Raw genomic sequence first — 144,179 nt, 5'->3', positions numbered from 1 at the left:
TTAGGTTTTGTGCACTGCAACAAAAAGTATGGGTCATCTTCCTCGTTCTCCCCAGAGGTAGTAACAACTGGAATGTTATCCCCCTCTTCCAGACAGTCAGTGAGGTCACCAAAACTCTCCCCAAACTGTGGTGAGTCATTGTTTATCTCTCAATTGTTTGTCACTCCATCTGAACGTAGAGGAAAACTTGAGGGAAACTTGAACTCGCTCCCATGTCTTCACAATTGCAATGTTCTCACAATCGTCATGATCCCCTCTGACGCACACACTACAAAAACAAGAAATTTTTCTTGTTATAATCAAGTGACTGTTTGAAAAGCCCCATATGATGTGTAGACCATGAACTCCTTTAATTTTCTTGCAATCATGCCGGATTTTCCTTTGCACTTCATCCACTTTTGATGGAACACTTTGCATACTACACTATTCTTAAGGATTTGTTTATTATATGTTGAATGTGCGTGCCTATGGAGAGGTTGGATGTGAGCCATGTTACAACATGATGGGTGGGCATCATTGAGCTCTTCTTGAGCATATGTTATTTGGTGTTTGAATAGAGCTTTCTTAATAACAACACCATGACCATCATGTTCATCATGCTCACCCTTGCCATGGCTAGACCCAAAGAAATTCCACATCATGTCTAGACCGGGAACCTTGAGACAAAGTAGAATCCACGGGCTGATTTAAATTGAGAGGCAGCACCATCTGACCACACCAATGTTGTTTTATATTTTTCTGCATGGGGATTTGTCTTTTATAGCCATTCCTAATGCAATAGAAAAGCATACTGCACAACTAAGGTGTCATGTTCCCTATCATCTAAAATGTAGAAATGGCATGTGCATTGCACTGACCTAGACTCCTATGAGTCAGCAAGCATATTGGCATCAATCATAGAAGAATCAAGCAAATGATTGTATGCCATATGGATAAGAATTATTATCTGCTTGTTGAGATAGTTCTTTCAAGTTATATGGTCACAATTATGATTGAAAATACAACACTAAATCGAAAAGAATTGGCAGTTGAAATTTATAGATAAAGAAAAATAATATAAAACAATTTATAGAATAAAATAATTTGTAGAACTCCATCCGATGAACTCATAAACTAGCAATTTTAAATCAAACTATAGGTTGCAATTCTAAATCAAAATGTGCCACTAATGAGAAATTAGCATTTGCAATTCAAGTTTATGGAATAAGGCAAAAATTCACATTTGCATTCCATCCGAATAGCTAAACTAGCAATCATAAATCAATATGCAGGTTGAAATCCTGCATTACAATCATAAAACCTAAATGAAAAAGCATTTTCCATTTGCCCTTAAATTTCAAATTAAATAATAAAGCATTTTCCGTAAAAATTGTCATAAAAATTAAAGAACCGATCCTATCCTAGATACGTATATGCACTTGCATAATAAGCTCTCTCTCTCTCTCTCTCTCTCTCTCTCTCTCTCTCATCGCTGATTGGCCATCTTGAGGGAGTGGACCTCTATTCGACCCACTACACCTAGCCAGAGATATGTCATCGATTTCTCCATAGTAGTCCTTCCACCTGATATCATGCCACCTATGCTAGTAGTAGAAGCCTCTACATTGACACCCCCTTAGTCTCGCTAACAACCACCCTTCTCTTCGAAATGGATCACTTTGGCTAGAGCACTTGCACTCAGTCGAACATGACATCCCCAAGTACCTAAGCCATGCCCAGGCAACCTTTCCATGTTTGATAGATTTGGGCCATGAGCACACGGCATCAAAGGCATCTTCCGAGACATGCTAATATCTCTAGCCTACATAGCATCATGATGGATATACTTGACAGCGCATACAAACCTTCGACCAAGGCTGCTGGTGTGGGTGTGAAGCTCACTTTACTAGGGGGTGAGGTGTATTGTTATAGCAAGTCTGCACCAGCAAGTACTTGCAACCAAGCTGAGTACTCGGCACTCATTTTTGGAATACAAAAGTCACAAGAACATTACATCAAGCAACTTGAGGTGCAAGGAGATTCTCAACTCGTGTGTGAATAAGTTAGTGGAAGGTGGAAGGTGCGGAGCAAAGGCTTGGTTCCATGACATCAACAAGCATTGGAACTTTGCCAACAATTTGAAGAGGTAAAAATTCAGCATATCCCTCAAGCTCAAAATTTAGTTACTGATTTCTTGGCACGTAAAGCTTGTACTTCAATCACGCATGAAGCGAGTGGAAGCACCGCCCCAACAAAGCCGCAAGCCACGAATGAGGGTGATCATTTGTAAAGAATGCAAAGGTTGTGGTCATCATAAAACTAAGTGTTGGGCATATTTGATACAAGTCTACTAACTTTGGAACATCATCAGAAAGGTCCTTAAGGACATTGCTCAAAAGAAGGATGCCAAACCGCACACCCCTTGAAGAAATAGCATGGCGACTACAAGAACTGGAAGAAGCTAAAGGTGATGTGCAAGCTCTCCAACTGTGACATTTGTCATGGCATTCTTGTTTGCCTTGATGAACAACCTCATGCAGCACCGTGTCTCTAACCCTCACTTGTAAAGATGGATGTAATATCATGAGGGTTGGTCCTTTTAAGATTGTGTAAGAGCTATTCTATGCTGAAGATTTTTCCCATGTAGTATTTCACAATACACCAGTCACACCCTACCCTACCTATGTGTGCTTTGTGTATGTATCTTTACCTTATTTTCATTTCAAGCTACCTCTTTCCATTGTTTGCCAATAGATAAGCCTCATTTCGTCTCTCTCTTCTCCAAGCATGGCTGACATTCTCGTGTTTTGTGGACAGGTTGAAGAAAATCCAAATGAGTATCTTGTGGCCTTCAAGCGCCGTTTTGTTTCTCTCAACTTTCTTACTGAAGATAGATGGTTGTTGGTTCTTCCCACATTTCTAGAGGGTTTGGCTCAAGTGTGGTACGAGAAGCAGGCCGAAGACGTTCGCCAAAGCTAGCCAAGGTTGATAGCAGTGATGATTGAGTATTTCGGCAAAGAAGAGGAGCTGGAGAATGTGTACTTGTAGGTGGCAAACTTGAAGTAGTCAAAAGGTGAGATTACGCATCGATATGTGGATCGAGCGACCGTGCTCTTGGACCGTTTAATTACCATGTAGGACAATGCTAGATTTCAAGCTGGAATGACTCAATGTGCTGGGCTATCTTGTAGTAGGAGCAAGTGACGAATTTTGCCTCAAGCTTAAATCGGAGAATCTAGAAACCATGGTGCTAGCACATGAGATTGCTCAAAAGTTTGATGAAGTTCAATCTAACCCCACTTCAAAGAAGACGGTTGTCCCTCTGCAACTCCCTCAATTCTTGCAACAACAACCTAGGGGGTCTAACTGAGGGATGTATCCACCGCCTCCACCTCAAATGTATGGTCCTCCCTTAGATGCTTACCCTCAACAAGGAGTATATCCTCAACCTCCACCGAGAAGATTTCCCCAGCCTCGCCCATGAAACCCCCTCCTTCCTATTCCCCCAGCCCCTCTTGCTAAAGAACCCGGAGTCAAGGCCCTAAATGATCTTTGGCTTGAGATGGTGGGCATCAAAAATCAAGCCAATCACCATCCAAGAAAACATGTCAATGTTGTGTGCTACGAGTGCCACCAGAAGGGTCATTATCGCATGGAATGTCCCAATATTCCAAGGGTGAATCTTCTAAGTGAATCAGGCACCGAGGATTCTGACATAGAGATCCTTGACCTCGGGAAAAGAAGTCGTACTACCTCAGACCCCTCTCCGAACCATGGACCGAGCCGCCCCAGGAAGAAGGTGTCCTTCTCAAAGCCCTCAGATGCTGAGATGGCAGACCAACCAACAGAGAAGGCTAAAAGATATTGCAGGAGTAAGTGGTTGCCCTCAGATTTTCCTATCGGCTCAGGGCAAGAACACTATTCAATCATTCAAGACCTTGCTCATCAGTCTTTGAGCATCACGCTTCCTCAACTAATAGCATTAAGCACTAAGGTGAGACGTGAGCTGCAGCAAGGGCTCTCAACAAGGAGGAGCAAGAAAAAGGAAAAGGTACAAGAGGTTTCTTCTATCTCTAAAGAAATTGATCGGCACTCGCATACAGTAGATGTCATCATAAATAACTACCGTGTCAAAAGTGTGTGTGTTGATGGGGGAGCTGCATGTAATATCATGGTGCCCCGTATCATGAAGAAGTTGAATTTGAAATGCACAAGGCATTCCTCCACTTGAATCAAGGTAGCAGATGGTCAATGGCTCACCACTGTGGGAGTCATTGAGGATTTTCCCATCACTGTCAATGGGTTGACCACCACCATCAATTTCTATGTAGTGGACATTGAAGATACACCATCAATTTCTATGTAGTGGACATTGAAGATACAGGTAGGACTTACCCAGCCATACTTGGGAGGCTATGGTTAAGAAAGAGTGATGCAGTCAGCTATTGAAAGATAGGACACATGTCTTTTGGTGCTTCAAATGAGAAGATCCCGGTGCAACCAGGTGCCACTGAACCAGAAGAAGAAGAGGAGCAAGACAGTGATACTCTCTCATCCTCGGTGTCTGAGTCAATGGAAGATTCAGACGGGGGGAGGAGTCCTCAGAGGAAGAAGTTTACATGATGGGGGTGTCTCCGACCCCGCCACCTGTGGAAAAGGTGATAGCTAGTCCTCAACAACTTGAATCTATGATTTCCCCTGACCTCACTCCGAGTGAGAAAGATGAGATCCTAGAAATGTAAAGATTTCCCTGACCTCTTCACAACTAGCTACCACCACCTTCGCCATGTGACTACCATAGAACACAAGATAATTTCATATTTGAATGTATCTGCACAAGGTTTGGGACACCCATGGAAATAGTATCTGACCATGGGAGTCCATTCCTAAATGAAGTAGTGGAGTTGCTCATGGATTGCATGGGTATAGATCACCACACTTCTAGCATCTATCATCCAGTGTCCATGGGACAAACAGAGCGGACCAACAACCTCCTTTGTAAAACCATGGGGAAAATGGCCACAAGGAACAGGAGCCAGTGGGATCAGAAGGTCACCCAAGTCGTGTGGGCTTACAACATCACCCATAAAATGTCTACAGGTCACACTCCTTTTGAGTTGGTGTATGGTACTGAGGCAGTTTTACCACTAGAGATAGAGATTTCGGCCTTGAGATTGGAACAAGAACACAGGATGACAAAAGATGAACATGTAGAGGCCAGGTTGGTACAACTTGAGAAGTTAGATGAAACTCGATGCCTTGCACTACATCAAATAGAGATCCAAAAGAATCGATAAAAGGCCCACTTGAATGCAAAGATTTGCAAGGGATGGGAAAGACACTTTGCTGAAGGGGATGTTGTGCTATGTTTTGATAACAGATTGGACCACTAGATGGATAAAAGGTTCCTTCCACTGTGGATCGGTCCATACAAAGTCATCAAGGAATGTAGCAATGGGTCTTTACAAGTACAGGAGCTGCATGAGCCATATGGCAAGAAGGTGATCAACAAGCATTATCTCAAGCCCTTCTTTGTTCGTGATGGTCCCAGGCATAGAAATGATGTGCATTCCCTGCCTAGGGGGGGAAACTATTATGGATAAATTTGACCAAGGTAAAAGGCATAAATATATGTGTGTACTTAAGCATATGTGTGGCAATAGTATAATAAAATATGGTGGGTACATAATCCATGGTAGTTATGTTATAAAAAGGTAAGGTGGCATGGTTCCTCCATGTGCCACGGTCCCATGCCTACATTTAGTGAGACATGGACCAAGGACCATGGGAGAAGTAATATAAAATAGGTGGAGATGGATATTATATTGGATTATTTCCTCCATGTAGGATAGGCCCATGTGGGGAGGGTGTAGATAGTCAAAGTATGCAAGTTAAATAATGGGGAAAGTAGGATGAGGTAGCAAGACTCCTTGTGTCAACCCTCCACTTGTCCTCCTAGATGTTTGAACGTATTATAAAATTGGAAAGAGACCAAGTGAGTATCTTAGACTTGGGATATGGGGTTTGATTTATGTGAAAAAATGAGGCAAAGGGCTGTCACACACAATTGAGAGTGCATACCCACCTAGCCCACATGGGGGACTTTTCCACACACACCATGCATGTGGGAGGATGCATTTATTAGGAGAGACCCTATCTCTTGGCTATAAAAGAAGGGGGCTATTCCTTGATGTAACATGCTCATTCTTGTAAAGCCACCTAGCTAGTACTTTAATTTCCCCCCCATCCTTCCTTTCAAATAAAGCATGACTCTCTTCCCGTGATGTCTCCATCTCTACATTCCACCTCCCATCATGTACATGCTCCGCTTCCCCCTCTTGCTTCCCCCTTGCACCATAGTCCCCCTCTTCATTCCCACCCGTCTTAATCCCTTTTCCCCACCTATGTTAATGCTTCTTCCCTCACGCTCCCTTTTCCTCCATGGCCCTCAAGCATCACCATGCTAGCGTCTAGACTCATGCACTGATTTCTTTTCTAGTTAATAGTACCTTATTTATATGCTTAGGGATTAATTATTACATGATGATGTGTAGCTTATTTATGTGCTTAGGGATTTATTTTTCTTATTGGATGGCTATGATAGCAATTCTATACTTTATGTCGTTGCTCATGAAATTTTCATTTTACTTTTAGAGACAAAAGAAATTTCAACTATATGATCTAGTGGAATTCTTGGATTGTTGGCACCATAGGCTATAATCATTGTATGTAATTCACTATTAGACTTTTCAACATTGAACAATATAATCTAATGCTCATAGTCTAATCATTTGAGCATCAAATGTTCACAATCATTTTGCATTGTTAATGCATGAATAGAATATTTCATAATGATCCATTTAGGAAAAGCTATGATCAATTAATTCTTGCCCTATTGAAAAATTTACTTATTTACCTAAGGAATAGCATCAAAAGATTATTTTCATAATGATCCATTTAGGAAAAGCTATGATCAATTAATTCTTGCCCTATTGAAAAATTTACTTATTTACCTAAGGAATAGCATCAAAAGATTATTTTCATAATGATCCATTTGGGGAAAGCTATGATCAATTAATTCTTCCCCTATTGAAAACGTTGCTTGTTTAACTAAGGAATAGCATCAAAACGTTATTTCACATTGGGGGAGAATTGGGGTCTCCAAAGGGCCCCCAATTACTGTTTCCTAATTTCAAGGGATTAGTGAGGTATTTGAGGTGTACCAATGGGAGTGCTCTTTTTTGTGGGGCAATTCCATGTTGAGGTGGAGGGTGGGCAGTCCTGCAAATAACCCCTATTGGCTACTCCTCTTACACCGGGGACCACTCAAACCATCCCCCCCCCCCTCAACCCATGCTTGACACTTCTCCCATATGCACCTCCCCCAAACAAACCTACAAGTCATTCAAGAGGCGTTGGGCCCTTCTGGGCAAATTTTCCCCCCCTCTCAGCTTGTTACAGGCCTGCCCCCTCCTGTTCTCTGGTCTAGTTCCATTCTCCCTCCATTTTTTCAAATGTGGGAATGCATTTGGCATCTTCTCTGCCCCATCCTGCTCTGGTCCACTATGTTTCTCCCTCTCCAACACCTCCTGTAGCAACTACTCATTCTCTCTCCACTCCTAGCTCCATCACCTCCTATAACAGCAGCTGCTCATCCCCCTTTGCTCTTTCTTCCTCCATTCGTAGCTACAGTATCTCTTGTAGTGGCTACTCATCCCCCTCTACTCTTTCTCCCTCCATTCCAAGCTACAACACCTCCTGGAGTAGCTGCTCATCCCCCTCTACTCTTTCTCCCTCCATTCCTAGCTACAGCACCTCTTGGAGCTTCTCTTAAGCTTCAGTTGCACTCTTTATACCTTCTCCCTCTCTCTCCCTCTATCGGAGCTGCTCTCTCCCTCCAAGCTGCACTTTCTAGTCCACTATTGCTATTGTGACATCTGTACAAGCATGGTGAGGAGACCATACATGTACTCTGTGTCCCACAGGAGCAAAAATGCACTGGGTAAATGGATTCCTTGCATCTACAGCTTGAATGATTGGATAGTCATGAGAGGATCTGCCAAGGGTCCACATAAGCTTCCCAAGAGCAAAAGAGGTGATCTTTTGCATGAATGGAAGGACCGCATCATGAAGTTCAAGATTGGGAAGAAAGGATTACTTGCAAAGGTGTAACACATCTACATGGGGAAGGACATGCACCTTCCTCCATCAAGTAATCAATCGACAATACCATCGCATTGTAAGTTTGCATTTTGTGTAAGATTTTAAAGTGTAATGAGTCAGCTTGAAATTGTATTTTGAAATAGAACCAGTGTAATGAGTCAGTTTGAAATTGTATTTTGAAATAGCACTTGTGCATAGTAGATGTATTTCCTTCAAACTTTGAGGAGTGGGAACCAGTTGAGTGCTTCTTAGGTAAGTTTACTGCCATTCATGAGGATTTAGGAAGGCAAATGCATTCTAGAGAGAAGTCCTCTGCTTTGAAACAGAGAAATATCTATTGGTATAATGCCAAGTACATTACTCCAAGGATGGCATCAGGCTATGGCCATCTTCAATGCATTGCAACACCACAACTTGAAGACATGGATTGCAGCATGGTGGACACAAGAACAATGCAATCATATAAGGAAAAGATTACAAAGGATGTGGGCATGGCCATGAAGTTTACATTTGGCTCTAAATGGGTAAGGTTGTCTTGGTTTATGCCTCTGCACTTTTTTGCTTCTTGTTTTCATAATATCCAGATGCACAGAACAAAAACCATGTGGTCATGCAAGTGCCTACATGAGAATGCCCTTGAGGAATTGCTTGGGGTGAATTGGGGAAGTAGGTCAGGTGAACAAAAGGGTGATCTGTTTCAATGCCATGTATGTAAGGACAATGTGGTTGTCAAGTACCACATCTCCCACCAAATGTTATATTTTGCTTTCCAATATAGGCACTAGAAGAAAACAGGTGATAATTGGCTCCCCCTTGACTCTAACGATGATGATAATACAGGGGTAAGTATATGTATTGGTTCTCATTTAGGAGATGTTAAGAATGTGACTGTCACGTCACAGTGGACTCTCAGGGATGCGCGGGAACACCTATTGGTCATGGAGGATGGCATGTCTGAGTCCTTTCACTTTACCTTAAATGGTGAAAAGGTAGGAAATTGTGCAGAGAAGCTCGTGCATAGTGCCACTTTTATCCCTCCTGCAATATTGAAGATTGTCTATAAAATGTGGGATGGAACAATTGTGGATTTTGACATTTTCCAATTAATAGTGGTGCAACTAATTTTGATGTTTTGAATGGTTTTGTTTCATGTCAATGTCAAGTTTTTCCCAAAAATTTTATAATTCTTTTTATTTTTTATATTTAGAACATTTGGGTATATATAGGTTATAAAGTTACTTTAGTTTCAAAGTTTCACTATCATAGCCATAGTTCTCCTAGCTACCAAACTACCATGGATTCTGCTAGGTCTACCTTCCATGATTTCATCTCCCATACTCCATTAACTGATAGAGAGGAGGAGTTATTTCCAGTCGATAAGAGCATAGATGTCCTAGGCACCTACTTGGGAGCCCGAGATGATTTTGAAGACCTCATCAAGTACATGCATGAATGCATCGCAAGTTTTGCATATCAACTTGATGAGTCTACAAAAAGATGGGTCCCAATTGATTATTTGAAGTACTTGTTCAATCAAGAACCCAAGTTCGTGAAGCGTTTAGATCTCTTTTGAGCCCAGCTCACACCCCTAGGGTTTAGGGAGATGGACACTAATGACCTCCTAGCATGTGGAGTCATTGAAAACACAGGAAATAGGTTCCTGTGATAGGAAATGACCTTTATTTTCCTTCTCCAGGAGGAACAAATGGAAGAGGAGGCCTCGACCTCAAGCCCTGACCCTGCCCCTGCCCATTCTGATCCTCTTATTTCTGTAGATGAGCCCAACATCTAGAATGAAGAGCCCATAGATGAAGAAGATGAAGAGCGGGAAGCTGCATTGACCCTGGAAGTGCTCCAGTGACCTCCTGAACCCCATTCTACTTCTCAAATTCCATCCACCTTGGGCACCACCTCTGTTGACCCCACAACAATGATATGGTTTCTTGCTCCCCTTCTTGTCGATGGAGAACAATACCTCTTTTTCCATGACATAGAGGTTATTTTGGTCTCCAAGAGGATGAAGCTCTTGGTATCCTATGTGGATATGGACATGACTATGTAAGAACTGAGGTTTTTGGAAGCAGATGATTCAATAGAAGAGGTTCTTGCTTTAACACTAGCCCAAATCAAAGATGCAGAGACATCAATCTACTCCGACCTACCTCATGTTCTAGAAGAAGCCTCCACATCTCACTCCAAATAGCAGGAGGCTCTAGATCCATCCTCATTGAGAAAGAGGAAGGGATTGAGCATGATGACTCCACAGTGGTAAGAAACTATGAGCTTTGAATTTCTTCTCTCTTGGTATACTTTTGCTTTAATGGAATTCTAATGTAATGTTGGACTGTTGCAGGAGGCATTTGAGGTCGACCTATTCTCATCTCGGCAATGCCTTGTTCACAGTAGCTTCGGCCGAGATCACTCACACTGGCACATTACCTTGGCCAAGCAAAAGGGTGCTTTGTGGTTATCCACAAAATGCTTTCTCCACATGGCACTGATGACCTCCTAAAGTGCAAGGCCTTGTCAAGAGTGATTGGTCATCCTGACACCAATCGCAATGCTAACAAGGTCATTTTGGTGAATCGCATGGTTGCCCTCAATGCCTTTGGAACCAATTTTCAAGGTATGGCATTAACTGCAGCAACCATGTCCCTGGCCAGCAACGACAATAGCAATGACTCTCTATCAACTAGGTTTAGAGCTAAGAGTGTATTTGGGAATTCAAAGCCCAATGTTCTTAGTGTTTTAGAGAAGAGAGAAAGGCTCTGAAGCCTTATTGTATAGAAATTTTATTTTATATGAATACAGCTATACTTTTTATACAGTGCCCCATTTTGTGTTCTTTTACAAAATTTATTTTATACTGTCATTGTATTTTGTAACTTTAATTGTTGTTGGCATTAATATTTTCATTCACTATTCTGTTCAAAAGCATGCGATCAGATAAATATTTGCGCTATAATGGTCATTTCTGAGCAATCCAGTAAGAATCTCACCGTGCGACAGAAGGCAAATGTGTTATAGGCCCCATATGCACCATAGCAGGTTTTGCCATTTTTCGGCTCCCCGCTCAATGCCGAACACATTTGCCTTCTGTCGCACAGTGAAAAAACACCATTTGACCACTCAAATTCACAGTGAACTTGCATAAACTGATGGACAGCATCACATAACATGTATAATAACATGGGAACACTAATAGAACATAAAAATACCTTTTATTCATTGGCGTCAAAGGGCAGAGATTTACAAAATGATTCAGGTTACACCAAATGAACCTAAACAACATCTAGGGCCTAAGGGAGGGATCGGAGCAGATGCGCTTGGTGAGTGCAAGGTCCTTGTCCATCACTGTTACTCTTTTGGCATGGATAGCACATAAGTTTGCGTCTTCAAAAAGACCTACTATCATCTGCTCTGTTGCCTCCTGAATTGCTCCCATAGCACCTGAAGTGAAATGCACATCACTCTTGTAATGCTGTGCTATTTCACGTACAACATGCTGGAAGGGTGCATGGGGAATGAGATTGTCCACAGTGGTTTGGAACTTTTGGATCTCCTAAAGTGCCTTCACTCCAGATTTTTTTGCACCTCTTGATCTTTAGGGGACCCTGCACTGGCCTTTGGACATGGCTCCATGGCTGCTTGTCCGCTTTGAACTTCTTTCGCCTCTCCTCCGTTGCAACCACCTCTTCAGACTCCTCTTCCTGTGTTTGCTGGGTCATTCGAGGTGGCCTTTGGTGCCTAGGGGTCTGCTTTGTCCTTGGTCTCTTTTCCTTTTCACAAGGTTGTGAGACAGCAAGCTAAGGCTCTTGCTCAGCTCGTACTAGAGGCTCCTCATATCTGATCATCTTGAGGCACAGAGGGTTGATGGTGCTCTTCTATGCGGTCTGCTTAGTTGGAGGATTGGGTCCAAGGTTCATTATATCTACGAGCCCGCCAAATACTTCCCCTTGTTGTGGCCCCTGTAATCTCTCCATCTCCTCTCTTTGCCTTTCATGCTCCCCTTATTGGTCTAGATGCTCCATGCTAGGACCCCATGGAGGAGGGAGGGGCAGTTGATCAGGATTGACTGGACTATTTTGCCCCTCTCGGGAGACCTCTCTACTTCCATGATTAGTTGTGTGGAAGGACTGAGAGGACCCCTCATCGTGCTTGGATCCTTCATCGTGCTGGGATTCCTCATGGTGCTGAGATCCCTGGGATCACCCATGAGAGTTGGATGGTGGGGACTCACGTTGCTTGAACTCCTGATGATGAAAACCACCTTCAGATCCTTGGTGATCATTGCCCTCTTGGCCATTGGGGCTTGTAGTGTGTTCGGAGGCCATGGCATTGTGAGGAGGACAATGGGTAGCGTCTAAACGGTGTCCAGTGGGTCTAGCAGTTTGTTTAACTCGTGCATAGAAATGAGGGATTTTAGAGTTTTGAAGTGCTTTATATAGTCTTTTTTAAAGCACTTTAGGGTTTTTCTTTTAAATTAGGGTTCTTTGAGTGCACCTCCTCCCCCCCAGTCTTTTGTCGCTAGTTCGGTAATACTTAATCTTCACCACCCTCCCTCCCAACCCACTCACCCCTCCGCCCTGCCATGTCGCACATGCAATTCTGCAATTTCTAAACAAATTTGTGAATTTTGGAATCTATAATTGACTCAAAATAGTGTTGACTTTATTCATCAAACATTTTACATTTGGGGCTCTCTTAGGACCCAACACCTCCCCCGTCTAACTCTACGTTGCAACCAAAGTGCAACCCCTTGGCTCCCTGTTGAGGACTTCCAAGCAACACATCTCCTTGTCTTCTTGACATGTTGAACCGCTTTTGCGAGACTTGAGACCTCTACCTTATCGTGCTTGAGAGTCCTGACATCTATAAAACCAATCGAATATTTCGTGTAGTGCATTTCTTCGCGCGATACCACCCCCATGGGCCTTGTATTCTTAAAGTATGCTGCCTTTGCTCTGTAGTGTGATTTCTCCATTCCTTGAGTATTCGAAATGGACAGAGGGCCCCATTGCTCCACAAACCATGGTGCATGTGCATAAAGAATATGTTGTAAAGAAAAACATTGTATTAGAAACATAAACTGACTCAAGTTTAAAGCACAAAATTTTAACCTAAGGAGGATTACCATGTAATGAGTAATATGTGACTCCCCCCATGCTTCTACCATCAATGATATGAATTCTCCCAATGCTATCCTGAATCTCTCATAATAAAGCTCATCTATTTGACCTTGTCTAAGCAACTTTATAAATGCATTAAGCTTTTTCCACAGTTTTTCTCTCAAAGTAGCAATTCGTAGATGTGAAGCTTGATTTGTGGTGCACTCACACAAATCTTTCCAGTACTCCCAACCTAGGGTGCTTTGAGCCAATGTATGTTTTTCTTTATCAGCATTATTGTTGGACAAGGACCTCCTTGCCTTTCCTCCACCCATGGACACTTTAGCAAGAAGATTTTGTGTCTTTCCCAATTTTTTCTTGTCCTACTTAAGCTTCACATTGCCTCTGTGAAGTCCCATTAGTGAGAGTAGTTCTTCAGCTTTTGTAATGCATTGTGCAAATACTTGCTGTGGTCTCAAATTCCAAGCATAAACTAGATGGAGATAGAGTAACTTATTAAGTATACACAGTTCAGCATGCAAAGTACACATGTGTACCCACTCCAATGGAATTGGTAGAATGGGGTCCCACTTAGGATCCTTTTTGTGATGATCAGGGGCTGTACTTTGGTTGCAAGAAAGGATGCCATTTTCCCACTGTAGGCTTCCCTTTTGCATCTTCTGAGAGTGGGTGCAATACAAGCATGTCCATTTTGCATTTGCACCTATATCACAACCATATAAGCACTTGAGAATCTTCAAATCACCAGCTAGATGCCATTCAACTTGAAACATTCCATGCCCATCCACAATTAATGTTTGCCCTGCCTCTTGTCTTCGAATAATCGATGGGATGCCGATTCTCTCCAAAACCCACTTCAATGTCTCGTGGCACTCCTTTGGGGTCTCAAAGGCTGCAAGCCACCATATGTCCTTCTCAGATTGGATTGAGAAACCCTGCTCAACTTCCTCATCCCCTTGAGCAAAATGCAAGGCGTCATTCATAATACAAATGCTCACCCTCTCTAGCTTGTGCTCTTTTACCAACTGAGCTTCATCCATTTTTATAACAAATACTAGCTTGCCATCTGTACAATGAAAGAGAAATTTAGTAAGGATATAGAAATAAGAAGAAATAAAGTTGAATGTGAAGAGGGAATTTCTCTTACCTTCTTCTCTCATCCCATAGAATTTGACCATGGCTCTCTGCAAATTCTCTACATCCACGTAAACATTATTGAAAGCATTCATCTCAAACATTTGGATGCCAGATTTCTTTCTACTCTTCCAAGTCATTGTGCCACTTACACAATGGTATCCTCCAAGCTTTTCTCTAGCACATTGGTTTGTTTCTTGACGTGCAAGCCTTACAGACCACGGTGTTGGCAATGGCATTGTAGATATCTTATACTTTTCCTCCATAGCAGACTTGAAAATTTTAAAAATAGAGTTGTAAGCTTCACGACTTACACCAGCAGTATCACAAGCTCCAAGCACCTCCTTTGCTTGGACGAGGCCCTTGAAATCCTTCATTACCTCTCTAGCAACTTGTTTACGTAGCCCTTTTTGTCTAGGGTCCTTTAACACTTCCCATGACATCACTTGGCTTTATTAAACTTCTTAGAACATATGAAGGATCACTATCATCCATTTCCATTGTTCCCATCACATCCTCCATGAAATTCCTAAAGTAGAGTACAAATGAGTCTTAGTGGAAAGAATGCAACACCACAAATATTTTGGGGTAAGAAATTTCATTGAAAATTTGGGAAACTAACCTTGCAGCCCGTATTCTCCTCTTTCGGGCACCACTATTGGTTGACAATGCATCCATAGATTGCAATTGCCTTTCCTCTCCTTCAGTCCCAAAGGTGTTCCCTTCATCTTTTGTACTCATTCTATCGACTTCTCTCGTTCCTTCTCCACAGCACGTTGAACTTGGCCATAGATAGACCTTTCCAAATCTTGTTTGCTTTCAGCAAGCTTCTGGATTGATTCTTCCAATTCATGTCACTCCAAGTCTAGTGCATGTGCTTTGTCACTGAGTTCTTTGTTTTGCAATTGGAGATCCTGCATACTATTATGCATTTCCACAATAGTAATATATCCCAAATGTGCAAGTTCTTCTGCTTGGGCTCTCTGCACCTCGCTTGCTTACATAGCCAATGTCTAAGAATGGTTCAATCGATTGCAATAACCGAGCAATCCAACATGTCCCTTGCCAACAAACCGAACAACATCATGCACTGTATGAAAAGGAGGACTCTTTTGGGCGGCAGGATCTAAAGGATACAAGTTTCCATCCACCCAAAGGTCAAGATTCTTCTTCCCTTGCAATCGAAGACTGTGGAGCACACTTTGAGGAGTTCCATTATATCCCAAAGAACGTGTGCTTGCATATTCTACCTCCAGTTGTAGGTTCACATGGTACTTGTTGGATATGTCCTCAAATGGTGCCATGAGTACTTAACGAGAGGTATCAGTGATGCAGGCTAAAATGTAGGGGAGAGCTGGCAAAGATGGAGCAGTGAGAGGGAGAGAGTAGCAAGGAAGAGGGAGGAGGAGAAGCAGATGAGGGCAAGAGGAAGAGGAGAAGAAGAGTAGGGCGACATGTGGAGAAGGGAGGGAAGGAGCTACTGTAGAAGGGAGGAGGAGGGAAGAGATGCTACAAGAGGGAGGAGGAGGGGAGAGATTTTGCGGGAGGGAGGAGCAGAGGAGAGGGATCCTGGGCGGCTACAAAAGGAGGAGAGAGGAAGGAGGGAGGAGGAGCTAGAAGGAGGAGGAGGAGCCAGAAGGAGGAGGAGGGGAGAGGGAGGAGGCAAAAGGAGGAGCAAGATGAAGGAGGGGAGAGGAGGAGGGAGGGAGAGGGAGAGAGAGAGGGAGGAGGAGGAGGGAGGGAGGTAGGGAGGGAGGGAGGGAGGGACAGGGAGGTAGGGAGAGAGAGAGAGAGAGGGAGGGAGGGAGGGAGATTCAAAATTTGAAATTCAAATTTCAAAAAGTGGCCCCCTCCCCTCATTGATGGGGGGAGAGGTGGGCTCAAATGTGGGATTAACCCACCTAGGCTGGGCTGGTTAGGCCTCTTTAGGACCCTCCAAGCCCCTTGCATTAGCCCACTAAGCATTCCCTAATCCATTCCTTATGAGGCCCTTTTGAGACCCCAATTCTCCCCTAATGTCATAAAGCATTTTAGGAAGGCTATGGTCAATTAACACTTGACCCATTAAACAAATCTAATCCAATGACCATATTCTAATCTACATTAAACAAGTCTAATCCAATGGCCATATTCTAATCATTTATGCATCCAATGGTCATAATCATTTTTAGTTGCTAATATATCAATAGATTCATGCATTTGAGGAGATCTATAATCAATTAAATATTGACTGCTGAAAGAGTTGCTTGGTTACCTAAGGAATGCAAATCAAGTCCAAAGTAAACCATTTGCATCCCAAAGCATTCGCATCCCATCCTAATACTTAAAACCTAAACTTATGCATCAATTGGAATTTAAAGCATATCAAATACCCTTAATCCATTACATTATATCCTAAACATCAGGGTTCCATCTCAGGGGGTGCACTACTAAGAAACCCTATGTATCATGTGCATTCAAGAGGTATTTAAAAACCCCCTCAACTAAAAATTTCTCCCCCAATAAACCCACCCCTCTTTACCTATGAACCAATAGGATTTTTTCTAAAGTTGAATTTTAAAACCCCTCCTGTTATTGTAAAATGGGAATTAGAATATCCCTCCTTTTGAATTCACGTGGTATATTAAAAGTTTTGAGGTAAACCCCCCAAGGGTTCCATAAACCCTAAACATTAAAATTTTAAATTAAATCCCAAACATCGGAATGAAAAGTGTTCGCATTATGAAGGAGCTACTTCCTCGTTGCATTGCACATGCCTTACATGAATCCCATGGAGCATCATCACCTTCCCTTTGCTATTAGCATCATCATCATGCTAAATTATAGTGCACAACAAGACAACACCATGCTACCACCTATCAAGGTAGCATAGTGTTGTTTTCTCTTCGTGCATGTGTGTTGTGCTTGAGATGGTATTGAGAGCAAGAACAAAACAATGGTGCTCCAAATTTTGCTAATCACAATGCAAAATTCTCATGCCACCCTAAACCTACAACCATAAATCCAAAAACAACAAGACATTCAAAATCCACTATCATTTCCATCATCAATATCATCATCAAGTTCTGATATCCTAAAGCCACACCATGGTTAAGTTAACTCACTAGCAATATCCATGGTTAAGGGTAAGATTAGTTAAGTGCCACCTAAGCACATAGCCCCTGCCAAGCACAGTTTGAATTTTGCATATGAATCCCTATGCCACATCATCAAAAGCCCTCTTCTTTAGAGAAACTTTGACAAGGCGTAACTTGCAATCCAGGAAGAATTTGGACACGCTCCAAAAAGGAAATGACATCATCTTTTCAAGCTCTACACACTTGTCACATCAAAATCATTGTTGGCAATTAGACACTACCAATATTGAAAAAAATCAATTGGTAAGACCTTTGCAACAAATGAGAAATCAACGTATGAATGCAAAAAACATGCCAAAAGCACAAGTGCATGAGATGACCATAGCCCAGAACATGGCATCCACACAAAAAGAATTAAGGCACATGGTAGAACAAAGCATCATGCATCAAGCTACATCAAGCAAAGAAGAAAATGCCATCAACATCAAGCATTGAGAAGCAACAACCTTGCCACCTTTAGCCCATATGTTTGTAAATCAAACCTGATCACCTGAGAGTAGTAGCCATGTAAGCATCCAATGAAGGATTTGATCTTGTAATACCCACACTTGATCACCTTATGTAGCAAGGTATGCACTAAGGGGAGGTGATGAAATGTAAACTCACATCTGACCACCTTGCAATAGCCAATGGATCATGGAACCAAGGGGAGGTGTTGAGATATTGTGCCATGAGCACATAGATTAGAGGCGAAGATATGGTATAGGAAAGAATCAAAGTAGCCACCCTAGGATGTGGACTACATGATGTGGAGATGTGGATCAAGGATATCCACAAAGAGAGATGTGGATTAGAGGATCCCACACTTAGTGTTGACTATTCAAAGGGCACTCTCTATATAAGAGGCCTATCATGTATTGTTGAGTACACACACACATTTGGAATAGATTGAGTATTGCCTACCATGTGTCTCTCTCATGGATTTTCTTCTATGGTTTGATCCTCCGTGATCTTTATGCTCATTGAGTGATAGATTAGGCTAAGCATGATCTGCACTTTATCAAATATTTTAACCAAGTCCTACCAATTTTCATCCCTTGTTAAATGGAGCACAACTTGTTAGGAATATAACCTCCATGCATGTTTTTTTAACAATTATGCATGATGTATGGAAAAAAATAGGAAGTAAGCATGCCCAACCATGAAAATGATATTTGAACCACATATAAATTTGGGAGCACATGGATATTGCTCACATTAAGGCCTTTTCACAGTATTTTACACCCCACCCTTTCCCCCAACATACACACACACACACACATACATGTGCACGCACATGGTAATATCCAACCCATGCAAATTTTTAAACACTTATTATGATGTACTAAATAGAAAATGAAATATTGATTTCTTTCTAAATCTATGTATGCAATGAGAAACGAAGTGATATTCTACAGAAAATCCTCACAACCTAGATGCAGATATAGGTGTTCGTCTAGAAAGAGGATGACCTGGCCAAAAAAGAGAATAAGGTGTTGTCTCAACTATGAGATCTTGTGGAGAAAGAAGTGAATGAAAGAGACAAGACGCTAGGTCAAGAGCAAAGAAACTCGGCTCCTCAAGGAACACAATCGCTCACCCCCAATTAGGGTGCTGCTCCCCTCCCTTTCTCTCCCATCCCTGCTACTATGCTAGTTACTCCTTCCCATTCTCCACAGAAGAGATCGCTGGTGATGCAAAGTGTGCTACCCACACAAGCTCAAGAAATTGCCACCTCCATTGGACAGCAGAAAGCCTCACCAAGCCCACCCCCTTTCAAAAGAACAATTTCACGTGCTAACTCGGAGAGTGCCACAGCTAAAGTATGATGTCAAGGGAACAATCCATTCAGTTCGTGTAGTGTCCAACCAAAGAACTGTTGGGAAAAGCCTAGAACTGTAGGCACTCATGCCCTTACATACATATCCCGGGCACAGATTTTATCAAAGTTGCATTAGGAAAAAAGGGAGCTGATTTTGGGGCCTTGAGAGAAATTCACAATTTTTTCGTTTTGCTTTCCTCTAAAACACTAAAATATGACATAACTCCACTGATGCACGGTACAAAATTTGGTACTTCTGACATCATCGGTGTGAGCGGGCCAAAACCCCCGAAACGACATTTGAAACACTGAAAATGGGCACCCAAAGGCCCTAAAAAGGACAAAAAAGCCCCGTAAAAAAAACGTACTAGAGAAGGCAATTTGCTAGGTTGAACAAGGCACCCGGAAGCTTAGAAAAGGCCAAAAAACTCCGCAAAAAAATCATACTAGAGAAGGCGAATTGATAGGTTGGCCCCCTGGCCAACCTATAAAGTCCCCTTCCCTAGTACACTTTTTTTGCGGAGGGGGCCAACCTGTCAAATTGCCTTCTCTCGTAAGCTTTTTTCCTAGGGCTTTTTTGGCATTTTTCGGGCATTCAGGTGCCCGTTTTTAGTGTTTCAAATGTCATTCTAGGGGTTTTGGCCTGCCCGAGGTGCACCAGTGATGTGAGAAGTACCAAATTTTGCACCATGCACTAGATGTAATAAAGGAGCTCAAGTGTCCTCATTGAATGCAAACTTGACAATATTTATTTTTTCTTTCTTTTTTGTATTTTTTCAACGTTACGTTGGCCCTCCTTTGATTGGTGGAGGGATATTTTCCTTCTAGGCTAAAAGGCCCCAAAATCATCTTCCTTTTTTCCTAATGTCTTCCACGCTATACTGAAGGATGAACCAGCTGAATTACCTGTCAGCCTTCATAGATCAGCTTGATGACCTAGGGATAGATGTCTCAGCTCACAGCATTATTTCCCCCCATGTAGGGGTAGGAACATTTTGATGTAAAAACGTTTGTCTATCTTTTGGACTTGATAATATAAACCCGCATTTTATTTTATTTTTAAATAAAGGAAATATCTATGACCAATCTGCATCATGCAATTGAAATTTGAACCACTTCAAGACTTGGAATCACATGGATATTGCTCACATTAAGGCCTTTTCAAAGTATAGTGCCCATTGGAAACATACTACTATGGTAATATCCCATCCATGCATGTTTTTAAACTTTTATGCATCACTTATGGAAAAAATAAAGGAGATACGCATGCCCAATCATGCAAATTATATGTAAACCACATGAAAATTTGGGTTGCACTACTTTTTGTAGGTATCAAGTTGTGTTCCATTTGGGTCAACATAGCACAATATATAGTATTCAAAAAAGTCAAATTGCAAGGCAAGTTAATAGAATCAAGAATCTTACCAAGTTTTTATCCATTTAAACTTATAAAGCTCACACAATTGGGATGCATCAAGCACTCAATTGGGATGCATCAAGCGCAAGGTGATGTCCATTATCCAAATGGAACAAAGGTTGGTTTGCATATAGAAGATATTTCATACAAGCATCTTACCAAGTTTTTCTCCATTTAAACTTTTGAAGCCTTACATTTTAATAGATGTCAATGTCTTCCAACCATATACCTACAATGCATTTAATTGGGTTGATACATTTTCATGTTGTGCTATGTTGACCCAATGGAACACAACTTGGTACTTGCAGAAAGTATGCAACCAAAATTTTTCATGTGGAAGATATAATTTGCATGATTGGGCATGTGTATCTCCTTTAAGGAGTGGATTAGCAAAATGGATTAAGAACTAATACGGCCTACAAAGGGTCCGATCACCCCATATGGGGACAAAAAAGTACATCTCCCTAGGTCCTTGGTGGTCCCCAAAAGTGCACCTCCCTCTCCCAGTTGGAGGGCTCCCCCACTCTCAAAAAGTTCTCTCTCTTTACAACCTTTAGGTGGTCCACATTCCCAAAAAGTATCTCGTGGGTATACCCTAGCCCAAAATCTTGAAATTTTTCAAAAGTGCCCAAAATGGCCCAAAACTCTTCAAAACTTTCCCCCAAACCATGCCTATGCACCCAAATCACTTTTCAACATCTAAATCCTACTCCTTCTCACTGTAATCATCTTCCCATCCCACATTCATACTCCTATCGTAAGCACTTTACAACACCCAAATCCAATTTCTTCTCATCATTTTGTCCCAAACTTGCTTCCATTGATCCTATTATATCTTTCCATTGTCCCAAACTTGTTTCCATTGATGCTATTCCATTCTTTGAACTGATCCAAGGCCTTATTTCTGAATCCCTCTCATGGCTCCATCGGAAGATCGCACCAACAAGCCACAAAAAAGCACCTTGCACATCGAAGTTGCAACAGAGTATGCCACAACTCGTCAATGTTATGGCCACAAGGTTGCCAGCAAAGATACACTAGATCAATTATGACAACAAGGAACAAAGGATGTCAACTTATGGACTGTTGATGGACTCTATCCAGTGGATCCTTTGACAGGTGCTCCACCTTTGTTTGAAAATGTGACAAGTTTGATTCAATACGTAGGTGATGGTCTTCAAGGCTTACTAGGATATTGTAAATGCATCGGCTATTCCAATGTTGAAGCACACTTTGCGAAGGTTCACTTGTTGAGAATGGAAGGAGAGAGGCCCTTTTTGAGTCCAAAATTCCCCTAATGGTTTATTCAAAATAGAGATGGCCAATATATAGGCACAAGTTACATCCAAGAGTGACATCATATTTGAGCTCAAGAGAGCATCTCTAGATCCAAAATTATTCTCAATCACACACCACACTCCTAGATTCACTCAATCACACCTACTAATTAACACATCATCAGTCATGCCTACACACAGACACGTGTTCACACACTCACTCATGTGATCAAAATCATAACCATGGACCTTGCAACCTTTGGTATGATCCCATTACATCAATTTTTCCCAATGTACCCCCCCACAAACTGATGAACTCACCCCAGTAGTAGTACATAGGAAGTTTCATGGCTTGCTCACACCTAGTAACAACACTCATGACCCCAACCTGTGACTCACTCTAGTTATGGCTCTTGGTTTACAAAAGTGGGAGAATGGACAATGACTATGCATGGGAAATTCCCATAGATTTGACAAGGTAAAGCTTACACATAAGACTAACAATCATTTTGGTTTACTGGTACATTGAGGATTGATTCAGTAGTATAGTTGATAGGACACACACACACACACACACACACAAAAATAAATTGGCCATCTCTCTTTTGAATAAACATGCTTTTTCTTCATCACCATGTTTCCATTGCTACTCCAACATGTGGTATCAGAGCTTCAATGACCTCCTTGAGCCTCCATCCCTCTTTGCCATGTCATCATCTTCTTCTTCTCTACCTTCTTTGCCTTTTTGCCCCCTTTCTGTCCAAATCTTGGAGGATCTAATTCTCCCTCTGTGATGTGCCATTCATGAGTCCTCTAGACTGAAGAACCCTCCCCAGGGTGCACTTTATGCTCAGAGCTTTCCCAAACAATTATTTTTTGCTGCCCATGCCGACACATTTTTTGTCCATCGACCTTTCAATGAATTCGACCGGTAGACTCAAAATTTCTAGAAATGCTCTTAGTTGTTATTGGGAAACCCTATGAGGAGGTTGTTGATGAAATATGAGAAGCAATTCTCTTCCTGCCAAAAGAAAGCACCAGAGACTAGATGCACTACATTCTTGGTCTCTGGATATCAAGCGCGCACCAGTCTTCAAGTTCCTAAGGTTGATCCTTGAAAGCCTCACTTGATTCATGCAAAAAAGACAGCGTCGAATACAATGATCATTCGCAACGTGCTCCACTTTCCTCAACTCAAATGAGATGCTTGAGAAAAGCTGCCGGTTTTCGAACACTCACATCCTTTTCAAGTGGACGATGAACTCCCTTTAGCTGATGCTAGTTTGGATCTGCCAATACATAGGTGATGGTCTTCAAGGCTTACTAGGATATTGTAAATGCATCGGCTATTCCAATGCTGAAGCACACTTTGCGAAGGTTCACTTGTTGAGAATGGAAGGAGAGAGGCCCTTTTTGAGTCCAAAATTCCCCTAATGGTTTATTCAAAATAGAGATGGCCAATATATAGGCGCAAGTTACATCCAAGAATGACATCATATTTGAGCTCAAGAGAGCATCTCTAGATCCAAAATTATTCTCAATCACACACCACACTCCTAGATTCACTCAATCACACCTACTAATTAACACATCATCAGTCATGCCTACACACAGACACGTGTTCACACACTCACTCATGTGATCAAAATCATAACCATGGACCTTGCAACCTTTGGTATGATCCCATTACATCAATTTGTCCCAATGTACCCCCCCACAAACTGATGAACTCACCCCAGTAGTAGTACATAGGAAGTTTCATGGCTTGCTCACACCTAGTAACAACACTCATGACCCCAACCTGTGACTCACTCTGGTTATGGCTCTTGGTTTACAAAACTGGGAGAATGGACAATGACTATGCATGGGAAATTCCCATAGATTTGACAAGGTAAAGCTTACACATAAGACTAACAATCATTTTGGTTTACTGGTACATTGAGGATTGATTCAGTAGTATAGTTGATAGGACACACACACACAAAAAAATAAATTGGCCATCTCTCTTTTGAATAAACATGCTTTTTCTTCATCACCATGTTTCCATTGCTACTCCAACATGTGGTATCAGAACTTCAATGACCTCCTTGAGCCTCCATCCCTCTTTGCCATGTCATCATCTTCTTCTTCATCATCCTCTACCTTCTTTTCCTTTTTGCCCCCTTTCTGTCCAAATCTTGGAGGATCTAATTCTCCCTCTGTGATGTGCCATTCATGAGTCCTCTAGACTGAAGAACCCTCCCCAGGGTGCACTTTATGTTCAGAGCTTTCCCAAACAATTATTTTTTACTGCCCATGCCGACACATTTTTTATCCATCGACCTTTCAATGAATTCGACCGGTAGACTCAAAATTTCTAGAAATACTCTTAGTTGTTATTGGGAAACCCTATGAGGAGGTTGTTGATGAAATATGAGAAGCAATTCTCTTCCTGCCAAAAGAAAGCACCGGAGACTAGATGCACTACGTTCCTGGTCTTTGGATATCAAGCGCGCACCAGTCTTCAAGTTCCTAAGGTTGATCCTTGAAAGCCTCGCTTGATTCATGCAAAAAAGACAGCGTCAAATACAATGATCATTCGCAACGTGCTCCACTTTCCTCCACTCAAATGAGATGCTTGAGAAAAGCTGCCGGTTTTCGAACACTCACATCCTTTTCAAGCGGACGATGAACTCCCTTTAGCCGATGCTAGTTTGGATCTGTCGAGCAAGTGCAACCAAGTGTAACCATGCACTAAGGACTTCGAAGAAACCGTGCTACAGAAAGTGTGCTACGCAGGAGGAGGATTTGAACAATCAACATCAAGCCGTTCCTTTAAAACGTTAGTTCTGATAAATTGAATGTTGCTAGCCCTGATCAGATGATGCTCGCTCTTACTTTTAGAAGCAAAGATAAATCTGTCAAGCACAAGAGTCAAGACAAGGCAACAGCAACATTGCGTGACTTCCAAGAGGGGGTCCTTAACCCGGACATCCTTGTACCTGGTCAGTAGCAGTGCTCGCCGTAGAATATCTTCTCCTCAAAGTGACGAGCAATCTTCCAAAGTTCGTTCATGCCTTCTTGTTAGGAAACCCACATGTGCCTAGGCAATGTTTCCATTATGCACAGGCAAGCGCATCTAAAATGAAAAGCCTTTCCAAGCAAAGATACAATACGTAAACAGTAGACTCCTAGAAATACACCATGTTTTGAGGGACCAGCGTGAAATGCGATTGGACTTCATCGCACACACCATGTTCAGAACGCTTAATCTGCCGTCACACACCGAGCTCTATAGGTACAACTCAACTGGCCTTGTTGCTACACACACAATACAGCCTCCTTAAAAACCGTGGGTTGCTCAATCTCCAAAGAACTGGAGAGCTCAAGTGATCCAAGGAAGCTGTCACACAGATAGAATTACAAGAAATTCAAGGGACCAACGTGAAATACAGGGGATTCGGTAAGAGGGAAGAGAAGGCGGAGTTTGAGAATGTCCCTCAGCTAACAACGAGCAGCTGAACTTCGAACTTCAGCCAAGCATGGACAGAATCATGGACAGACGAACTACAGTCACGACTTAAGACTCACAAACTCCTCAGTCCTGAGTCCTTACTGAAGAGACTGAAGGAAGCTCAGAGTCGAGACAAAGGCGGTAGAGGAAAGTGAGGACTGAGGAGAACTTAAAACTTGGAGGAAAGTGAGGGGAACTTAGAAAGTTAGAAGGAGTCACGACTCTAAAAGAGGATCTGAGGAGGAGGTGAATGACTTAATGAGGATTCGAGGAGGAGGTGAATGACTTAATGAGGATTCGAGGAGGAGGTTGGAGCCAGCCGGGAAGACGTTACAATTCATAATGAGAATTTGGTTTGCATTCAAGACCACTTACCCACTCCCTTGGATTCGAATCTAGATTTAGGAAAATATATTGTAAATGTTAATTTAAATATTATATTATATATATTAAATGTTACATTTTGAAAGGTGAATATTATATGCACCCTTCTTTTGAGAATTTCACGTAAGGTTAGAGTTTCCACGGTGAAGGCTAATTTCATGTCTAACCCTTTATTTGAATAACTTCAAAAATATTATGCTTCTTGAGTAGGAGGGTGGTCCTATGGAAAACATTTCTTTGGAATGCCTTATTAGCTTTTCCCTTATTGAGAAGGGGAAAAACCCCTTTGAAGCGGCGAGTCTTCGTCATCCTCATCATGCATGACTGTTTCATGCACGGGGGCAACTGGTGACACGTTGTTGTAGGGGGTTGGCACATTTTCGCGAAAGATGACGTTGCGCGAGTAGATAACTTGGCGTGTCCCCAGTTTGAGCAGGCGGAAGGCTTTGACCCCAAAAGGTTGGTCGTAGCCAGTGAACAGGCACTGGGACCTGGGCAGCTTTAGGATCGAGCTTCCTTCTCTTGGAGTCTGGAATGTGTGCATACGCGATGGAGCCGAAGACCCTGGCTGATTTTACCGGTCCGATTAAAGGATGCGAGGTTCTGCAAGTAGCATGCGGTGGCAACCGCTTCGCTCCCTTCGCTCCAATATCTGTGTAGAAGTTGAGCCGCGGATAGCATGGAGCGAGCAGATTCCATCAGTGTGCGAAGCTTACGCTTAGCGATCGGGCTCTGGGAGGAAGTCTCCGGGATTGTCGTCTGCCTTGCGATGCCATTGGACGTGCAGTACCGATTAAATTCATGGGAGGTAAATTCCCCACCTCCATCAGTTCGAAGAGTCTTGAGAACTTTCCCTGTTTGAACCGTGCCCACTGATGATATTCTTGGAACCTAGCAAACGTCTCACTCTTGCGTTTGAGGAAGTATACGCATGAGTAGGAGGTGAGATCGTCGATCAGCAGGAGGAAATAGAGGGTACCGCCCATGGAAGGAGTCTGCATGGGTCCGCACAGATCGGCATGGACTAGTTCGAGGATTTCTTTCGCTCGATGGCCATGGAGTCCTGAGAAGGTGAACAAGTGATGTTTTCCCATGACACAGGATCGGCAGAATGTGTCACTTGGTTGTAGACGAGGAGGTAGGCGGGTCACTTGGTGGGAATGGACCAATTTGGAGAGAGTCTCGAAGTTCGGGTGCCCCAGTCTTTGATGCCAGAGGTGTGCAATGGATTGATTCGAGGAGACGAGGTTGGCTTGCAGGATTGGCATGTTGGTGCATCCGAAGGGATACAATCCATTGAAGGTTTGGATTGTATATTTGAGGGGCTCGTCTTCAGATGGATTTGTGATTGTGCATGCTGATCCTGTGAAGTCGAGGGAATATCCACTTTCAGCAAGAGTAGCCACTGAAATGAGGCTTCGCCGCAGGTTTGGAACCAGGAGGACATCTCTGAGGATGAGAATTGGGCCGGTCGAGAGTTGAATCTGCGCAGTTCCTGTGCCAATTGCCTCGATTGGATGGCCTTCTCCAAGGTAAACTGAAAGTGGTGTTGGAAACCGTTGAAAATCATCGAGCCATTTAGCCTGGGATGTCATATGTTTAGTGGCTCCAGTTTCTAAGCACCATTGGCTGACGGCGTTGTGGTGATCTGTGCTTGGATTATGTGTGACGCAGAAAAGTCGAGCTGAGGTGTCCGTAGTGACCACATTTGATTGCTGTGAAGGGGTTCTTGGTTGCCAAGCTTGTGTCCGTCTTTCCGTCTTGTCATAGGAATATTTCTGCGAGCGCCTCTTCGAGCATTGAATTGATTTACCCCAATTGAAGGAGTGGGAAGAAGGGGAGGTTGATTGGATTGTGAGTTGCTGTAGCCTGCTCGGCCAATATTACGACGAGGCCTCCTGTTGAAGCAGGTCTGCCTTGATTGAACAAACAGTGCTGATGGTTGTGGAGAGCTCGAAGTACCCTCCTTATGTTTGTGCATCGTGTCTTCTTGAAGTATCTTGCCAAGCAATGAAGTAAGAGCGAATTGTACCAGGGAGCTCTTAGTCGTGACGAAGGACCTCCATGAGGAAGGTAATGCTGCAAGTAGCATGGTAACTTGTTGAATCTCAGGAATCTTGAGGCCTGCTTCAAAACAGTCTCGTCGAGTAAGCCTTGCCAAAGATCCAGGAAGTCAGGTACAGATTCATGCTCTCCAAGTTGGAGAAAGAGAAGCCTGTGTTGCTGTGTCGACGTGATCGTAGGAGGATTTGACTTTGTCCCATGCTGCCTTAGCAGTGTCCAGAGAATGAACCAATTGAAGTTGCGAATCACCACAGTGAAGAATGATTGTCCGAGTGTGCCTTTGCATTGGCCAGTATCCATGCTTTTTCAGCAACCGGGTCAGTCTGTCCAGGATTGGCATAGGTACCCGTAACAACGGTCCAGAGATCGGATCGTTGGAGAAGAGTTTTGATCTTAATGAACCAGAGGCGTTAATTTTGATTGTTGAGTTTGTCGATGTCGTACACCCTTTTGGTCGCTTTGGAGGTTGAAGCCATGGTGAGGTGGATTTAGGATCGAAGGGAGGGCTTCAGCAGGAGCGCAAGGGCGTAATGAAGAAGGAGGGATACTGTTTCGCCCCAGACGGGCTCCCAATGGGGGAAGAAACAGTAGAGATCAACCCGTGCCTTAACAATTCGGGGATCTTCACGATTGTCTGCTTCTGATACCATGTTGAACGATGAACAAGATCGTGAAAGAAGAGAGGAAGAGCAATGCATGCATGCGAGAGAAGGAGAGGAGCAAGATAGACCAATGAACAAATCAAGAAAAAGAGAGTGTTCTATTACGTAAAAAGTAGTAAACTTATGGACGTCGAAGACGTCAGTTATTTAGTTATGGCAGAAGAGAGGAAGAGCAATGCATGCATGCGAGAGAAGGAGAGGAGCAAGATAGACCAAAGAACGAATCAAGAAAAAGAGAGTGTTCTATTACGTAAAAAGTAGTAAACTTATGGATGTCGAAGACGTCAGTTATTTAGTTATGGCAGAAGAGAGGAAGAGCAATGCATGCATGCGAGAGAAGGAGAGGAGCAAGATAGACCAAAAAACGAATTAAGAAAAAGAGTGTGTTCCAGACGTCAGTTATTTAGTTATGGCAGTTCGTGTAGAGGGCATACATGCGCGCCCCTCACATGTTTATTTGTAACACAATAGGATTATGTTAATCTTTTGACAATCCCATCTCCTCAAGGCAATTATAAGTGAAGAATAATGTTCAAAGGCCACAGTCGTCTCCCAATTCAAAGAACTTTTTGCCAGAAGTGTAAAGTCCCGTGGTTCGTAACGATCCTGGCTAGTCGTCTCCCCTCCGCTAGTTCATAGGAGGGAGCTCCTGACCAGCAATCTCTAAAAGCATGTAGATTTCGAGCACATAGAAAGTAAGAACTTTTTGCCAGAAGTGTAAAGTCCCGTTCGTAACGATGCAAAGCCAGCAATACTAGCATAGTTCTTCCCAGAACTAGCCAGTAACCAAGGCTATGCATAGTCGTCAAAACCAAGTCGAGGGAGTGTAAGGCAATAGAAGTATGAGCTACAGAGGCCTCGAACGAGATCTAGACCAACTTGTGCATGAGTATAAGAGATGATTAGTTCAGACAGTGATGATTAGTTCAGACAGTGAGCTAAAGAGTCCATGCGTAAGAAAGTCATCTCCTCTCCTACTTGACGGCGTAATTGCTTGAAGAGACAAGCAATCTCTCCCTCGTAGTTCAACCCAGAAGCAAGACTTAGCTCCATAATAATGTGAACGATAATATGACGATATCCTGAACGTATTCTTTATTCAACCACCTCCTCTGGCCATTCTTTGATGCTACTCAAATAGGTTTATGACAGAGTGCTTATGGCAACCGAACTTCACGGAGCCGACAGATAGACCTCTCGTGAGGTAGATGTTGCCCACAGGTGAGTCCCATGGGCCGAAAAGGTACAGAGTCTTCTCCACCCTAGTGATCCACCTCGCCAACAATTCTCCCCCGCTACGCATTTTCTCCCGCCAGATGAGCAACCCAAGGGGGTCTATAAAAGGTCATAATAGAGATACTGCTACGTAGATAATGTGTAGATCATTGTGATGATTCTGCAGGGCAGCAAGGTGAACCAAGGTATGAAAGCAAGCCCTGTGAATGTACTTCGTAACAAGTCCCGTGGCAAGCCAACGTGCTATGTACTTCGCAGCAATAGACCACAGCAAAGCATCCAATAGTTCAACGAACTTCAAAGGGCTTCCTAGCACTATCATGAGCACTCAGTCAGTGCACTCTGAAGTATAGCACTTTGAAGGTAGAAATCCATAGTTGTCCACGCGAAGTAGAGACAGTAGAGCGCATCTCACGTTACCTGGTAAAGCTCTCCGTTCGTTCGAAGTCACGAAGTCCTCCTCGAAGAGTCTACAAGTCCTTTAAGAGTTCCTTGTCTTTTAAACTCATGACTTGAACCTTCGAAAGTTGAGCTCCGTGCCTTCTCGGAGTCTGTGTGACAGGGCTTTATCTCAAAACTCTCCCATACGAGCAAAAACCTTCAAGCCAAACTTCCCTCTTGATGAGCCCTCACGACTCTCATTAACCTCTTCATATTTCGTGAGGATATGTACTCCCCTTTGCACTCACCGGGCCACTCCCGTGCATTTTACTCCTCATCGAATGAGGTGGTCCAAGGTCACAAAGAATCTTTGCGTCACTTCTCTTTCAAAATTTAAATGTTCTAGTGGTCCAATACAAAGGGTATCTGAGGGTACACTATCCCAATTGAGCACTTAATTCAAAATAGCCCTCCAATGTTTGTGAACCTCTCGATTATGTCACTAGAGCCCACCAATTATAGGCACACCCAATTGTTACAAACGTCCCCGAGGTGGGTGGGTGGGTGGGTGTGTGCGCGCGCACGTGCGTGCATGCGTGTGTATGTGTGCACGCACACTCATGCATGCTTGCATGTGAGCGTGTGCGTGTGTGTGCACGTGCATGCACGTGCATGCGTGTGTGTATATGTGTGTGTGTGTGTGAGAATCAAGGTGATCCTTTGTCTCTTGCAAATCCACGAACAAGATTCTCTCATGACATCTTTGTTCAACATTGTCACAATGGCTTGGCAGCCACGTGAAGTGCTGGGCAATGGATCAATATATCCAAGAGCCTTCAAGTCCTGCTACCATACAGAGGCCTAGTAAACAAAATCAAAATCAAGAATAGCCATTACATATGAGATTTTTCTTATCTCACAATGGTTAGTAGTGTAGTTTCTTCATAGATCCCTACTATTTCCATTTTCACTACAATTCAACATCAATCATGTGTCATAAAAGTTCTCAAAGTCCCTTAGAAACTATTAAGGGAGACCCTTGCAATATTGAGACAAAGGATTATTCTCTTAGATCTCCATATCCTACAATTCTTTTCATGAAAGCCCTTATCTATAATCTTCAAATATAACTGCTGAATTGCATACTAGAGGAGAAAGAAAAAGAAAAAGAAAAACCAGTTGTGAATAAGGTGCATCGTCTTACATAGATCCTCCCAAAATATAAATTCCAGCTTAACAACATTCCATTCCAAGTTGTGCCATACTATAGAGTCTTTGAATTTCTTCTATCCATTCAATTGAACTAAGCTAGACCATATAGGTGACTATATAAGGGGTGTACAGTCCATGCCTCCTTTGGAGCTCCTTTGTTCCACAATGTTCACCAAATTTCTTATAGCTCCATAAGAGGTAGCCCTACAAATATCTCCAGAAGCCCCATGCTTGTAGGAGGGCCAGGTGGTAGGAATAGAGCTTATTCAGGGGGAGGTTCTAGGGTTGAGCTAGCATAATTAGGGTTCTCCACTTAAAAACTATGTTTTTGGTATCTTCTAAATGTCTAGGTTCTCGATGGTGGCCCAACCTTCGTGATTCTATGGCTCGACAGTGGCAGCATGCTTCTCGTTTGATTGCTTGGATGTCACTTCCTTCTCTCCATCTTCTTGGTTGCACTCATGCAATGACTTGGTGCCATAAGCAGTTTTATGGGATGATGAAGGGCTTGTCAAGTGGCATGGGCTTGGTTAACCGGTACTTGGTTCCTTATACTCCAATGCCTTTATGGTAAATGGATCCAAGAGTGGAGGTTGAGGACCAAGAGTAGGCATGGACTAGCCAGCTGGTGATAGGGAGTAGGAGTAAGAGTAGGATGGTGATAGGCCAACTGGTGATAGGGAGTAGGAGTAGGATGGTTTTTTGAAGCTATGTCTACTTGGAGCACTAGCATAGGAGGTGGCAAGGGGTGAGCTAGAAGGGTGTGAGCAAACATTGAGTAGGGCATGCACCCCACAAAACCTTCCCAAAAGTGAGATGATAGTGCACCATGCAAAGTTGAGGTGCAAGCTTACAATGAGCTTTCCCTTACCATTCATCAAATAAAATACTTTGATCTGTTGTGGTGTAATTCACCACAATGCTACTAGCAACTATAGCATCCCAAGACTCCTTCCACAACAACTTTGCAAATTTGTAGTGACAATTTTGCTTCAAAAAGGACTTTGTGGTATTGAGTGTGATGTCCGCACTGTACAAAGGCTAGAAATAGGGCTTTTATTTATGACTCAATCTCACCATGGTCTGTATCTTTTATAGGAAATCGGGTTTAAAAATAGAAGTTGAAGAGATATGAGGGCCCATGGCAATTAGGACAAGAGTTATCGATGGCTTAAAGAGGAAAGTGGAGCTAGTGGAGACAATGAAGTAGGATGAAAAAATGAATCGAGGTGAAGGACCTTTGGGCCTTAAGGTAAGGAAGATAGCTTTGCAAAATGAAATTCAATTGACACCGCACACTCATTTTACTTTGTATGGCACAATGGGCTATCTCAAACTTTGTGCTGCTACAATCAATGGTGCATGTAATGCTCTAGATCCTATGAAATGCACCTTATCTCTGTAATATCCCCTAATTAGAGCATCATTAAACTCATCCTTTTGACATGGACTTGAATGAAGCTTGCAAATTCTTGCCACTATCACTAGGCAAACCTTTTGGCCTAGTAAGGCTTTACTCGGCTGCCATTGATAATATCAAGAATAATCTATCCCTACAAATTTGCTAGTTGTTATTTTCCATTATCATACTTCAATGAGTGTGTATAGTCCATTCCCAACCAAGCTTTAGATTGGGCTTGAGTGGAGCTAGCTTGGCATTATACAATAGAAGAAGCATGCCTTCCTTCAAGTGCTTGGGAATGATGTAGCTGCCATGCCATGCCTTCCTACTTTGTTGTATAACCTATTGGGACCATGTTTCTTGCATAGGCAACTCATCTAGGTGGGTGAGATAATGCAATCACCCCTTGATTGCCTTGGTCTCCACAAGGTGATGCTTGGCTACAACTCGGAGAGTGTGAACTAAAAACTCTAAAGTTACCATGGCTTCTAAACCAAAATCCATGCAGAAAGGAGTAATATTTATGGTTACCTTATACGCTTTGCAATAACCCTACAATGCAAGCTTACTATCTCAATCTTGACAATGTGAACTCACCATATTTGTATGTATTAACTTGAGAGTTTTATTTGTTGACTTGTCCTATCCATTACACCAAGGATAGAATATTGTTGCAACTCGTAGAATGGCCTTAAATTATTTGGTCAAGATCTCAAAGAAACCACTCATGAAATGAGTTCCCCATCACTAACAAACTCAATTGGACAACTATACCTACAAATGATATTTTTAGACAAAAATTTGGCTATGCTACAAGCCAAGTTATCTTTGAGTGCTTTGGCCTCAACCCATTTGGCAGTATAATCAATAGCAGCAATAGTGTATTTTTTCTATGTGTGTTATGCCACAGTTTTGAAAGTACCCATGAAATCCAAGCCCTAGCATTGAAATTCTTCCTAGGGTTGGCTTGGTGGAAGAGGCATGTGATGTTAAGGAAGTAGGTGACCTTTTGTATGGCAAACATCACAGTGAACACAATGGGCATCTGCATCACAAAACAAGCTACTCCACCATAATCGAGCTTGAAGAACTTTTCAAGTTGTGAGCTCACAATTGAAATAACCTCTTGTAGGCCTAGCATGCACATTACTCATCATCACAATACCATGGGACATTCATATTGCAAGACCTAATGGCACAAGATACCATTAGCACCTTAGCATTATAGCTAGCTGCCAATTAATGTATACTCCCAAGCCTTCAAAGCTAGATGCCTGCATTTGACCTTTGGCATTTGTTCAACGAGTGTGCCCTAGGGCAAATACTAAAGCATTTGAGTCTCAATCAAATCCATAGCAAAGAAAAATGCATCAGGAATGTCGATTGAAACAATGCTTGGTGGTCCACATAGAAAATGAATGGGTTACCAAGCAAATAATGCCTAAACTTATGGACATTGTAAACCATGCAAGGAGCTTCACACTTAGTGGTGTTGTAATGGTATTTGAGTGGTGTCATGAACATTCTTGCATAGTATATATGGGATAATCCAATCTCCCATCTAGCTATGCTAATATAATGCCAATTGCATAGCCAAATGCATCGACATGGACATGAAAAATCACATCCCACACCTATACAAAAGTGTTGCAATCTTGGAAAAGTCCTTCACAAATTGCCTATAAAAACTAATGAATCCAATAAAAGATCTAAGATGAGTTAAATTATTTGGCTTTGGCATTATTTTAAGATCTTTGATCTTGCTTAGCTTGGTCTAAATCTCTCGTTCAAAGATTACGTGGCCAAGTAACACACCAACCTATACGCAAAAAACACTCTTGGCTACGTTTAGGGAAATCCTTGATTGCCTACTCTTGTCAAAGATTTTTCCAAGGTAGACAAGATGCACAAAATTGCCCAGCTAAATTGCAATGAACTTGGTTAGATAATCTTGGAAGGTTTCTACCATGAATCTCTCGATGGTGCATTTCATTGGCTAAATGGCATGACTTTACTAGCATAAGCACACCATTTTGTGATAAATGTAGTTTTTGATTGATCCCCGAGTGCAAAATAAATTGATTATACCCACTATATCCATCCATGAACAAGTACATCTCATGACCTGGAACTTGGTCATCAATAAAAGGAATTAAAAAAGCTTCTAGCACCACTTGAGCATTTAGCTTCCTATAATTAACAAAGACATGAGCTTTCCATTTTTCTTAGGCACCACAATGATTGGAAATAACTAATTGCTCTAGTCAATGGCGTAGATGAACCCTGCTTGAAAGAGTTGATAAAGTTCATCTTTCACTTGCATGGCATAATTGGAATTCATGCTATATTTCTACTCAAGGACTGGCTTGGCATCTAGTATTAATGGAATTCAATGCTAGCATAGTTATGGTAGATCAGTATAACTTCACGCAAACACATCTTTTTATTGCAAAAATAGGATTTTGATAGCTTGGATTTGATCTTCCAATAGGTACAAACTTACCAAGTTTCTTTTTTTTTGGAAAGAGGGAGGGAACCCAACAAGCTATCCCAAAAAGACACCAATCAACCATGACCCTTCATGTTTAGGGTGCAACGATAGCTGCATGGAATCAAACAAAGGTTGACTGAATGGAGAGAATGTGAGCCATGCAAGATTGACCATGCCAAGTGTCATGAAAAATAAAAAGGAGCTTCCATGGATCACCAACATTGAAGAGAGAAGGCACGTTGGATTGTGCATCTGTTCATGAGAATAGGAGCAAAGAATTGTATGATCCCATCACCACCTAATATGGCACTTAACATTCATGTCATAGCAGCCCATTAACGCAGCTCTAGGAGTGTTATTTGTAAAACCTTCCTCAAAACTAAATCTTAGAATTTGATGGTGTGACACATGATGTCCATCTTAACATACACCCAAAATTGGATATGATACATAATTCTAGTGTGACCATAGACATTTATACAAGGGAAGAGGATTCAAAGTAATAAAACAAAATATTTGAAAGGAAAATAGGTGGGTCTAGATGATTGTGGCAGCGCCCATTCTATACGTGACACATTTCTACATTTCATCCATCCCCCCATGCTGTTTTAGTTTACAGAATCCCCATAATCTTTCAGCTTTTCTTAAACAACATCGATAGTTTTGCAGAGTGCTTAGATGTCAGCTCTCAGTGGTCCAATTACATGAATCGTTTACTTACCTAATCTCTTTCATTTTCATGCATCTCTACTATGTAGACCCTTAAAACTCCCCTTTTGTTTTACCCCACCTGTTGAGCCAGCATGTCCTTACTCCACCTCTCAAAAATCCGTGCGCTTGTTTCAACTCTATTTACCTCATGAGCTCTAAAGCATAAGGTCCTTCATACACTATTGCATTAGCTCCTTATGCATTTTTCAATAAAGTTTCTTAAGAAATAGATGACACTTCACTATTGATAATCCCCAAAATGCTATTTATTAACATCATCAACTCAAGCTCAGCCCCTTGGCCTTTCCAACAACCCTAGACCATAAATAGCTATACTAATAAGAAACCACTTGGTAGGGACAAAAAGGATTCACTGAGTGGCTTCCATTTTAAAGAAGCACCTTGTTGCATCCCTATGAATGGTTTCGCATGCTTTGGTGCAAAATCCTTGAAAATTCCATTAGCATCTTGCCATTTCTCATTTGTGTTGTTTTAGCAAGAAACTCTCTAGAGTCCTTCCTTAAGTCTTGATTGGGGGGAAACTTCCTCTCCTATGCCTACCAAAATCACCATCTAAGGAACCTCCATACCCATTGAAAGGACTGTGTTCCACAATTAACAAGTTCAATAAGCTATAAAGTAGGTTCCCACGATGGCTTTTAATTAGGCATTAGTATTAAAAGAAATGGCACTATGCCCAATTAACCTATGTGATGAGTGGCAAATTAAGGCAGGCAATCAATTAACCTATGCAATGGGCACCAATTAATGGAGATTTATATAATGTAGTGAATCTAGAAAGTTTAAGTTGCCACCCTGATCGAATATATGAGGGGGAGAGGGGGAGGGAGGGGGAGGCAGAGTTGAGGTAGGGGAGGGAGAGAGGCAAAAGGAGAAAGTACAGCATGGGGGGTTGAGTGCCAAGAGAGGATAGGTAGTGGGACAGGGAGAGAGTGAAGGGAGATACTGGAGGGAGAGGGGTAGGGAGGAGACAATGGATGAATACAAGAAGGAAGCCACTGAAGTAGGGGGATTTTTGCAAGTGTTGGCACCAAACAAAAATATGTCGCCCTATCACCCACAGTATAAAGCACCAAGGAGGGACAACTCCAAGGGTGCGGGGTAAGAGAGGGAAGGGAGAGAGTGGAAGAGAGAGGGGACTCAGGGAGCTTTGGAGTGAACTAAGGGAAATTGAGAGAAATGCAGCTCAATAGAGTAAACTACTTGGGAAGGAAGACTGATGACTCTCTGGGTCTTTCTCCATCGTGTGAATTTTTTCCATAAAACTAGATGAAATTTGCAATTAGTTTGAGGTGTATTCATTGCGTATGCTTCAAGGTCTGCGGTCAGTTGGAAATAAATTCCAACTGTCTGATTTGGAGCTCTTGAAATTTTAGAAGTTAAAATCAGGAGACCTGCACGTCAACGCCAATCGCACATCACTTTCGCACCTAGGAAGATGCACGAAATTCTTTGTTGTCAGATGGAATATTGTCCTCCCGTGGACCTGGACTTTCACAGAATGCCAACAGTTGGCATTTCCTCAAAGATAATATGGCAAGCAATAGTCCCAAAATATATGGCAAGCGAAGGTTTCTAGGAATGCCTCTCGCAAGCATTTCTCTCATGTCATAAAGTTATAAATTTATTTTTCCCTTGAGCGTAAAAACCATTACAGACACATCATCTTTCATCCTTTGTTCTGTCAATGTGCTAATCACATGGTAGCCCATGTGGTGGCAGCCCCTACAGGCCTTGGTCTACCTCCCCCACTCTCTCCTCATTTGAGGCTTATAGATACGGAGGTGACCTTTCTAACAACATCATCAACTTTGACCTTCATCTTGTTGACCCATTCACATGGCAGTGCTTTCTTTCCATATGGCAAAGAAACCAAGTCCCAAGTCTTATTCTTCATGAGTGAACTCATCTCTAATTGCATATCATACTCCCACTTGCACTAATCCTCGCACATCATAGCCTCTCTGTAGCAAGAAGGCTCCCCGCAATCAGTAAAAGCATCACATAGTCTGCCCCTAACACAAACCTATCAGTTGGTCTAGACACTCTAGCTGATTTTCTCAAGGGCATTTCATCCTGCTGTCCCACTGCATATCAGCCACATTTGGCTCATCATTTCCACCAATAGATGATCCATCATCTGCCCTTGATTGTGTACCTATGGGAATACTTGGTGGCACCATTTCTTGCACATTTGGTGCATGGACAGCTTGATGTCTATCAACATATGTGGGTGGATTCACATCCTAGAAAGTGATTCTCTTCATTTCCACATCCCTCATGAGTGTCTTATGGATCTTCTTCTCACTAAAGACCAAATCATGGCTTCATATGATCTTCTTTGCTTTTGGATCCTAGAGATGATAGCCCATCTCTCCACTTGCACTATAACCCAGAAAGATGCATTTCATAGACTTAGGATCTAGCTTCTTCCAAAGCTCTTTTGGTACATGTGCATATGCCTCACACCAAAATATATGCAAATAAGAGTAAGAGGGCTTCTTGCCACTCCATTCCGCTTCGATAATACCACCATCCAAACTCTTACTAGGTGATCTATTGATCTTATGCATTGCAGTCTTCATTGCTTCAGCCCAAAAACCACTAGAAAGACTTGCATTGGAAAGCATACATTGCAACCTTTCTTGAATGGTGCGGTTCATCTTTTCTGCAATTGGATTTTGCTCTAGAGTACGAGGGGACACAGAAATGTTGAAATTCATGAGAGAGATACTCTCTACCATTGCCAGCCCGTACGCATTTAAGCATTCTACTTGACTAATTTTTAACCAAAGCCATCCATTTTTGAAATACCTGGAACACATCACTCTTTCGAGCCATAGCATAAACTCATTCTTTCCTAGTTACATCATCAATGAATTTCACATAGTATGCATCCTCAATTACTGTGTAGGCATGGGACCACATACGTCTGAATGCACCAAATCAATCTTTTCAAGCTCTTTCTTTCCCTTTCTTCTATGGGATGATTTAGTATGATTCCCATAGAGGAAATTCTCACAAAATTCAAAGTCAAAAAAACTCAAGTGTAGTACATAACCCAAACGGCATGAGAGTTTCATTCCATTTTGGCTCATATGGCCCAACTGGCAATTCCACAAAGAAGTACCTAGCTACTCGATCATTGCAATAACATGATCACACACCCTTAATACATGTAAGGGATATAGAGTCCCACACTTGTCACCCCTAGCCAAAATCATAGAGCCCTTCTGAATTTTCCAACTCCCAAAACCAAAGGTGGTCTGAAAACTAGCATCATCTAGTTGACCCATTGAAATGAGACTCTTGGTCAGCTTAGGCACATATCTCACATTTTTCAAAACAAAATCGGACCCATTTGAAAAAAGAAACTTTATGTCACTTGCTCCCACAATGTCACATGCATAGTTATTTCCAAGATGCACACAACCTATCTTTCCACTATCATAAGTGGAGAACCATTCCCTATGGGGAGTAACATGGAATGAAGCACCAAAATCCAATCCTAGGAATCTGCATCATATGAAGTGGTAAGCAACTCTGCAAGTAGACTAGACATCAAGAGAATGTCATTATAACCATCATCATGGATTGCATTGATCTCCTCGATCTTCACTTTTCCTTTGTCCTCCCTTGGACTCCCTTCTTATTTGCACCCCAATTTGCATTCTTTTTCTTATCCTTTTGCTCTCTTTTCAACTTGTAGCAATCCTTTTTCATGTGGCCCTTCTTGCCACAATGGTAAAATTCAATGTTTTGTGCCTTGCATTTGCTATCAGACTTTCCTCTTTCTTGGGACTTCCCCCTGAACTGTGACCTACCCCTTTGCACATTTAAGGTTGCAACTTGCTTGTTGCCATCCATAGACTTCCATCTAATCTCCTTGGCCAACAAGCTACCCACCAAGTGCAGAGTTACTGAAAGCTCTATGGAAGGTATCCCATGAGGATGGCAATGAACACAAGAAGAATATTGCCTTAGTGTGTGCATCAAAATGCAGCTTCTGAACCTGAAGCTAGCTGAAAATAATATTGAATTCTTTCAAGTGAGAAGCAATGGAGACCCTTTCCTTCATCTGTAACTCAAACAACCTCTTCATGAGGTAATCATAAGCGGCACATAATTTCTTCCATAGTCTTCGCATTTACTCAGACTCTGCAAGATGAAGTCTAGCAGTAGACTTTGCTAATGCATCCAACCCATTCTAATCATCCTCATACATAGCTGCAAGCTTAGCTACAATCCCTTCCAAGGGTTTAATCTGCTTGTTTTGAATAAGCACATTCCTTTTTTGTTCTTTCCACAAAGAAAAGTTTGTCCCATCAAACTTTTTAATGTTGAGAAACTCATTTTCAAACATGGAAGAGGATGCCATGATGCAAATAAATCAAAATCCCAAATGCTAGTGCCAGAAAGAAAGAATCACACCAAATACCAAGTGCACCCAAATTTGTATGTCACAATAGAGTGCAATATCACCAAAACTCAAAGGTCAAAGCATCAAAATGCAACTAACTCATGTGCATATACTATGCATCCATATGAGCAAATCTAGCCCAAAAGAAAATAACAACTGCAATGGCAATCCAAATGCCTCAAGCATAAACACCATCCATGGGCACATGGATCAACAATATCTCATCCAAGAGAGTGTAGCATTATCAGTGCATCGACTACAATGTGTCAAAGTTGTTCCTCAGCATAAAATGGCGTCCATGTGCAAAGTGTCCATCAAAATAGCATCCCACAAGGCAATCTGGGCCTATTAACGCATCCAACAAGGACCAAAATGCATCCCAATGGCCTATAAAGCATCCACTGTGACCCAATGCAAACCATGAATGAGCGCACATGGCTCAAACTACAACCAGAGTGATCTACATAAGGTATTCCAAAATCACGGTCTCATAGCAATAACCGATGCTGCAAAATAAATCATGAGATGCCTTAAACCATGAACGTTACTATGTATCTGAAATCAGCGATGCAATCTGCATATTTCTCCTTTCTGTCGCAACTCCTTTGAATGAAATTGAACCTTTGAATGATTTTTTGAAACAGAGAAAAAAGAAGACAATTTGACGTTTCAGAGAGACGAAACTTCTCCACTCTACAAGATCACACAAGAACTGACAACAAGTAGGGGTTTTTGTGCCTCCCAAGCGTAATGGAATAAACATAGACGGTTTTGGAAACCGTGGTCCCAATCACTAGGTCCAACGCACACGGACCAAAAAATGTTTTAATAAATAGATCTATTTGTAAACATGCAAATGATGAGTAACACAGAGGTTTTAGGACCACGAGAACTGACAGATGTGTGAATGCTTGCTTTAAAGTCAAGTTCCAACAAATTTGGACTTGTTGTCCCAAAATAGAGCAACTCTGTTGTGCACAAAATAGAGACCTGTAAAATATTACATAATGCAGGCTGTAACTACTTGGGTGTGTAGAGCTTGATGTGCTCTCCGATCTGAGCACTAGAACTCCCAAATCCCATATCGAATACAAAAGTTATGGCAAAAACGGTGAAGGACTATCAAGCTACCATTTCTGTGCAACTTCTGCAGAGAAGCTTCTTCACCTCAAAGACAGCTCACAGATCCAAGAATGGCTCTCCCTCTTATGGATAAGAGGGGATTCACACACCAGAAAAGCTCCTCCTTTCTCCGAGGCTTGATCTCCTCTCTCTAATGGCCAATCCAAACTTAATCTCTGCCGTGTGGCTATGGCAGTCCTGTATACCTCAAGAAGCACCTCGATCCAAATCTCCTCTCCCACACACACACCACAAGACCGATGTTGTGGTGCTTTGATACCAATGATGAGTTCACAATGGAAGAGAAAACAAGAGAGAGTGAGAGCCAGAGAGGAACACACAGATTTGTGGGTGCTGAACCACCATTATCTTCTATGTCATTCATATATACATGTTGAGTATTGTGTACATAACTAGGGTGAAGGCACAGACTCAACCTTTAATCCCCACCTCTCTCTCTCTCTCTCTCTCTCTCTCTCTCTCTCTCTCTCTCTCTCTCTCTCTCTCACTCTCACATACACACACACACACACATTGTGAAACCACCAATTCTATTAATCATAGCATTTTACAAATCCTACCACTCAGTGTGGCAGCTAGAAGCAGTGGGAAAAAACTTCCAAAAGATGCAAGAAAGTGCCACCGACATGATCACCATCATACAGGGACATATGCCAAAGGTCTTTGTATCCATGGCATAGGGATGAGAAAAATATAAGCTCTTACAGTAGTCAGTTTCATCATCGAAACAATTTGACAACCAGTCTGTAGTCTTTTAATACACGCATGCACACACACCACTCTCTCTCCCCCTTCTCTCACTCTCCCTCACCCACCCTCAATCACTGATCCTCCCTCCCTCCCTCACTCAGTCCTTGCCCACAAAGTAGCCATGAAGCTCTTATTATTTGAGTTCTTCATCACCATCATAAAGCTCCTATTGTGTGAGCTCTCCAACAGTCTAGAAGGAGCTATTGTGAATCTCCATTGCCAAGAAGCCACCACTGCAAAGCTCCATCACCACGCTCCCTTGCCAAGATCCCTTTCCATCACTCATGCTCCCTCTCCCTCTCCATCGCTCATGCTCACTCTCCTTCACTCACCCCCTTTACCTCATCCTTCCTCCCTCCCTCATCCGTTGCTCCCTACACCCCGCATCCTTCTTCCCTCCTTCATTTTTCCAACCCTTCCTCCCTCCCTTGCCCTCTCATCCTCCATCTAGTGTGATTTGAAGCCATCAATCCTCAACCGAATCCAGTTGTCTATTTCAACCATCTCTGAGGGCACTGCATTCGACACACTTTGCAAGTATCTTTAGAGTTGACATGTCATCTTCCCAACCACAAACTTGGGTCTCAAAGCCACACGACAACAACTAAAAATTTTTGCGAGTTCAAAGCATATTCTCAAGTGCATGACTCTCATGATCCAGCCCATTTCTCTTGCAATTGAATGAAATTTTTTTGCAAGAATAGTGGATTATGCATGAGAAAGGAACCTTACGCTTGAGATGGAGCCCATATATGACAATTTATTCATTCACAAATGTCATAATCTATCTCTCAATTAGAGCAAACAAACTCACATTTCATTAGCTAGAATAGCCCACATTGGCAAGGCCTATTCTAGCTTTCAAACTTAAGTTTGTTTGCTAGTTGAGAGCTATTGAGTCCTTTTATAGCAAATACAAATGCTCAAGGAATGCCAAATTTGTAAAGCTAGAATAGGCCATGCAAGCATGGCATGTTTTAGCTTCCAAAATATGGCTTTGTACATTTGTGTGTATGTCTGTCATGATCTAGCCCTTAGTTAGAGCAAGAAAATTCAAAAATATTTAAGCTAGAACAATTTGTGGAAGCATGCCCTATTGCAACTAAAATATTTTAATATTTCTTACTTTAATTGAAGCCTAATGAGTCCTCCATGAACATTGACAATTGTACTATAAATTCCAAATTTTTTTAAGCTAGAACATGCCATGCCTCCACGGCCTACTCTAGCATTAAAAATGTTACAATTTATAGTAGATATATCAATGTTCCTTGATCATGGTCTTTGCCTAGTTAAAGTAGAATATGAATAGAAATCACAAATCTTTTTAACTAAAGCAGGTCACGCTAGCACAACCAGCTCTAGCTTGAAAATTTTGTGATTTAATGCATATTTTTGTCTACAAAATTTAGAGCAAACAAAAGCAATTTTTTAAAGCTAGAACAAGCCTCACAATGGCACGAGTTTTTCTATAAAATCTAATTTTTGTATGCTCTAATTCAAAGCTAATGAGTCCTTTTAGGACACTATGAATTGTAACATTTGTAAACTTGATGAGATCTATCAACAACAATGAGAATTGTAATAATGCATCTTTCTAAAACATTGACAATTGTACATGAATGTTGGAGCCTAAAATTGTGTGTTTTTGTCTATCATGATCTTTGCCATGGTTAGACAAAACACTCACAGTTGAACCACAAGTTGCATGATTGTTTAAGCTAGAACAAGCCATGGCAGTGCAACCTATTCTAGCTTTAAATATTTTACAATGTGTAGTCCAATGGTGAGTGTTTGTCTATCATGATTTAGGCCATGGTTAAAGCTGATAACATTACATTTTTAAAGCTAAAAAGGTTGCATAGGCACAACGTGTTCTATCTTTTTAAAAATTGATTTTGATTGGCACTCTAATTTTTGGCTAATGAGTCCTTCCATAATAGCATGCTCTAGCCAAAAAAGATGGATAATGACTCCCTTAACACAAATGCTTAAATATTGACTAAATTGGTACCAAATTTTTAGCTTAAATATTGTTTAAATTGGTACTTTAATATTAGTTCTGGCTATATAAACTTTCTTCATCTACAAAGACAATGGGATAATGTATGAGAGACATCCAAATACAAACTTTGATTGATATGGAAAATCTTTTTACCTAGAACAAGCCATGTCGGCACAGTCTATTCTAGCTGAAAAAATTTGCCATCTCAATCGAAGTTTGTCTTTGCATGTCTCTCATACATCCCTTATCATTCTGGCTCCATTATTAAAAAAAATGGATGTTTGCACGAGTGTTGAACAAGTTTCAATGTCTAAATAAGTTTTATATATATTGTATTTGCAAGAGTGCTCATCTTTTCCACGTTTATAATGAATGAGTTCTTTCTATCATTTGAAAAACTTTTCTTGGCTTAAAAAATTAGGCATTTCTAATTGTAACGTACGTAGTTGTGGAAGCATGTTTTTGTGTGCGAGAGAAGTATCAAGAGGATCAAGGAGACCAACCATGATTACAAGAGTTGCTAAGAATTGAAGCACCTGTAAAGAATTTGAAGGACCAATCATATTTCTAAACGTATTAAAACTTGGATAGGCCTTGCTTTTTTGCTATCCATGATAGTATCTTGAAAAATATAATCATTTCAAAGGGACCAAATTTATGATGAATTATAAGCATTTATAAAAGTCGAGAGTGGAACTATTGGCTTTTTTTTATCATGCTCTGCAAGAGGCCGACCATTTCATCATGTAAATATAATTTTAAAAATCATTTTTGTCTTATTAATGTGATTAACAGAGCTAATAAAGATTGAGGCACATGTGAGAAATTGTTAAGGAATGCACCTTTAAACACACATCCTATATGATTCAACAATTTGTAAGACAGCTAAGAGGCTTCACATTCAATGATGGTGATGGTGATGGTGCATATGCATGCCTATTTTGGTGGGTTTCGCCTGGATTTTTTTTACTCAAAAAATCTCGCTTGGAGTTTGGTATTGGGAAAAATAGGTCCCAAATGGAGGCCAAGATGGATTCCAAAGTGGAAGCACATACAAAGCAAGCTAAAACATGATCAAAGATAGTGAGCAAGCGCAAACCCGACAAAGTCATCCATGAGAGTTTTGGGGAGGAAATAAATAGATGGATTAGAGCTCTCAATCTCAAAATAGATGGGATTAAGGAAGAGAAATCCAACATTTGGCTGTAGCAAGAAAGTTCATGAATTGTGAAGTTTAAGGTCAAATAATGAAACCGGGGAAAGATATCACAAAGGAAAGGCCCCTTATCGTCATAAGTTTAAAGATGCACAAGTACAATGAGGTGCCCTAACGAAGAGGACTGCCTTGAATCAAACATCTATCTTCATTTATGAGAATCTCCAAGATGCAAATACAACAAAGAAAAGAAGTATCAAGAGGATGAAGGAGACTAAGGAAAAGAGAAAATGGGTTGTCTATAGGGACGGTAGGACGATCATGTGGTCTATCTTCATTTATGAGGATCTCTAAGATGCAGATAAAGCGGAGAAAAGAAGTATCAAGAGGTTCAAGGACAGTAAGGAAAATGGAAAATGGGTTCTCTATAGGGACAGTAGGATCATCATGTAGGATTGAAGACCCCCCCTTCCCTCCCAATTAGGGGCAAAAGTTTGGACTACCTCATAGGAAAAGGGTAGAGCAACAACGACAAGGGAAGTCTTCTAAAAAGAAGTCCTATGCGGATGGTGAGGCTTTGAAAGCGAATTGTTCATGTAATCGTTGTGACGAGATGCCATCTGTGAAGCCACGAGAATTTAGGATACTGGTTCGTTAGCAGTAGTCACGACAACCGTAGCATTTGTACATCTAGAGATCATGGACACAGGAGTTCCATCTTCTTCAAGTTGAGAGGGGGTAGGTCACTTCGTTGGTGAGTCTCGACTAGAATGTAGTTCCAAGCACAGGACACATTCCTGTGAGAAGATCTAGGACCTCGCTTGCGGTCACATGATGTATGATGTACGAAGCCGAAAGATATCTCCCAATGGCAGAGGGGGGGAAGCATACCTCCACAGGTTCTTTATTTTTCAATTCTTGGTCACCATATGTTGTCAATACATGAAGTGTGTAAGGTTGGCAAGCAATGACTTTGGCACAGACTACTACTATATGCCAATGATATCGTTTTGATCTCTAACACAACAAAGGGACTACAAATGCATGTGACACTACTACCGAACTCTAAGAATCGAGACATGAAAGTCAACTTGGGTACAACCAAAGTCATGATCTTCAACACCAAAATGATGCTCAGCTTCGGCCATATCAATACTCACTCAATGCCCCCTTCTTGCAGTTGATATAGAAAGAGATACATCAACCCAATCAATGGCAAGTATACATCCATCAAGCATGGATATATTTCTTGCAAGCAATCACGACCAAGATAGCCTTCTGTTTGGGAGCATTTCCTTCATTGGAGTGAGGATGGCTTTGTCCAAGCACCCGCCCACCTACAAATTCACCTTTCTCATGCAACACAAATCACAATGGGCCACCTCCCACAAGTTTCAGATTGAGGCAGAGTGTGAGATTGCAACTCTTAAAGACTCTAGAGACTTAAAAAATCTATGCACATTCTAACACACGAGGTAGTGACAGAGGAGCGTGTGCAAATGTAATGCCCCAAAAATCTCTGACACACAAGGGATCAAGTCTATAATCATGAGATTCAACGTGGGACATGGCCATAGCTAGCAAGATATCACAAACTTCTTCATAGGCTAGGAGACGATCGAGAGGCACCGAGATTGAGACCCCAATTTTCAAGCCGGCTAGGTCAATAGGATTGTACACACGCCCCACGAGCACCAATCCCATCAAAGCATTGCTATTGCAACATCCAAGCGAACGACAAGCCGCCTCACGCCATTCTTCAGCGTGCCCTACAAAGAGGAATCAAGAATGGCAATAGCAAATCTCAGATGTGCTCCAAAGACACCAAGACAACTAAGCTCAAGAATGGCAACAACTAATCTCAGATGTGCTCCAAAGACACCAAGGCTCTCAATGGGACTCTAGTCGAGCCCACACAGAGTCCATACTACTCAAGATCGACATTGGATGCATGATACATGTTAGGACATGACAAGAACTACTCTCGATACATGGAGTATTCCTATCATTCCTAGATTAATGAAACACCTCCAATTCCTCCCATGAAGTACTTTCACGCTAAGAATCTTGAATATCTGGCCTTGTTCAAGGATCGAGAGGAGTGAATTACTACATAGATCATCCCTTATTAGAGTGGCCTCCGTAGAGAAGCAAGATGCACATGCCAACTTTCTACGGATTTAGATCCAACAACTTCCCCAAGAGGGCACCTTCATCGCAATTTGTTATTTTCCTCCTAGGACCTCACAGTTTGCACGAGACTTGCATGAGGAGGCCGAGACTTCACCATATGCAACACTCTACCACGAGATGAGATCAACTGTATCATACGGTTGGACCTCCTCCAGCTTCATAAGTCTAGGGCTTTGTTCCCCACCAAGATCCAGTTCTACCATGACCACTTCCTGAGGGTCTCAGAGTATGGTCTCGTTATCATATCTCAGTATCTCGAGCATAGGAGAGTCTCCCATGCACTGAGGATCCCCATCCAACAGGTGCGAGTCTCGTCACATCAGTTGGGATTGAGGGAAGCAGAGCTACAGGGGTACTATGAGATCTGAGGGTGATATCACTACCTCTTTCAAGAGAGACATGGCTTTGGTCCGATTACACGACTGGTCAATTTTCCCGACCAAGTTTGTGTTGAGCTCTATCTGATTGAGATGCGACGACACAAAGATATACTAATGCGACAGACGAGAAAGCAGCAAGAGGCGATGCCACAGGTCACCGAGATCGACTGAGCACACACGTGTTACAAACTTCTATGCATCTGAGTCAACTACCAGAGAGGCTAAGGGAGAGGAGCTTGATGAGATGAGAGCATCATGGATTAGCAATGAGAGTCAACGCCACGATGTTGCTAGCCGAGAGACGCACACTCAACGTGTGGCACGGAGAGTGACCAGAGCACCCACGGTTGAGGTCCGGTCTATTTCACCCTTCCTCAGAGGAGATCGACAAGACGAGACGTCACCCTTGACGTAGCCCATTGGATACAGAGATTGAGGAGACCATGCCCTCCCCCACCTTGAGAGACAGCTCGTCAGACAAAGATACGAGACCTCACATCCCATCTCAGAGCTACCAGGGTACTTGGATATATGGAGCATGGGCGTGTACTAGAAGCGTTAGCTCTAAGCACCAGATACTTTTTCCTATTTTGCTACTCTGCTATCTTGCTCACTAGTTTAGCACTTTAGCTTTCACCAAGGGCCGTAGTGAGCCCTTTGCTTCAGCCCATAGCGGCTTGCATGCGTTACTTTTGGTTTTGTACTTTGTCTCATAGGCCCGCGCGAGGCCTTCTACAAACGTTAATGCATCTCTCTCTAGACGTTAATGTCTCTCTCTCTCTCTCTCTCTCTCTCTCTCTCTCTCACACACACACACACATGCACAAGGTTAACACAAACTCATCATGTCACATCATACTATCATCAAGAAAAATTGCTCCTAAGACTACAATAAGGGCAACACTAGACCCTTAGTCCAGAGCGAAACCCATTTGAGTCGAGTCATATCATGCATTACTTTCTCAAAGTTACTTTTCCTTGACCTTCTTGGCAAATTGGCCATCGCTTTTCCTAAAGTCTCCAACCTCTGTTTGTATTACTCAGCCACTTATTCTTAGTGATCTCCTTGTCTTTTTGCCTCCTCTCTCCTGTGGTACCACTAGCATTGTCTTCCCAACCTCAACATTCTTGCCACCCACCTCTCTTCATGTTGTTGGACCCTTTTCCCTCGTATAACCTTATGAACAACCGCATCTTCCACCTCTAGATTTGCTTCCACCTCTCAAACTTTTTGATAGCTTCTCCTCTGCTGGGTGGAAACTCCACCATGCACATTAGGATTGGCAACATTGAACAATGTGCCTTGGTCTCTAACGTTGCCATGATGGCCAACAAGGACAAGGCCATTCTCCCGATACTAAGAAGTCATGTTCGACTCCTACAAGAGAAACAACACCAAGAACAAATAGTTGTGCATTAGTCCTTCATTGCTATATCTATATTGCAATATTTTTTATAAAATCCGATATCATATTTCATGATGCTACTATGAAAATTCAAGTTCCTCTATCCAATGGAAGAGCCGTGCTGCATTAAAGTCTCTAAAAATCTGGCAAGGACAAGAACGCTGAAGGACTGTTGTCTAAAAGCTTAAATGCATTTGGCCTCTTTGAAATCTCTCATTTACTCCGTGCAATCTCAATAGTACAATGGAACAAAGATGCCAAATATTTTGGGCTTTACCTAGATAACCTTCATGCTGAAGTATATTTTGTTACTTCCAGCAACAAAAGGAATTGTTCCCATCGACTTCGGTTTGATAAGTATGGTCAATCAATAGTTGGAAATGGAAAACATAAAGTAATCTATGCTTCATTGGAAACCTCATTGGAAGAATCATAAAGTAATCTATGCTTCATTGGAAACCTCATTGAGATGCATTCGGTGGAGCTGGCAAAACACCCTCCTTTTTTGCCATCTCATACAGGGTAATTGCAGCAAGGACTTTTGAGTCAGCAGTTGACCGCCATAAGGTGCTGTAAGGAACTATCCGTACTTTTATAAACTCGCCATGCTCTTGAAGGCCAGTCTTTTGTCCCTGCAAAGAATCAATCACCTGCATACCATGCATTTAATGAGGATAAACAGTGCAGACTAAGATCGCACAATGCCAGCAAAGTAAGATTTGTTCAGGTGATTACCTCTCTTTTCACATGGCTCCTGTAGAGCATTAAGATAATCTCCTCATCACAGCCACCCTGTTCCAAGATTCAATTAGACAAAACACAGCAGAGTTCAAACCATTCATGCATGATCACAATATGTGTAGCTGAGCACTTTGCTTTGAAATAAAATAGACGCATAACAATCATCAGTCAGTCACTTTCTAAATTCTGCACAAATCATTCTCAGCACAGTCCCTCTTAGAGTTGGAAAATCGGGGACCAAACAGGGCAGGAAAAGGCATCAATGGCAAAAAGAGTCACTTGGATACGGCCCTCCATTTTGGAACTTCTCTAAGAAAACTGACGCATTGTTTTGCTTATTCAATGAAACTAGAACACTCTTTACTCTCATAAGGCCCATCTACAATGGTGAGCCTACACCAGCTCAATAAATAAAACGCCTATCTGCTGAACCCAAGTACAAGGCAGAGCCTGCCATTAGGAATAAATTTATTGAAACAGAAAAAAGGTTGCAAATTGTAGACCAAGAGACTTATACGTGCACTTACTGGGGAAGGGAACATCCTGCAGCCGGTTGATTTGTCCAGGAAACTTGTTAGATCTATCAGATCAGATGTTTTTATATGAATTCCTACCTCCTCCTCCACCTGCAATGCACTCACACACCACAAGATTACGAACAGCATCTAAAAGAATATCCATGAGCCAACAAAAACAAAAACACTAATTAAAATATGTTGAATTGACAAACAAAATTAGCAAAATATTCACTCGACTTTCATGTATCTGTGAGATTGAAAATATTGTGCAATCTTTTTTTTTGCAAAAAAGAACCTGTGAAAGATTTACAGTTTAAAGTTCAGGAGATGAAAATCATGTCAGAACAGTATAATGAGCAAAAGATAGCTATGGAACAGTCTGTAAGGCAGTATAAAGAACAATTGGCAGAGAAGGATGCCACGGAGCAAAGGTTACAGATCTGGTCTCAAGACATAAACCAGCATGTGGGGGAAGAGATGGATCAGCTTGCACACGGCCAATAAAAGATTACAAGTTGAAAATATCATGCTCAAAGAGCAGTTGGCAGATTAAAACCTGCACGATGAGAGGGGGGTATGGAATTGTTAGTTGATGAGAGGGGGGAAAAGGGTATGGAAAGGGTTCGGGGTGGGACGTCCAATTGGTGTTAAGGTAACAGGGATGTAGAAGGCAAGGCATGCAAGGTGGAGCCCACTCCCTAGAGACACAAACTTGCACAATCCACGAGCTCTCTTCCCATTCTTCATTGCAGCTTCACGGCACCAAACCATTTCACAATGCCCACAGGTCCATCAGAGAATAACACCAATTTCCAACATGTTTCAAATGATACCTGTTTGGGACCCCAATGGGGCGCACACAAAGCTCAATTCCATTATGCCTGTATCTGAAAGGACTCCTTCAGGGCCAAACACACTTCCAGTGTGCCTTTTGTCTTTGATCGTTAGGGATGTGCTGGGCCTCGAGGTCCCCTTCAGGAAGGTTGATCTCATGATGTATTTCTAGATGGTCCCATTGTCAGAGAAGGGAGTGACGTCACTCCAAGCATCAACTTACTCCATGTGCACACCGGTATGACAATGCACTTCAGATCTAGAGAGAGAATATTCAGATGTACAACCAAAGGAATATGTATTGATGTAGAGAACCACGTATTAAACCTGCCAGCCTGGCAGACCAAGGAGTCAAAGAGAAGAGACTTGGTTCTAGAATCCTGAAATGGTGAGTGGAAGCACTGACACGCCAAGTCTGGCCAGTGCGGCATATCCCTTGCTCAAACAGGACTGCATAACTGGTTGAATCGTGAAGATCAGGCCTGAAAAGAGAACTCCTAGCTCTGTATAGGATGCAACAATCTCCACCGAAGCCCCATCAAAAGCAAACTACTATTCGAGCGCAACCCTCGGGATGAGTTGAAGATCACAACGTTTGTTTTACCCAAGTTGACCTTTCAATAATGTGTATCGCAAAAAGACTCAAGTGTGTCCGAATGTCGCTAGCGACCCTTAAGCCAACAAGAGTAGGACCATGTCACGTGTGTACCGTAGAATTGAGATCAAGGAACCAGCTAAAGGGGAACCTACACACCCCAGAGTCCTAATGGAAGACTCAAGCTCATCAATGAGAGAGAGAGAGAGAGAGAGAGAGAGAGAGAGAGAGAGAGAGAGAAGTCTCTATCTTCCTTGAGAGACTCTATTCTACTTCACTCTAACAATTCCACTCTATTCTAGTCTCCGAGATTTATAATAGCGAAGGTCGCAACAAGCTACTACTAATTTCTATCTACAACAACGCAAAGGACCCTACAATCGTCGACCTAGACCCTGCAGTCAAACAACAAAGCCCAAACAAAGCTATCAAAGACATGACTACGACAACAAACAGATGCAGCAAAGAGCAAACGACTTAGCACATACTACGGGACCGACTACACGACAATTTTATGGCGGAGCAGACCAACTCAGCCATACCAATGACGACGAACAAAGGAAGCAAACAAGCACCCACATAGCAGAACAGACAAGCTCAAACTAGCACAACCAAGAAGCAAAGTAGCAGCCGTAGTGAATGGACTGACGCAGTACCTCCAAGCTACAACACAGTACGGCCACCACACAATGGATACGACCCGACCACAATGCAAGACGACCGACCAAGCAACAAATATACAATAGTTAGACACAACACAGCAGATGCAGCCCACCATGCAATAGCTTCGAAGCACGTATGCACAAGCAACAACAGACACGACATAGAGCTATGCAAAAGCAACAAGGCAGCCCAACCAACAACGGACGAAAAATGATGACAAAAAACAAAAAAGAGACAAAAAACATATTAGTTCGGCACACCAATTTTTTTCAAATCGACAGAAATCTCCAGTCGAAATCCATCATCCACATGTAGAGCTTCCTGCTCCACACAGAGCAAAGACTACTATCTGGAAGTCCATGTGGAGGATAAGGAGTGACACATGGCAAAGAATCTACCATAGCTAGATTAGTCACCCTTGGTCACAATTGTGCCAAGTGGAATAGCTAGCGTTGGTCAAGTTAAGCCTAGGGACAGGTGAAGTTAGGTCAGTTTTGTAGGGTCAGTCAACCTGCCATGTGGCACACACGCCATGTCACTTACTACATCATGAGTGACCATGATATCATTGCCACATCATCACTATCACTAATGTATCGTGTGTAGAGTAGGGATGAGGGACTTTCTTGTGGGTGCCCCTTGTGAGGATGGGGCTGGATGTGTACTTGGGCAAGTGTCTCTGCCAAGGTCTTGTGGAGGATTCAGCCACCTTTGAGACCGATCTAGCTTTCTAGACACTGCGGCAAGGTGCATGGGCCAAGAGAGAAGCAGATATGCGCAGATCAGTACAGCACAGATCAGGACATGACTCGGGGCCCTAGGGGGCCTGCTTGCTGCCATGATTGCTGCCCCTAGGCTGCACCTAGAGTGGGCAAGCATGGGAGGCCATCCACGCCACCCCCTAGGCTAGATACCAGACTTATTGGTCATGTGTCCAGGGCAATAGACCCGACCAGTGGTAGGGGTGGACCGTCTTGCTTGTCATCCCCCCATGCTAAGCAAGTAAAGGCTGAGCTTGATCAACTTATCCGAATAGGATTCATTTATGCAATTGATCGGAGCAATTAGCCATAACCAATTGTGGTGGTGCCCAAGAAAAATAGCAAACTCCGAGTTTGTGTGGATTACCAAAAACTTAATGCTCAGACAATGCCAAATCCGTTTATGATTCCTTTCACAAATGGAATTTACAACCAGCTTGTAGGCCACAAGATGTACTCATTCATGGATGGCTGGAAATATAGTTTTGATTGGTGGCCTGCTATTCATCGGGAAATATAGTTCAATTGGTGGCCAAGGTGAAGATGAAGTGTTGCACCATTGGGTCCTGTCACCTGAGCGAGCAATGGTACTCACCGAGGCATATACTGAGCCTGCAAGAGGTTACTTCAGCGGCGAGTTAACAGCTCTAAAAGTTCTACAAGCAAGCTTATGGTGGAGTACTCTCCTCTGAGATGCTCATGCTTGGTGTATCGAATGTGATGTCTATTAGAGGACAAGAAGAGTGCTTCCATATAAAATTAAGGATGCATTCACAACAATAAAGTACAATTGTACAAGAGTGGTCCAGAACTTAGAAATCTCAATTGAGCCTTACAAAGATAGATGACACTTCCTGGTAGCAGCCCTTCAAAGAGTTCATATTATCTTGGATATGCCTTGGCGGCATCAATACAACCTTGAGATAGATTATGATTCACATCAAATGTGGATTGAGAATGATGACAAAGAAATATGCTTAGAAAGTTCTATGAAGACAAAGATTAATCCCCTACTCAATTACACGCAGGCTAAGAGGGGAATTAGAAAATGAGAGATTGGTTTTGGTGAATACGTTATTGATACCATTACCAAACCTACTCACCAAAAATTCATATCTAACTTTTTTTATTGTTTCCTAGACCCGGATTACCTTGCTCTATGTCAGACTTTGAGCTTTATCATGATTCATATGCACAACCAATCCAACAATAGAGACTACAGGAAATAACAAAATTCTCTCAAAGCGAAGCTTAAATCACACACAGGATATAAATTGCAGCAATCAAGTAACTCACGGCTCATCCAACACACTAAATTGCTTAGAAAATAGATTGAGAGGAACAAACTCCAACTAACAGACTCGGGATAGACAGCTCACTACTACTATAGATTTTTGCCATGTTTATGTTACATAGACATACGACTTCAATAAATGACCTGCTGACCTAGCTGAGACGACACTATAGACTAGAGCAAGACGTTGGCTGGCTGTGAAGGCTTGGCAACTACACAGGCGATACAATGACCGATGACTCTCATGCGACCACTACATACATCAATTTCCGTGCCAATCAAAACTCAAGGCCTAAGCCCAATCATTTACCTTAGAACAAAGACTCCCCTATGAGTGTTTATGCCAACATTCCCCAAGAAACCGAAATGGGGGAGAAATGCAAGACAAAAGACCACTATAACCATCACTACAAAAGAAATGACTGGAATAATAACTCAAGACAGGTGCAACTACAGCTAGCACCATAGAAATTGAACCTGCAATTCAAGACAAAGTGCCAAACAACTACACCATATGAGTGAAACCTGTAATTCAAGACAGGTGCTGCAATAAGCACTATAAGAACCTTAGAAGGCCTAGTCATCTTCTACAACAGCAATGAAATCAGCACGGTCAAGAGCTTTAGCTTTTGAACTTTCTCCTTGCTCAGCTCTCTGCCGTTTCCAGCAATGTTCTTGCACATGTCCAAGTTTGCCACAATATCCACAGCCACACTTTCTCCTACCCTTACTCTTCTTTTCCTTAGCAACATAGGTAGATTCACCTCCGAGTTGGAGAGATTCCTCTCTCTCTTCTTCATTAAGTAACAAAGCTACACAATCTAGGAAGTCCATATCATCATCTAAGTGTAAAATTCTTACCATCTCAATGTACCTGGGAGGTAGACTCTTCAACAAGATAGTATTTTTAACTTCTTCCTCAATTTGGGGATATGAGCACATGGAGTTGTTTGAACAAGGCCTGCATACAATTGAGAAAGTCCCCATGGGTTTAGTCTCTCCTATCTATAAGCTGGACAAGTTTTTCTTCAGTTGCCTTCAAGTGCTTCATCCTTACACCAAAGAGTGTCTCCAAGGTCCTCCATTTCTCTGCTGCAGACTTCCCAACATCCATATGATGTCGAGCCCGACTGCATGGCTAGCAATCAAACTGCTTTTTGGTTACATTGCTCACCTTGTCCACACCTTGCCCATCTCAAATGCAGCTTGGTTTTGTGTCAAGAAGTACCAAGGCTTTGGTGATCCATCTTAACCGGTGAAATCAGACCCCAAAAGATAGTGTTTTTAAATAGTAAGAGCGTAAATTACTGCCATCTTGCTTTTTGTGCCTTCTCAGCTTTTTGCTTTCACCCAAGGTCTATAAGAAATTTGGGATCAGCTCCAAGCACTCAAATTGCTCTCTCTTGCAAATTTGCATCCTCTCCCTACTGCTCTCCTTGCAAATTCGTCTTCTTCCTAGCCATCTTCCTTGTTGTTCGCTTGACCTCTGGCAACTTTGTTTCATTCTTCTACTGCTCCAGGAACTTCTCCTGCTGTCCACCTTGATAGATTGCTGGAGTTCTGCTTCAGCCTACGTTTCTTCCTTTCCAACACCCAAGACAAGTCACGCCGGCAAGTATTCTTCGCGTAGTTAACTTGTATCAATCATTACGCTTTCTTTTACATGCGTTTTTGTCTTCCAAGCTACCAAAAAGTAATTTTCAGATTTCGTTTTTCACTCATAGGGCTTTCTAAAACTGATTTCATTTATATTGAACATGTTCCCTTCAATTTCTGAAGTTATAACCTCGTATATATAGAAAATGCCAAGCTATGTGTTTCAGAATCAAAGAGATAGGTTGGTGCTAAAATAACAATTTCGGAGAGCTTTAGCAAAAACTAGCAAGTATTGGGCATCTTTTTGCCTGGTTTTCCCCAAGGGCTGCCAGTTGTTGCTTTTTCTACAGTTTCCTACAGCTTTATGTATTATGTTCTTTCATTTTTCATTTGTTGGGAGACCGTAATTTGGACTACTTATTCATGCCCTAGGATTTCTAGTTACCCCGAGGGTCTGCATTACTATTGTCATTGAAGCCGAGCATCATTGTAACAAAGAGAAATACCTGGGATAACCTAGGTAGGGGTGTACCTCATTCACACCCCATCAGATGCCGAACTCTTTTCCCTTCTCTTCGCAACCTTTGCGTGAAATTTGAATGAGGTGTGTGGATATTAATCTTAAAATAATGGCTATGTAAAATTCTAAGTTTATTGAGTAATTTAACTGAAAATTGCACTTTCGCATAATCACGACCCTGACAGGTATCACAACGTGGTTTCCTTACTAGTTAAAGAGCTTGATAATACTTAGGACATAGCCTTACTTCAACCTAGAAATTCCTATGTACATGTTTGTGAGATTGCGTAAGAGTTTGTGTTTACCAAGAGAACCAAGGGAGGATCAACAAAGAAAGTAACCCAGGGAAGCCAAGAAGATTGTGTTTACCAAGCTTCAACATGGTGAATACCTGAGAGGGGGAAGTGAGGTGGAAAGGGAGCAAGAGAGTGAGAGTGAGAGAGACACAATAGTGCGGGTGTGAAGTGATGAGTGAGCCACACCACAAACTCACTTAAGTTTTATTAGGATTAGGTTTACCCTATGACTGTCTTAAGACAGTCATAGATGTCCTAACTTTAATTCTTTAATATAAGGGTAGGCAATGTGCCTTTACCCCAACAACCTCCCACCTAAAGGCCAATGTGCCTAAAGGGGAGAAAAGAATAAAAATACAGCAATATACAGTTACTGTATACAAGACCATAAAGTAAGAATGGTCTCATCCTAATCCCATGATGTGGCGGCAATGTGCAAACCGCTCTGTAGGCAAGCTCTTAGTGAGCAAATCTGCAGGATTATCATCAGTATGTACTTTCACAAGCTCAAGACGCTTGTCTTCCAGTACCTCCCTGATGAAATGATATTTCACTTCTATGTGCTTGGTCTTCTGATGAAAGACCGGATTCTTTGCCAACATGATAGCACTCTGACTATCACAATGCAGAACTGGCATATCTCCTGTAATGCCCAAATCTCCCACCAGCCGAGTAAGCCATATTGCTTCCTTGCAAGCCTCAGTGGCTGCAACATATTCAGCTTCTGTGGTTGATAGTGCAACGCATTTCTGCAACCGAGACACCCATGATATAGCACCTCCTGCAAATGTAAAAATATAACCGGTAGTAGACTTCCGGTTATCTGCATTCCCTGCATAGTCTGAATCTGTAAAACCATGCACCAAAGCATCCTGCCTACCATAGCATATGCACAAGTCTTTGGTACCTTTGAGATACCTCAAGACACCTTTCACTGCTTCCCAATGCCGCTTGCCTGGATTTGCCATATACCTGCTGATGACTCCCACCGCAAAAGCAATATCCGGACGAGTAGCAACCATGGCATACATCAAAGATCCAACTGCAGATGCATACGGAACCTTGGCCATTTCAGCCTTATCATCATCTGATCTGGGGCTGTCCTTACTGCTGAGTTTTAAATGTGGAGGCAACGGGGTACTAATGGACTTCCCCCCCTCCATTTTAAACCTCTGCAGTACTTTGTCAATGTACTCTTTCTGTGACAGAAATAAAAGTCTCTTGGACCTGTCACGAGTAATACGCATGCCAAGAATATGATTTGCATCACCCAAGTCTTTCATGTCAAAAGACTTATGCAGTTGTTTCTTCAAAGAACTAATCTCATGCTGAGATTTACTGGCAATAAGCATGTCATCCACATATAGAATGAGTAGCATCAAACTGCCATCCTTTGCCCGTTGGTGTACAAGCAATGATCGGTCTCACACCTATGATACCCTTGGGACTGCATGAATGCATCAAACTTCTTGTACCATTCTCTTGGTGCCTGCTTGAGTCCATACAAGCTCCTTTTGAGCTTACACACAAGCTGCTCTTTCCCTTTAACAGCATATCCCTCTGGCTGACTCATATAGATCTCATCATGGAGATCTCCGTGAAGAAAAGCTGTCTTCACATCCATCTGACATAAATCCATGTCAGCATGAGCAACAAGAGCCAACACTGCTCTCAAAGTAGTCATCTTGACTACAGGGGAAAAAATCTCATCAAAATCAATGCCCTTCTCCTGCTTAAATCCCTTGGCAACCAATCGGGCCTTATACCGAGGTAAAGCATTTGAATCCACTTTGACTTTGTAAACCCACTTGCATGGCAAAACCTTTCTGCCTGCAGGTAACTGCACCAAGTCCCATGTATCATTCTGAAGTAGGGAGTCCATTTCTGACTGCATGGCTTTCTCCCACTTCTTTTTCTCTGCTCTTCCCATAGCTTCCTTGAAGCTGGAAGGCTCACCACAATCTGTCAACATGATAAAATCAGCCACATTATTGGCTCCTGGAACAAACCTGACAGGAGGCCGTTGTGCACGGGTGCTCCTCCTAACAAACTGTTCCGGATTAGGCTGCTGTCCAGCCTGTTCTTCATGCATAACAGGTGGCTGTACCACCGTATCTGGCTGTTCTACAGCCCCATCTGTTGGCACATCCAGTGGTGCATTATTGGCAAAATTTTCTGGCTGATTTTCAGCCTGTATACCCTCTTGAACAGGGTGATCTGCAGCAGGCTGCTGCTGCATATAAATAGGCATTCTTTGCTGTCCAACATCATCATAAATAACCCGCCTGTATTCCACAGGTTGAACGGGTTCCTTGTGTACACTATCTTCTTTAAAGATGACATCATTGCTGCGTATAATCTTCCGTTTAACGGGATCCCATAATCTGTACCCCATTTCACCTTCATCACCATATCCCATAAAGATGCATCTGATAGACTTTGGATCCAGTTTGGTGCGGAGATCTTTGCGTACATGAGCAAAGCACTCGCAGCCAAATACCCGTAAGTGCTTATATGAGGGTGGCTTGCCAGACCACACCTCCTCAGGCACTTTCAATTCCAAAGCCTTATTTGGTGACCTGTTAATAATGTGAACTGCTGTTTGCACGGCTTCTGCCCAAAAGCCATGGGGTAATGCAGCATAAGACAACATACATCGAACCTTCTCCTGAATAGTTCGATTCATCCGCTCACTTGCACCATTTTGAGATGCATTATGAGGGGCTGTGAGTTCCTGTTTGATGCCCTTAGCTTGGCAAAACTGCACAAAAGCATGTGACACATACTCACCCCCATTATCGGATCTTAGGCATTTCAGCCTACGACCTGTCCGATTTTCAACCTGAGCGACAAATCTCTTGAAAGCATTTAGGGCATCTCCCTTATGCTTCAAGAAATAGACCCACACCTTACGTGTGGCATCATCAATGAAAGTAATAAAATATTTGGCACCCCCTAGTGATAACTGTGGCATCTCACACAAATCAGTGTGCACTAGATCAAGTGGTGCTCTATTTTGGGGAGTCCTCCTCTTATGAGGAGTCACAGAATGCTTGCCAAAAATACAATGATTACAAGTAGGCAAATCTGAAAATGAAAGAGACGGCAGATAACCCAAACGTGACAGTTCTTGCATTCCTTTAACAGACATGTGTCCCAACCGGCTATGCCACAATGAAACCTTTGGCAGCTCGGTTATGGCAACAACATGATTACCCACACTGGAAACATAAAGAGGGTACAAGGTATCACTCTTAAAACCCTCAGCCACTACTGTTTGGCCATCAGTAATCACCCATTTGGAATCCCCAAATGTGGTGTGGTAACCACTGTCATCTAATAAGCCAGTGCTAATCAGATTTTTCTTGATTTCCGGCACATGGCGAACACCATCAAGCATAAATGACTGTCCATCAGGAAATACTATCTGTATACTGCCAATCCCTGCAATCTGACATGCATAGTTGTTCCCAAGATGAACAACTCCATGAGTACCTGTGTAGGAAGTAAACCACTCCCTGCGAGGTGTAACATGAAAAGAGGCACCTGAATCCAAGAGCCAGGTGTGCATGTCATGGCCATCAATAACCAAAGCATGTGCTATTACAGCAGAAGAGCATAAAACATCATGTATGTCACTGTCACTGTCCTCTGCTGCAACATTCACTGCATCCAATTCAACTAGCGTGGCCTTGCCTTTGCCTTTGCTTGCATTTCCTGCATCCTGTGATTCAGCCTTCTTGGCTTTCTGATCCCGTATGAACTTGAAGCACTTCGACTTCACATGTCCCTTCTTGCCACAATAAAAGCATTCAATGTCCTTTTTGCCACGGGACTGACTGCGGGATTTGGACTTACTAGCAGATCTCCCCTTCTGCTGAGTCCTGCCTCTATCCTGTACCTGCAAAGCATTTGAAGACTTGCTGCCCGCATTATTCTTCCTGCTCATCTCCTCCATAAGGAGAGAGCTCTCTACATCAGCATAAATAAGAGTGGCATTTGAGTTTGACAGGGTGGTCTTGAAAGTGTCCCAACTCTCAGGAAGAGTACACAACAAGAAAGTAGCCTTGAACTCCTCATCAAGATTCAACCCCTGTGCAATCAGCTGTGTAAAGATAGCATTGAACTCACTCAAGTGTGAGGTCATAGCTGTACCTTCCTTCATGCGAAGATCGACCAGCTTCTTCAGCCAATAAACCTTACTGGCTGAGCTCTTTTGGGCATACAATTCCTCTAGTCTCTGCCATAGACCATAAGAGGTCTTTTCAGCCTGTACATTGAACACAAGAGTGTCTGAAATAGTGAGCATAATAGCTGCCCTCGCAGACAAATCAAGCTCTTCCCAATCATCAGCTGCCATGTCAGATGGCTTGACACCCTTTACCCTTATGGGCTTAGCAATCTTCTTTAACAGAAGAACATTCAAGCACTGTTCTGCCCATAATGCATAGTTATGTGCTCCTTCCAGTTTCTTTATGTTCAGAATTGAAGAATCACCTCCTCCTGATGCCATATCAGATGAGGAAAGTACCTGACTCCCTGGAAGTAAAAAGACTGAAAAAAAAAGTTCTGATTTCTCAGAAAAAGCCTGCTCTATTCAAGAGCCAGAAGCACTCTCAAAAGTGCTGTTTTTACTGTCAGTAAAATCTGCAGCAAAACAGTAAATGTCCCTGCAAGTACTGTACCTTCTGACAAACTGTTCTGAGCTCAAAGAGGCATAAAAACAGTAATTTCAGACTGCTGCTGCTGCTCAACAAGAGCTTAACAGTGCATAATTATCTGACAAAACCACTCAGACTGCTGTAAACACTGCTGTACTGACTGTACTGATCACTTCTCCCACCTCAGATGAGGTATGTCACTGTCTCAAATTGCAGAAAATACTTGACTGACACCCCAAAAACAGTAAATGACTCTTCAACCTGTCACACAAAACCTGCAACAGGAAATGGGATAAATCCCAAGCAATCACCCTTATACCAAGGGGAGAAAATGCATCTGAAGATCTCTGTCGATAACCCAAGTGCAATCAAACAAAGTCTGGGCAAAAGCCCCTTGATCTGACACCTGAATCAAGTGGAGAACACCTCAACAATGAGGTAGCATGCAATATGAAAATCTCTCTGACTCTTGTACCTGACAATGTGCAAAGCATAGACTGCCTCTGTGTACTCAGTAACAACACAAACCACAAAGTACAAACACCCAGACGAAAATCTTTTGAGCACTGTCAACGATGGGCAGTTAGGGACCGAGTAAACTCGATGCGCCCTGACCAAGCGTGGCTCAACTGAGATTTTCAGAGTGTGTACAAAGAATGTGACCTGCAACAAATGTCACTAAATGCACTGCGGAAATAAAGCAAATGTGTGCTCCCTGGCTACACACTGCCTCAAGGCATAGACTGCAAACACATCTAGGCAAAAGCCCTTTGATAATTTCACCCAAAACTGAGAATTTCACTCAGTAAAAGCATAGAAGCTCCGGCTGTCCTGCTGTACTTGTGTCCTTACAGCAGCACGCTTCCCCAAAAAAAAAAATCTTTGAACACAGATCCCAAGGATATGTACCTCCCTGCTGCACACAGATCGAGAAAAAAAAACTGTGTAACTGCCTGTGGTTGTGGCGGCGTCGTCCGTACAGCTGTACGGAAATCCGTACGACTGTACGGCAGTCCTTGGAGTAGGTGCGCCGCTCTGTACAGCTGCCTGATGCAGGCCGCCCTGGAGCTGCCCTCGACGCAGCCCACACAGTGCTGGATACCGGGAGCTGCAGCTATCTGCAAAATGCGCCGCCTGCGCAAAAGCGCCGCCTGCGCCCTGAACTGCACCGCGCCGTCGCCCTGGTCTGCTCCCGCGCCGTCGACTGGTCTGCTCCCGCGCCGTCGACTGCTGCGCCGCCCGCCTGCTGCTGTCGCAGTCCGTCCGTACGACTGTACGGACGACGTACGGTCGTACGGCGCTGTCCGTACGTCCGTACGGAAAGGGTAGTAAGCGAGGGAGAGGAAGCTTGGGAGGGGAGGCTCTGATACCAGTTGAGAGGGGGAAGTGAGGTGGAAAGGGAGCAAGAGAGTGAGAGTGAGAGAGACACAATAGTGCGGGTGTGAAGTGATGAGTGAGCCACACCACAAACTCACTTAAGTTTTATTAGGATTAGGTTTACCCTATGACTGTCTTAAGACAGTCATAGATGTCCTAACTTTAATTCTTTAATATAAGGGTAGGCAATGTGCCTTTACCCCAACAATACCAAGAGAACCAAGGGAGAATCAACAAAGAAAGTAGCCCAAGAAGCCAAGAAGATTGTGCCCATCAAGCAACGAAAGATTGAGAAGCACGTTGATTCGATGCGACCGATCCACTCGTCGGAGGAGACTCCCACGACGCTAGAGAGCGGAGGAGAGCCCATTAGAGAGGACATGGCACCAAATATCTTTTAGCTTTTTGAGATAGATTTGAAAAAGAAGCTTTCAGCCATGAATAATGCACTTCAGGATTCATGGGAGAAATCAATCCGAGAGAAGTGGGGAAAGCAAGTAACCAAGGAGAAGCCAATGGCCACGAATGTGGATGGAAAAGGACTTACAGATCCTCTCAACCGGAAGGAAAGAAGACCCAATCCCGTTGGTTTTACAAGTATGCTACAAGATTATGAGGATGATTAGGAGGAGGAAGATGAGCTTCAGAATGAGGTGAGAGATGATCCACCAAGCAAAACTATCAGGAGGCATTATAGATTAGAGTAATAGAAAATGTCAAACTCATCTGAGCTTGAACAGAAGATCAAGTTAGTAGAGAAGCATGTGCAGATGTCCGAGTAGGATGGTGATCATAGGCCAAACTTCTATTGGGATGGATCAAGAGTTTGGATACTTACTTTGCACATGAGGAGACCACGGAGAAGGACAAACTGAATTTTGCTAATTTATTACCTAGTGGATCAGCTACTCTTTGGCACCAGGCCCCAGAATCACAAGGTATGATGCCAAAGACTTGGGAGGAGTTCAAAAAGCAGTTGAAGGAACACTTCATGCCTCCTGAGTTCAGGACATAGATACTCTTGGTTTGGGATATCTTCAAACCAAGAGGGGAAGAATCAGTGCAAGAGTAGATAGATTCTGGACAAGACTCTTGAAGGTGCAAACCATAGAAAAGAAGACACCACAAGAGTAAGCACGTAAGTACTTCAGTGGTTTTCCAAGGCAAAATAAAATGTTTCAATCCAAAGACTTTAAAGGAGATTATTGTTAGAATAATTTATATTTACTAAGGCAATGGCCAATGTTATGTAGTAAGGGGCTATGGGCGGCACTTTTTCCCTTTCTTAAGGTTTTTTACCCCTAACATCAGTTAGAGGTTGAGTTTATGGGTGAGTTAGTCACCACACATCTTTTAGGGTTCATTCTAGGGTTTCATCTCTATGACTACACTAGCTTTGTAGTTCATTGTTGCTGCTGCAATTTCATTCCAGATTGCTTCAGCTCCATTCTCTCGCTTCCATTTCCAAGTATTTGTTGCTGTTTTTCGAACACAAGAATCATTCCTAGGCTGGGCACCTATTTTTGGAGGGGTGGACACACTTTGCGAGGTTGTTTTCAAGACTGTTTTGCTGTTTTGAAGCTTTTCTACCACTCTCGGGACTGTTTTGGAGCTTCCAAAAACTTCTCCTTGCTGTTTTGAATGTCTCAAGCAGTATTATGCAAGGACAGCTCATATTTTGCACCTCTAGGTGCATTTTCAGTCCATAAAGTTGGGGACTTGCTGTTTTTTTCCAAAACAGAGATAAAAATCAGTCACTTATTGCTTGCTAGGGCAAGCAATTTTGAAGGAAAGCACATATAGTTCATGGGAGATCATTTTCAGTTCATCTTGGAGCTGTTTATGGAGGCATTTTGCAGCCCATTTGCTTGGGTTTTAGTTTGGTAAAGTTTCAGTTCTGTTACTGCTTGCATTGGGAGCACTTTTCCCTCTCAATTGCTTGCATTTGTTGGCCCTCATGCCACTGAGGTTTGCCTTTGCAAGTACAATCAAGCATTCAGTTGGGTTTATGCCTTGTTGAGCTGCTGGTTTTATAGGGGAAACTTTGAGATTGCAGCACATATCCCAGCACGGGATCTTTCTGGTGTATTTGAGGAGCATCCTCAAGCCTAGTATAGGCTTTGGCAGTGATATATGTTACTTGAGCAGGGTGTTCACAACAAGTGAACTTTGTTGAGATTATTTGCCTCTTTTTGTTTGCTCAAATGGCATAGCAAAATCCGCATGATGCCTTTCAATTGCTTGCCCTTTGGAATTTTTTGATTAGCAATCTGTTAGTTGCCCAGGGCATCTGGGATTACATTACGGGTGATAAGGCCTGTCCCAGTCCTATAGCACTAGGTACTCCTCCACAACAAGGGGGGGTCGTGGTGGTGGTGCAAGTCGTAGGCAACAAGGACAACAAGCTGCATGGGTTGGGCAAGCATCTGTAGGTATTACTCCTGAGGAGTCTAATATTTGTGTAGAGAGCTTCATAATGTGCACATGGATGAGGGTGACTCTGTGCAAGAACATGTCAACTGGATTCAAGATTTGCGACATTGATGAGGTCATTCCAGACTCACAGCTTGTTACCATTACTTTGAACTCCTTGCCGGAGTCTTTATTTTCATAAGTCTCTCAATCTTTCGATGCGAGCGAATCAGAATCGCCTCACTTTTCAAGAATTAGTAGCACTCTTGTTGCAGGAGGAACAGAAGCGAAAGAATCTGGCTTTACGCTCGTGTAGTGGGGAGCATGCTTTTTCAACGAAGGATAAAGGCAAAAAGAAAGTTCAGCCAAGTTAGCAATGGTTCTAGACATGTACATGCATGTGGGAAATATAAAAAGGATGCCTCAAAGCCTTGCAAGAAAGACAAGTGCCATTATTGCAAAAGGCCCAATCATCACATCAGTGAATGCCCCAAGAGGCTTGCAAAAGAGGAGAAGAAAGAATCTGGTATGGCAATTTCAAGCTCAGCTCATCATGCAAGTTCTGAGAATACTTCTGCTTATTTTGTTGAGCCTGCTTGGGCCTTCTTTACTTGCAACTGTGATGCTTCTTGGGAGTCACGTATTTTCAACATGAATGAGACAGCTAAGACATTGTACTTTGATAGCAATGCTTCCCGCCATATCACCTTACATAAATCTTTCTTTGAAGTTATCCGATGCACCGATTGGCAAAACAGTTTCTTGTGCCAATGAATCTTATCGAGTTAAAGAGATTGGGGAAATTTCCCTCACAACAGTGGATGGTTCGGATCTTTGCATCCAAGATGTTGTGTATGTCCCTAGGATTAAGAAGAATTTACTTTCTCTCTTCTTTCTCTCGACGAAGAGGATACAAAGTCATCTTTGAGGATGACAAATGTACGGCCCATGACAAGGAGAGAGATTATGCCTTGGTTTTCACCGGTTCATTATGTCACATGCTGATGCCTATGAGAAAAGAGCATATTCAGCTTTTGTAGCTTCTACCTCTACCATGCAAGATGCAGAGTTATGGCACGCTAGGTTTGGTCATGTAAATTATGGCAGCCTTATGTTATTGCAAAAGCGTAATATGGTTGATGCCTTGCCTCATTTGGAGACTCCTCCAAACAAAATATGTGGGGCTGTATTTTGGGCACAGTGCATCAGTTTTCCTTCCCCAAGGATGGTGCAGTCCGGGCTACACGAAAATTACAGCTCGTTCAACTGATGTTTGTGGACCAATGCGCACTCCGTCTCTTGGAGGTCATCTTTACTATATTACATCCATAGATGACTTCACATGTTTTACATGGGTCTCCAATCTTAAGCAAAAGTCTGAAGTTTGCAATGTGGTCAAACACGTTGTTGCCTTGGTTGAAAATCAAGCTGAATGGCATTTACACCCCTCCGTTCAGATCAAGGGGGGGAATATATCTCCAAGTCATTGCAACAATCTTTTGCCGAGAAGGGCATTACACATCAGTTTACGGTGAGGTATACTCCTCAACAGAATAGAAAGGGTGACAGGAAAAATCGGTCACTTTCGGAGATGGGGAGATGCACGCTAAAAGCAAAAGGGTTGCCACACAAATTTTGGATGAAAGTAATCATGTGCCCAAATCATATTTTCAACAGGTGTCCCACGAAGGCTCTTAAGGGCATGACACCTTATCAAGCATGGTTTGGTCGTAAGCCCAATGTGGGCTATTTTCGTACATTTGGTTGTGTAGCGTATGCACATGTGCCTAAAGAGTTGCGTAGCAAACTTGGTGACAAGGCAGAGAAGTGCCTCTTTATTGGCTACAGCAGTAAAAGCAATGGGTATAGACTTTATAATCCCGTGACCAAGAAGGTTATCACTAGTCGGGATGTTATCTTTGCTGAAAATGTCGATCTACCCTTTGCTGGTTTTGACAGAAATCAGGGTCCTTCTGAACCCTCTAACGGGACGATGCCCATTTCCTTTGATGTTGCACATGATATGCCAGTGGAAAATCAGAATTTGCAGCAAAATGCTCTAGTGGGTGGCTGCAAATACTCTAGTGAGTGATGCCTCAGTTCAACCTATGGCTGAGCCTGTTTCTCAAGAAGAGATGGATGATGCCGTAGCACGTAAAAGTACAGTAGTGTAGGAAGAAAGATCAGTACCTCGTTGGCTGCTCCGCACACTTGAGGACAGCAAACTTTCAGCACCATTTCCTAGCCGTACACGGAGTGGCACTAGAGACTTTGAGGCTGCCCATTTCAGTGAGTCTGCTTAGGTAAGCAGCATACTTGAGGCAGATGAGCCTGATAGTTTTGATGATGCATGAGACAATGTGCATTGGATGCAAGCAATTCAAGCAGAGATTAACTCCGATAAGAAAAACCACACTTGGGAGTTGGTGGACTTGCCTGCCAGAAAGAAGGCAATTGGCACGAAGTGAGTGTATAAATCCAAAAGAATGAGATGGGTACATTGACAATAACAAAGCTCAAATTGCTATGCACAACAGAAAGGCATAGATTATGATGAAACCTTTGCTCCCACTTCTCGTACGACCACTGTTAGGTGTGTGGTTGCATTTGCCACATTTCTGTGAGAATGGGAGAGAGATTAAAGGTGAGAACAAGAGCAGGAGAGTGTGAGAGCTGAAAAACGTAGTTGCAATTAGATGAGAGTGATACAACTGAATGGAGTGATAGGTTTTGTCTAAGTGACAAAACCTTATCCTTCATTAACCATAGTTAGTGAACTAACTGTGATTAGGGGAAAAAACCTCTAAGTGAGGGAAAAGTGCCCCTAACATACTTATTACATTACATTGGTCACTGCTAAATTATAGCAATAATTCTAACACCCCCCTGCAGTGCCAATGTCATGTACAAGGAAAAGATCAATCACCAAAAGGAGATAAGTTCAGGGCACTACGAAATGCCTCAAACTTTTCATGTGGAAGTGCTTTGGTGAAAATGTCTGCAACATTGTCATGTGTTGACACATAGATCATGCTGATCTCTCCTGCATGCAACTTCTCTCTGACATAGTGATAGTGAATCTCAATGTGCTTCGTGCGAGCATGAAACACAGGATTCTTTGCCACTAGTACTCTGACTATCAGTGAGAATTGGAGAAGGACCCTCCAATGAAAGATGAAGATCAGCAAATAAACGACGCAGGCAAACACATTCAACTATCACTGTGAAAGCTACCCTGTACTCAGCTTCACATGAAGAGGTAGCCACTGTAGATTGTTTCTTGCTCAACCAAGAAATACAAGCTTTACCCAAAAAGAAACAATTGCCACTTGTGGACTTCCTAGTGTCATAATCTCCAGCCCAATCTGAGTCACTGTAGGCATGCATCTGCAAGTCACCCCCCCTGGGAAACATCAAGCCAAAAGACTTGGTACCTTGCAAATAACGGAAGATGCGTTTTACAGCCTGCCAATGCATAGTCTTTGGGCTGTGCATATATCTGCTCACCTGAAAAACTGCAGACTGAATATCAGGTCGTGTATTGCAGAGATAAATGAGGCATCCAACAGCCTGACTGTAGAGTGTGACATCAAATGATTCACCTGCTTCATGCATTGTAAGCTTCAGCCCCGGCTCCATGGGAGTAGCTATGGGCTTACAATCCTGCATGTTGAATCTGTCCAAGAGTTTTTGCACATACTTGGATTGAGACATACCGATGCCACTTTGCTCTTGAGTGAACTGGATCCCCAAATAAAAGTGTAGCAACCCCAAATCTGACATGTCAAAAGTGGTCTGCAATTCAGCTTTAAAATCTGCAATATTATCTTTATTTGACCCTGTGAGCAGTAAGTCATCTACATAAAGAATGATGACTAAAATATCCCCCCCATCCTTCTTGATGTAGAGGGTGCTTTCAGTTGGACTGTTGTGCAGCCCCTTGCTGGTCAGAAAGGCATGAATCTTTGCATACGATGCACGTGGGGCCTATTTCAGCCCATACAAAGCTTTATTGAGCTTGCATACCTGAAGTGCATTTCCTGAAACTTCAAAGCCTGGAGGTTGTTTGACATAAACCTCTTCCAACAAGTCTCCATTAAGGAAGGCTGTTTTTATGTCCAACTGATGAACATTCCACTGAAAATTTGCAGCCATTGCTATGACTGACCGGATGGTTGTCATTCTCGATGTAGGAGCAAAAGTCTCCTCATAGTCTATGCCCTTTTTCTGAGCATATCCTTTTGCGACCAGCCTTGCCTTATACCTGTCAATGGTGCCATCGGGCTTTCTTTTAACTTTGAAAACCCACCGTGTACCTATGGCATGTTTACCTGGTGGCAAATCGACAACTTCCCATGTCTGATTTTTCTGAATGGACTGCAACTCATCGTGCATGGCATTCATCCAATGCACATTATCCTGTGCCTCTTCAAATGTCTCAGGTTCCTCCTCATCAAGAAGAGTACCTGCATAAGCTAATTCAACTGAGAGAGCACCTCCCCCATGCCTTATTGCACTCCGAGTTCTGCCAGGTAATGGAGCATCAATTTTACTCTCCCTGAGAGTCTGTAACAGCCAATTTGGGACTGTTTTTGCTGCATGTATATCTACAATTTCTTGCTGAACAACCTCTTCCACGGCTTGTGGAGGTGGTATGACATCCTGTGGCTGAATCGGAGCATGTGGAGATATCTGAAAATTCTGATTTTCATCAGATATATCAACAGGGGAACCCAAGGCAATGGGTAGTAACCCCTCAAAGACATCACCGGAAGAAGGCATATCAAATTCAGCTTGAGTGTGAGCTGAATTTTCTGAAAATATTACATCTCTACTGACAATAATCTTGCATGTGACAGAATTGTAGAGACGGTAGCCCTTGCTCTCTGCACTGTACCCAACAAAAATGCATTTGATTGCCTTATCAGACAACTTATGCCGAAACTCAACGGGCACATGAGCATATGCAAGGCATCCAAAGACACGGAAATGATCCACAGAAGGCTTTCTCCCTTGCCAAACTTCATAGGGAGTTTTGGTCTTCAAATATTTTGTGGGTGCCCGATTCAAAACATAATTGGCACACATGAGACCTTCAAGCCAAAATTTGTGAGGCATTTTTTTGCTTTTCAGCATACATCTATCCATCTCCATAAGAGTACGATTTTTCCTCTCAGCTTTGCCATTTTGCTGAGGAGTTAGCCTCACTGTTAGCTGATGTACAATGCCCTTGTCTTTCAAAAAAGCATCAAAATCTGCAGACAAGTACTCCCCTCCTCTATCTGTGCGTAATATCTGTATCTTTAGTCCGGATTCATTCTCAACCATGGCTGCAAAGTGTTTGAAAACCATAAACACTTCTGATTTGCATTTCAGCGCATAAACCCAAGTGTAGTTGGAGTAGTCATCCATAAAAGTGACCAATGATGGAGTCCTCATGGAACCACAGACATCACTATGTATAAGCTGTAATTTTCAAACAGCTTTAACTGATCCATCCTGCTTAAAAGGAGATCTGTGCATTTTACCAAGAATGCACCCTTCACAGGCATGTCGAGGAGGTGTTTCAAGAGGAGGCAATGCATCAACCATGGCATGTTTTTGAAGCGTCATCAAGCTGCCATAATGCATGTGTCCATATCTCGCATGCCATAACTCCGCATTCTGCATAGCAGCAGTAGGAGTGGAAACTGCAAGAGCATGTGCTGGTCTTTTCTCATACATGTCAAGCTGAAAAAGACCACGTAACAAAGTGCCAGACAATCTCAAGGCATAGTCATGCTCTCTATCATGGACTGCACACTTGTCATCTTCAAAAATGACCTGAAATCCAGCTCTGTTAAGAGTGGACACTGAAAGTAGATTTTTTGTGATGCCAGGCACATACAAGACATCAGAAATTCTGAATGTTGAGCCATCAATGGCTGTAAGTTCAACTTCTCTTGTACCACGGACTGAATAGGAGGAGTTTGTTGGCACATGTGACCTTTTTACCAACAGGTGGTGGATGCAGAGATGTGAAGAGACACTTCCTGGAAGTGATATGCTTTGAGGCACCGCTGTCAAAATACCATGTATTATGTGTCTCATTGACACTGAAAGCTGATGCATCCTTGGAAGAATCATAACTGCATGTCAGAAAAGCACAAGTGTCATCATTACAAGTGGCTGTACTATCCCGAGCAGCCAACTGAGAGTCTGAAATGCAAGACAAGAAGGCATAGTCGCGCTCCACAAAGTTGGCTATAGCTTGCTCATTGTCAGATGCATGAGGAGCTGAATCTGAGACAGCCATACCGGAGCTGTTTTTCTTTTCTTTTGCAAGCCTTTTCTTGCATTCTTCAATGTAATGACCTGGCTTTTTGCAGTAATGACATATTCCCTTCTTCTTTGGTTTACCTGCATCACCCTTAGCCTTTTGAGAAGGCTGTCCTGAACCACTGGAAGGCTGATTTGCTGAAGTCTTTGCCTGTCCCTTTACTTTAGGCTTGAATTTTGAGAGCATAGCATGTTCACCTGCTCGTGAAGCCATGTTTTTCCTGGTCTGCTCTTCCTACAGCAGAACTCCTATCAACTCGTGAAAAGTGAGAGGATTTGCACCCCCCCTCAACGACAAATTCAACGAGGTATGAAAGCTGAGATAAGACTCAGGAAGAGTAGTGGTAATCATCTCTGAATCAGGAATGATCTCATCAATATTCAGCAACTGCTCTTGTAAATCCTGTAGCTTTGTGAGGTGCACTGACATGGAGTCACCCTCTTCCATATGTGTATGAGACAATTCTCTTTTCAAAAAAGACACCCTGGCATCATTCCGAGCTGCATACATGCTCTCCAAAATACCCCATGCTGCCTTTGAGGTCTTACATGACCGGATATGTGGAATGATGAATCTTTTCGCTGAAAGAGAAATACACGACAAAGCTAAAGCATCACGTGAATCCCATCTCTTTTGCTTTGGAGTGGTAGGTATAACTGCACCAATAACTTGTGCTGCAGCTATGCCATGTGCACGACCTCTGCCTCCTCCTTGTTGGGAAGGGGTATTAGGTGCCACATTTACTGGCCGGAACTCATCCCCACTTACATAGTCCCACAAATTATGAGAAATCAGAATATTGTGTACCATAAAACTCAAGAGAGAGTAGTTGGTACCATCCAGCTTGTCCTCTTGTGAGAGACCACTGAAACCGAAATCATTCTGATTTTGCTGGGCCATGTCTGAGAAAGAAAATACAGCAAATGCAAATCTGAATTCCCTTGCTGGGAATGGAGTGCACACAAATCCCAAAAAAAAAAACACAGCCAAACATTGGCTAAAAATGCAACTCAAATCTCTGTAATGTCTCTGTCAGAAATCTGCCAGAGCATTCAATCTCTCCCAAAACCTGCCAAAAGTGCTTCAAAACACTCACAGAAAGGCAATGTGAACTGAAACCTGTCAAATTGCTCTCCCAACACAAAAGCCCCAATTTGTGGCTTGAAATTGCAACCAAAAAGGGGCAAATTTACTAAAAGCCCCAAATCTGCAATTTTTGAACAAAAGCCCCAAATTTGCAATTTCTGAACAAAAGCCCCAAATTTCACACTAGATCTGCAATGCTTGCTCCAAGTGCAGCTCCAAATTTCTTCAACACTTGCAAAGTGTTTGCAATGCCTGACCGCGAATACAAAATGCCCCAAATTTTGAGGTGAAATTAAGATGAAATTGGGGCAAATCCAAGAAAAGCCCCAAATTTTACAAAATGCCCAATTCAAAAAAACATGTTCAAATCTGCCCAAAAAACTACTCTGCCAAACAATGGCTTCTTGCAAAGAAATGTCTGCCAGACGACCAACTTCAAGAGTGCCTGCACGAATGAAACCTGCTCAGAAGGCCAAATACAATTGTATGGCCTGTACGGTGACTGCACGACACAAGTACTGATGGCCGTACTGTACGAGCGAGCTGTCTGCTGCAGGTTGTACGGAATGTACGGTGCATGTACAGTACGATCGACGCAGATTGTACGGAGGTGTACGGACGAACTGCACGTGTACGGCGCCACGCGTGCAGTACGGACGAACCTTTCGCAAGAGCATACGGAAGAGGCTGCAGGCTGTACGGCGCCTGTGTACGGAATGGAGCTGCAGGGTGTACGGCGCTGCAGTTGTACAGGCGATGATGGCGATGAAGCTGTACGAAACTCTACAACGAACCGTACAGTCTGGCGACGATCTGTACAGCTGAAGACTGCTGTACGATGACGATGACGATGACGAATGGCAACGCAGGTACTGTTCGGGACTGTACGGAATCAGTCCGTACGAATTGTACAGATGGTGAACTGATGGAGCAAGGAGCTTGCGGGGTGGAGCTGGAGTGTTACGCTCTAGCCGAGGTAGCATGACCTCGGAAGAATCAGTCGACATTTCCCTTATAGGATCTATCTTTGTAATATATGTGTTTGCGCTTTATGTAAATGATCGGGAGGGATTAATGTCAAGGTCCTAGGTGAGGGCTGATAGCACCAGACTAGATAGATCTGAGACCAGGGGCCTAGTGCAAAGATTGTGCCTAGGGGCAAGGAATTAAATGCATCCCAAGAGAGGGGTGAAATGTTGCATTAGGAAGGCCCTATATGGATGACATGTGGCATCTAGATCTATCTAGGGATTTGGGGTCTGCTAAGGCTAGTGAGAGAAGGATGGATGGATTTGATTTTACGTGATTTCGATTACAGCTCTCTCTCTCTTGCTATGAAGTCTTGGCAGAATTGGCTGGGAGGAAATGAAAGGTGCTACTCCCGTGATCTTTGAAGAGAGAAAATCAAGAGGTAGGTGACAATTGGTATCAGAGCCTGTGGAGAGATCAAGGGATAAGAAGACCTTCACGTGAACGATTTGAGCGCCAATCGACGAACTGACCGGGTGATCCTGCGACGTGACGAACGGAGGCTTCTGAATTGTGGCTTGAGCCTGGGGGTCCCGTAAGTTAGTGGCGGATAGCAGGTTGGTGGAACCGCTGGTAATTCGGCGACGCCCACGAACAAGGACTGTGGCGCTCTCGCAGCGGCCCGTGAGCGGCGAAATTGAAGGCTGGCTGGTCGACGAGCAGTGACGGGTTGATGGCATATGCCGGAGCTCACGAACGGGATGTTCGACAATTACCCAAGGATTAGCGTTGGCCGTTGCGTGAGCAGGGATCCATCCGAAGGTCGTGTGAGTCCGTGAAGGACCTGGTATGCACAGGTTGGTGGCGTGGGGGTTAGCTAGTAGGTGACAGTTGGTTGGCGCTAACGAACCTACGTTCCGTTGGTTGGGAGATTCATCGACAGGAACGGAGAGTAAGGTTCACGTAACCCTGACGGAACTCGGAATCAACGGAGACCAGAGAGATTCCAAAAGATTGTTTCAGTTGCTGTTATGCTGGAGCGAACCACCAGGGAGCAGCTCTTTTTCTTTCTGTGCAAAATTTCAATTTACAGTTCATTTATTTCTATACAGCAGAAGGGAATCTGAAGTGAAAAAAAATAAAATTTGTGGACTGTCTTTCAGATTATGCTTGTGTGCTCAAGTCAGTTTGATGCAGGAATTTCCCTAGTACAGGGAAAGTGGTTTGGGGTATATTGTGATATATGCTTGTGTCAAATACTTGGTCAGTAGGTTGTCAGATTGCAGATATTCCCTAGTATAGGGAATTGTGTCAGTTTGTAAGTACAGTGTTTTAGGGGTGTTTATAAAAAAAAAAAAAAAAAAGCAAAACACCCATTGATTTGAATGGAAGCAGAAGAAGGAGCTTCCAGGAGGGACCCTGGTGAATCAGGAGTCCGGCCGACCCAGCAGGGATCGCGCCCAGTAGCTCATACTTTATCTGGCAGGATTGCATTGCTGGAGGATGCCTTGCAACAGTTGTTAGCGCAGCAATTACAAGCCAACGCAGGGCAATCTGAACTTAGGAGAGTGCTACAGAGTATGTCTGCCAGACCTTCTCGAGAAGAGAAGGGAAAGGCTCCAATGGAACTGGAGTCTAGTGTCCATACGGTCGAGCCTAGGAAGGCTAAAGTGCCAAATATTGCTAATTACAGACCGGAAAAGTATTCTGGTCGGATGAACGACCGTAGCTCCGATGTCATTGAAACCTGGTTACACAAATGGGACGAGGCGTTCGCCATTTGTGAGATCAGAAATGACATCAAAAAGATCCGCGAGGCCACCCATATGTTTAGTGAGGCTGCGGATCGGTGGTGGATCAAACAACAAAAAGATGGCATAGCATCCACTACCTGGGAGGGGTTTAAAAGAGAGTTCAGGAAACACTTCTTACCTCCTGACGAGGCATCCCGAGCTTGGGATCAATATAGGAACCTTCGTCAGAGAAATTTATCAGTGGCAGAATACACTAATAAGTTTCGAGAGAGTGTAATGAAGGTTGACGAACCCCTGCCTCAATCAATCCAAGTGAAAGATTTCATATTTGGATTGAATGATCGAATAAAAATGGAAGTTCGGGCTAAGTACGCGAACACGCTAGATGATGCAATAGCTATAGCCCTGAACTACGAGGATGCCAAGGGCAACAAGCCAAGTGGGTTTGCACAGGTCGGAACCCAGTATGGGTATCCGAAGAAGTCTGGGTTTAAGAAGAAGTGGGCTAGTAGAGGGAGTGGTTCGCAGCCGAGTGGTCAAGCCAAGCAGGCGAGACCGGCTGAAACTCCTAAACCAAGTACCACCATTGGAGTGAAGAGGAAAGTAACTCCAATGGCAGCCCGGGCTTGGTCTAAGTCTCCCTTGAACCCAGAACAGCGGGAAAAAGCGAGGAGAGAAGGCTTATGCTTTGGTTGCCTTCAACCTCATCAGTGGAGAGATTGTCCATGTAATAAAGATCGTCGGATGGCTGAGATGGTGATCTCAGAGTGCGACGTGGAAATGCAGGGAAGTCCCAGAGCGGAAGAGATGCAGATTCAGCTAGCGGGATCTTCTCAGAGGTTAGTACCTTGTTTGTTCTGTGTGTCTGTTACTAAGTTAGTGACGAGTGCACCTTATAACATCCTATCTAAGCCCCCGCAGCAACGGGGTATACAGCCTTCAATGATACGGAGTTAATCAAAATGAAAGGGCAAGTGGCCAGTCATGATGTCATTGTGTTGTTTGACTCAGCGTCAACTCACAATGTGATTAACTCCAAGCTCGTGAAGAGGCTGAAATTAAAGACAAGTCCATCTGACTATGCGTATACAGTCAGGATGGCTGATGGAAGTTCAACTAAAGTATGGGACCAAAGGGTTACCCAGTTGGAGCTTCGGATTCAGGACTATGCTGAGAAGCTTGATTTTGAAATAACCAAGCTTGCTCATGCGGATATAGCCCTGGGAATGGCGTGGCATTCTAGGAAGAATCCAGCCATTGATTGGAAAAAGCACGTATATCAATTCAAGATGAATGATGTGCTTTATGTCTTGCGAGGTGAAAGAGATATACCTCAGGGACCGTTGGTTTCCGTGATGGAAATCAGAAAGGCTCAAGTAGAGTTTTTATACCTTTGCACAGCATCGGTAGAGTCGGTGGATGAATCTTCGGCTAGCACTGATGTTACGCAAAGTGATGAGATGGCCAAGCTGGCTAATCTTATAACAGAGGAGTTCTCTGAATGTTTTAGGGATGAACTACCTTATGGGTTACCTCCAGAGTGGAAAGTTCAGCATAAGATTGAACTGATCCCAGGGGCAGAACCTGTAAATAGACCTCCCTATAGAATGAGTTTTACTGAAGAAGCGGAGGTGCGTAGGCAACTGGAAGAATACCTCAAGTTGGGGCAGATTCAACCAAGTTTCTCACCTTTTGCTTCACCAGTGATATTAAAGAGGAAAAAGGATGATACGTTTCGCCTCTGTATAGATTACAGAGCATTAAATAATATCACTGTTAAGCACAGGTATCCGATGGCTCGGATTGATGATTTGCTAGATGCATTACATGGAGCCGTGATTTTCAGCAAGATAGATCTTAAGTGCGGCTATCATCAGATCCGGATTAGAGCCGAGGATGTGCATAAAACCGCTTTTAGAAGCAGGTTTGGTCATTATGAGTTTTTGGTAATGCCCTTTGGACTTACCAATGCTCCAGCGACCTTCGTCATGCTTATGAATGATTTACTACGTCCGTATATCGGAAAGTTCGTAGTACATTTTATTGACGATATCTTGATATTCAGTAAAAGTATTACTGAGCATCGTGAACACTTAAGGATAGTGTTCAGTACTTTGAGGAAAGCCAGTCTTTACGTGAATAAAAAGAAAACTATACTGTGTATGGTTAGGCTTGAATATTTGGGGTTCATAATTACTCCACAGGGGGTAGAAATGGATCCGAAGAAAGTGGCTGCGATACTAACTTGGCCAATCCCTCAGAGTCTGACCGCGTTGCGATCATTCTTGGGATTTGTCCAGTTTTATAGAAGGCATATCAAAGGATATTCCGAAATAGTATCGCCATTGACTGATCTGACCTCAGATAAAGTACCTTTTATTTGGGGACACAATCAACAGGAAAGTTTTAACACCATAAAACAAGCTGTGGTCTCAGGACCGGTGTTAAAAATAGTTGATCCCCAGAAACCGTTGTTCCTAGAATCCGATGCAAGTGGCATTGCGGTAGGAGCAGTCCTCCTTCAAGAGGGAAGGCCAGTAGCCTTCGAAAGCAAGAAGCTTTCTCCCTCTCAAAGGAATTGGCCAACTCATGAATTGGAGTTGTATGCTGTTATCCATGCTTTGAAAACATGGAGGCATTATCTGTATGGTTCAGAGTTTTATGTGGATGTGGATCATGATACTCTGAAACATTTTTGTAAACAGCCTGACTTGAGGGGCCGCCAAGCTAGGTGGGCAGAGCTCATGCAGGAGTTTAATCTAACAATTCGGTACCGAAGAGGAAAAGACAATAAGGTAGCTGATGCGTTGTCTCGCATTATGCACAACCTGAGTTTCACGGTATTAGAGAGTGCTCTAATGACCGAGATTAGAGAAACTCAGAAGGTGGACGAGTTTGTCCAGAGCTTATGGCCTAAGGCTCATGTGTTAAAACCCGAGGAAAATGAAAAGGATGACCTGGCATCCAGAAAAGGCCAAACTTATGCAAGATATGCCATAAGGGATGGTATGCTAGTTAGAAATGGCAAGGTTGTAGTACCTGGTCAGAATGATCTCAGGCAGAGAGTCATTCGACAATGCCATGATAGCCAGTGTGCGGGACATCCAGGAGTCGAGAAGACATATGATCTCGTGAAGCGAGATTTCTTTTGGCCAAAGATGAAAAAGCATATTCATGAATATGTGACACGGTGTTTCTCGTGTCAGGTAAGTAAGGCCGAGCGGGTGAAGCCACCCGGACTTTTACAGCCCTTGGAAATACCACTAAGTAAGTGAGAGAGCATTTCCATGGATTTTATTGTAGGACTACCTGCAACACAAGGAGGGTATAATTCTATCCTTATGGTGGTTGATCGTCTAACCAAGATGGCTCACTTCATTCCGACTAGAGAGTCTGTTAGTGCCCCGCAAGTAGCGGATTTGTTTATTAGACATATATTTCGTCTGCATGGATTGCCTAGATCCATAGTGTCAGACAGAGATGTCAGGTTTACCGGTCACTTTTGGACAGCGGTATTTGAGACACTAAGGACTGAGTTGGGAATGAGTAGTGGGGATCATCCTGAGACGGATGGTCAGACGGAGAGAGTCAACCAGACTTTAGAGGATATGCTGAGGGCATATGTGTCATTGAGGCAGCATACATGGGACAAGTGGTTGCCATTGTTGGAGTTTGCCTACAATGATAGGAAACATTCATCTACTGGGTTCAGTCCGTTTGAGCTGAACTATGGTTATAGGCCAGCCAATCCAACTATAGTTGGAGTACCTCAGAAAGTGCCTAGTGCCGCGAACTTTGTAGTTCAGATGCGGGAGATGCTAGCACTTGCGAGAGCCAATATCCGCCAGGCTATGGATAGAGCCAAGGTGTATGCGGATGAAAATCGGTCTATAAGAGTATTTGAAGAAGGAGAAAAAGTTTTTCTCAGAATTCCTTCGCACTCGAAGTCGTTGACTTCAGGAGAGTGTGCTAAGTTATCACCTCGATACTGTGGGCCGTGGTTAATTCTAAAGAGAATAGGCAGTGTAGCCTATAAATTAGAATTGCCACAGGGGTGTAAGGTGCACCCGGTTTTTCATGTTTCACGTTTAAAGAAATTTTTACATACTGGTGACTCACTAATCGAAGGTGTGGTTTTGTTTCAGGAGATAGAGGATATTGCAAGGCGCAAACCAACAAGAATCCTGGACCGAGGAACAATGCAAATACGAAATCGGAAGATACCCACGGTGTTGGTTGCATGGCATGGTCAGCCTCTATCCGAAGCTACTTGGGAATCCGTATATCAGTTGCGGAGAGTGTTCCCAGACTTTATCATCGAGGACGCTGATGTCTGAAGAGGGAAGGAATGTTACGCTCTAGCCGAGGTAGCATGACCTCGGAAGAATCAGTCGACATTTCCCTTATAGGATCTATCTTTGTAATATATGTGTTTGCGCTTTATGTAAATGATCGGGAGGGATTAATGTCAAGGTCCTAGGTGAGGGCTGATAGCACCAGACTAGATAGATCTGAGACCAGGGGCCTAGTGCAAAGATTGTGCCTAGGGGCAAGGAATTAAATGCATCCCAAGAGAGGGGTGAAATGTTGCATTAGGAAGGCCCTATATGGATGACATGTGGCATCTAGATCTATCTAGGGATTTGGGGTCTGCTAAGGCTAGTGAGAGAAGGATGGATGGATTTGATTTTACGTGATTTCGATTACAGCTCTCTCTCTCTTGCTATGAAGTCTTGGCAGAATTGGCTGGGAGGAAATGAAAGGTGCTACTCCCGTGATCTTTGAAGAGAGAAAATCAAGAGGTAGGTGACATGGAGGCGAGAAGCAGAGAGCAGGGTCAACCTGCTCTGATACCAAATGTGAGAATGGGAGAGAGAGTAAAGGTGAGAACAAGAGCAGGAGAGTGTGAGAGCTGAAAAATGTAGTTGCAATTAGATGAGAGTGATACAACTGAATGGAGTGATAGGTTTTGTCTAAGTGACAAAACCTTATCCTTCACTAACCATAGTTAGTGAACTAACTGTGGTTAGGGGGAAAAACCTCTAAGTGAGGGAAAAGTGCCCCTAACCTACTTATTACATTACATTGGTCACTGCTAAATTATAGCAATAATTCTAGCAATTTCATGGATAGAAGATCCATCAGTTGAACATTAAAACTGCATTCTTGAATGGGGACCTTCAGGCGTTGGATTTGTGGAACCTGGCAAGGAAGACAAAGTATGCAAGTTGAGAAAGGCCTCGTATGGTTTGAAGCGGGCTCCACAAGCTTGGTAAGCTAAGATAGATGCCTTTTTGACTAGCCAGGGAATGCAAAACAACATGCATGAGAGTACCCTCTATGTTAAGAAGGGGGGGATTTTCTCATCATTGTTCTCTACGTCGATGACATGCTGCTCACTGGTACTAATGCTACAAAAATTGCAGATTTCAAGGCTGAATTACGGCAGATGTTTGAGATGTCAGATTTGGGGTTCCTTCGCTACTATTTGGGCATCCAGTCCAAGTATATTGGTAAGCTCTTGGAACGGTTCAGATTTCAGATTTGCAAGTCCATCTCTACTCCTATGGAGCTGGGGCTTAAGCTATACATTCATGATGCCAATGAACCTTTTGAGGCCTCTGTTTACAGCCAGGCATCCCAATTTTATGCCTCTGTTTACAGCCAGGCTGTGGGATGCATTATTTATTTATGCAACACATGTCGTGACATTCAATATGCAATGTCCCAGTTGAGCAGGTTTATGCACAGTCTAAAGACTTCAGATTGGCAAGCTGCAAACCATGTGTTCTGTTATCTGCAGAGCACCGAAACTCTTGGTTTGCTCCTTCCCAAGGGGGGTGACTTTCACTTCCATGCTACATGCTTACAGCGATTCAGATTGGGCATGTGATTTTGAAACTCAGCAGTCCACTAGTGGTAACTGTTTCTTTCTTGGGCACTCCTGCATTTCTTGGTTAAGCAAGAAACAATCTACAGTGGCTAACTCTTCATATGAGGCTGAGTACAAGGCAGCCTTCACGACCACAACCGATTGTATTTGGCTGCGGCGTTTGCTGGGTGATCTTCATGCATCATTGGAGAAGCCTACTCCAATTCTCATTCACAGTTAGAGTGTTATTGCAGTGGCACGGAATCCTGTGTTTCATGCTCCTATGAAACACATTGAAATTCATTATCATTATGTCAAGGAGCGGCTACATGCATGGGACATCAGCTTGGTCTTCTGCCCTACACGACTGAATGTGGCAGATCTCATTACCTCATCCAAAGTTTGAGGCTTTTCGCAAAGCTTTGAAATTATATCTGTTTGGTGATTGATGTTTACAATGTACACTTTATTAAGGTTTTTTACCCCTAACCTGTCATGTGCACGGATTGGTATCTGACGTGTACTAGGTACACAGAACTAGCTCAGGTTAGCCTGGGGAGGCTTAGAGCTAGGCAGGCTTGATTCTCGGGTTGAGTGGCAAGGGTACGAACTATTTATAGGTCTTCGCTATTTTTGGCGCCAGGGCCCGAGTCTATAAAAGAGGCCCAGGGGGTTCAGTTCTCAGGGGGCAGTTGGGAGCAAGTCTCGTTCCCAGGTGCTAGGTCTGATCCTGGATTGAGTCGCGGATGCGCGCCTGCATCTTAGCGTAGCCCAAGGCCCAGTGGCAGATCCAGGGCTTCACAGCGCCACCTGGTGGTATGGGACACGAGGTTGGTTTGGATCTGATTGGGAGTTCGTGCCAGTAGCTAGCTCGTGGCTCGGAGGGGACATCTTCTGATTCGGGATCACATCCCGTAGATGTCACGGTTGGGCGGTGAGCAGCCTGCTCAGTTCTGATGTTGTGTGTGGTTGTTTTGCAGATCAGGGGTTTCAGGAGAGCTGGGACGTGTCAATTGGTATCAGAGCCAACTCCTGAGGTAGGAACTTCTGATGCGAGAATTTTTGACGGATTTCTCCTCCAGGTATGCCCTAAATTTCGAAATTTCTTGCTGCGTTTTTGCTGGATACCCGGAATAGGAGGGGTGGAGAGATATCTGGAAAAGAAAGAAGAATAGGAGAGAGAGAAAATCTAGATCTCTGAAGGCCTGTGAGAGAAGTCTAGAGGAAGGAGAAAGAGAGCAGAAAAGCAGAAGAGATGTGCAGGAAAAAAGCAGCAAGGGAGGCGGGGTAGTAGCGCCTGTGATGGTACGGAATAGGCGGGGCAAAGAGAGGCTTGACAGCCCGCGCAACAGGCTGTCAACAGCCTGCGCAACAGGGCTGAGTACAGCCTGCGCAACAGGCTGCGAACAGCCTGCGCAGGGGGGTGCTTTTTTCCGAAAAAGCACCCCTCCAAAGCTGGAGGGGCTTGGCCTTTTTTGGAAGCTCAGCTTCCAAATAAGGCTGCCCTGCACCCTATATAGGTGGGGGCAGGGTACTAGCCTACCCACAAGCAGCCTAAAGCTTTGAGCTTTCCCCTCGATTTCTGTGCCAGCCAAGCCAGCCTCATCCGTACCCTGCCTGCGCCAGCATCGCCCTGCCTCGTGCAGTCTTCTGCATCCGCCCTCTGCTTGCGTCAGCCTGAGCAGCCATCGAAGGCCCTGCATCAGCCCGTACAGTCTGCATCAGCACTGTACGGACTATCTGCGCCAGCCCCTGCACCTGCTGCTTCAAATCCCGACTGCGCACCTGTACCTGCAGCACTGTACGGACGCCGTACAGTTACGTCAGCACTGTACGGCCTCCATCAGCGACCGTACAGCCTGCGTCAGCAGACCGTACAGCTACTCCAGCAGCACGCGCATCCGGTTGCGGGTTCGGAGAGGTCCAGGGATTCGTGGGCTTCTGATTCGCCAGGTTCCAGCATCTCCTTCCGTCAGCATCATTCGGGACGGTTTTCTTCTGCTCCATCCTCCTCTGTGCTTTGTTGCAGTCAGTTATTTCTCTCAGTTTGTATTCAAATCAGATTTCAGCCATGTCTGATGCTCAAAATCCCGAGTTCACCATGGGAGAGCAGGACTTGGATTACACTCCTGTGGGAGAGGAGGATCAGGGTCTCTATGAGGACCTGATAACTAAAAAAGCCTTCAGTGAATTTACGACTGCTCTTGATGGCAAATTCGAGCAGGTCAATGCTAATCAATCGGGGTTGACACAGCAACTCCAGGGGATACAAGCAACTCTCACTCTTCTGGCTAGCACTGTACAGGCACTCACGCATGTGGATGCTATGGCTTCGGTGCTAGGCCCGAATATAACTCTAGATCCTTTTCCAGGTGACCAAAAGTCAAGAACAAAGGAGGTAGTTGACACTTGGTTGCACAAGTGGCAGGTACACTTCCAATTCCACCCATATCCAAATGAGAAAAAGATTCAGCTTGCAGCAGGGTTTATGTCAGGTAAAGCCTTGCTATGGTGGAAAGAACTCCAGCCTAAGCCTGATACTTGGACAGATTTTGAGGGCATCTTCAGGAAGGAGTTCTTGAAGAAGGAGGATGACTATGATATCGTTGGCAAGCTCAAGGCCCTCAGTATGTCAAAATTAAACTTGACCTTTGAAGTTTATCTTCAAAGATTTAGGGATCTGCAAACCAGGGCCACTAAAATGCATCCAGTAACCTTGTTAGGTTTCTTCGTGGATGGTTTGCCAGACTCCTACAAGTTGCAGATAAAGAACAACAAGTGCACAACGTTGCAGGAGGCCATGACATATGCATGATAGGGGGAAGAGAGGAGAGGAAGTGAGCAAGAGAGAGTGAGAGTGACACAACAGTGCGGGTGTGAAGTGATGAGTGAGCCACACCACAAACTCACTTAAGTTTTATTAGGATTAGGTTTACCCTATGACTGTCTTAAGACAGTCATAGGTGTCCTATCTTTAATTCTTTAACTAAGGGTTGGCAATGTGCCTTTACCCCAACAACCTCCCACCTAAAGGCCAATGTGCCTAAAGGGGAGAAAAGAATAAAAATTACAGCAATATACAGTTACTGTATACAAGACCATAAAGTAAGAATGGTCTCATCCTAATCCCATGATGTGGCGGCAATGTGCAAACCGCTCTGTAGGCAAGCTCTTAGTGAGCAAATCTGCAGGATTATCATCAGTATGTACTTTCACAAGCTCAAGACGCTTGTCTTCCAGTACCTCCCTGATGAAATGATATTTCACTTCTATGTGCTTGGTCTTCTGATGAAAGACCGGATTCTTTGCCAACATGATAGCACTCTGACTATCACAATGCAAAACTGGCATATCTCCTGTAATGCCCAAATCTCCCACCAGCCGAGTAAGCCATATTGCTTCCTTGCAAGCCTCAGTGGCTGCAACATATTCAGCTTCTGTGGTTGACAGTGCAACGCATTTCTGCAACCGAGACACCCATGAGATAGCACCTCCTGCAAATGTGAAAATATAACCGGTAGTAGATTTCCGGTTATCTGCATTCCCTGCATAGTCTGAATCTGTAAAACCATGCACCAATGCATCCCTCCTACCATAGCATATGCACAAGTCTTTGGTACCTTTGAGATACCTCAAGACACCTTTCACTGCTTCCCAATGCCGCTTGCCTGGATTTGCCATATACCTGCTGATGACTCCCACCGCAAAAGCAATATCCGGACGAGTGGCAACCATGGCATACATCAAAGATCCAACTGCAGATGCATACGGAACCTTGGCCATTTCAGCCTTATCATCATCTGATCTGGGGCTGTCCTTACTGCTGAGTTTTAAATGTGGAGGCAACGGGGTACTAATGGACTTCCCCCCCTCCATTTTAAACCTCTGCAGTACTTTGTCAATATACTCTTTCTGTGACAGAAACAAAAGTCCCTTGGACCTGTCACGAGTAATACGCATCCCAAGAATATGATTTGCATCACCCAAGTCTTTCATGTCAAAAGACTTATGCAGCTGTTTCTTCAAAGCAGTAATCTCATGCTGAGATTTACTGGCAATAAGCATGTCATCCACATATAGAATGAGTAGCATCAAACTGCCATCCTTTGCCCGTTTGGTGTATAAGCAATGATCGGTCTCACACCGAAGATACCCTTGGGACTGCATGAAGGCATCAAACTTCTTGTACCATTCTCTTGGTGCCTGCTTGAGTCCATACAAGCTCCTTTTGAGCTTACATACAAGCTGCTCTTTCCCTTTAACAGCATATCCCTCTGGCTGACTCATATAGATCTCATCATGGAGATCTCCGTGAAGAAAGGCTGTCTTCACATCCATCTGACATAAATCCATGTCATCATGAGCAACAAGAGCTAACACTGCTCTCAAAGTAGTCATCTTGACTACAGGGGAAAAAATCTCATCAAAATCAATGCCCTTCTCCTGCTTAAATCCCTTGGCAACCAATCTGGCCTTATACCGAGGTAAAGCATTTGAATCCACTTTGACTTTGTAAACCCACTTGCATGGCAAAACCTTTCTGCCTGCAGGTAACTGCACCAAGTCCCATGTATCATTCTGAAGTAAGGAGTCCATTTCTGATTGCATGGCTTTCTCCCACTTCTTTTTCTCTGCTCTTCCCATAGCTTCCTTGAAGCTGGAAGGCTCACCACAATCTGTCAACATGATAAAATCAGCCACATTATTGGCTCCTGGAACAAACCTGACAGGAGGCCGTTGTGCACGGGAGCTCCTCCTAACAAAATGTTCCGGATTAGGCTGCTGTCCAGCCTGTTCTTCATGAATGACAGGTGGCTGTACCACCCTATCTGGCTGTGCTACAGCTTCATCTGCTGGCATATCCAGTGGTACATCATTGGCAAAATCATCTGGCTGATTTCCAGCCTGTATACCCTCTTGAACAGGGTGATCTGCAGCAGGCTGCTGCTGCATATAAATGGGCATTCTTGGCTGTCCAACATCATCATAAATAACCCTCCTGTATTCCACAGGTTGCACGGGTTCCTTGTGTACACTATCTTCTTTAAAGATGACATCATTGCTGCGTATAATCTTCCGTTTAACGGGATCCCATAACCTGTACCCCATTTCACCTTCATCACCATATCCCATAAAGATGCATCCGATAGACTTTGGATCTAGTTTGGTGCGGAGATCTTTGCGTACATGAGCAAAGCACTCGCAGCCAAATACCCGTAAGTGCTTGTATGAGGGTGGCTTGCCAGACCACACCTCCTCTGGCACTTTCAACTCCAAAGCCTTATTTGGTGACCTGTTAATAATGTGAACTGCTGTTTGCACGGCTTCTGCCCAAAAGCCATGGGGTAATGCAGCATAAGACAACATACATCGAACCTTCTCCTGAATAGTTCGATTCATCCGCTCACTTGCACCATTTTGAGATGCATTATGAGGGGCTGTGAGTTCCTGTTTGATGCCCTTAGCTTGGCAAAACTGCACAAAAGCATGTGACACATACTCACCCCCATTATCGGATCTGAGGCATTTCAGCCTACGACCTGTCCGATTTTCAACCTGAGCGACAAACCTCTTGAAAGCATTTAGGGCATCTCCCTTATGCTTCAAGAAATAGACCCACACCTTACGTGTGGCATCATCAATGAAAGTAATAAAATATTTGGCACCCCCTAGTGATAACTGTGGCATCTCACACAAATCAGTGTGCACTAGATCAAGTGGTGCTCTATTCTGGGGAGTTCTCCTCTTATGTGGAGTCACAGAATGCTTGCCAAAAATACAATGATCACAAGTAGGCAAATCTGAAAAAGACAGAGGCGGCAGATAACCCAAACGTGACAGTTCTTGCATTCCCTTAACAGACATGTGTCCCAACCGGCTATGCCACAATGAAACCTTTGGCAGCTCGGTTATGGCAACAACATGATTACCCACACTGGAAACATAAAGAGGGTACAAGGTATCACTCTTAAAACCCTCAGCCACTACAGTATGGCCATCAGTAATCACCCATTTGGAATCTCCAAATGTGGTGTGGTAACCACTGTCATCCAATAAGCCAGTGCTAATCAGATTTTTCTTGATTTGCGGCACATGGCGAACACCATCAAGCATAAATGACTGTCCATCAGGAAGTACTATCTGTATACTGCCAATCCCTGCAATCTGACATGCATAGTTGTTCCCAAGATGAACAACTCCATGAGTACCTGTGTAGGAAGTAAACCACTCCCTATGAGGTGTAACATGAAAAGAGGCACCTGAATCCAAGAGCCAGGTGTGCATGTCATGGCCATCAATAACCAAAGCATGTGCTATTACAGCAGAAGAGCATAAAACATCATGTATGTCACTGTCACTGTCCTCTGCTGCAACATTCACTGCATCCAAGTCAACTATCTTGGCCTTGCCTTTGCCTTTGCTTGCATTTCCTGCATCTTGTGTTTCAGCCTTCTTGGCTTTCTGATCCCGTATGAACTTGAAGCACTTCGACTTCACATGTCCCTTCTTGCCACAATAAAAGCATTCAATGTCCTTTTTGCCACGGGACTGACTGCGGGATTTGGACTTACTAGCAGATCTCCCCTTCTGCTGAGTCCTGCCTCTATCCTGTACCTGCAAAGCATTTGAAGACTTGCTGCCCGCATTATTCTTCCTGCTCATCTCCTCCATAAGGAGAGAGCTCTCTACATCAGCATAAATAAGAGTGGCATTTGAGTTTGACAGGGTGGTCTTGAAAGTGTCCCAACTCTCAGGAAGAGTACACAACAAGAAAGTAGCCTTGAACTCCTCATCAAGGTTCAACCCCTGTGCAATCAGCTGTGTAAAGATAGCATTGAACTCACTCAAGTGTGAGGTCATAGCTGTACCTTCCTTCATGCGAAGATCGACCAGCTTCTTCAGCCAATAAACCTTACTGGCTGAGCTCTTTTGGGCATACAGTTCTTCTAGTCTTTGCCATAGACCATAAGAGGTCTTTTCAGCCTGTACATTGAACACAAGAGTGTCTGAAATAGTGAGCATGATAGCTGCCCTCGCAGACAGATCAAGCTCTTCCCAATCGTCAGCTGCCATATCAGATGGCTTGACACCCTTTACCCTTATGGGCTTAGCAATCTTCTTTAACAGAAGAACATTCAAGCACTGTTCTGCCCATACTGCATAGTTATGTGCTCCTTCCAGTTTCTTTATGTTCAGAATTGAAGAATCACCTCCTCCTGATGCCATATCAGATGAGGAAAGTACCTGACTCCCTGGAAGTAAAAAGACTGAATAAAAAAGTTCTGATTTCTCAGAAAAGCCTGCTCTATTCAAGAGCCAGAAGCACTCTCAAAGGTGCTGTTTTTACTGTCAGTAAAATCTGCAGCAAAACAGTAAATGTCCCTGCAAATACTGTACCTTCTGACAAACTGTTCTGAGCTCAAAAAGGCATAAAAACAGTAATTTCAGACTGCTGCTGCTGCTCAACAAGAGCTTAACAGTGCATACTTATCTGACAAAACCACCAACACTGCTGTAAACACTGCTGTACTGACTGTACTGATCACTTCTCCCACCTCAGATGAGGTATGTCACTGACTCAAATTGCAGAAATCACTTGACAAACACCCAAAAAACAGTAAATGACCCTTCAGCCTGTCATAAAACCTGCAACAGTAAATGGGATAAATCCCAAGCAATCACCCTTATACCAAGGAGAGAAAATGCATCTGAAGATCTCTGTCGGTAACCCAAGTGCTGTCAAACAAAGTCTGGGCAAAAGCCCCTTGATCTGACACCTGAACCAAGTGGAGAACACCTCAACACTGAGGTAGCATGCAATATGAAAATCTCTCTGACAAAATCATCCACCAGTGTAATGCATATACTGCCCTGTGTAGAAATGACATACACAGATCCCAACGTACAAACACTCAATGAGGAACCTTTTGAGCACTGTCAACGATGGACAGTTAGGGACCGAGTAAACTCGATGCGCCCTGGCCAAGCGTGGCTCAACTGAGGTTCTCTGAGTGTTGCACAAGAAATGTGATCTGCAAGAAAATGTCTCCTCAACACTGCGGAAATCAAGACAAAAGTGTGCTCTCTGGCACCACACTGCCTCAAGGCATACAATGCATCAACTTCCGGGCAAAAGCCCTATGATCTGCTCACCTGTAAACTGAGATTCAAACCCAGTAAAAGCATATGTCCTCTTGCAAAATCAGGGCATTACCTTGCCAGAACAAAACAACTGTGCAATCAACCACACACTGTGGTTCTCATCACCTCAAGCACGAGATGAATGAAAGTACTTGCTGTACTTTCAAGATAACACAGTTTTGTGAACTGAAAAATGACCCTGAATCAAGAGGAATGAAGAGCAGAATGCTCTTTCTCCTTTCTTTCTTCCCCAAACAAAAATGTACCTTTTGTACTTTCGTACTTGCTGTACTTGTGCAAAAGCCAGATCCAAGGAGAGAAGTTGCCTCTGACACAGATCCCGAAAAACAAGAAAATGTACCTCCCTGCTGCACAAAATCGGAAGCAGCTCCCTGCTGAAAGACCTGTCAACGGACAGTACGGTACAGGGCCGTCCGTACAGTTGTACAGACGTATGGCCACCGTACGGCTGTACGGCGCCGTACAGATGAAGCAGATGTACGGTGCGCGAGCCTGCGCCTGCGCCTACGCTACCCCCTGCGAAATGGCAAGCTGCTTCACTGCCCTGCCTTGCGCGATGCGCCGCCTGGCCCTGCCTGCTCGCTGCGCCGCCTGGCCCTGCCTGCTCGCTGCGCCGCCTGGCTCTGCCTGCTCGATGCGCCCGCGCCGCTGCTCAAAGCCCTTTTTTGCCTATAGCCCTGCGACGCCCGTCCGTACGGATGTACGGACGACGTACGTCCGTACGGCGGGCCAGGTAGACAGGGGTTAGGCTAGGGAGTGGAGTAGGGAGAGTAGGATAGGGAGAGGAGGCTTGGGAGGGGAGGCTCTGATACCAGTTGATAGGGGGAAGAGAGGAGAGGAAGTGAGCAAGAGAGAGTGAGAGTGACACAATAGTGCGGGTGTGAAGTGATGAGTGAGCCACACCACAAACTCACTTAAGTTTTATTAGGATTAGGTTTACCCTATGACTGTCTTAAGACAGTCATAGGTGTCCTATCTTTAATTCTTTAACTAAGGGTTGGCAATGTGCCTTTACCCCAACAATGCACGCATATATGATGATACCATGGCCGGTACCAAGGCAACCACAGTTACCGATACGAGTGGAAAGAACAAACGCAAGTTCTTTCAGCATACGACTGGTATTGCGGAGACGAAGTCTACGGACAACGCCTCCAGGAAAAGATTAACTCCAGCAAAGAATGGTAAGGCCCGTTTCCTTCGCACTCTCAGGCTCAAGAAAGAAGGCCGATGTTTCTATTGCGAGGAGCGGGGCCACACAAAGAATGAGTGTCCTAAGCGGAAGAACCAAAAATTGGTGCTAGGACCGAAGCTCCAGGCGGGTCCACGTACCGCAGCCAAGGGAGCGAACCAAGTCGCGATGACAGGTATTTCAGTAAATGTCATTACCTGCCCACTTTCTTGTAATTGTACTTTCAATACTTCGTTGTTTGGTTCCCATGATCTTTTCCGAGTTTATGGAGAAGTTAGGGACCAACAGGTTCACATTCTCTTTGATCCGGGCAGCTCTCACAATTTTGTTAATTACAAATTCGTGCAGAAGATGGGGCTGTCCACAGTACCTAGCGACCACACCTATGAGGTGCAGCTTCCAGCTGGGAAGCAGTTTTGGGATCGCAAGGTTGAAGCACTTCCTATCCGGATTCAGGCCTACACGGGAGCTCTTACATGTTATGTTATGCATCTGGAGCATGTAGACTTGTTGATCGGGATAGAGTGGTTTAAAACCCACAATATTCAGATCGGATGGACAGAGCATACGCTTTCTTTTGTAGATAAGGACACCCAATTTTGTATTCAGTGTGATAAAATTCCCCCTTCTCAAGGGCCTATTGTATCTGCGATGCAGCTTCGGAATATATTAAGCAATTCTCATTATGATGTCTATCAGTGTGTTTTGATTCCACTTTCTTCATTTGTTGTTTCGGTAATTAACAAGAATGAATTAAGTGTGTTTGAACACCATGAATTGAGAATGTTGTTAGATAATTTTAAAGACGTATTCCCAGCGCAACTGCCGGAAGGTTTACCTCCAGAACGGGCAGTAGATCATCGCATAGACTTAGTCCCAGGGGCTCAACCTATCAGTGTACCACCTTATAGGATGAGCCAGGTAGAGGAGGATGAGTTAGCTATCCAGCTTCAGGATTACCTGAATATGGGCTATATCCGCCCAAGTAAATCACCTTGGGGTGCACCTGTCCTCTTAAGAAAGAAGAAAGATTCTTCCTGGAGAATGTGTATAGATTATAAACGATTAAATAAAGTCACAATTAAGAACCGCTATCCTTTACCTCGTTCCGATGATTTGATAGACCGTTTGGCCGGAGCGAAGTATTTCACTAAGATTGATTTGCGTACGGGTTATCACCAAATCCGTATCTATGCTAAACACATAGATAGGACCGCATTCCGGACTAGGTATGGTCATTACGAGTTCCTCGTATTACCTTTTGGTTTGACCAATACTCCTGCTACTTTTCAGCAGATGATGAACGATTTGTTCAGGGATTTTCTGGGCATTGTAGTTATTAGCATTGATCTGGATCGTATCCAGAAGGTTTTAGAATGGCCTATCCCTCAGACTGTGAAACAACTTCGTTCTTTCCTAGGATTCACGGTACTTCTTCGGAAGTCAGTGCGTGATTATTCACGTATCACGGCACCCTTGACCAACATATTGAAAGGTCGTGGACGCAGGTCTACCCAGCCGATCTCTTGGAATGATGCAATGAACAAGGCTTTTGAAACCTTGAAGTTTTCTATCAAGGAAGCACCCGTTCTTGCATTACCCGATCCTACCCGGCCTTATGTTTTGGAGGCCGATGCGAGTGATTATGTGATTGGGGCAGCTCTATTCCAAGAGGGCAGACCTGTAGCTTTCGAGAGTAAGAAGCTAGACGACACTCAATATCGTTGGCCCACACTCGAGAAGGAACTTTATGCTGTAGTGTATGCTCTCAAGGTTTGGAGACACTACTTGTATGGTTCAAAGTTCCTTGTATTGACTGATCACCAGTCAATTAAGTATGTGTGTGATGGCTCAGAATTGAGAGGAAGGAAAGCTAGATGGGCAGAATTAATGCAGGATTTTGATTTCGAAATACGTTATCGTAAGGGTTTGTTGAATAGTGTGGCGGATGCCTTAAGTCGAGTTAAGTTTATAAATGCTTTGTCATTTACGGAAATATCCTCAGACCTATTTCAATCCTTGAGAGGGCTATACGCAACTGATAGTCATTTCAGTTCTTATTGGCAGAGAGTCCAGGATGGGAGCTCCATGGTTGACCAGGACTCAGGGATTGTGCCACCTAGGATACAGGCGGCAGGAGGTCAGTGGATGATTAGGAACGGCTTGCTGTTCCGGAATGAAAAGATTTGTGTGCCTGATGTTCTGGACCTCAAATCCAAGATTCTCTGGGAGTGTCATGATGCTCCTAGTGCGGGACATCCAGGTATACATAGGACTTTGTCTCTTGTGAAGCATACCTTTTATTGGCCTAAGATGCGTGCATTTATAGAGAACTATGTAGTAGGTTGCTGGGTTTGTCAAGTTACTAAGGCAGAACGCCTTAGAAGCGCGGGCTTATTACAGCCTTTATAAATTCTAGGTAATAAATGGGAAAGTATTTCCATGGATTTTATTACTGGTTTACCTCGAACGCGCAAGGGCCATGACTCTATTTGGGTCATAGTTGACCGTTTGACAAAAATGGCTAGATTCTTACCTACAAGAACAACTATTTCAGCTGTTCAGTTGGCTCATGAGTTTGTGGACCACTTGTTCAAGCTGTATGGTTTGCCATCTGACATAGTCAGTGACAGGGACTCAAAGTTTACAAGTAACTTTTGGACACTTGTTTTTGAGAAGTTAGAAACTACTCTAAGTATGAGTTCCTCGGATCATGCACAATCCGATGGCAATACAGAGAAGGTCAACCAGTTGGTTGAAGACATGCTTCGGGCATATGTATCTAAGAGACAGTCTTCATGGGAAGATTATCTACCTATGATTGAATTTGCTTACAACAGTGCAAAGCATTCTAGTACAGGTTACAGTCCTTTTATGCTTATGTACGGGTTTCAACCTAAGTCACCAGTTATGGTTGGATTAAAAGGGATTCAAAATGATGCTGCTAAGAACTTCTTGCAAGACATGCAGGAAATGTTGCAGTTTGCCAAGGAGTCTATTAGAAGTGCCCAAGATCGGGACAGATTTTATGCTAAGACATCGTTCACCCAGAGAGTTCTCTAAAGGAACGATGGTATATTTGAGAATTCCTAAGGAATCCAAGAGCCTAAGTACTGGTTTGGTTCCGAAATTATCCCCCAGATACTATGGCCCATTCAAGGTCATTAAAAGAATTGGACCAGTTGCATATCGACTAGAATTGCCTCCTGATGTTAAAGTACATCCAGTCTTTCATGTCAGTAGACTGAAAGAAGTATTGGGTGCAGATGATCAACTTGTTTCTCCTCATGAGATTATAGAAGTTACAGATTTGACTTTTATTCCTCACGAACCTGAATCTATTCTTGAATTTCGTGAAAGACAGATTTGAAATCGTACTATCACGGAATACAAGATTGAGTGGAAGGATTGTGTTGAGGAGGATGCAACATGGGAGACATTACAAAACCTCCAAAGAACATTTCCGGATTTCTTAGCGAACTCAGGAGTGAGTTCTTAGAGGAGGGGGAGTATGTCATGTGCACGGATTGGTATCTGACGTGTACTAGGTACACAGAACTAGCTCAGGTTAGCCTGGGGAGGCTTAGAGCTAGGCAGGCTTGATTCTCAGGTTGAGTGGCAAGGGTACGAACTATTTATAGGTCTTCGCTATTTTTGGCGCCAGGGCCCGAGTCTATAAAAGAGGCCCAGGGGGTTCAGTTCTCAGGGGGCAGTTGGGAGCAAGTCTCGTTCCCAGGTGCTAGGTCTGATCCTGGATTGAGTCGCGGACGCGCGCCTGCATCTTAGCGTAGCCCAAGGCCCAGTGGCAAATCCAGGGCTTCACAGCGCCACCTAGTGGTATGGGACACCAAGCTGGTCTGGATCTGATTGGGAGTTCGTGCCAGTAGCTCAGCTCATGGCTCGGAGGGGACATCTTCTGATTGGGGATCACATCCCGTAGATGTCACGGTTGGGTAGTGAGCAGCCTGCTTAGTTCTGATGTTGTGTGTGGTTGTTTTGCAGATCAGGGGTTTCAGGAGAGCTGGGACGTGTCATAACCTTAGTTAGAGGTTGAGTTTGTGGGTCACCACACATCTTTTAACCGTAGTTAGGGTTCATTCTATGGTTTCATCTCTATGACTACCCTAGCTTTGCAGTTCATTGTTGTTGTAGCAATTTCATTTCAGCTTGCTTCATCTCCATTCTCTCGTGTTCCCTCACTTCCATTTCCAACAATTATACCCTTGGCTCTGAGAGTTGAGAACAAGAAAGGTGATGGCAGATGATTCTCCACTCGATGGGATAGACAGGAGTTTAGGAAGAAGAGGAATAGATTCCAAGTACATAAACCAACTTTTCCACCGGAAAAGGAAGCTTTATATATACCTAGATGAATCCAGGAACATTCCCAAACTCATCCTCTAAAAACACAACATAGTGCAGTTTCAATCTCACGATAGTCACTCATAAGATTGAAAACCATAAACTCCATCACGCATAGCAGGGACTAGCTACTATGACATCCCCACTAACGTCATCAACGCCCAACAATGGGTGTAGACCATAGTATAAAAGTATGCTCTCACACATACAAATCCACACACCCACACATACTTGAGCATCCATTTATACAAAGTCTTCGTACTGAGTTTCTGTCGACACTCCGGAGGTGAAGGGCAAACTCAGCCATGACGAAGGCTAGCACTAAAGGAGAAGGCTAATCAAAAAGTAGTCCAAATCTCTTCATTCAAGCTACAGTTGCTTGTGAAGTCTAAAAGATTTCATTTAAGTCTCTCCCAAACAAGCATCCAAATCGTGGAAAAATCTTTGGTTCAAATAAGCCACAAAACACAGCACCTGGAAGGAAGCAGTTAGATCAGCAAACTATCAATAGTTCGCAAAAGGGCACTATACAAAATGACTATCAAGAATCACTTTTCAATCCCTTGGATTGATGAGATCCGAGATAGTTTAAAGGGAGACAAGATATTTAGCAAGGTAGATCTCAAGAGTGGATACCATCAGATATGGATTGCCCTCCACACAACGGCTTTAAGGATAGCACAAGGTCTTTACGAATATTTACTAGTCTCTTTCAATCTGAGTAACTCCGCAGCAATATTCAATCGAATGATAATCTAGATTTTTCAAAAGCATAGATTCTTTGTAGGAACATTCTTTGATAATATCACAATATTTAGTGTGGATGAGGAAGAGCATAGAGAAAATCTGAGGATTATGTTGGGGCTTTTGAAAGACCATCAACTTTAAATAAATGCTAAGGAAAGTGAGTTTTTTCTTCTCGAGATAAGATTTTTAGGGACATTGTTTTGGAGAATCTGAACGAAATGAATCATGATAAAGTGAAGGCGATTCCTGAATGACCTAATTTCAATATGGCACACAAAATATGAATGACCTAATTTCAATATGGCACACAAAATAAGAACATTTTCTAAAGTCAACAATTCAGTTCTTGTTCACTAGTAGCCACAGAGAACAGTAGGTTAGTGTTTCCTTCTCATAGGATAGGTCTTAGCCTAGGTTAGGAGCCCCTTTAGGGCCCCCAAAGGCTAGGCAGGTAAGCAGGGAAGGCAGCCTTTCCCCCCTGGCAAATGAGCCGGGGAGGGCTTTTATAGGCTGGTTGTAGGCCAACCAGTCAAACAAACTGACCCAGTCGGCTGTTTACAGACTGGGTTGGCTCAGTTCTAGCCCTATAAAAGGGCCCCTTGGCTGCCCTTTTCAAGCATTCAGCTCCTCCTGCCTTCAGCTCTCCTACAGCTCCACTTCAGCCTCCTTGTGCAGCCCCTGAACTCCTCAGATCTGGCCCTGCTATAGCCTCAGTCCCTTGGCCATCAGTTCAGCCTGATCTCAAGGTGACCACGAGCACAACAGTCGGAGGTTTGGACCAGCAAACGGAGAGAGGTTTGGACACTGTTTCCTCAGCTTTCTCAGCTTTCTTTTATAGGCTACACAGCCTACTTCTTAGCTCTATTCTCTCAGTCATGTCTCAGCTCTCTCTCAGCATCTATTACTCTCAGCTTTCACTCTCTCACTCACGAAGTAACCCTGCATTCCGGTGGACAGCACAAGCCTCTTCCTTGCCTTGCAGAAGTGTCCTACATCGTCCGTGTGGACAGCATCAAGGTCTCGATATTGGTCGGCGTTGCCTCTCAGGTCTTTGGGTCTGCTATACGTGTGCACCGTGAGCTCTTCAGAAGCGCATTCCGTGCTCTCTCGAAGAGTGTTCGTTGTATTTCTTAGTTCTCCAAGTATAAAGCAAATTCTCCCCTGATTGGAGGAGGGGGCCCTCAGTGGGTACAGGGACCCAATCGATTGTCGCCTCTACTCTCTTTCTACCCTCATCTCTTTTCTCTCTCTATGGTAAACAACGCTAATTCCTCGCTAAAGGTTTAAAGAAGGTCTTGCTCTCAATTACATGTTCAAATTACCGTTGCATGTTACAATACCGGACTTGTAGAAGCCATTTGTTGTTCAAGCTGAGCCAATTTGTTGCAGGAAGGCCTTGCCGTTGCCTAGGAGAAAGAAAGAAAGAAAGAAAGTTTATTAAAGTCTTTGGAAGACTGATGGATCTATGAGACTATCTCATCATCATCATCATCATCATCATCATCATCACCATCAAGACATCAGAGTGAATGTGGCAATGGGGGCATGAAATCGGTGATAGAGTGTTGTCGGCCACTCAAAGGTGCAGCCCTGGCATGTCTCCTGGTCATAGATCCGCGTCTAACCAGGGCTACTATGACCCCCGTCGGAAGAGACTCGACTCAAACGTGGAGGGGATGTCTCCAAGTGTGATCTGTGTGTCAACCCTCTATCTGACCTATTGGGTTACAGGCTCCGGGTCACGGTTATGTCGAGACCTCGTCCCGTGGGTGTCCATGTGATCAGGCTGTTTTCTCAGCTTTATTTTACAAGCTACACAGCCTAGTTCTTAGCTCTATTCTCTCAAACATGTCTCAGCTCTCTCTCAATATCTATTACTCTCAGCTTTCACTCTCTCACTCACGCAGTAACCCTACATTCCGGTGGACAGCACAAGCCTCTTCCTTGCCATGCAGAAGCGTCCTACATCGTCAATGTGGACAGCATCAGGGTCTCGGTATTGGTTAGCGTTGCCTCTCAGGTCTTTGGGTCTACTATACGTGTGCACAGTGAGCTCTTTAGAAGCACATTCCGTGCTCTCTTAAAGAGTGTTCATTGTATTTCTCAGTTCTCCAAGTAGAAAGCAAATTCTCCCCTGATTGGGGGAGGGGGCCCTCAGTGGGTACAGGGACCCAATCGGTTGCCGACTCTACTCTCTCTCTACCCTCATCTCTTTTCTCTCTCTATGGTAAACAACGCTAACTCCTCGCTAAAGGTTTAAAGAAGGTCTTTCTGTAAATTACACGATCAGATTACCGTTGCATGTTACGTTGGTATCAGAGCTTCGCTCTGTATCCAGCTTGACAACCGCGAGTGTATGCTTGTGTTGATCCGGAAAGAACACAATCAAGCGCCATGGAAGGGTCAAGAAAACATCAAAGACTTTGAAGAGGCGAAAGACTACTAACAAGATACGCTTCTACCAAATGCTCAAGAAGTGATGGCGAACCTTCTAGAGCAGAATCGCGTCCTCCTGCAGCAACTCGAACAACATTCATCGCAGCTGGAAGAAAGCATAAGACAGCTGGACCACACAAAACAACGTCTGGTGAAAAAAGAAGTAGAGAAGCCGCTAGAAGAAAGAGGAGCCACAAATTTTAAAAAACTGCTCTTGTTGATGCATGAGGAACGCAAAAATGAGGAGGCATTGCGACGCGCAGAGCTCGCCCAGGCAGAGAGGCAACAAAAGCTAGACCAAGAGGCGATGCTTCTCCAACACAAACAAATGTTAGCCGCTATGCAGGCAAGTTTGAGTGCAGCAGCCATCACTGCCACAGCATCGCCATCGACAAAGGTAACTTGGTCCACTCCAAATTTTGTTAAGTATGATGGTAAGTGTGACCATTCAGCAATTTTGCAATTTATGCATCAATTTGTAGCTCATTTTCCATTAGCGCGGATTAAAGATGAGCAAGATAAAGTCCACCTTGCAGCCCCTCATCTTACAGGTGAGGCGATGACTTGGTGACAGCATTGGGCTAGTAAGCATACTGACCCAAAAACGTTTAAGACGAATTTCATTTGGGTAACGTTTATGGCTGACCTGAAAGCCCGTTTTCTCCCACCCCAATATATGCTTAACCTGGAGGATGAGTTCGCTCGTCTCTCCCAGAATGGTTTGCCTGTGTTAACATACAGTAACAAGGTCATCACGCTGGCGCAATAGTTGGGCATGACGGAGAGCACCAAGATGAAGTAATTTATTCAAGGATTGGACACGAACATACGTTTTACCATTCGGAATATCGACCCACCGGATTATAAACAGGCGTTGACTCTCGCACAAAATCAAGAGATGATGCTGAACAGCGGAAAGCCCAAGGAGGTCCAAAAAGATTCCAAAGCCCCACAGCAGTCAAACAACATAGCGGATAAGGATCAAAAGAAGGACAACCAGTTCCAAAAGAAAGACAGCTAGGCTTTTGGTCAAAAGGAGGAATCCAAGCTAAAAATGACTCCGGATGAGAAGGCTAAAGCAGGTATTACGCGAGTCTATCTACGAAGCGGTACCACCAAGAACATCGATGCTTTCATTGCCACCACATCGCTGGGGATAGAAAGAAGGATTGTCCGAGGTGGCTTGCCGAAAAGGCTGCAAAAGCACCTATTTCGTCCGTCGCCAACGTATTGGCTCTTGCAGCCCCGCCTCTATCCTCAGCCTCTTCCCTGCTTTGAACGACGTTCCCAAAGTGATCTTTCAAGGTAAGAGGGAGGGCGATTTCTCATATCAAAAGAAGGCGCTCATTCGAGCATACGGCACAACTAACGGCATCAATTTATTGTCATGTTCGATATGGGGGGTTCACAAGATGCCATCTCCCCTCAGCTTGCCAAGAACATGGGGTGCACCTTGGTGCCTCACGAGCTTGCAATGGACGGGTTCACGCTCGGCTTGCGCACACAAATGACGCATAAGGCCATCCATTTCACTTTTTGAGTTCAAAAGGCCATGTTTACGTGGGATTTTATTTTAACTCCTTTGATGGGGTGCGACGTGATCCTCAGGATTTAGTGGTTCCGTGAGCATGTTTAGACGCCTGATTGGCGGCAGGGTTCCTGCACGATTATGGAAGGTTTACCTGATCCCGCCGTGATACGAGGTGATCGGAGCATATCAGGCATTCCGTTACTCTCATATTCAATCATTGCGGTGATCAGAGCATAAGCAGTGATCGGAGCATACCAGACATTTCGTTAGTCTCTCATATTCGAGCAGGTCGCGCCGCCCGCAAGGGTGCCTTGTGTGCACTTTGTTGAAAATGGGGAGAGGGTGAGAGACACATGATTGGAGACAAGAGTTGAGGCACAATAGCTGATGTTGATAGTTGGTTTTATCGTAGCAAGTACATGGCCTCATTTATAGGCTGGGCAAGCCTTATATTCCCACACTGATACCTCATAGATGAGATCACACACAAGAGAATCTAGATCCTATAATCTAGGGGAGGAATCACACCTACCACATGAGGTGGCACAAGTGGCCTCAAGACTCTTCACACTCACACAACTATAGGACATGGCCTAGGACTCTAGGACCACACACACTAGGACCACACACATTAGGACTCCGATTCCAACAAACCCCCCTTCGGAGCTAGGGTAAGAAACTATAACATCATCCAGACTGTGCATCCCAGGCAATCTCAGAGGCTAACAGCTGAGCATAATTCAGAGGTTGAACCAAGCACTCTCATGGCTTAGGTGTCAACGTGATCAGAGACTCAAATCTGAGCATGGATGCATGACCAACTCATAGGTCTAGGGAGTACACCAACATCCTGGAACTCGGCCAGGCCTGATAAAGGAAAGACATAACAACCCCCCTGTCTCCTAACTGGGTACATGGAAATAAGTGGAGCCTTTTATAGGACAAGGCACACAAAAAATGACAAATTATTACATCATTTTAGGGGGACTACCCAAGGCAGAGTACCTAACACACATGACTCTAGAAAGCCCACTCTTCATCTATCACCTCATGGAGGGATAGACCAGAAATAGCAGCAGTGCAGGCTTGTTCCTCAGGTCCAGAAGATGTAGCTTCATCGTCTTCGTCCTCGCTCTGCTCCGCAACCAGATTGGCATGTTCTTTGGCTTGTACCTTTGCCATTTTCTTGAAGCAACGATCCTCTGGATAGCCAAGTTTCTGACAGTAATTACATTTAAGAGGTTTTCCGTTCTTCTTGGGCTTATTCTTGAGAAAGAATGCTTTGCTAGATTCGAAGGAAGATTCTGCTTTCTCTGTAAGCCTACGGTCCTCATCAATGAGATGAGCTACCATATCCTTAAAGCTCATATTGCGGCTGACTCTTAGGACAGCAAGGATCTCATTGTACTTGGAAATGTCTTCAATACTGGAGAGAAGTATAGCAACTTGACCATCATCTTCAACAATGGCTCGGATGGCAGATAATTGTTGGAGAATTGACCCAAGATTGCTCAAGTGTTCATTGAGGGTTTCAGTTTCCTTCATCTTGAGCTTGAAGAGTTTTTGTTTAAGAAATACTTTAAAATTATTGATCTTATTTCCAAACAAATTCTCTAACTTTTCCCAAACGTCGTTTGCTGTCTTATCAAAATCCACATGGTGGATAAGGTTGTCAGCTAAAGCTAGGCCAATGATAGCCATTGCTTTATCATTTTGGTTCTCCCACCAACTGATTCTAGCATCATCACCTTGGGGTTTTGGCTCCTTGCCATTGGTGATATTCCATATGCCTTCTCGCATAAGAAAAAGCCGGAATTTTGTCTGCCAAGTTGGGAAATTGCTCCCTGAAAATTTCTCGATGTACGAGGAGTTTTTTATGCTATCCATTGGTGAGAAGTTCTTAGCTGTTATTACAGCCAGTGTCTAAATCCCTTACAATGTTTACTCAGATTTCAAAAAAGGCCCAAATTTTACATGGTAGAAGCTTCAATTATGCCAAAGGAAGACACAGAACAGAAAAGCCCTAAATTTTAGGGTTAGGGTTGCTGCAAAATTAGGGTTTGCAGAAAATTGGGGCTTTTCTAAATTTCTGACAGAAGAGTTCTCGTTCAACGGTTGGGAACCCTCACATCATGAAAACACTCAAAAAATTCGAGAAGTTGAGCATAAATTGTAAAGGGGCGAAAATTAGGGTTTCAGGCAAGAAATTGGTCACGAACAGGACCTGTGTCAGTCAAAATGACGACTGAATTGCTGCAGCATTATCTTCATATGTTGGTGGAGAGGAATCAATTGGAGATCTTCAGAATGGCGAGCTTAAACACAGATAGAGCAAGGTTCAAGTCGGTCTGAATAGAGATAGAGCAGCGCTGCTACTACATCAAGGCATCCTCAAGAGACAGGGAGGCAGCAAGGAATCAATGAGCCGAATCATGGACAACAGATCGTGAGGTTTATGGGCCCACCACGCTTCCGCTGCATTGACGTGCGAGTCAATGGCCACGGCCCTCAGGTCGTCAGTCGCCGGTACATACGAGACGCCGCCAAGTCATCGCCTTGTTACAAGACCGGAGCTGTCGCAGGTCTAGCTACATGGGCAGTAGGAGAAGTTGCGTGGGCAACTAGAAGCAGCGTGGGTGTACGGGCACTCAGCAGGCTCGAGCAGGTAGAAGCTCCGCAGGATGGCGGGCAGAATGGCACAAGCGTGTAGGTTCAAATCCCACTTCTGACACCAGAGAAAATAGCGGAGAGGCAGCAGCAGCAATGGGCAAGGCGTGAGCAGATTGCGAGGGAGGCCGCCTCAGATCTAGTGGTGCATGCAGCGTAAGTAGAAGCAGCAGAAGAGTGGCGCAGGTGTGGCAACGAAAGATGGGCAGGACGCTTCCTCCATGACGAGTGCTTCCCCTTTGCTATCGCTCCCCTTCATACGCAGCTATGAAAGGTAGGTGTGCAGCTCCTCGTTGATGACGCTCATCACCTCAAGGAGAGGAGGAAATCACGGGTAGCTACAAGAGGAGCTTACGAGGAGAGGAATGGGCAGGACACTTCAACCTGGCTCTGATACCAACTGTTGAAAATGGGGAGAGGGTGAGAGACACATGATTGGAGACAAGAGCTGAGGCACAATAGCTGATGTTGATAGTTGGTTTTATCGTAGCAAGTACATGGCCTCATTTATAGGCTGGGCAAGCCTTATCTTCCCACACTGATACCTCATAGATGAGGTCACACACAAGAGAATCTAGATCCTATAATCTAGGGGAGGAATCACACCTACCACATGAGGTGGCACAAGTGGCCTCAAGACTCTTCACACTCACGCAACTGTAGGACATGGCCTAGGACTCTAGGACCACACACACTAGGACTCCGATTAAAACACACTTGTCTATGTCCAATGCCAAATCACTGCAGTTCAAGCCGCTCCTCCGATGAGGCAAGCAATGGTGGATCTACTCCAAGAGTTCCAAGACATCATGCTCCGGGATGATGCTCCGGGATGATCTGCCACCCCAGCTGCCTCCCAACCAACCGGAAGACCATCGCATAGATCTACTTCCGAACTCGACACCTCCAAGTAAGTTCCCTTATCGACTTTCAAAGTCTATGGAGGGGGGGTTGGAGCAGCAATTGTCTCAATTACTGCGCGCAAGGTTTATTAGACGTTCTTCTTCACCTTTTGCTACACACATTCTATTTGTGGCAAAGAATGATAAGTCCACACGACTATGTGTCGACTACAGAGCACTCAACAAGTTTCCTATGCCCCGCATCGAGCACATCTTGGAAAGACTCAATGGTGCAAGATTTTTTTTAAAGATTGACCTCAAGAGTGGCTACCATCAATTCCGGATTTTTGAAGCTGACATCTTTACACAAGAGGGTAAAGACACGCATACAAAAAGTTCAAGTCACAGGCAAAGCTTTGCAGGCCTTCCACGACTTGCAACGGTTGGCCATAACAACACCAGTTATGAAGATTGCCTCTTCGGATGATCCATTTCTGGTAATCACAGACGCTAGCAACGTTGCCATAGGGACAGTTTTACAGCAAGAGGATAGGCCCGTGGCATACTACAGCAGAAAGCTTAACGATGCCGAAAAGAACTATTCAGTGTATGATAGAGAGCTCCTCGGTGTCATCCAAGCATTAAGACATTAGAAGCCTTTCCTATACAGACGGACTTTCACGGTAAAGACAGATCACCAAGCCCTTACGTGGCTTCAGACAATGCCTAGTACGCAATGGAGCGATCAGCAGCAGCGATGGAGCCAGATATTCCAGCAGTTTGGGGGAATGATCGAGTACGTTTTCGGCAAAAACAACCCCGTTGCAGACGCTCTCAGTCGGAAGGTTCCATCCAAACCATTGAGCAAGCCACTGTGCTCGAAATCAAAGGAAAGGATCTTGATAGCATGAAGGCACAATACGCGGAGTTAGTAGAGTTTGGCACGCAGTTCCAGTTAGCCACAACGCTTGCTCCAGGCCATTACTCATTAGAGGATGGTTGGCTTTTCTATAAGAAAAGATTACGTGTACTCAAAGACAAACGGCAGTTGCTTCTTCATGATGCCCATGACGCCCTTACCGGTGGCCACAGAGGTATCAACGGGACTTTGGAGAAGTTAGAGCGCTATTTCTATTGGCCAAAGATGCGGAAGGACGTATACGGCTATGTGCGAATTTGTCAAACATGCCAAAAGGTCAAGGCTTCCCACAAGAAAATGGCAGGCTTACTTATGCCATTGCCAATCCCCGACAGTCCTTTTCACGACATAGGCATGGATTTCGTGGAGCCACTTCCAGCATCCGCAGGTACGCGTAATACTCAATGTCTTACTATTGTTTGTCGCTTTAGTAAATATTGTATGCTTATTCCCTCCAAACAAACGGCCAGTGCTGAAGATGTAGGTCGTTTGTTTATCAAGTATTGGTATCCCATCGGAGGGTTGCCAAAGACCATCACATCCAACAGGAACTCCAAGTTTACGTCTAACTTTTCGCGAGCCTTGTTTGATAATTTTGGTACTAAGCTGCAGATGTCCAACGCTTTCCATTCGCATTCGAACGGCGAGACGGAAAAGTATAATGGCATGGCATTTGATATTTTGAAATCATATTGTCATGATGCTCAGGGAAAGTAGGAGCCGTTTCTTCCGCTTGTGCAGGCCATTCTGAACGATACCTATTCTTCCAGTGTTGGTCGCACACCTTATGAAGCAGCGTTTGGACGGCCGTTTACCTCACTCCTCACCCAGATGGTGTCTCCATCTCTTGAAGCCAACAAAACCACCGAATCAATGCCAAAGATTACAGAATCGGTGAAAAGCCGCACCGCCAAAGCTCAAGCATCGTATACACGCCAGGCTAACAAATCCAGACGAGATGTCCACTATAAAGAGGGTCAATGGGTGTATTTACGCATTATCAAGCAAAGATTGAAGCAGGTGGGCAAGCGATGTCCTAAGATGTCCTTCAGGAGCTTCGGACCATTCCCTATTATTCAAAGGATCAACCATGTCTCGATGAAGTTACGCCTACCAGACAATTGGACTATGCACAACGTGTTCCATGTAGCTTGGTTGAAGCCATATTTCTGACCTCCTCTTTCAGAGATTTCCGACGAGCAACAACCTATATGACCCCTTTGTGAGCCCTTGTCCAGGGACAGTCAGGCACAAGCTACGTAGGTCAATCTCTCAGCCTTAGGTCAAGTCAACAATTCAGTTCTTGTTCGCTAGTACCCACTGGAGAGCAGTAGGTTAGTGTTTCCTTCTTATAGCATAGGTCTTAGCCTTGGTTAGGAGCCCCTTTAAGGGCCCCCAAAGGCTGGACAGGTAAGCAGGGAAGGCAGCCTGCAAAGGCAGCCCAAAAACTCCCTTGCAAATGAGCCAGGGAGGGCTTTTATAGGCTGGTTGTAGGCCAACCAGTCTGTAAAACAGACCGACCCGGTCGGCTGTTTACAGACTGGGTTGGCTCAGTTCCAGCCCTATAAAAGGGCCCCTTGGCTGCCCTTTTCAAGCATTCAGCTGCTCCTGCCTTCAGCTCTCCTACAGCTCCACTTCAGCCTCCTTGTGCAGCCCCTGAACTCCTCAGATCTGGCCCTGCTCTAGCCTCAGTCCCTTGACCATCAGTTCAGCCTGATCTGAAGGTGACCACGCAGCACAACAGTCGGAGGTTTGGACCAACAAACAAAGAGAGGTTTGAACACTGTTTCCTCAGCTTTCTCAGCTTTCTTTTATAGGCTACACAGCCTACTTCTTAGCTCTATTCTCTCAGTCATGTCTCAGTTTTCTCTCAGTATCTATTACTCTCAGCTTTAACTCTCTCACTCACGCAGTAACCCTGCATTCCGGTGGACAGCACAAGCCTCTTCCTTGCCTTGCAAAAGCGTCCTACATCGTCAGTGTGGACAGCATCAAGGTCTCGGTATTGGTCGGCGTTGCCTCTCAGGTCTTTGGGTCTGCCATACATGTGCACAGTGAGCTCTTCAGAAGCGCGCATATTTGCTAGGGAATGTCGTTCCATAGCTATGGAATGTTGGAACGGCGTTCTCTTCACTCAGCTCGAAGAGAACGTCTGTGGAACGTCTGGCCTCTGGAACGGCTATGGAACGTTCCATATCCCTTGTGGAACGTCTAGGGAACGTTCCCTAAGCCGTTCCCTTCATGCAGGTAAAGATTTGGGGCAAATTATCTAATCCTAATCTAATCGGCGCGATTCGCTGCTCTGTGTGTTCCCCGCTTGCAGTCGACCTCCATGCTTTGCGTGTTCGCCACTTGCAAGCTTGCTTCGACCTGCAAGGCTGCATGCAACACCTAGCCTATGCCTAGCAGCATGGTTGTAAGACACGTTAAGACACGACACGTTAGACACACTTCAGACACAAGTGTCTAAAGTGTCTTAAAGATAAGACACGTAAGACACGCCATTGTGATTATAATAATAAATATTTAATTAATATATGTATAAGTACACAAATGTACAACTTGCTAGCATAGCTCGCTGCTAGATTCTAGAAGTACAATAAGCTACACTTAAACAATGCAAGAAGGCACTTGTACAATGTAGTTAAGAGTCAAGACTCGTCACTCAAGACTTCAAACTTAAAGTTAAGACTCACGACTCAAGAGCTCGCAAGTATTGAGTACTTAAAGGTTTAAATGGACAATTGAATCTTGTCACATGTGATATGAATGAAATATGCATCTCGATACATATAATTAAAAGGAAACTTTCAACTCTCAAGACTCAAATCTCTGAAGATTCATCCTAATCCGATTCTACGAGGTCACTGCCACTGCTAGATCCAAAGTCACCATCGATGATAGCATGGCTAAGTCAAACTCAATGTTGTTGTTACCCCCCACCCACCAAAAAAAAAAAAAAACAAGAGCGTCTAAAGGTGTCTTAAGGTAAGACACGTGTCTTAAGTGTCTTACGATAAGACACGAGTGTCTTAACAACCATGCAGGCTAGCAGCTTGCTAACGCTATAGCCTATCAAGCTACGCTACCATCGCGCAGCCTACGCTACAGCTTATGCTACAACTAGCCTACGCTAGATTACGCATAGCTAGCCTAGAGGCTAGCCTACGCTAGCCTACTGCATGCAAGCGTTCCAACACACACAGGTGACGGCACAAGACAAACAGCTACGCTAACGCCCGTCTTCCGATTGCCTACACAGGTGAAGGCTACACAAAAGAAGAGTTCTAGCTTGTCGCTAGAGGCTGGGCCTTGGCAGCTACACTAGCTTATACAAACTGTTGGCAATAGACTGTTGTGCTCAACGACCAATTAGAACTTGGCGTTGAGGCTTGAGCTACAGAAGGCTCAAGCATTGACTGTGCACTGTGGACTCTACGTTGACTCTACATTCAGATTACAGAAGCTGAGCAGAGGAGTGAGGAGTTAAGACTCAGGAGGTGCTCAAGCCTCAGTGAAGCAGCCTGCAACTACAAAAATTATATGCACAGTGCCAATGCTGTGTGCAAGTAGCACAGTTTAGTCATAATGAATTGCATGTATAATGTATCAATGCATCATATATTTGCCTATTGTGCAATGTACCAAGTTGATATTGATGGGACTTCAATTTGTTGCTTTAACAGTGAACTGTGAGAGCAGCAAACAAGTTACAACAATTAACTTTGAAGTTTGAATTCTCATGGCTCCTCCACGCCCTGATGCCCAATCCCCTTGGTGGAAGGAAGTGGACCTTCTAAATCCGAGGAGGTGCTTGCAGGAGGTTCACGAAAATGGACATGCCGCTATTGTGGCCAGCCAAAGACTGGCAATTCAGTGAGAGTGAAAGCTCACTTGTTAGGAGAGCAGAATAAAGGCATTAGCATATGTCCTTCAGTGCCAGAAAATGTTCTTTTACGCTTAAAAGCATTGGCAAATGCATCTAAGCATGGTGCTCGAGCTTTTATGCCTGATGGAAGTGCAGTGTCTACAAGTATTCCAATCTCAGCAATGCCTTCTATTTCAGTTGCCACTTCCAATCTTGGGAAGGGCAAGAAACAAGCTTCCTTAGCTGCCACTTGGCACCCTGGCAAGAAGGCAGAGGTAGATGATGCAGTGGGGCGTTTTTTTTATAGTGGTGACATTGCCTTGAATCAAGCCCGCAATCCTTATTTTGTGGATATGGTGAGGGCTATTGCAGCTTTTGGTCCCTCTTACACACCGCCATCTTATGAAGCCTTGAGAACCAAGATTTTAGAAGGAGAGAAGCACAGCATAGAGCAGGCTTTGAAGCTTGTTAAAGAGGAATGGAAGACATTTGGTGCTACCTTGATGGGTGATGGATGGAGTGATACACGTAGTCAATCTATTCAGGGCATAGTTGCATATTGCAGGGGTAAGTCATGCCTCTTGAAGTCCATTGATAACTCAGAGGGCGGAAAGACAGCAGAGAGGTTGGCTGATTTGTGGAGTGAATCTATTAATGAGGTGGTGGCTGATTATGTCATTCAATTCATAGCAGATGGGGAGAATTCCAACAGGGCAGCAGGTCGCATTTTGGAGGCACGTTATCCTAAGCTCACTTTTAGTGCTTGCATGGCACATTGCTTGAATAACTTGCTCAAGGACATAGGGAAGCTTGCTTGGGTTCATCCAATAATTGATTTTGCAAAGGATATTATTGGTTTTATCACACGACACCACTACATTCTTGCAGTGTATCGTTAGCTTGCCTCCAAAGACCTCTTGAAGTATTCAGAGACACGTTTTGCATACAACTTCATCATGTTGGAGCGTCTTCTAGAGGCAAAAAATGCTCTAAGGCAGCTTGTTGTGTGTAATGAATGGGAGGCGTGGAAGGAATCAAAGAGTGCAAATGCCTTGGAATGCAAGTCTTTATGCTTATCTGATGCCTATTGGGAGGATGTCAATCATATGGTGAAAATAGTGAAGCCCATCATCCTTTTGATGAGGCTTATGGATAGTGATGAGCCATATTGGCAAAGTTTATGAGGGGATGGGACAAAATGATTGAAAATGTGAAGGAGGTGGTGACTAATCCTGATAGGAAGCAAGAATTAGTAGACTTGGCAGTGGAGCGGTGGAACTCCTATCATTCACCCTTGCATGCTGCAACTCATGTCTTGGATCCTGAATTTCAAGGTAACAAGCAAGAGTCGGATAAGGAGGTGATGCGAGGATGGGAGAAGATACTAAAGCAAATGGTTCCAGATGCACAAGAGCGAAGGCAAGTAAAGGATGAGTTGGCTTTTTATAGTAAGAAATATGGAATGTGTGGCTCTGAGGATGCACAAAGGGACAGGTATATTGTGGTGTCTTCTCTATGGTGGGAGGATTATGGGGCTGATACACCTTTGTTGCAGAACTTGGCTATCCGCATTTTGAGTCAAGGAGCAAGTTCCTCTCCTTGTGAGTAGCTTTGGGCACATTGCATCAAAGAAGAGGAACAGACTTGGGACACAAAAGGCAAGTGACCTTGTGTTTGTGCATGCAAACTTACGTTTGCTGCAGAAGATGAATGTTGGGTACAGCCGTGAGGAATTCATTGGATGGCAGGAGAAGAATGGTAAGGCAACATGCCAGCAAATCGTTCCTGTGGTGGGTGCATCCATGGATGATGTTGGAGATGACCAAGAAGATGGAGATCATCCAGATGATGGAGATGATGAAGAGGAGGAAGAGGGAAGCAACCACAATGCTGCAGATTTAGATTGATCATTGATGTTGACAGTGTTGAGTGGATCATGCATGTAGCAGCTAGTTTTTTAAGTTCTAGGAGCCTCAGTAGTAGGAGGTGTCACTCTCCTTTTCTTGTATCCAGATTCAAGATTCCAAGACTCAAGATAATCTCATATGTTTGTGCCTTGTCTCTGATGGACTTTGCTTTTGTATGCCATTGGCAAGCTATAATGATTAATCTAGATTCTATTATCAATGATTATTCGTGAACTATGTCCTGAGTCTTGAGTCCTTAAGCCTTACTCCAAAAGCAATTGCAATGTTTTTGAGTCTTGCATTCTAAGTTTAAGCTTTCTAATGTATTGTTTATGGGTATGGTGACGTGGCGTTCGGAGTTCCCTTACCGTTCCCCCAAGGGTCGATGTTCCGTTGCCGTTCACGTTCCCTAGTAACTTTGGAAGCACGTTCCGTGCTCTCTCGAAGAGTGTTCGTTGTATTTCTCACTTCTCCAAGTACAAAGCAAATTCTCCCCTGATTGGGGGAGGGGGCCCTCAGTGGGTACACGGACCCAATCAGTTGTCGACTCTACTCTCTCTCTACCCTCATCTCTTTTCTCTCTCTATGGTAAACGCTAATTCCTCGCTAAAGGTTTAAAGAAGGTCTTTCTGTGAATTACACGATCAGATTACCGTTGCAAGTTACATTGGTATCAGAGCTTCGGTCTGTATCCAACTTGACTACCGCGAGTGTATGCTTGTGTTGACATCCAGAAAGGACACACAATCAAGCCCCATGGAAGGGCCAGGAAAAGATTCAACATCGAAGACTTTGAAGAGGAGAAAGACTACCAACAAGATACGCTTCTGCCAAATGCTCAAGAAGTGATGGTGAACCTTCTACAGCAGAATCGGGTCCTCCTGCAGCAACTCGGACAACATTCATCCCAGTTGGAAGAAAGCAAAAGACAGCTGGACCAGACAAAACAACGTCTGGTGGAAAAAGAAGTAGAAAAGCCGCTGGAAGAAAGAGGAACCACAAATTTTAAAAAACTGCTCTTGTTGATGCATGAGGAACGCAAAAATGAGGAGGCATTGCGACGCGCAGAGCTCGCCCACGCAGAGAGGCAACAACAACTAGAACGAGAGGCGATGCTTCTCCAACACAAACAAATGTTAGCCGCTATTTTGAGCGTAGCAACCGTCACTGCCACAACATCGTCATCCACAAAGGTAACACCACTCACTCAGTCCACTCCAAATTTTGTTAAGTATGATGGTGAGTGTGACCATTCAGCAATTTTGCAATTTATGCATCAGTTTGTAGCTCATTTTCTAGTAGCGCGGATTCAAGATGAGCAAGATAAAGTCCACCTTGCAACCCCTCATGGATTTCGTGGGGTCACTTCAGCATCCCTAGGTACGCGTAATATTGTTTGTCGCTTTAGTAAATATTGTATGCTTATTCCCTCCAAACAAACGGCCAACGCTGAAAATGTAGCTCGTTTGTTTATCAAGTATTGGTATCCCATTTGAGGGTTGCCAAAGACCATCACATCCAACACGGACTCCAAGTTTACCTCTAACTTTTCGCAAGCCTTGTTTGATAATTTTGTTGATCGTACACCTTATGAAGCAGCGTTTGGACAGCGGTTTATCTCACTCCTCACCTAGATGGTGTCTCCATCTCTTGAAGCCAACAAAACCACCGAATGAATGGCAGAGATTACGGAGTCGGTGAAAAGCCACATCACCAAAGCTCAAGCATCGTATACGCACCAGGCTAACAAATCCAGACGAGATGTCCAGTGTAAAGAGGGTCAATGGGTGTATTTACGCATTATCAAGCAAAGATTAAAGCAGGTGGGCAAGTGACGCCCTAAGCTGTCCTTCAGGAGCTTCGGACCATTCCCTATTATTCAAAGGATCAACCATGTCTCAATGAAGTTACACCTACCAGACACTTGGACTATGCACAACGTGTTCCATGTAGCTTGGTTAAAGCCATATTTCTGACCTCCTCTTTCAGAGATTTCCGACAAGCAATAACCTGAAGTTCTTGATGAAGCCGAAGTTTTGCAGCCAGAAAAGATCCTTCTTCATAAATTCAAGCATGGGTCAAGACCCAAGATCCGTGAGTTTTACACCAAGTTCCGTGATCGAGGTACCCATAAAGCAGTGTGGGTTGGACGAAGATTTTTTCCAAGATTTTTCCCAAATATTGGCGGACTACATGGAAGCAATGAACCTACCGCCAAGTTGAGGAAGAGGGAATGTCACATGCACCCCTACAGTTGGGTGCAAAGTGACACACTGGCTGCATCGACAGGTGTGATATAGTTTCCTGATAGGAGATTTTGTCGTATGTTGTGACCCCTTTGTGAGCCCTTGTCCAGGGACAGTCAGGCACAAGCTACATAGGTCAGTCTTTCAGCCTTAGGTCAGGTCAACAATTCAGTTCTTGTTCACTAGTCCCCACTGGAGAGCAGTAGGTTAGTGTTTCCTTCTTATAGCATAGGTCTTAGCCTTGGTTAGGAGCCCCTTTAGGGCCCCCAAAGGCTGGACAGGTAAGCAGGGAAGGCAGCCTGCAAAGGCTGCCCAAAAACTCCCCGGCAAATGAGCCAGGGAGGGCTTTTATAGGCTGGTTGTAGGCCAACCAGTCAAACAAACTGACCGACCCAGTCGGCTGTTTACAGACTGGGTTGGCTCAGTTCCAGCCCTATAAAAGGGCCCCTTGGCTGCCCTTTTGAAGCATTCAGCTCCTCCTGCCTTCAGCTCTCCTACAGCTCCACTTCAGCCTCCTTGTGCGGCCCCTGAACTCCTCAGATCTGGCCCTGCTCTAGCCTCAGTCCCTTGGCCATCAGTTCAGCCTGATCTCAAGGTGACCACGGAGCACAACAGTCGGAGGTTTGGACCAGCAAACGGAGAGAGGTTTGGACACTGTTTCCTCAGCTTTCTCAGCTTTCTTTTATAGGCTACACAGCCTACTTCTTAGCTCTATTCTCTCAGTCATGTCTCAGCTCTCTCTCAGCATGTATTACTCTCAGCTTTCACTCTTTCACTCACCCAGTAACCCTGCATTCCGGTGGACAGCACAAGCCTCTTCCTTGCCTTGCAGAAGCGTCCTACATCATCAGTGTGGACAGCATCAAGGTCTCGGTATTGGTCGGCGTTGCCTCTCAGGTCTTTGGGTCTGCTATACGTGCGCACAGTGAGCACTTCAGAAGCGCGTTCCGTGCTCTCTCGAAAAGTGTTCATTGTATTTCTCAGTTCTCCAAGTATAAAGCAAATTCTCCCTTGATTGGGGAAGGGGGCCCTCAGTGGGTACAGGGACCCAATCCATTGTCGCCTCTACTCTCTCTCTACCCTCATCTCTTTTCTCTCTCTATGGTAAACAACGCTAATTCCTCACTAAAGGTTTAAAGAAGGTCTTGCTCTCAATTACATGGTCGAATTACCGTTGCATGTTACAATACCGGACTTGTAGAAGCCATTTGTTGTTCAAGCTGAGCCAATTTGTTGCAGGAAGGCCTTGCCGTTGCCTAGGAGAAAGAAAGAAAGAAAGAAAGTTTATTAAAGTCTTTGGAAGACCGATGGATCTATGAGACTGAAAAACCTGGTACAAACGAGCTGTGGTGGTGGAGCTACTAAACAAGCATCCACACCAATGCAAATGCAAAATATGTAGAATGTCAGTACTAAATCCTAAGTACAACATAGTCATGTCATGTCGGTAGTCGACTATCTCATCATCATCATCATCATCATCATCATCACGAGCAAGACATCAGGGTGGATGTGGCAATGGGGGCATGAAATTGGCGATAGAGTGTTGTCGGCCACTCAAAGGTGCAGCCCTGGCATGTCTCCTGGTCATAGATCTGCATCTAGCCAAGGCTACTATGACCCCCGTCGGGCGAGACTCGACTCAAACGTGGAGGGAATGTCTCCAAGTGTGATCTGTGTGTCAACCCTCTGTCTGAGCTGTTGGGTTACAGGTCACGGTTATGTCGAGACCTCGTCCCGTGGGTGTCCATGTGATCTGGCTGGAAAAACTCCGTGATAGAGCTCTGAGAGGAATCAGCCAAGGAAAAAGTCTGCTCCTGTCTCCGTGCTCGAAGTATCCTCTCGCGGTGTCTGAGAGCACAAGATAAAGGAGACTAAACTGAACTAAGATTTTATGAGAAAGAGCTACTAGTAGTGATTCATGCCTTAAGAGTTTGGAAGCATTATCTTTTGGGGACCGATTTCTTGATCTTGATTGACCACCAAAGTATTCGTTTGCGCTAATTTTCTAGCTGGGTTCAATTTTCAGATTCAGCATATGACCTGAAAGGAGAACGTGGTTGCTGATTCCCTATCTCATGCTATCTCACAAGCCCATGAGGAGCTATCAGTTATGAAGGATAAATACAAAGAGGATCTTGATTTTTCTAGTAAATCAAGGAGGTGGACATAAAGATCACTATGTAAGTGATCGATACCCCTACGGAATCAAATTAGAATATGTGTCACAAGTGATATGAGGCAAAAGGTGAGAGATGAACGTCACAGTCCTGTATTTGCCAAGCATCGAGGTATGTCACCAACTTTAGGACAGCTTGAAAGATATTTTATTGGCTCCATATCAGAAAATATGTCTTTCAGTATGTTGCATTCCTACCCTATTTTGACTGCAAAGTATGATCGTGAGAAGCCACAAGGATTGCTTCAGCCCTTACCTTGCCATGGAATTTGTTACAGGTTTTCCTAAGTCGCCGCAAGGTCATGATATATGATTCGGACAGTAATTGGCACATTCTGTAAATAAGCCCATTTTTTCCATGTAAGATGTTGAAAGCAATTAAGGCAGCGACACTTTTTATTAAGCATATGTTTGTACATCATGGTATACCTTAGTTGGGAGTTTCAAACCGGGATAGCGAGTTCACCAACAATTTTTACGCACATTGTTTGATAATTTAGATACCAAGCTAGAATGTTCATCTTCCTCTCATCCGGAAACTGATGGGCAAAGTGAAGCTGCAAATAAGGTTTTGTTGGAATTGCTGCGATATCATGTTCATGATCATCCATAATTGCAAGAACGATCTCTCTCAGAAAAGCTCCCGTGGAGGTAGTCTATGGAAGGCCTTTATCCTTACCTGCGTTACCCACCACGAATGAAGTATTCGCTGCAGACCAGTTTATTGAAGACCAAATATCAGCATATGATTATATGCGCAAACACAATCTTCGAGTCTAAGAACGTCAAAGAAGCTCTACAAATAAGCGATGGAGGGCTGCCAAATTTCAAGGTCATTGGGTACTTTTACGCTTTAATCAAAGCAACACTGAAATAAAAGGTGGGGAACAAGTTGTCTATGTCAAGCTTGCCTTGCGTTACTATGATCCCTTTCGGATTTCTTAGCAGATTAATGGCATACCTTTCCTATTACACCACATTGGAAAATTCATAATGCTTTCATGTCAGAGCTCATAACCATTATGAGGGATCTATACCATTTCTATTGCCATGGATGAAGAACAACCCGAGGTTGTTGATGAAGTTGTCATACCTAAGTAGATTCTCTATCATAAGGACAAGGATACACGTAAAGGACGCTATAAGCACAAGTATCTACTCAAGTTTTAACAATCTCACCACTAATGCCAAGTGGGTGGATCGCCATTACTTGGCTGAATATCCTCATCTCATACAGCTTTATGAGAAGGCCTTACAATTGAGTACCCCTGCTTAGTTGTTGTCAGTAGAGGACAACTATTTTGATGACGGAGTTTGATCATTATTGGATATCCTATTTTCATTTATTATGATCACATGTTCAATGACCACATGTGTGAGTTCTTGTGACCGGACATCACATCCCGGCCAGTTATCTTCTACAAATCAAGTGCACATGGTTATTCACAGTTCGGAGCTCTTAACATGGCTGATCACTATGTGTACAAATATTCAGTATAGCTTCTATCACCTTCAACGTGACCATATTATTTTTAGTGCTAGCACATGACACCTTTAGTGTGTCCGTGACACCTTCAGCGCGTCTAAGTCACCTCCAGTGTGACTCTGTCACCTTCAGTGTTTTGTCATCTTCAATATGACTATACCATCTTCAATATGGTTTACTTTTGCTGTCTTCAGTAAGATCTTGTTTACACCATCTACAGTATGGGGGTGGATCCATGATAACTACACAACTTCTTAACTAATCCTTTGTAAGTACCTCCAGCCTAAGTATCAAGCAAGAGTGTTTATGACTCCTCCTTGGGGGCATACTCCCTTTCAATCATTGCAAATTTTTAAGCCTTAATTCCTCACCTCTAGTGATTCCTATTGGCAAAGCAATACTCCAATAGCGAAGCTTATACTGGAGGCATGGGAAACCCTGCCAGCTAAATGATGGTTATGAGAATCTTTATTTTTTTCTTGCCTCTGATTCCACTCATGAGTTGGCAAAATAATATTGGACGTGGATGGGAATCTGTGAACTTACAAATAGGACACAAAATCTAGCTCATGGCTCGCCGTTTGGGAAGTGACTTTGGCTGTATGTAGCATTCACGGTCTTTGTAGTTCAAATGGGATCTACACATACTCTCCTAGAAGCATGGGGTATAGGTAGAATCTCAAGGTAGTGCCACGGCCCAGTTTCTAGACATCCCTTGGAAAAGGGAACTCCTTTCCTCAATACCTATGAAGAATCCTATAGGGGAGGGGAAAGAGGCGGCTGACAGAGGGGTCCCAGCCTTGTCCTTACCCGAGGGCAAAGGAACAAGACTGGGTCACGAAGGACTGCAGGGGGAGAGGGAAGCGGATGAACCTGCTATGGCGGGGGGGCAGGGAGGAGGAGGAGGGTGGGTGAAAAAGGTAACAACGGTAGGAGAGGCAGGGAGAGGAGGGGGGGGGGGAGCTAGGAGGAGGGGGTGGAGGGGGAAGGATCCAGGGGGTAGAGGGAGGGAAGCTAGTGCATGACGTGGATTTCACATCAGTGAAGTTACAAGTCGTTTGACTATTTTCTATCACTCTCCACCTGATATTAAGTTATCAACATGCCATATGAGATGTGTGGCACATGCATGGACTCCTTCCCCTTCTCTTAAACTTGATGGCATCGGAAAGGTAACGGGCTAGGAGAAGCTCGCTGTCTTACTTCCTTAAAGACTGTCACTTGCATGTGTGATCTCTCGAAAAGATGCTGAAATCGATAAATATTCTTTAGAGTTTCCACTCTTGAATTCTAATTCTCACAAAATCTTCATCAAGACCATCGTCTAACCCTTTGGGCTGGGCCGCCGAGTGGCTGATCTGCCATGTTCTGAAGCCACGATATGCTTGAGATTCAAAAAAGATCAGATCTGAACTGATTTCTAAGGCCGGCTGAGCCATATAAGACTGGTTCGTGAAAAGTAACTGTTTTGGAGCAGCAAGGAAAGCTGAACCAAATCGTCAAGATCTGAGGCTGTTATGGCCTAGATATTCACAATAATAGGACAGCCAACAAGGCTGAAGTCCTCTAGTCAAAATTTGCTGAAATTCAAAAGCTGCTTGCAGGCCTAAAACAAACGTGCTTTGCATATCAATTTGAAGTGGTCTAAAAAGGCAGAGCAAGCTGAGCTGGATCACAATCAAATAGGGGCTCCTTGTCCCAACCTTGGTGTTGAAAAACTCTCCCTCGGGCTGAACATCCTCTGGCTCTTCCAAATCATTGATGTCCCTCCTCAATCTAGCAATTTCTTGGATTGTGGCCACCAAGGAAAGTGGCAAGGCTGAGCTCTGATACCACTGAAACCTTAACCAATCCTTAAACTAAGCTTCCACAGTCAAAATGCTTCAAATGAACCTCCCTTTTATGGTACTTACATCCATTTGCTTGCTCACATGTGGGATATCTCCTCCATGAAGATGGGTATCTAATGAAAAATGATTGCCTATGCATCACCCAGGAGATGAGGAAAATGGTTAATTCACACCTTAGGAAACAAGGCCAAAACTGGCTGGGAATCAAATCGCCGTAGAGAGAGAATGTGGGGGAGGAAGGGAGATGGAAAAAACACAGCACTAGGGGCCAGAAATAAGGGCTGGCCCTCCCCGTAGGTCTTTATTGCAATAGAAATCTGTTTGTACAAGGTGGCTCCTGAGGGAGCAAGAAGCTGATTACAAATCTCAACATCAACTGAAAGCTTGGAGGCCCTTAATTTATAGACTAGGCCAAGCAACTGGAAGTATCTGCTTTCCAAAAGCTGGCCTGCTCTCTTGCCTCGAATAGGTGGCTTTCCCAAAAAAATGATATTTCTCCAAAAGTTGGTACTTTCTCCATAAAGTCGGTCAACTTTTATGCTTTTAGCTCAAGTGGGTCCTTCATTAAATGAGGCATCACTTACCTTGTGCTTTTCCCCTTGTAAGTGGGGGAATTAAGCTCTCTCCAAAGTCCTGCACCTTGCACAAACAATATCCAACACTTTAAAACCCATTAGAGGTTAGCCAAATACATGCATGCTAGTTCTTGGACTAATCCTAGTCCGCTGTGTGTATCCCCACAGTGTTCTTTAATCAATGCAATGCAAAGGGAAATCAAAATTGTTCTAGTTAACCGAGACCAAATACAGCTAGACTTAGTCACAAGCAGTGAGAAGTCTGAAAGGAGGCAGATTAAATAAAATGAAGGCAGAGACAAATGAGAGATTCACGAAAAATCACAATCCTTTTCAAATGGCATACGGAATTACAATGAATAATTTGATATCAGCAATTGGAAAGCTTACGCATCAGTATACATGGAACATGAAAAGAATATTTCCTCATCAGGTGAAGGATGTCAAACAAAGTCAGAGTTAACGGTTTCTGTTGCTTAAGAGTCATCCAGCCTCAAAGAGAAACAGAAAAAGGAGGAACATTCTGATGAGATTCCAGAGATACTCAAAGATGCTACATGATAGAGAATACGCTCCTTAAGAGATTCTTTACCTCTCGAGCAGCAGTCCCAACAAAGTCCCCTGCATCATCGTCTAGCATGCCTGCAGGCAATTCAAGAATTACACGACCAACAGGGACTCTTGCCTGCATCAACAGTCCATTGCCGCAGTTCAGACGCCATGACAGCCATGCATGAACCAAGCCTTCAATGTCCAACTCATCAACAACTGTATTTCAAAAAGCCTCAAAGAGACTAACTCCAACAAACCTGTTCTGTAAGAACAACATATTTTTCTCCCTCACATTCCAGTAATATGAAAATGCCCACTGCCCCACCACGAGCAAATACAATGCCTGGAAGCTGCAGTGCACTCAGCGACTAAGTAACAGATGAAGTCATGAGAAAACATACCGATGGATGTTTAAGCTTAGCTGGAAACAAAAAATTGACAGGCTTGAAATGAACTACAAACATTGAACGCCTTTAGAGAACTATGACTTAAGACTCAACTGACTCATAGACTTTGGGCTCCAAAATGCCCATTTTCACAAACAGACCACTTAGGTCTAACACCGCCCCATCAGCAAAATAACATCAGCCATTTGAAGGTTGTCCAGGTAGAAACATCTGGAATTTCAATGTTGAAGATGAAATTTCACATGCGCTTGTCGAGGTAGAAACATCTGGGATATCAATGTTGAAGGTCAATAGGGGGGCTATGAGAGAAAAAATCTATTAATTTGTCTGGGAGAAAGTGAAAGGGGTGAAAAGGAAGGCTCATAACCTAAGGTACAATGAAAGACTTAAAGAGGTTTTGTCACATGCACCCCTGCACTTGGGTGCAAAGTGATAGACTGGCTACATCGACAAGTGCGTAATAGTTCCCTAATAGGAGTTTTTGTCGTATGCTGTGACCCCCTTGTGAGCCCGTGTCCACGGACAGTCAGGCACAAGCTACGTAAGTCAGTCTCTCAGCCTTAGGTCAAGTCAGAAGATCAGTCCTTGTTCACTAATACCCACTGGAGAACCGTAGGGTAGTGTTTCCGTCTTAGGTTTAGGGATAGGTTTAGGTCCAGCCTAGGATAGGAGCCCTTCTGGGCCCCCTCAAGGCTGGAACAAATGAAGAGAATGGCAGGGAAGGGCTGCCTTTATAGGCTACCCTGCACCCCTCCCTAGGCTGCCATTTATGGGGTCTAGGGCTGGCATTTATGGAGCCTAGGGCTGCCTTTATGGGGCCAGTAAACCAGCCCCAAAAGCCCTAAAAATAGGGACTCCATGCCCTCTTTCCTCATTCAGTTCTCCCAGCACTTCAGCCTCCTGCAGCTCCCCCTCAACCCCCTCTGAACAGCCTGACACTCACTCCCAGTGGCCCTCTAACCAGCCTCAGCCTTTGGCATCAGTTCAGTGAAGGAATGGAGATAGATAGAGAGAGTGAGAGCAAGAGAGAGTGAGAGAGACGTAAGCTTGAAAGCTGTAGTTGCTCAATAGAGTGTGTAAAAGAGTACAACACAAAGTAGTGTAGATAAGGTTTTGTCATAGTGACAAAACCTTAGTAGTCACTAACCATAGTTAGTGAACTAACTGCAGTTAGGGGGAAAAACCTCTAAAAGAGGGAAAAGTGCCCCTAACTAACTTATTATATTACATTGGTCACTGCTGAACTATAGATATAATTCCAACACCCCCCTGCAGTGCCAATGTCATGTACAAGGCTGATCAATCACCAAACGGATATAAGTTCAGGGCACTGCGAAATGCCTCGAACTTCTCACGTGGTAGTGCTTTGGTGAAGATATCTGCAACGTTGTCATGTGTGGACACAAAGATCATACTGATCTCTCCTGCATGTAACTTCTCTCTGACGTAATGATAGTGAACCTCAATGTGCTTCGTGCGAGCATGAAACACTGGATTCTTTGCCACTGCAATGGCACTCTGACTATCAGTGAGAATTGGAGAAGGACCCTCCAAAGACAGATAAAGATCAGCAAATAAACGTCTCAGCCAGACACATTCCACTGTTGCTGTGAAAGCTGCCCTGTACTCAGCTTCACATGATGAGGTAGCCACTGTAGATTGTTTCTTGCTTAGCCATGAAATGCAAGATTTTCCCAAAAAGAAACAATTGCCACTAGTGGACTGCCTAGTGTCATAATCACCAGCCCAATCTGAATCACTGTAGGCATGCATCTGCAAGTCACCCCCCCTGGGAAATAGTAAGCCAAAAGACTTGGTGCCTTGCAAATAACGGAAGATGCGCTTAACTGCCTGCCAATGCATAGTTTTAGGGCTGTGCATATACCTGCTCACCTGAGATACTGCAAACAGAATATCAGGCCTAGTATTGCAGAGATATATGAGGCATCCAACAGCTTGACTGTAAAGTGTGGCATCAACTGATTCTCCTGCATCATGCATTGTGAGTTTCAGCCCCGGTTCCATAGGAGTAGATATGGGCTTACACTCTTGCATGTTAAATCTGTCCAAAAGTTTCTGAACATACTTGGACTGAGACATAACAGTGCCACGTCTCTCATGAGAGAACTGGATCCCCAAATAAAAATGAAGCAGCCCCAAATCTGACATATCAAAGTGGGTCTGCAAATCAGTTTTGAAATCTGCAATTTTGTCGTCATTGGACCCTGTGAGCAGTAAGTCATCAACATAAAGAAGGATGACTAATATTTCCCCCCCATCCATCTTGATGTAGAGGGTGCTCTCAGTAGGACTATTGTGCAGCCCCTTGCTGGTCAAAAATGCATGTATCTTGGCATACCATGCACGAGGGGCCTGTTTCAGCCCATATAAAGCTTTATTAAGCTTGCAGACTTGAAGTGCATTTGCTGTAATTTCAAAACCCGGAGGTGGTTTGACATACACCTCTTCCAGCAAGTCCCCATTTAAGAAGGCTGTTTTGATGTCCAACTGATGAACATTCCACTCAAAATGTGCAGCCATTGCAATTACTGAGCGGATGGTGGTCATCCGGGATGTAGGAGCAAAAGTCTCCTCATAATCTATGCCCTTTTTCTGAGCATAGCCTTTAGCAACCAGCCTGGCTTTATATCTGTCAATGGAGCCATCTGGCTTCCGTTTGACTTTAAATACCCATCGTGTGCCAATAGCATGTTTACCCGGTGGCAAGTCCACAACATCCCAAGTCTGATTTTTGGCAATGGACTGCAACTCATCGTGCATGGCATTCATCCAATGCACATTACCTTGTGCCTCTTCAAATGTGGCAGGCTCCTCTTCATCAAGGAGAGTACCTGCATATGCTGATTCCACTGAATTAGCACCTTCCATGTGCCTTGCTGCACTGCGAGTCCTGCCAGGTAACGGAGCATCAAGTTTACTCTCCCGGAGAGTCTGTAACAGCCAGTTTGGGACTGTTTTTGCTGCATGTATGTCTGCAATTTCTTGCTGTACCACTTGTTCCACTTCCTGTGGAGGAGGCATGACATCCCGTGGCGGAACTGAAGCAGGGGAAGGTTGCTGTAAATTCTGATTTGGATCAGAAAAATCAGCGGGGGAACCCAAAGCAATGGGTAGCAACCCTTGAAATACATCTTCTGAAGGTGAAGGCATTTGAAAATCAGCCTGAGTGTAAGCTGAATTTTCAGAAAATATTACATCTCTACTGACAATGACTTTGCGTGTAGCAGGATTGTAGAGACGATACCCCTTGCTTTCTGCACTGTATCCAACAAATATGCATTTGATGGCTTTATCTGACAATTTGTGCCTAAATTCAACTGGCACATGTGCATAGGCAAGGCATCCAAAGACTCGGAAGTGATCCACTGAAGGCTTTCTGTCATTCCAGACCTCAAAAGGAGTTTTTGTTTTTAAAGCCTTAGTGGGAGCCCTGTTCAAAATGTAATTGGCACACATCAAACCCTCTAACCAGAATTTATGAGGCATGTGTTTGCTTTTCAGCATACATCTGTCCATCTCCATGAGGGTTCTATTTTTCCTCTCAGCTTTGCCATTTTGCTGAGGGGTTAGCTTGACTGTGAGCTGATGCACAATACCCTTTTGTTTGAGGAAAGCATCAAATTCTGCAGATAGGTATTCCCCACCTCTATCCGTGCGTAATATCTGTATCTTGAGCCCGGTTTCATTTTCAACCATGGCTGAAAAGTGTTTAAATACTGTGAACACTTCAGATTTCTTTTTCAGCCCATAAACCCAAGTAAAATTGGAGTAGTCATCAATAAATGTGACAAAGTAGAGATGACCACCCAATGAAGGAGTCCTCATGGGACCACAGACATCACTGTGTATAAGCTGCAATTTGCGAACAGCTTTAACTGAACCATCCTTCTTGAAGGGAAATCTATGCATTTTACCTAAAATGCACCCTTCACAGGCATGTGGAGGAGGTATTGCTAGAGGTGGCAATGCATCAACCATTGAAAATTTCTGAAGTGTCATCAAGCTGTTGTAATGCATGTGGCCATATCTGGCATGCCATAATTCTGCATTTTGCATGGCAACAGTAGGGGAAGAAATTGCCAAAGCATGAGCTGCTCTTTTCTGAAAAATATCAAGCTGAAAAAGCCCACGCAGCAGAGTACCAGATAACATTAAGGCATTGTTAGCTTCCCTGTCCCGGACAGCACATTTGTCATCCTCAAAGATGACCTGAAATCCATCTCTGTTAAGAGTGGACACTGAAAGGAGATTTTTGGTTATGCCAGGCACATATAAAACATCAGAAAGTCTGAAAATTGAGCCATCAATTGCAGTGAGCTCAACTTCTCCTGTGCCACGTACTGAATATGAGGAGTTATTGGCACAAGTGACTTTCTTACCAACAGGAGGTGGATGCAAGGAAGTAAAAAGAGACTTCCTCGAAGTGATGTGCTTGGATGCACCGCTGTCAAAATACCATATGTTCAGTGTTTCATCAACACTGAAAGCAGATGCATCTGAAGGAGAGTCAAAACTGCAAGTCAAAAATGCATAAGTGTCATCACTGCATGAAGCTGTACTATCCCGAGCATCTGGAACAGCCAACCTAGAATCAGAAATGCAAGATAAAAAGGCATAATCTTGACCAACAAAGTTGGCTGCAGCATCCCCACTGTCAGATGCACAAGGGGCTGAATCTGAAACAGCCATTCCTGAGCTGTTTTTCTTTTCCTTTGCAATCCTTTTCCTGCATTCTGCTATGTGATGACCTGGCTTTTTGCAGTAGTGACAGAAACCCTTCTTTTTGGGCTTGCTTGCATCACTTTTAGCCTTTTGTGAAGGCTGTCCTGACCCACTGGAAGGCTGATTTGCTGCTGTTTTTGCCTGTCCCTTTGTTTTTGATTTGAATTTTGAGAGCATTGCTTGTTCACCTGCACGTGAAGCCAAATTTTTCCTGGTCTGCTCTTCCTGAAGCAGAAGTCCTATCAGCTCATGAAAAGAAAGAGGATTTGCACCCCCCCTCAATGATAAATTCAGCGAAGTATGAAAGCTGAGATAAGACTCAGGAAGAGAATTCAGAGTGGTTGTAATCATCTCTGAATCAGGAATAATTTCATCTATATTTAACAACTGCTCTCTGAGATCCTGTAGCTTAGTGAGGTGGGCTGACATGGAGTCACCCTCCTCCATATGTGTATTGCTCAACTCTCTTTTTAAAAAAGATACCCTGGCATCATTCCGTGCTGCATACATGCTTTCCAAAATATCCCACGCTGCCCTGGAGGTCTTACACGACCGGATATGCGGAATGATTGATCTTTTCACTGAAAGAGAGATGCAAGACAAGGCTAAGGCATCCCGTGAATCCCATCTCTTTTGTTCACGAGTATTAACTGTAGCTGCACCAACAACTTGGCCTGCAGCTGCACCTTGTGCACGACCTCTTCCACCTCCTTGGTGAGGAGGGGTAGCAGGTGCAATATCTGCTGGTCGGATTTCATCCCCATTGACATAATCCCATAGATTGCGAGAAATCAGAATATTACGTACCATGAAACTCCAGAGGGAGTAGTTGGTACCATCCAATTTGTCTTCCTGAGAAAGACCACCGAACTGAAAATCATTCTGATTTTGATGGGCCATATCTGAAAAAGGAATTGAAGCAGATACAAAGCTGAATTCCCTTACTGGGAATAAAATGCACAACTCCCAGAAAACCACACCCAAGCACGGGCTGTATATGCAACTTAGATTTCTGCACTTGAGCTGTCAGAAATCTGTCCAAGCATAAAACACTCTCCAAAATCTGCCAAAAGTGTTCCAAACACTCCAATAAAGGCAGTATATACTGAATACTCCAAAAAATGCTCTCCAAACACAAAAGCCCCAATTTGTGGCTAGAAATTGCAGCTAGAAAGAGGTAAAAATATCAAAAGCCCCAAATCTGCAATTTTAATACAAAAGCCCCAAATTTCAGACAAATCTGCAATTTTGCTCTTGTGATAGCTTCAAAATTGCCCAATGATTGCAATGGCTGCAATCTGCAAAATGCCCCAAATTTTCTTGCAGAATACTTAGCCAAACAATGGCTGTCTGCAAACTCAGCCTGTCAAAGATCACTTGCCAAGGATCAAGCTGTACGGTACAGCACAGATTGCGATGTACGGCGCAGTACAAACTGGTACTGCGTTGTACGGCGAAGTACGACTGGTACGGCGCAGTACAATCTGGTACGGAGCAGTACAAACTGGTACGGCGATGTACGGCTGCAGGTACGACGAGGTACGGAAGCTCAGAGCTGTACGGCGTACGGCGAGGTACGGCTGCAGGTACAAAAGCTCGATGCTGTACGGCGTAAGGCGAGGTACGGCTGCAGGTACGAAAACTCAGATCTGTACGGCGTACGGCGTGGTACGGCTACAGGTACGGCGGGCGTCAGAAATCGTACGGGAGGCTTTTCGTACGGCTGGCGATAGAAATCCGTACAGTCGTACGGACTGTACGGGCAGATTTGCTGAGGCTGAAAGTCGAGGTTGTGGTTGAAGCTTGGAGGAGCAAGGAGCACAAGACTCTTAGACCTGCTCTGATACCAAATGAAGGAATGGAGATAGATAGAGAGAGTGAGAGCAAGAGAGAGTGAGAGAGACGTAAGCTTGAAAGCTGTAGTTGCTCAATAGAGTGTGTAAAAGAGTACAACACAAAGTAGTGTAGATAAGGTTTTGTCATAGTGACAAAACCTTAGTAGTCACTAACCATAGTTAGTGAACTAACTGCAGTTAGGGGGAAAAACCTCTAAAAGAGGCTAAAAGAGGGAAAAGTGCCCCTAACTAACTTATTATATTACATTGGTCACTGCTGAACTATAGATATAATTCCAACATTCAGCCCTCTAGGAAGGTATTCACACATTGCATCAAACAGGGAGTTGGGACAGCTGATGTAAGGTTTGAGGTTTGTTTCAGCACCTCTTTTCAGTTATCTTTTACAGCTTTACATAGCTCACTCTCAGCTCTATAGCCTCAGATGTTTCTACCCAGAGGCCGCTGAACGTTATGAGCCTAAGTATAACTGGAAGGAAAAGGGCATTGGCATTGGGCATTTTGCCAACAAGCCCATGGGTAAAATTAGTACTTCCATGGACCTGAAATCAGTGGTATCCTCTTCAGTTCCCTCTATCCCTGGATTCTCCACTGTGTATGGCAGTAGCATGGGGCATCCTAAAGAATACAAGGCCGATGATGCTAGGGCCTTGCCTAAGCCACCAAGCAAGGAGGATATGGGGGACAAGAGGAGCGACTAGTTAAGCATCTCTCTCAAGCTCTCATGGAGGAAAGGCAGAGAAAGAATCTATGTTACTTCTGTGGAGAGAAATGGTCCCTAGACCATAGGAGCGAATGCAAGGCTAAATCGGGAGCAAAACTTAGCATGATACTTGAGATTCAAGGTGATTTTCCCTCTAAGAACCCAGAAGAAGAATCTGAATTTCATGATTGTGTGAATGATGTTCAAGATATGATGTGGTTAACCATGCAAGCTCAAGACCTTAGCTAATATCTTGTAAGCGGTATCCAACACCGTAATGGGTCGCCACTGCCGAATGTAAGAAGTACCCCCCTTTTCTTTGGGATCGAGTAAATCCACCCTCGACTCCATGACTGGGGGCACCAGCTAGAGTCAAAAATCTCCTTAAAAGCCCAGACGTAGGGGGGGTATCAATGAACTTACTGAAGAACGCCACTATCACTTCATCCTTCCCAGGGCACCTACAAAAGCTCCTCATCAGTGAAAGGGTCCTACACCCGTCTACTCATGCTCAGGGAGACCACTGCCAAAATATCGGCCCAGACTACCTCTTAGGTTGCAAGGACCTAGGAGGACTCCTCTTGAACTGGAACAATTGTTGATAGAAGTCTCTGGTCATCTCTAAGATCACCTACAGGTCTGAATACATCTGTCTATCACATCCCATAGAGCCGCTGAAGTTGTGTCCCTGCTGAACGAGGGCCAGTGGTCTAGAAGAAGTGTCTAGTCATCCTGTCTTCATACTGCAACCACCATGCCCTAGAAGGGTGATAAGAGAACTTGGCTCCGTGGATCTCGGTGGTCTGAAGGTCTAGCCAAGCACTCTCGTAACGGTCTAATAGTCACGATGCGGTTTCTGAGCCGCTCTACAGAAGCCACGTCTCGTCTCAATGCTCTCTCACGCTCCTGGAGAGAGTGACATCTAAAGAGCTTGGGCTTGAAGCTCCTCACTGCTCCTCTGAATCGCATTGCTAACCAAGTGGCCCAACCATCCAAAGTGATTGCTGCCAGATCTCTGCCACATACTGCACCTGTAGCAAAGCATCTGGGATGCAGGACCCTTATGTGGGAGTCCGCCAACAAGCTGCTCCAAATGAAGCACAATCAGAGAATGATCTAACAGCGTCATCCCTGCCAAGATACCAACCAGGAAAAGCAAAGACTACCAGGAAGTCTAGAGAACTCCACCTCCCTCCAAGGGTCACGACCATTGACCGTGAATATGAACTACTCCCAAGTGCTCCAGCTCGGTCAAGGGCTTCACAGAGAAGGAGGCTCTGCCTGCTCGTCCTCCTTGCAGCAGCAGTCAAGCTTCATTTACTTCTTGACAGAAATGCCTCAAGAAAAAATAAATTGTTAGACAGAGAACGAATTCATTCCCTTGCATATTACTGTAGTTGTGCGCTCAGATGGTCAACTAGTATTTAAACTGTGAATCTGTATGTTATGGATAAGTCGTAGAAAAGGCGATGGGACAGATGTAGGAAAGTGGACAGAATAGCACAAGAGACTGAGAGGAAGGGGGAGAAAGAGAGAGAGAGAGAGAGAGAGAGAGAGAGAGAGAGGAAGTAAGAGGGGGCTTGTAGATAAGATAGGAGATGTCAACATCAAACATGAGTAAAATAGTGGGGATGTGAGACTTATATAGTCTTCCCGCTTTCTCCTCCTTACCCCTCTGAAAGTCATCTTTTTGCCCCTAGGGCTACCCCCTGACTTGGCCTGTTTTTCCCATTTACTAGAGACACATCCCTTGCCATAGAATTTTGCCCTCAAAATTACATGTTGTGGCTGTCACACAAGGGTTCCGCAACAACAAAGTGGTGCTGTTCAGCCTGGCAAAAGATGGGGGTGCTCCTACACAATGCTGCTGGATACCATGATTGTCCATCCTTCAGTAATTCCTTCCATTAGATAAGGTACTCAAAGCATACCTTTTACGAAGTATTCTGTCTCTAAAACCCACAATGGACTTAGCAACTTGGACAATATGACCCTCCTGATCCATAGATTTCAGAAACATGCATATTCTGGCCCACATGTGGTTTCACAAGGAACACGTGAAACACATTGTGATCCTAGCAGTGGGTCGTAGAATTGATATGCTACTTCTCCAATCTTGTGAGTGATCCTGTAAGGACCATAATACCGATGAGCTAGCTTTGTGTTGGTCTTACTCTTCAAGAAGCATATCAATTTTCGAGGAGATGGTAGATGCACATAATCACCTTATTTAAAAAGCAAGTGCCTCCTATGTTCACCCACATATTTCTTTTGCTTGGCTTGGGCATCTTTGCATGTTCTTTTTTATCCCAAGACCACCGAGTGTCATGGTAAAAAATACCTCAGCTATTCTTCCACGCATTTGTTCACCCTCTCATATTAGCCATCAGTTTGGGGATGGTATGCTGTGCTGTGGGAGTGAGTATGGTATGCACTGCTGTAAATAGTTCCTGCCAAAAGGGACTAATAAATTTCACACTGCTATCACTGACAAATTTTTGAGAAAATCCATGATGCTTTAACACACTATCAATGAACTGCTAGGCAACATGAGCTGCTGAATACGGTGTCATGACCATGATGCCATGGCATTGTTGCATATGTCTGCCAACCACCACATACATGTACAAGGCATCCCAATGATGAAACCCACAGCTATTTGCATCCACTTGCCTTCTGAAACGGGTTGCTGCAACAAAACAGCTGGAAGTTGCTATCCACTTTATTTTCACTGACATGGAACGCTAAGTGGCATATTTTTCCACATCTCTCCAAAGAAAGTCTGATTTATTTTGCCCCGGAACCACAATATGCTGTATGCAAATTGAATTCAAGATGATCCTGAAAGGATGGCTCCTCCAAGTTGAAAAAAGGCTGCTGCGTCCGCAACCACATTTTCTTTGCCCTTCAACATCAAAGTCATATAACTACACTACATTAGTGTGAATCACCTCTTTTGCTTGTACGTGAGAAAGTATCTGAGTGTCTTGTGTGTAGTCTTGACTTTGATCTTGCTCCCATAAGATATTGATGCCACGTTTTAAAAGCATGTAGGATTGCCAACATCTCTTGATCATAAAGATGGTAATTCAGCTCTTTGTAATCGAACCTCCTGCTCTCAAAAACTATCACCCAATGCTCTCGCCTTAAAATAGCCCCCAATTCTTTTTCACGGGCATCTGCCTCCACAATGAATGACCGTGAAAAGTCAAGGCATAGCAAATCAGGGGCACGAATTTCAGATCTTCAAACTATCATGTGCTTCATTTGACCACAAGAAGGCATCTTTCTTCAGGAGATCCATGGAGGACTTCCATTTTGGTTAAACAACCTATGAATTGCCTATAGAAAGAGGCAAGTCCTAAAAACCATATCAACTCATTGATATATACCTTTGTAAGACTAGAATAAGTCCAATCATACAAAAGGAAGACATACTTAGCAAGCAAAGCAACACTCATTGATATGGCTGTTCCCTCACGCACTTCACCTTTGAGGGACCCACTTAAATCCCATTGCCGCCCACAATGTGCCCAAGGTATTCAACCTCTTCTACCATAAAAATACATTGTTGGCCTTAGCATAGAGCTGAGACAGCTCAAGATTTCCAGCACTTATCTGACATGCTCAATGTGTTCCTGTTTGTTTTTGCTGTAATGAGGATGTCATTAAAAAAAACCATCACCTAGCAGAATGGAAGCAGCTGCAATATAATGTTCATCGGTGCCCGAAAGGTGGCCTGTACATCAGACAATCCAAAATCAATCCATGCAGAAGACTGTCTTGTGCTCATCACCCCCTTTCACCCTGATTTGGTGTTCTTGACCTCAGATCTATTACAATGAAAAACTGAACACCCTCATGTTCATCCAACAAGTCATCAATCATGGGGATCAGAAATCTTTTTCTGTAGTGGCCTTGTTGATATCTTTGTAATCAATGCACATGCAATACAAACCATCTTTGTTTTTAACCAAGAGCATTAGCGAGGCAAAAGGGAGACGAGTTTTCAACGTTCTTCTCCAACAACTCTCTTATCTATTCTGCGACTTCCTCCCATTCCACCTTAGAGAGACGATATGGGGCCTCGTTAATGGGCTTGCTGCCAGCCTCCAAGACTATAACACAGTCAATATCTCTCTTCAGCGGTAGATAATATAGCTCAGCAAATTCTGAGAGGAAATGTTGCATATCAACATCCTCCGTCTCGGAATGATAATTTTTATACATATTAAAAAACCAATTGCCCAACAGAGACAGGAAGACAAGGACCAAACACTCCTCTACTTCCATCTTTATCATGATGGTGAAGGATAGCACAGGGGATGAAGATTTGAAAATGATTAAGACAGCACACATTGAGGCCAACAATACGACCTAGCATCAGATACCATGAAGGCAACGTGAGATCAGAGGCCATAAAGACAGCATGCCATCACAGATTCAGAGACCTCTAAGATGAAATTGGAGATCACGAATTCATGTGGACTTTCAAGACCATGAAGCAAAGCATATCAAAGCCACCTCCGAGCTACACAGGGAGTCACAAACACTAAAAGGGTTTAAATGAAGAAGCCAAAGCATCATGGACAAAGTCCCTCTCATGCAGCCACGGAATCCAGAAGTCAGAAGGAGCAATGATGTGTATGAACCACTCTGGATGAGATGATACTTCGCAAGGAGATGCTACAAAGGGATTGGGGGAGGAATTCCCGAAGCCAATCAAACAAGATTCAATGACCAGTAGTGGGTAAAGGCACAAGAAAAGGGAGATGATGGGAGATTCATAGGGGGAAAGAACAAGGACATGTAAAAAGGAGTAACAAGACAAGAGGCTGCAGCTACAAGATCATTTAACTGCATTTATGAAGAGTTACCTCTGCACTATGTGGGAAGTGAAGTGAAGTTCGTAGAGTGTTTGTAACAGACTTTGTAACAAGATGGCCAAGTCTCTGATGATATTTTTCTCCGTTTCCTTCTTGTATTGTTTTACTCAATGTGCACTCTTATTTTGTCCACACTCAGTGTTGGTTCAGACATTTCCATGCAATGTTGTGCCACAGTAGCATGCAAGTAGATATATGCATGTAGGGAGTACACGCATGTAGAGAATTCCTCTTCTGATGGCCTTTAGCCTCCAAAGCGTTTTCCGAAGACAAGGCCAAGTTGAAGCACATCTTGCAGCAGCCTGCTACTTTGTCCATGGTGATTCTCTCTCTCCCTCCCTCTCCCAGCCCCGCTCCCAGCCCCCTGCATTCAGCCAATCATCGCCTCAGCCTGCCATCGCAACCTGCCGGACCACCCCTTCCTGGGCCTTTTCCACCCACCAGCAGCCCTCACCGGCTGCTCCGACTGCAACAAGCCCAAGGGCTGCGCTCACGGTGCCCTGCCTCTCACGGGCTGCTCCGACTGCATCAAGCCCAGCAGGCTAGAGTCAAGAGATATCACAGCTCCAGAAGGAGATGGCGGATACAGCGACAGCTCCAGACAATGGACCAGCAGTAGAAGCTCTTGAGGCACAAAGAGCCACCATGCACTCAGCCATTGCAGAGACCTCCAAGTGGGTAGATGTGGCAAAACAGAAACCTACAAAGGCCACCGCTTCAGCCACCATTTTGGAGCAGCAGGAGAGCACCAATAAGGCTCTCAATGTCAGAGCACATGAGATACCTCGCACAGCTACCACCCGTAGATGACACGATCCAATTTGTGACTTCCACCCTTGGGGTTCAGGTACACGGGATCGAGGGAGCTTGGCATATTGGGAGAGACCCCAAACGCAAGCAGTCTCTCATCATCCGCTTCAGAGATGCCCAGTCCCGCCTCGCAACACTGCGTAGACACTCAGCTTTACGTGGCTACCAAGAGATCCACTTAGACGAGGACCTTACACCTCTTCAAGTGGAAGAGAGATGAACCCTCCTACAGCAGCAGGATATGGCCCGCAAGGAGGGGAAGTGCGCAGTAGTCCAAGAGGGACGACTTTTGACAGGTCCCCAACGAGGATCGGGTGGCCCACCCAAGGGGTGGGGTCTATGAGACTCAGAGCACCGATACCCTCACATGCAGCATTTGGAACTGCAACGGTACTCTATGGTCAGACCCAGGGAATTTCTTAGAGTCATACACAGGTCGGGACATAGCCTTTTACACACAGACACACCAAAGTCCAGAAAGCCCCTTTCCCATAGTCAGTGGTTATACATGGGAGACAGCATATCGGGATGAGACCCGAGAGACAAGAGGTGTCCGACACCAATGCCCACATCCCACACTATGCCATCAATCATACACACTACATATCACGACATACACTTTGACCACACACTCAAGCCCGGATACTCCACTCGCCTCGCTGACCTGCTTGGAGACATAGACCACATATCGCTCTTAGAGGATCGGGCCGCCTTGATCACATGATCTCTCCATGAGGCTTCCCTACATACTTTCCCACACATCACTCGATCCACACGCCCCCCACCTCTTGGTTCAGTACCTTGCAATAGTTGGTACGACGACAAGTGTAAAGCTTTACGTCGACAACTCCGACTCGAAACCAAGCATCATCTTCCGGGAGAGGCAGAGACGATATGTGAGTACCGCCGCTTGATTCGCCGGAAGAAGCAGGCTATCATCCGCCGGAACGAAGAGGAGTTACTGAACATTTGACGGAGGCTCTCACAGACACCACAACCTGGCACACCTACGCACGCACACTAGCCAGCATACCTAGAAATATACCTGTTAGAGAGACATAGATAGGGATTGGAAAGGCACAAAATAGCAAGCTGACATATAGATTATTGCTAAAAATTTAACCCACACTTCCCCCCACGTCACATACAATTCCTCAAAACATCTGCGTGATCCAAATTGTGCTTCATGTGAAACCTTCTGTCCAGTGTTTTGGTCCCCTCCTGTTCTCATGTTTCCACTAATATAAATAAATCAAATTCTGTGAGTATGTGTTTCCAAGCCATGCCTTAGTTTGCTGAAAAACCAGACCCCAAACCAATGTGAAATACCTACATGCACACCACATACAAGAGGACAAAATAGACCTTGTATGATCAGGAAATTTCAGATCATCTGTCAAGGTGGGAATGATTCCAGATGCATTGTGAAAAGAGATCCCTTTCCTGACTGGCACAGAGAGACGAGGATGTAAACACTAACACTATTCGTTCTTAATTCAGCAAAAAACACTGTTACTGCTATTACAAAGAATGGCATAAAAGTTCAGATTGACAGGCAGTGTGCAGAACATCTCATTGTTAACTGTAAAGCCACCTAGGCTTACAATATTTCAGAGCATCTATACATCACTTTTTGGTCTATAGATGATAGAAAGCTTATATAACTGTGAAAATAGACCCTGCACTATTTATCAAGATTGGCCTTGTTCAGATCCTCAAACGCACCATCTTTCCTGTCGCATTATCCATCACATCTGCTTTGAACTTCACGAATCCCACGCGTTCTCCAAACATGTCAACACTCTGCCAATCATATATCTCCATCAGTAGAAAAACAGTCAATTTTAAGGACTTTAATGACTGATTCCGTCACTCAATGGATGCAGAGTATATACCTTTTGAGTATGGCAAAGATATCAAACATGATTTACAAGATAATTCAATTGATGATAATGAATCCTCCAAGGGATATCTACTTGGATTACCATAACAGGGAATAGCTTCACACCTGGATGGTGACTCTCTTCAATGAGCAAGAGGCTCCACCATTTGTTGCTGGTGTTAATACCCCTCTTTCGCTCTTTAAATTTAATAACCACTGCTTGAAAACAACCGAATCAACTGCTTTCCTACAGTATCCAAATAAAATAAATCCATTAACCACACAGACATCTCATTCAATAGTCCAAATCTACAATTCAAACCTCTAATGACCACGCTGTCACCTTGAAACATTATATTACTCGAAAACAATGCTTGAAAATAGAATTCTACACAATCACATGTAAAAACTAGTGCAGGTCTAGGAGTACGTCCATTCACCATGCATGAGGCATAGTGGAAGAGACAAATCTTAATATGTAGTTGCTGCTTACATTACAATAGAAATTAATTTTTTCAAGGATTGGGACAGGAGGGACCACATTACATCCACATTGAGGGGGAGTACAAATGCATCAGTAAGTCAGCACTGCTATGCTGGGCTGCTGACATTGCCTTTAGATGTGGCACATAAGCCAAAAAATAATGTAGCTGCTATGCATTTCAATACACGATTTTGAGCTGTACCAAAAAACTATAACTGTATGAAGGCATGCATGTAAACATAGGTAAAGATAGAAAATATAGATCCGACATACATTTATGAGGAACAAGAGTATGTGTGCGCACATGCCTGTGCTCACATTGACAATGTAAATGATGCCAGATCTCATATTTGAAAGGTAGTGCCAAACAACTCCTGATACAAAGTGGCATCCACCAATGGAATTGTGTCCTTGCTGAACAACTTGACTTTTGTCTCCACACACTCCACTTGCGAAAAGCTCTGCAGCATCTCCTTGGGATGAGCTTTGTCGAGAAACTAAGATGGTATCTAAAAATTGCCATACCTCCATGGATCAGATTGCCAACTAACCTCCAATTCTAAGTGGCATCCACCAATGGAATTGTCCTTGCTGAGCAACTTGACACTTGTCTCACACTATCAGCCATCATAAAGCTCTGAAGCATCTCCTTGGCATGAGCTTTGCTAAGATGGACTCTAAACATTGCCATACCTCCATGCAAAAGTTCCAAGCCCTTCATCTCAAACAGTCACTTCAAGAGACACCAAATCTAGGTGATCTTCTACAAGTACTCATAAATATACTTGTAACATGCCATGGGGTTTGTTTCAGCTCATAAAGTGCCTTCTGAAGTCTGCATTTAGGGACATCGAAACCTGAAGGCTGTCAAGAAATCAGACTTGACAAAATTTTCACCAACAGGCCAATGCTGATGTGCTCTCTCTCATGATAACTGAACCCTCCCATCCTGTCATATAGCCATTGACCACCAATATTTGTTGGAAGTCAAAAGTCCATGGTCTAGGCTTTCCCACCTGTCTTGCCCCCATATGAAGAGAGCAATCAGGCTAGTCATTGGCCTATTCTACGGGCCAAATGAATGCATCTGTGAAGGCGATAAGGGGTCAACTTTGGGGCCTTGTGTGGAGCATTTTGAGTCGACCGAGAACAAGTCAATTTTCTTATGATCCCTACGAGACTAAGATTGCCAACATATTTGGATGCATATCATATTCTTCCCCCTCTGACTAAAGAGGCAGTAGCTGGCATTCAAAGGGCTCATGTCAACCAATCTTATAGAAACACTCCTCAATACATCGGTGCCATGCCCCCAAGGCCTGGTTCAGCTCATGGAGTGCCTTTTGAAGATGAGGCCAGCATCTGAATGAACCAAAGTTCAATCTTCTAGAAGTTCTACCCAATATGTAAGTGCCATGCTCATGAGACCTATTATACATCAGAGTGTTTCCTGAAGTTGACACACCTTACTTTCTCAATAAGGGACCTCAAGACCTTCACAAAAGCAGACTTACCATTAGACCCATACTCTAAGCATGACATGTTACTAATGCAAGTCATTCTCATCCTCATGGTCAAAGAAAAAGTTTTATTTATCAAACCACCAACTTGTCCATAGCACTTGGCCACCAATTAGACGTCAATGCTGCCCACCATGCCCCCATATGAGGAGAGGAATTAGGCTGGTCATGGGTTGATTCTACCATGTTTTAGGGCTAATTCTAAGGGTCCCTATAGACCTATCATTGGTTAAGATTGAGGTCTTCAATGAATCCATTTTGAGTCGTAGGGATGGTAGGCTTGAAAACCCTAGGGTTAGCCAATAAAGGTGCAATTTTAGCCTACAAGCCAATGCCTTATTAGCTAGGTGGGCACCTAAATGAAAGCCTACCCTTCAACCAAACCTATATAATGGGAACTTAGCCCCTCCCTCCCCCCATCTACTCACCTCCACCTTGAAAGGAGAAGAGGTCTACTCTCTATATTTCAGTTTTGCTCCTTCCTTTTATGTCTTTACGAGCTCCATTCCTGTGCACAAGTTTTAGATATTGTCTTTAAAGAAGATCCAATCTTGTGGTTGCAACTTATGCTTCAAATTTTAATGTTAGTTCTCACAATCTTGCATGTAATTGTTCGAAGTACAATTGAACCTGTTATTCACTTTGGACTCTAGCCTGTGACCACAAGTTCCCACGTCTGATTGTGGAGTATGGCAACGAATTTTTGCTGCATGGCCTCCTCTTGATGTGGGTTTCCTATAGCCTCCTCTTGATGTGGGTTTCCTATAGCCTCTTCCAAGGCGTTTGCCTGATGAATTTCCGTCCATTGTGTCATCATAGCAAGTTGGCTCGGCCCATGTCCACTTGGCAAGTCCCTTCTTTTGCCCCAACCATGGTGGCTCCACATGATCAACATCTTCCACTTCCTCTACCTTAATGGTTCATCTCCTCCATGAAAACAGGCTCCTTCCTCATCTTAAGTTGTCAATCTCGAAGCTCCAAATCTCTGCTCGGGAAGTGAATACACCCCTCCATTTGTCCTCAACTTTCCATGCAGGGCCAACTATGCTTTGGCCTTCTAAAAGGCACTGACTTCTTGCAAAAGGACACCCAAATCTTCCTATTATAGTCGTCAATGAAAGTCAAAAACCCTGCACAAGAAGAATTATTGGATATGAACGTTTCTCCTCTTGTTCATCATGCAAGCCACACAAGGTCTATGGGAGTCGTGTGACTGGCCTGAAGGCGTACTACCAAGCCTTGCTTCTACGAAACTGAACAAGAGCTCACACTCAAATGCTCGAACTATTGATGCCAAAGCCTGCTCGACCATATGTTAGCCTGAATCTGAACAATGTGATCCAAGAGGACATGGTCAATGATGCCATTTGCCACAATCTTGTTTTCTTTGTTAAGGATAACTCCTCAAAATTAAGCTTCACACATCAATTTTTGTGACACAGAAAGCAGATTATTGCACTAGTCAAGGACACCAAGTCGTATGCCAATGCCTTAAACTCACCGATGTCTGGGGCAAGAGGGGTCTTCCCTGCTGCTGTTTGCTGACACCAAAACAGGAGTTGTACAATCCCCCTAATTTATGTGCTTGGTTGTACCATCATCAATTGAGGAAGCTGAGTGCGCATGTGCACCCAGCTCCTCAAGAGATAAAAGGAACTCATTGGCCTCTACCAGGAGAAGCTCGTTTGACCTGTGACAAATTCCTTAAGACTTTTCCTTGGGTATATCGCTCCCACGTCTACAAGCAAGCCAACCGTTGTAAAAAATTTTAATCTGGATGAGAAGATCAAAATAAGTGATATCGGGCTGAAACAAGGATGCCCTCTCTCCAACTATATGTAGCCCCTTCATTGATGAGCTAGATGAATGGATGCAGAAAATGTGATCTATCCTATCCATGAAAGAGGTGACCCAAATTTCAATGGACTTTGCCAATTACAAGAATATCGTGATTGGCTAAGTCATGGTTTGGAGACTGACCTTGTGGAGCTTGCAAAGGCACTTGGTCTATGAGCTTAAGGATAGAATGGTTTCAGAAAGTAGAAAGAATTACTGGACCATAGACCATATTTACACTCTTGGGGGAAGCCAAGCAAGCACCAAAAATAAACCGTTACAGTGCGCTTACTGGATATACACCGTGATGAAATATTATTGCCATGAAAAATTGATTCCCTTTATTGTGATTAAAAGTTTACTTCCATGATCAAAACCTAGATTTATAGTCATGTTCGTGAGATAAGCGTTGTAGAATTACTGCCTCGACAATCCCCATCAGCAACACCAATTATCGTATCAATTAAAAGGGATGTGTCCCTAACATAACATACAATACAGAAGCTTTCAAAAGCACCCCCTCCCCGAAAATAATGATAATGTACCTCATCTCAATCTCAGTTATAGCAGGTGCTCCAACAACATCAACAGTACTCCCTCCAATATCAATAGTAATTGATTCACACGGTACACCTTCCCCACTTGAGCCTTTATGGAGCCCTTCACAAGCCATAGTATGGAAGAAGGAATACAGCCTGATGCTTAGAGGTTTAAAGACCATAGAATCCACATGCGTCCCATTAGAATGACGGGATGCTTCCAAGGAATGACGGGATGCTTCCAAGCTTATTTTGGTGGTTCTGCAAATGCAACTTCTCAAAACTTGCCCTCCATGCTCCAATAAAACCTACATGCAGAAAAGAGTCACGTGACACACTAATCTGCAACGAAACCTCTTCATATCTACATCAAAATAACGGTTGTAGGCGTGTCCATACCTTCACAGGATGACCATTTTTTGCGTTGGTTGAAGAAATGAGGAGCAATTTCTTGCTATGGCAACAATTGACCCTGGGTATCATCCCTTAACAAAACCATTCACATTCTGCAGTGAGTCGGTGTCAACAACAAAAAGAGATGAAAGCACAGAAAGCCTCTTAAAATTTAACAAAAATGATGGCCTTTGTCACACATAATAAATAGATCCTATGGTAGCGTAACATCAAATCAAGGTAGCAGTGGTTGCCACATCTTCATCTGACCTGGATTCATGGAACAATGAATGCTTCCGTCAAAATTAAGTAACACATCAAACACCATATTCAAATCGATATTCACGAGTAGCAGATATGACGGACAAGCTAACTAAAGGCTTTCTGTATAACTGTAAGCCCCAATGATATTGCTAGGCTTTTGAGTAAAGCAGTGATCGAGAGACGGCTGGCCCTCTTGACTAAGTAAACTCCCCGAAGACGTGTGAGTAACTGGGTCTTTGAGAAAGTACATCGCAGAGTAAAGGGTGCAGCAGACTAATCGAAAGAAGCTGGAGATTGCCTAGACAATCATCAGCCTTCGCTATCCATAGGATTGCAGCTTCATGGTAGTCCGTGATGTTGAGAGCCACATTGTCTTCAAACGCAACAGATAGGGAGAAAATTGGCCACGTGAGAACTAATACGACCGTAACACTACCAACAAATCGAAAAGACAGCAGAAGCACCTGAATCGATGCCATAGCGCTCAACCAAGCTTCTTACGCAACAAAGCAAAGTCTAAAGATTAAGAAGCAAACAGCAATTAAAGGTGGCAATTCTAACTCAATAGAGTCTATTTGGAAAGAATGCAAAAATGTAGCTTTATTGGCAATCCACAATTGAAAAGACTTCAAAAATGTATTAATTAGTGAAAAAAGGAGGAGGGGTGCGGAGAGGGTCGTAAAAGTAAGGGGGGTTTTGTTCGCACGAGGGTGATTAATGAGGATATCCTTGATTATTCCCCACTTATTTATTAGCTTTAAAACTTTTTTGCAACATCTCACGTAGCCTAGTGGAAAGACTCCTTGTGTGGGTTCACGATGTCTTGAGTTGAAATCCCCCCTTTGCATTGGGCAAGGGAATTTCTCCATTGAAAAATAAAGGCCTTTCAATTAGGTTTTCCTTAGGTCAAGTTATATGTATGGAATAATTTGTTAAGATTAAGGCCCTTTAGAATATGTAGATGAGAAGTATAGATCACCAAACTATTGGAATGATTAGGTGAGAGCCATTAGGGGGGTATACAATAAGGGATGAGAGTTGGATGCTCCACTTAAGAATTTTCTAGTGTGTTTTTCTTTTTATGTTCCCTAACTCCAAAAGTTCATGAGCAAAATTAGATATAACAATAGACTTTATCTCCAAATAAAACTATCAAGCTAAAGTAGGCTAGTCTTAGCCAGCTAAAATTACCTTTTGTGACTTATATCTTTCAAAGTCTGCTAGTTCACTGACTCCTAAGCTTTGGCTTGTGATCTTGAGGACTTGCCTTTTTCAATGAGCCCATGTCTCGACAGGCAAGATCATGAAGACTCTGAAGAAACTTTTCCTTTCCTGAAAATAAGGTATATATTTAAGAAAAAGGGAGTGGGAATAGCCCTACATATGTTGTTAAAGTGAAAACCTGAACCTTAAGCTCAACAATCCAAAACAAGCTTCGAGATACCACTTTCTTGAATTTATGTACCATTGCCAACAAACAGCTTCATAAGAATCTCTCTCTCTCTCTCTCTCTCTCTCTCTCTCTCTCTCTCTAAATATGTATATTTATATCTCTCTTCCCATCAACTTCTTATGTTTCAAAATAATTAAGTTAAAACATGGACCAATAGGGTATAATGCTTGTGCTCTTACCATTTTCCAAACGTACACTAAAGAAAAGGGAGACCCAACTACATCCCCCAACAAACAATGGTGAAAACGTCCTTGCAAAGAAACTGGTACCACAACCTTGCACTGTTGTTGGCCACCTACAACTTCAACCATGTATATCATCCCACTAGGCACAACAAAAAGCAATGAGAGAGAGTTTCCAACCTACCCCTACAATAGACACAACGAGTGTCCACTTTAAGGAATTTCGAGATCTTCCTGTAGAAGAAGACGTGAAACAACACTTTCTATAGAAAACACTAAAATTTTGTCGGAGTATGCATCCCCCATGTAAGGCCTTGCTACCTCACACACCATGGGTATTTGTCTCCCTACACCCTAATGAGCCTAAAGAAAAGAGATCTCCTTGGTTAGATACCTCGATATGAAAAACAACCTTTAGTTGTTGAAACCTCAAACCAACCCTTGTCACCCAATTCACAAGTGAAAGTTGACCCAAACAAATCATGTTGGCCCCATGTTGGTAGGCCACCACTACGTGAAACAAGCAATGCCAAATTTAATAGGGTGTGATTTTTTGGTGAGCTTTTTGTCATGAGCTTTTTTTCAATTTTCATGAATATTGCGAGCTTTTCATTCACCTGAGAGAGAGAGAGGGGGAGGGTTCATGGAGTGGGGTGGGTTGAAAGTTTGGGTTGTGGTTGCAGTTAAGAGGAGAGAGGGGGGGGAGGGGAGATAAAGGAAAGGGGGAGGGACGGGCGCATGGGTAAGGTGGCATGGAGAAGGGAGGGGAGGGGAGTTGGAACATATATTCGTTATCATAGTGGAGAACGTAGAGGGGGAACTTATAAGGTATGCAAAGAGGAGTGCAAGGAGGAGAGAGAGGATGAGGAATGTGAAAGTTATGTTCATCTACTAAATGCAAAGGGGAAGGGAGAGCATGTGGGAAATTTGTTCATTTTCAAAGTGTATAATTTGACAAGTTTGACCTCATATTTGGATTCCTCATTGAATTCCGGTCATTTTGAGTACCAACATGACCATATTCCGATAAAAAATTTAAAAATGGTGTTTTTGTCATGAATTTAGTTTTGGCCTGTTTTGGGCCTATTTTGAATCTGCGCTAGCGCAGACTCAAAATAGGCCCAAAACAGGCTAAAATGACAAAAACACCATTTTTTCAATTTTTATCGGAATATGGTCATGTTGGTACTCAAAATGATCGGAATTCAACGAGGAATCCAAATATGAGGTCAAAAGTTTCAAATTAAACACTTCTAAAATGAACATATCTCCCATAGTTCCTCCCTTCTACTTTGAATATGGACATATCTTCCATAATTTTTTGCCTCCTACTGCCACTCACATTTGCCCCCCCCTTGTGCATAGTATACACTCTTCCACCCCTCCCACATGCTATGAAAATGAACATATCCTATATCCTCTCCCGCTCTTTCTAACCTCCCCATCTTTCTTATAACAAAAACACATATGGATTTCTAAAAAAAGCTCGCAAAAAAAAAGGAAATGGTAAAAAAACTCACATTAAAAAGCTCGCCAAAAGATTTTCCCCAATTTAATAACACACTATTTGAAAGCGTAAGTCAAAATTTGTCCCGAACCTCCTATAATGGCCCACCTTGCCTTTGAATAATCGACATACGTTTCCATGTACAATACTCATGCCATATATAGATTGAGGAGAGCTAGATGTTCACTCTCATCATAAAGGCTAAGGTTCAAGAAAACACTTGCCCTAGCTTTATCCTTTTGGCTAAGCCTTAGGGCTACATGTTCACCCTCGTCATAGAGGCTAGGGCTAAAAAAACACTTGCCCCTGCCTTATCCTTTTAGCTAAGCCTTAAAGCTTCATGTTAACACCCTCATCATAGAGGCTAGGGCTGAAGAAACACTTGCCCTATCCTTATCCTCTTAGCTAAGCTTTAGGGCAAGCCCTAGAACTCACTTGGGACAAGCGAGCGGGGCAAGCACCAAGGACATGCATAGACTTACATTTGAGAAAGGTTGACAGCGGGCTAGTCGTACTAGTTGTGGTTCTTCATTGCTTCTTGAAGGCTTTCTCCACAAATGTCTTTTGAGAACCTTCCTAATAATTTTGCATTTTTTCATTCAATCGATCTTGATTTCCTTTGGTCATTTAATTGTTCATGCCATTCCTCTATCTCTAAGGTAAACATAAGTTGTGGCCTTTCTTTGTTATTTCCTAGTTGTTGATAGCTTAGTCTTAGTCTTTTATTGGATTCTTCTTTAAAACCATTTAAAAGAGCATGGCTTACTACTTATTTTACTTTCTTTGTTCGTCTAGTAGCATATGGTGGTGGTTGATGCGATTTTGATTAATGTATGTAGACAAGCGTATTCCACTCAATGCTCTTCACAATGAAAAGACATACTAATAGGACATGATCTTTCCCCATGAAGAGTGCCTCATGTCTCATAAGACTGATCAAGAAGAACAAAAGCACATCCCTTGATGTAATTATTGCCACCGGTCAAGCCTAATCCCTACCCACAATGCTAGGATTTTTGTTACTTCCTTTATCGCTAAAATCACCATGCTTTTGCTAACCCCACCTTTCTCCTGGAATCTAAACAATCCTTAACCTACATTCCAGCACAATAAGTTACAAGATCTAATTCAAAGAATATTGTAATTGTATCTATGGGCAACAATAAAAGATAACAACATGAAAGTATGAACACCTATTGACAACAACATTAGCTCTCCCAATGGAACGATACAAATAATGACATATAGGGCCCCTAGATGGAAGGTCAAAGGAGGTCATAAATTTCTTAAAATGTTTGTTGGGATCTTCAATTTACACATGTAGTTCCTCGAGAATCACCTACAATGTTTGAGAGTCTTCTATAGTCTTCTTCAAGT

General features: G+C 43.7%; 1 protein-coding gene across 7 annotated transcripts; it reads right to left on the bottom strand.

Moving 5' to 3' along the window:
* Window positions 1–49,218: 49,218 nt before the first annotated feature.
* Window positions 49,219–140,209, bottom strand: NUDX14 (nudix hydrolase homolog 14). Of its 7 annotated transcripts, none has more exons than XR_015543940.1 (11): window positions 139,667–140,117; window positions 139,403–139,488; window positions 139,010–139,311; window positions 134,751–134,871; window positions 134,468–134,545; window positions 119,595–119,687; window positions 119,378–119,470; window positions 50,816–50,914; window positions 50,283–50,339; window positions 49,825–50,197; window positions 49,219–49,519 (listed from the first exon to the last, which is right to left on the bottom strand). XR_015543940.1 is itself a non-coding variant. In XM_087401553.1 (11 exons), the coding sequence occupies exons 1-10, from the start codon at window positions 139,722–139,724 to the stop codon at window positions 50,009–50,011; spliced, it is 1,176 nt and encodes a 391-aa protein (XP_087257679.1). In that variant the 5' UTR covers window positions 139,725–140,117; the 3' UTR covers window positions 49,219–49,519; window position 50,008. The 7 variants fall into 7 exon arrangements, 6 of the variants coding, with proteins under 6 accessions (XP_087257679.1, XP_087257678.1, XP_087257682.1 ...); XM_087401553.1 differs by having other exon boundaries at window positions 50,008–50,197; XM_087401552.1 differs by lacking the exon at window positions 49,219–49,519 and adding an exon at window positions 140,125–140,209 and having other exon boundaries at window positions 49,557–50,197; window positions 139,667–140,033.
* Window positions 140,210–144,179: the final 3,970 nt, after the last annotated feature.

Source organism: Dipteris shenzhenensis, chromosome 30 (genome assembly GCF_047967505.1).
Source record: "Dipteris shenzhenensis isolate YYH24624 ecotype China chromosome 30, Dip_SZ_1.0, whole genome shotgun sequence".
NCBI classification, from domain to species: Eukaryota; Viridiplantae; Streptophyta; class Polypodiopsida; order Gleicheniales; family Dipteridaceae; genus Dipteris; species Dipteris shenzhenensis.
Note: the sequence above shows the minus strand (reverse complement) of the source record. Positions and strands in the feature narration are given on the sequence as shown.

Excerpts from the sequence above, each read along its gene's own strand:
- NUDX14 (XM_087401552.1), bottom strand. The coding sequence starts at position 139,724 with ATGGTGTTTGATGTGTTACTTAATTTTGACGGAAGCATTCATTGTTCC. Across the intron at positions 119,688-134,467 it reads ATAATGCGACAGGAAAGATG|CTTCCAGGCATTGTATTTGC; the intron begins GTGCGTTTGAGG and ends AGTGCACTGCAG. Across the intron at positions 119,471-119,594 it reads ATGTTGTTCTTACAGAACAG|GCAAGAGTCCCTGTTGGTCG; the intron begins GTTTGTTGGAGT and ends CTGTTGATGCAG.